At 42.4% G+C, this 121111-nt stretch overlaps 1 protein-coding gene across 1 annotated transcript; it reads left to right on the forward strand.

Annotated features, from left to right (window-relative positions):
* The first annotated feature begins 24889 nt into the window (after positions 1 to 24889).
* ELOVL6 (ELOVL fatty acid elongase 6) lies at positions 24890 to 91885 on the forward strand. The gene is made up of 4 exons (XM_042871478.1): positions 24890 to 25130; positions 69031 to 69162; positions 86697 to 86848; positions 89543 to 91885. The coding sequence occupies exons 1-4, from the start codon at positions 25042 to 25044 to the stop codon at positions 89965 to 89967; spliced, it is 798 nt and encodes a 265-aa protein (XP_042727412.1). The 5' UTR covers positions 24890 to 25041; the 3' UTR covers positions 89968 to 91885.
* The last annotated feature ends 29226 nt before the right edge of the window (positions 91886 to 121111 follow it).

Raw genomic sequence — 121111 nt, forward strand, 5'->3', positions numbered from 1 at the left:
CATGGTTTCTGCTCCCACCCAAGGCAGTGAGCTACTTTGCCCTCCCATCCCCTGCCCTGTCTGCTTTGGGGTAGTGGCTGTCCCTTACTTTGTCCATCTGCATCTGTCAGAATGGCACTGTGAGACTGCTAGAGCCCTCACTGTGATACTGCTAACTGCAGGCATCTGGAGTTTTGGAGGGATTCAGGACAAGTAAGCAAACTTCAGATATATAGCACTTTCATTTAGATGCATTATCACCTCTTATCTCTAAGCTATATTTAATCTGCAGGCCTCTCTGCCTTATCTGCTGCCAAAAAGAGGGAGTCCAGATATGCTGGCAAGGTTTATGGACAGACTGGGGAATAAAATCTCAAGAAATACAAGTGAAAACAAGACTAGAGACAACATATTACTAAGCTCTTTTTGATTAAGATGCTTTACCACAGAAAATGGTTTATTTTAGGTCACTCCATTTTTTCTCTTTGTGTTGGAGTGCGGAACTGCAGGTAGGCAGTCCTAGTCATAAATGCCGTATCCCTACTTCTGTTGAGATAGCAGAGAGGCAAGAAGAGAAGGCAAGTACAGCAGAAGATATGTGGTAGTTTACATGATTTTGAAACCTCCAACATGACTGCAGAACACCTAGCACTGACTTTCTGGTGCACTGAATTCAATTTGTAGGCTTTTGTCTGCTCCAGTGGCAGCACCAGATCTTTGCAACACATCTGTGCCCATTTCAGTAGAACTGCTCTGTTCACAACTGGGTTTCTGAATGTGAGAGTATCCCACGAGAAGAGTCAGCCATCTGAGAGAGCCATGAGCAGGCTACTTAGTAGTCATGAGATACTGCTGGGAAGAAATGGAATCCCCACAATTTAAATATTCAAAACAAAGTCTTGCAGTTTTGAACAGAAAACAATCTTTCAATTTAGTTTGTGCTTCCATCCAGGCAGCAGCACAGCTCCGGTCACAAGGGAGGGCAGCGGTTTTGTGTCAGCAGAGATGCAAGCAAATTGGAAAGAAACAAAGCCAAATTTTTACCACACTCCTTGCTTTTTTAATAGGTCTCCTAGATTTCATGTAGTATAAATGCTGGAATCACCCATGCATTTAGCAGTCCTATAAACCTGTTCAAGGAAACAGCAGACCAGATGTAACTCTTCATGTTTTGCACTTAGTTGCCTGATAGTAAGTAGAGTTTGCCACCTATTGTTATCTGATTGTATAAAGCCAGTTTGGTAGTACTGCTAGGCACTGATTTAACGCTGAGATATTCAAGGTCACTAATCCACCACTTACTTACACAGTTGTCAAGTATTGAGGCATATTTATGGGAATGTGTGGGAGGAAGTTTGTGCTTTACCAGTGACTCTCCCAGACTGCTGGTCAAGGAGCTTTGAACACAAAAATAATTCGATTTTATTTTTAGTCTCATTAATTTCTGTCATTGCAGAAATGCTTTTTCCCAGATAAGCTTTTGAAGCAAGCAGTCGTACAAAGGGAAGAATGTGAGGGACTTGCAGCAATTTGTGGCCACAGACCTCCCAGGATCTCTTCACTCACACCAATGGAAATGTGAAAGGAATTAACCCTGCTTTTAAATTTCTATCATACTTTTAGGCTTCTTGGTTGTTTTTTTTTCTTCTTCTCTTTTCCTTTTTTCCTTTTTTCCTTCCCCCCCCCCCCCCCATTCCCTTTCTTTTTCTTTTCCTTTCTCTCTCTCTCTCTCTTTCTCTCTTTTTTTTCCTCTTTTTTTTTTTTTTCCCTTTTGTAACAAGATCTGGAAGTTGCTTAGCCACAAACATTTTCATGCTCTGAAAATAATAAATGCACTTCTTACTTGTTCTGGACAAAATGTTAAGATAAGCATCTCTGTTGTTTTTTCAGTCACCTTTTAAATGAAAAAAGCTTGCTGAGTCAGACAAGCCTTGATGCTGAGTTCTGTAATGGAAGTAGGAGATACTATCATTTCCAAAGTATTACTAATTTACTCTTTTACTGACACATGGGTGAGATCTACCTTTTCTACCAGAACTTTATAATAAGAGTCAGGACCTGATTCTGTGTCCGGATAGCAGAATAGGAGTTATGGAATCAAAACGGCTCTTTGATACTTGATGCAAGACGGAAATATCCAACTGACCAAAAGCAAAGCAGGTTAAATTTTTGTCCTGCAAAGCATGTTTGCTCCAGGAAAAGAAACAAAGTATAATTGTTTTCATTTTGACTAAAAACATTTAGCTAATAGTTAATTTCATTCTACCTAAAACACTGTAGGTGGGTTTACAGTAAAATGGCATTTAAATGTGTCCAGTATACAATGATCTAATATAGAATCCTTCAGCTGTATACAGTATCCCACTGTATATTGGGATTTTTTTAATTTCACCATGCAATTTGAAAAGAGAAGTGGGCAATAATTCCAGCAATGTAATCTCCCTTTCATTACTTGATCTTTTTGTATATTTTTCTTCAGTTGCTATTTTGTTCTGTTTTAAATGCACATGAACAAGTATTGGGATCAGCTCCAAAATGCCTCTCTGCAATTAGCAGCAATTTTGAGTGCCAGCCATCATTTATTTGGGAGTACCCGGGTATGATCAGCACTAGCTCTTGGACTCAGCTACAAGCACTGTCCTGCAAGAGCAGCTAATTCATTTCTGGACACAGCTCTGATATTGTTAAAATCGGCTGTGGGCTTTGCATGTGAAAAACTCTTATTTTTGAGTACAAGCTGGAGCAGAGTATCAATCCTGTGATATTCATTTGGTGTTTTTTACTAAAAATGGGAGTGGAGCTGGGCCAACAACAGCAAAATGCAGCTTTTGTTGAAGAAGTAAATAGTAGAGTAAAATTCTGGGCATACAAATTTCTAAATATTTAAAGATGTGCACTTGTACAATAGTTTCTTAACAGCAGGTGAAGAGTCCTTGGTAGATACTTGGTACATATTCTCACTGCGCTTAAACAACTCCAAAGACAAATTCAGCTTGGAGGTTTATGCAAGCTTCTGTCCTGTCCACATTGCTCTCTCCTACCTACTGAGACAGAAAGAAGATGGGCCACTGTCAGCATAATGCTATGTGACTGGCACCATGTTTTTCCCATATAGCAGTTGCCAAAGCAAAATTTTTACTCATCCGTAAACTGTAATTCAGGGGTATGCATGCTCTTAAACCATTTCAGCTTCTTGCTATGTCTCTACAGACATAGGAACATACGACTGATTGGTGATACCAGGTCTTCAGAGATAAATACCATGCAAGCAGATGGTAGCTGCTTTCAGTTGCCATTAACCAGGAAATGAAGAGACCAGCTGGAATCTTACTAGTACTCAAAATGCAAAAGCAGTCACTCATTGACATTTCTATGAGCCACCCTATTATCAGCAAAGGCAGTTGTAATGTCTGTTTTGAGTGCAGGCTTCCAGGAAGGTGCAACAGCCCAGCCTGAAGAATGGGAAAAGCTCTTATCAGAAAGAGCAGTAGATTGCCATACAGTTATATGAGAAGGAGCAGTCTGATTTAGGAATTAATTCTTAGCTAGTCATCCCACCTACAGCTGCAAAGTAGTTCTATATTGAAATATCCAGCAGTCCAAAAGTAGCCAGAATGTTCCAGTCCAAATTCTCCTTGTGTAGCACCTCTTTTTTCCAGACTGGAAGTTGCAGCCTAATATCTGTGTATGTTACTCAGGAGAGGAATCCCCTTGTTGTAAATCTGTTAGGTTAATGCTCTTTGCAGATCGTTATGCTGCATGTGAATGGCTATTTGCAATAGGAAAAAAAAAACTGCATGAAAACTGGGGTTGTTTGGAACCCATACACATGGCATATTTCAACTGCATTCTTTTCTTGTTTGTTTTTCCTCTTTTAATTTGGAAATCTCTCTGTCTTCACCAAGCACCAAGTATGCCAAGGCCAGCCTAGGAGCAAATCCTGTTGCTTCTCTTTCTGCACACAGCCCTGCTCACAGTGACTGCAGGCGGCATTTTGGCCCCCTTTGATGTACAGATCTGTAAAGAAATGGAACTGATCATTTTGGCAAATGGCCAGCAGATATTCCCGTGTACACATGCAGGGGCACAGCAAAACTGCAGCGCCAGCGTCCACTCAAGTGCTGCCTGAAGAGTAGGCAGCTGCTGTTCTTTTGGAAACCTTAGTGCAGGGGCTGGCAGAGCTGTGCCCTCCCAGGTGACCTCCCGAGTGCTTGCTTATTGCCCCTTACACAGCCAGTGCACAGCTGACCACCAGACAGCCCTCACAGGAGCAAGGAGATAAGGTCAAGAGTTTTCCGTCCAATTTATAGGTAATCACTGCTTCCAGACCTGCATAATCACATTCTCTGCGCACCAGCTGACTTCCTAAGGCATAAGGTAATTGATAAGTAGAAAATTGCTTACGTGATTATCCTCAAAGTATTACAAATGTAAGAAGCCTTTCTCAGTGTCCCTGCTTTACAGAGGCAGAATAGACACAAATTGTTACCCACAGGGGCTCTGCATTCCCTCCTAGTGGACAGCAGTGTCTCCAGCCAGCTCAGGTGGTCTTAGTTACAGGGCAGAGCACCTACCCACAGCACGTAGTAAAGCAGGCCACAGAAGCTGATTGAGTCAGAGAGCAGGGAGTTCAAGCCAAGACATGCTGCTGCAGCAGCACAACTGCCTCAAGAGGAGCTCACCTGGAGAATTTTTAGCTGAGGAATGGCTGCACTGTTCTGTTGTTGCCTCCCAAATTGTAGGTGCAGGAATAAAATTCAGCTCACCTACATCATTCCCTGATCCCTTTGGGGAAGAGTTTCAGCTTCCCAGCTGCAGCTGTAGGTTAAAGAATTAGACTTTGTGCCTTTGAATATTGGCATTCGCCTGCAAGCAGAAAGCTATGGGTCAGTCTCTCCCAAGGCAGCTGTGGGAGCTGACTTCATTGTATATGTCCCCCAAAGAATGTGGGGGCAAAGAACTATGTGGAACAAATTGGTGGTTCCCTGCAGAACCTGGAAGAGAGTAGGAAATCTGTGAATCTCACACTCAAGGCACCACCATGACAGCAAAGGAAAGGCTTGTTTGTGATGTATCTCCACAGGAGCATTTTTACAATGTTCTTTGCTGCACAGTTTGAGAATTCAAGCCTAAATCATGACTATCATGATTTATCATTATATAAATCATGAATAAAAGCAGGGCTTCTGAACAGGAGTTTTGGCAATGGTTAAAGTCAGGGTTCAAATCTGCTTTATTCTGGGCCATCTCTGAACATTTCCTTGTGAAGTGCAGTCAGGTTTTGGGTGAATGAAAAAATAGGATCTTTAATTAAGTGTTGCTTTTTATTAAGCAACAGGTCAAAAGCTTAAGAGGTATTTGTGGTTTTTTTGTCAGCTCAACTTAGAGCCGTGTTTTGGCACAAAAGCACCATTGTCACCCACCCAGAGGTGAGGCCAGGCTCTCAAATATCCAGTACAAGAGGACATTCCTCATTCAGATATATGGCCAGACAGGAAATATCACCTTTGGTTTCTGATCTAGCCACACTTTTCCCTCATTTCTCCTCCCTCTCTGAGCCAATTTTTAACTAGTGCATCATGGGCAGTGACCTAGGGTGAAACCCCAGAGGGACTGCTGTGCAGAGCACTCTTTGGGAGCTGGTATGGAAAGAAGAATGGAGGAGTTTGTGTATTCATGTTCTCACAGGCACACAGAAGCTTGTTTCTTGGTTGCAGCGGCTGCCATTGCTCCTGCTAACAAGTCTCAGCTGCCACTGCCTGGTTTTATAGTTAACAAAGGCTACTTGTGCACTGTCTGATGGCCTCAACACAACAAGTTGAAGCTATTGTTTCCTCATCTTTTGTGTACTTTATATTTTGTGAAAACAATCCCTTGTAAATCTCCATTGTGTAAGATTTTTTTAAAACAAATCCATTTTAATTACATGATCAATTTCTTCCTTCAACATGTCTTTTCTCTTTTTCTCTCCTCTTATTTTTTATTTTTTTTTCCCCCTTTTACATGTTACAGACCTCTCTTTCTATCCTGTTATCTTCATGGGAACTTGAAAAAAGAAAGTACCATTTCCTGCTCTGAGTTTATGGTCCTATAAATAAGCATATATTGAGAATTATTAGGTCTAAATAGGATTAGTATGATTTTTCTACTTATTCTTTTGGTGGATTATTTTTATATAATTTGTGTATAGTTTATTCTCACCCACTCTTTCTATAGGGCAAATTAGCTTTTAGCTTCTCAACTTTTTCTCTGCTTCCCCCACCTGCTGAATGTTCTCTTGACACCGGAGCTTTGGATAAAGCCACAGACCAAGTTGTATGTGAAATGGGATCTGGGCCTTTTATTCTCTGTTTAAAACCACTGCTCAAGAAAGAGAGCAAAGGGAGCAGACTCCTTACCTCAGCCACAGTGTTGGGGTGGTGCCTTATGGAGCACAGCTGGAAACCTTCACCAGATTTAAAAGCCAGGCTGATGGGAATTTATCTGGATGCTCCAAGAAGGAGCCTCTTTTAGAACCAAGTTGTGTCTCACCAAACCAAAGCAAGCAGCTCTGAGGAGCCCATCCTCTTGGCTCTCACTCTGTGCCTCACGAAAGATCTGAACAAAAGGTCATTTTGGAAGATGCCTGGAGTGTCCCTCTGTAGCACACCTGTTAGAGCAGGACTTGCCAATGCAGTGAGCAGAACTGCTGGTTTGGTTGCTTTGAGGAGGTTAGTACCAGTATTACAGATATCGTGGGGGCAGCACTACTGCCAAGGGCATATGGCAACCCGAACAATCTTGAGGGCACCTCCATGAAGTGTACGGCATCACCAATGCTTCCATTAGAGTGCCTCTGTGTCCCCAGACATCTTAGAGATGTTTTAGAGAAAAGCTTTGTTAAAGATTTCTGTTACAGCGAGAGAAATAAATTGTTTGGCTCTCGCAAGTCGCAGGAGTTTTAAGTGAGCCGGCTGGGGAACTTGGTATTTCAAAGATGGATTTTAAATAACTCTTTAGACAAAGGGGAATCTCTGGAGCTGTGCCAGTACTTACAAACAGAAGATGGCATGCCCCAGATGCTTTCAAGTGCTATTTCTCATTCTGACATTAATTCGGGGTAAACATTTTAAATGGAATATAATAAAACAAATGGAGGGGGAGAATTAATGGGTTTATAATTAATACTTATAACTATTTATTAAACAGTTTCAGTGGGTGCTTTCACATTTGTAATAGATTGCTAGATACTGTATCCTCTTGCATAACACTGATGATACATTGTACTTAGACATCTGGTAAGGATTTCACTACATCTTAGACAGCGTTGTAAATAAAAAGAATGCTATAAAATTATCATAGTTCATGTTAGAAGTGAGATAGCTGGCAGCTCTTTAGTTGTGGCCATGAACTGGGTAACTGTGAGCAAGGACCTGTGTCACTGCAGTGGCCAGTGGTGACTGCTTCTTAGCCACGTACACATGTACTAACCATCAGCAGCCCAGAAGCACTGCATCAATAACAACTACAGCAATGTTGGGCTTAAAAAAAAAGAAGCCCACAATAGAGTGTGGTTCTCTGATAAAACAGGATTAAGGTAAACAACATAGATCTTAAGCTGAAGTTTATTACACAGATATATATTGTGCACAGTTTAGAAACAAACAAAGAACTCAAGGGAAGAAATCTTCCTGCTCCCCAGGCAGCAGCATCTCTGTAATGGATTGGAAGCAGTGGTGAGTTCTCCTGGACAGGCAGTCCATAGTGAGGTGCTTGGAAATTAATGCAGCTCCAAAAGCAAAGGTGTGAGGATGTTATTGTTTTTGTCTGCCACTGGAGACAAAGTTAATAGAAAATTGTCTGCAGTTCTCCCATCCACAATTCGAGAAGGACAATGACAATCTGAAACAGGTTCAGAGAGAAGTTATGAGAAAAAACAGGAAACAGGAAAATATTTATTATGGGCAAAAAATCCAGGATGTAGGCACTAACATTTGCCTTATTGAATGGAAGTTAGAGGGTAAGTTACTTGCAGTTCACAAGAGCCTACTAAGCTTTGGTAATGGTTCTCAGCAGTCTTGAAGCCAGAAAAATGAGACTAGAAATAAGACATTGAATTTAACAGTGGGAACAGGTTCTCATTAAAGTTTATGGCGTAGTAATTTGTAAAACAAAGATTTTTAAATTTTGTTCTGTTTTTCTTCTAGCTGCAGTTGAGAACTAATATGGGAGGGTGCTGCTCAAGAGTCATCCTTGCTGACCTCTGTGAAAATTACTGATGGTATCCCAAACAATATGTGAGTCAAAGCTGCATGATCATTCATGCACTGATAAAGATGAGCAGGGGGTCAGAGTCTTACTTAAATCAATCCTTTACACTGCTTTGAATGTTGAGAAAATTGTTCTACACTTCTCAAGTGTGTATAGAAAATAAGCACCTTTTCACCACTGCTTTGTTAGATACAAGAATGTTCCACTGTCAGAGAATAAAATGAAAAAGGAAGTGGGTTGGTGAGGCAGACAGTATGGATAGGACTTGGAGCAACGAGAGGAGCTGAATAACTTCCTCTACCCAAAGAGTTCTGAGAGGAGTGAGGTTTTTCAAAAATATGTGAAGAAGAAATGAATCCTATAGGAAATTGGTTGAGAAAAGGATTTGTGTTGAGCTTGTTTTAATGCAGGTGCCCTCATTAATGAGAGAACAAGGGAAACTGCAGATGATGTGAATGTATAAGTAACTGCCCTGGAGGAAATTGAAGAGACAATAAGTCTGTAGAGGGTACAACATGGGCATAGAATAACAGTGTGAAATTAGCATTGAAAATATGTGAATTACCTCACTGAGACAGAGGGATAGATAGAAATAATCCGAAGGAAAGGAGAATCATATAAAGCACCTAGGCTGAAAGATAAATGTCCAAAGATGGGAGCACAGAGCAGGTGAAATGAGCACGTGATGTGATACAGAGGAGTTACCACTGGCTAGCTCTGGATTTCAGATGTAAGAACATAATAGAGAGACTGGGCTTTGTCACTTAGAAGGCCTGCTGCCTATTCCCAGGCACAGAATCCTTCTTTTCTGTTCTGAAATGGGCCTCAGCAGCACCCAGATGTAGGTGAAAGGACATTTGGATCAGAATTTAGCTGGGGTATTCTCATACTTCCCTGGCTTTATCCAAACTTCTCTTTGAGCTCATTGTATGAAAAGTGAGGAGGATTTCACTGAAATACATTGGTGGAAGTTCTGGGCTGAAGCTGGGGGAAAATGTGCCCTAAAGTGGTCTGGAAATCTGAGTACTGTTTGACTGCCAGCCAGGGGATTCCCCTGGAAAACTTCAGACAAGATTTGCACCAGCCTTGATAAAACACTACTAAACTGCAATAAAAGAAAATCTTCCAGAGGGAGATGGGTTAGATGACCTACTAGGTCTTTTCCATCTTTAACTGGTGATGACTTTATGAAAGCACTTTGTCAGTTCCTCACTTAGCACTGTGTACTTAGCTCTGATCAGTCCTGTCAGACTGCAGTTTGGGAAGTTAGATTTAGCTATAAATTCTTGTCTGAGTCTCTGAAATCTAAAAATAAGATAGTTGAGAATCTATGGTCTGAGTTATGGATCAAATGTGTCACTGCAGGAACCAAGGACAAAAAGTGTGACATTAAAACCGATGTGAAAGAAGAATTTGCTACTTGACTATTTCTCTGCTCACAGAGTACATTTTTTAAGCTCTGAATTTTCAGAGCTCTGTCAGCACATTAGCTAATTAATCTTCACAGGATGTCAGTAGATCATTACTTACACCTCCATTTTTCGGACAGAAGCAGCAGATGTAGTGAATCTTCCCAAGTTACTACTGAAATTAGAAATGCTAGTATCTTTCCTGTTGCCCCATACTGACGTTTCCAGTTCATACTGCCACCTAATGCCTGTCCAATATATGTCAGGAAATGTAGCAGGTGTTTTGTGTGAAACTGAGTAGATATTTTCATACTATTCACAATGTGTAGTTGTTTAAAAATATTATATGATGCATAGAAAAGAATGGAAGAAAAAATAAAAGGAAAAGCAAGAGGACAGGTGCCACAAGGCTGAAGATACTTGCATGGGAGGCATTTCTTCCAGACAGCCTCGCCATGCTGCCTTGGTACAGATGCAGCTCCAGCAGCACAAGGCACAGCCCTGGCTCTTCCTTGCCTGTTTGAACATCGCTGATGTATCAGTTGGTGCACACAGTGGCTAGCTCTGATTCACAAGTGTTTCCTCACCACTTGAGGCCATAAGACTGTTTCCCACCATGGCCAAGGTGAGCACTGGTGCATGATCTCCTCCTTCCTGCTAGAGGGGAACTAGGCCAGCCTGTGAATCTCAGGTCTTCCCAGAGTCCTTGGGAGCCTGGGCATCCCAAGCCATTATTTATGGTTACAGCAGCTGCTTTGCCCAGCATGCTGACAAGGCCACAAACTTGTCACAGGACCACAACACCAAAATGCTTCTCCCTCCATCACAGTAACTTCTATCACATCATCAGTCACCATTTTATCAGTTTTGGAATCTGCCACAAACAGTTATGGTTTCTGTTATTCACAGATTCAGCTTTAGCACAGCAAAACTCATAGCTGCTCAGTCTGGGTATTGCTTCTAGATTGTGTGCTGCTGCTGAAGCGGACAGATGCATCCATACTGGTGTCAGACTAGTAGCAGAGAGCTGACACAGCCATTGGATGATCATCTACAGGTTGCAAGTGTCCTTAAGATAAAAAGCTGTGGCATACTTGTACAAAATTACTATTGCAGCTCAATAGCATTGCGTACCTACCCTCTAGACTAGCTAAGGAAATGTGCTTGGAACTACGGGATGCAATTAGCATTTGTCCAGAGGCAGTAAAAAGCAATCATACCTCTATTTTTCCCCCTCAAAATCTGTAGCAGCTAGGGTTCCATTAACAGCAATATTTGCATGTTTTTGCTACTCGCTGAGTGATTTTCCTGTAACTGTTAGATTTTATTAGTATTAGCTTAATAAATCTTTGTAGTTTATTGTCCAGGGAGAGCTAGCAGCTTTGCCACTGAAAGAAAATAACAAGGGAAAATAAATGATTCGTTGCCATTGTTATGGAGGTGAAATTCTATTTTCCTGTGATTGATTAACCTTTAATGGTAGGAAAATCAGTTCACTATAAGAACTACACTTTGAAATGCAATGTGCTACCATAGGAGTTTGCTGACAAGCTGGGGAGCCTTTCATGCTGAAAGCCAAGCTTTTACCATTGGAGAATATTGCTGATTGCCTTCCTGGGTATCACTAATAAAACCCTATCAATGTAATTAGGGATTTATCCAAAACTAGAGATCTATGCAGATAAATGCAATAGGGATTTCGCAGTTTGTTTTTGCCCTAATTTCCAAGGGAAACTAAAGCATTCTGAGTCCTTTCCGTCAGCACTAAAAACATCCTTACTCTTGACTAATGTGGCTGCGCAGCAAGCTCTGCTGTAACCTTTAGCCCTGGGAGTCCCCAAAACTTCTGCCTGCCAGGGATCTGTTGGCCACACAGACTACTTTCCTTGGTGCCATTTCCCCAGGGAAGAGAGCTGCCAAGAGAGCTTCTCCCTGGAAGTGGGAGAGGCAGGAATCCTGCCTGAGAGCTCTTGCTTTGCTTCTTTCTAAATCTCACTGGCAGAGGTACATATTTGCAGAGCATTTCAGGTTCAGTTAATTCAGCACTGTGTAGTGAAAAAAGAGTTTTCTCTGTTCTTCCCTCCTCACATTGGTTTCCTGTCAGAAAACAGCCACATTTACTGATTATGAACTTTCATTAGAAAATGTCAAAGAAAAATTCATAGCCTAATTTTTTAAAGGTAATAACTGCAAACCTTCCCACAGGGATGCTCTTACCCCAAAAAATTAGGTTATTTTCCTGTTTCAGTATCTTTCGAAATAGGCCAAATTCAGTTCTGGAGGAGGTAACTGTATTTATTGCATGAGAACTCAGGTTTGTGGGAGGTCAGTGTTTTTTTTCCAGGACAGTCTTGCTTTATTCTTCTTAATATTATTATTATCTCCTAACTCTGGATGGCAGCCCCACTGTGGTTGGTTATATAAAAGTGCCTCGGTCTCTACCTCAAAAACAGAAGTTCAGCTCCAAAAACAAAGGGCAGAGAAAGGGTAGAGGAAGGGAATAGAAATTCTTATTGAGAATGATGCATAGAGCAAGGTCACTGATGGAAACAGGAGCCATATCTAGATTGTCTGCATCACATGTTGGGCTGTACCCAGGCTTTGTTGGAAAAATGTCATGCCGGGGGCAGTCAGCACAGCATGGATGTGGGGAAGAGTGGTTTTAAATCTTTTAATTTGACCTTTATTATCACTCAAAAAATGGAAATGAAAACAGGCACTGCTGTCCTCTCCTTACCAGTTGTCTTCAAATTTGCCCCCTCTGTCACCTGAGTTTAAAAGGCAGATGTTTCCTAGTGGCATCCACACATGATTCAGAGAGCCTCCCATACGGTGATGTTGTGCTGCTTTTCTGCAGCTGCTTTCCAAGTGCGCTCCCAGTGAGCCAATTAAAGCAGACAAGATACCAAAAGAAAAAAAAAAAAAATAGTTTTTGGCTGCCACTTCATTAAGGAATCCAAGCGCCTGTCTCCTGTCAGAACCACTGGAAGGTTTTGCAAATGTGTAAGTGCATAAATTATGTCTGCGTGATTGCAGCTACCTGTGCTCCTGGAGCAACACAGAGCACCATGCCAGCTTGCTCCGTATGTGTAATAATTAAAGGCATAAGTGATGGCTGTGCAAAATTCAATGATGCTGAAACAAAAGCATGGACTTCTTACAACCTTAACAGTGCTGTTGTCCTCTATGCTTTCTTGGCTGACATCCTCCTTTGCCAATTATTTCCATTCAGTTGTTTATTGCTACACCCAAAACAGGCTGAATTCAGGAAGAAACAAAGTCCTGTCTCCCCCTAGGAGCACAGGCCTGATTTCTTGCTTGCACAGTCAGGTAGATGTAGGAGACACTAAAATGCTGAGACTTGATTACATTAAAAAATACAAACATCTTCCTCAGAAGAATGTCCTGTACCTTTAAGGCAATTTAGATCACCTATCATGTATCAGTCACAGTTAATACGATGGTTACATACGGGGTTTTAATATTTTATTTCAAGTTACGTTGATACTGTATTTGTACAATATGGTTACTTTGGGTTCTTTGGTTTGTTGCTGTTGCTAAATACAGTACGTAATAATGTGATTTGTATGGAAATGGTACCACTGGTGTGAGATGTTCCACTCTCCATCACCAAGCAGAAGGTGAGGCAGGAGGTATTTAGTTTTATAATTCACATTGGGCTAGAAAATATATATATGTATGATAAAAGAATCCAAAATCAAATGGTTGATCTTCCTTTAGTGATGTTTTTGCAACTATGTTACCTAGGAATGCCAAGATAATAGATACAGAAATTAATTGGAAAATTTCCCAGAATGCCTTAATGAAATTATAAACAAAATGGGCATTACAGAGACACGTGGACTGTCCCTTGCAAAGTCACTCACTATGATGAGTGCAGAGCACTTACGGGGGACTTAGGACAGTGAGCAGCTCCCACTAAGGAAACACTGACCAATTCCAATGGGGTCCATCCATGAAGAAAACGGAGGACGTTTTTGTTTGCCTTGGCATGCAATGGCATTTAGGTGCCCGTTAAAGTCATTCCTTGCTAAGCTTCTACATTCAATAGAGAACAACACAGTTTTACCCATAGGCCCAGCATCTCCAGCAGCAAAACCCTGGCTCAAATCCAGAGTGCTGTTCTGCAGGCAGAGTCGAGGAAGTTGTCTGTGTGAGATGACTGCATTGCTCAGCTTGTCAGGGAGGAGGCCAGGATGATCACCGATGTGCTCCAGTGCACCCCTCACAAATTACAGCTGTACATGCACATGGGTATAATTAGGTGCGTACAGAGGAGCTGAAACATTTCAGCATTGTCTCTGCCAGTACTTATTCCCAGAGCTCTGCCATGGAGAGAATGAATAAAAGGGCTCATTTTCATAAGAGGGAGCTTGTAAGGCTGCCTACAGCAAAAGCTGGTCAGTGCTTCCCATTGTGTTGACAGTGCAGGTTAAAGCATGAAGGTACTGGTAGGGACAGTGGATGTGCATAGGTGCTGAGAAAGGCAGAGAGCAGTGCTGGCTGCAGCATGGGAAGCCCAGGGCTGGTGGGATGGTATCTAGCCTCATAACTGGGTTCAGCTGGACTCATGTGGCTCAGAGTCTTTTGGACAGAATGCTTTATTACATTTAGCTGCTTTTACTAACAAAATTTTACCCAGCCCTGCCTAATTAGGATCACCTGGTAGCAGAATCATTGGGATACTCTATGTAAAGGTAAACAGTGTGCTTAGACTCTATGAAGAAGGGGTTGACCTTGAAGTGTCTTCTGCAGCTAAGGTCTGTATTCCACTTTGATTTGTGGAGTACCTGAATAAATGAGTTATCAACCAACAGATGATGGCTTCAGTTCTCTAACATCTGAGGTCACCATTTGTCAGCCAGACTATGAAAATGTGAAGAGTGCAGTAACAGATGCTTGAGCAAGGTGGTGATTACAGTGGCCAGCAGGAGGACAGAGGCTATAGATATGCTAGGAAAGTCAGAAACCTGCATTTCAGTAATCATAATGTACTTTGAATCACTCTTCCTTGCAGCTTGAGCTACTGCACAGCACTTTTTGTCCACCTAGAAAAAGGAGTGGTGACCTTCCATGCTGAAAATGCAGGTGACTGCCTTTTGATACTCAGTAGCGAAGCTGTCCTTAGTTTCAGCTGCCAAAAATGAAAGGCACATCTATGGTAAATCATGATATATATTTATACGTAAACACATCACTGAATTAATCTCTGATGCTCCTTCATCTCGGTGCTACAAACAGGACACAATACACAAAATACTATTTGACTGTATGCTGTGCTGTATTTAACAAAACACATAGGAGGTACATGATATTAAACGTAAATGTTGTTTACCTTTAGAAAAGTGTAAACTAAGATGCAAGTTTGTTTACATGCATAGAAATGAATGGGATTTCTTCCATCAAGTAGTTCTATACGCAAAAACAATTCTGACAAATCTAAATGAATATAGTTGCTTTAATAGTCTTCCAAGAATAATTCCACTTTTCCTTTGATTTCCATTCTCTCCTTTCTTCATGGATCTTCAGTAACTGCATAGGTTTCTCCATGGAAATATGGGAATACTTTAATTTCATTTTGGATCATTGTTCTGACCACTACTACACAAGAATGAGAACTGAAAGACACAGTCAAGAGGCTTCACTCTATGCGCAGCTGGGTACAGTGTTTCACAGGAAACTTCCAAAGGTTGACCCAAGCAATACAAGTCAAAAGTACAGTCTCACAGCCAGTTTAACAACTTTGCCTGAAACTGAGAATGAAGAGGGTTTGTTTGTAGTATTGCTGATCTCAAAATGTGCAGCAGGCCTTTGAAGTTAAATGTAGCCCTTGTGAAAGCTGGGTGTTAATGTCACTGGAGTTACAGCAAGGAGGCTGACGTGTTCACAAAAATTCATGGTGAAGTGCAAAATGCCAGGCATAGCTGACAGGTTCTGGGGCATGTGTGCTCAGATGTGTAGAAAGATCTGATTTCTTTCTGCTCTGTTTGGTATTTATGGTTTGTTTTTTTAATGTTTTGGAGTAATTTATTCTAAATAATATAATTCTGTTTGTTGCCTGTATTTCCTAACTGTTCCAATATTGAGGTTTGCTGATTTGAAGCAAATGGACAGGAGGCAGATATCAGATCAACAAATCTGAATGGAATAGGAGTGAAATGAAACGGAAATGTCTAGAGAGAAAAAAATCCTAGAAACTGTTACCATCTGAGGACAAAGGTACAAACAAAGAAAATATATTTCTGTGTTTTCTATTTATCTGAGTGAATCTTAGGAATTATGACCTGCAGAAGGTCTGATAAGCTATAAGGTCTGTTTGTCTAGGCAACATGGTAGAGATAGCACAGCCTTATCTGCAGCAAGTCAGAAGTTTTCACTTTTGCTAGAATGCTACAAATATGGGAGGATGTTTCAGTATCAATCTGCAATTGGATCAAAATGCCCCTCCTCTCTCTTAGAATTATCATAGTAATTCTGAGTGTGCATGGAATGGGTTTTGCCTAATGAGAAATATCCTCTTGAAAGTGTTAAACTATTTTAAGGTAAAATCAAAGTGATCCACACTCCTTCCTGTGAGAACAGAAACTGTTACCATCATGCACATTACGAATGTTGATAATAGCAACTCTGAGAGAATAAGCCAGTAACACACATTTTATTATTAGTTTTGGTTCCTGGGAGGTCTTTGCAAAACCCTCTAATGAAAATGTGACTTGGCATGTTTGCAGTGGAGGGGAAGCTGAAGTAGAGTCTGTGTGCCATGGACTCATAAAGTACTTTTGTCTGCTCACATCCTACTGCTTGGCTGCTTCCCTGCTCAGGCCAGGCCAAGCTGCCTTGGCAGGGCCAGACTCAGGTCAGGGAGCGGAGCTGTGTGAGCAACTGGGACCTCAGCACTGCCCAGCCTTTTGGTCCAGGACCAGTTCTGAGCCTGGTTCACCCTGAAGCACCCACACAACAGGCTCCAGCAGAGGGCACAGCCAGCCAGCATAAGTGGGCTGCTCTCAGCATGCAGCAAGCAGCAGGGTGCTGTGGGAGCAGGTGTCCCATGGCTGGTTCCTAAAATGATCCCCTCCCTGATGGCCATGCAAGTCCCTGCAACTTTCAAAGGAGGCACAGCATTTTGCCACAAGAGCATGTGGTCCTTGTTTCTTATTTATAAAATCTTCCAACGGTTCTGGGGCAGCCTGATGACCAATCTACCTCAACTTTTTTATTTTTTATTTTTTATTTTTTCCTGAAAAAATAACCACCAGAAAAACCATCAACTTCCATTTACAGACCTGTTTTTGCAGGGCATTTTCCATGGGGATCTCCCTTGGTACTTTTCGTCCAGCATGACCTGCTTGAGTCCTTCTCCTCCATCCATCTGCATGAAACTCCAAGCAGAGGAAGGGGATCCCTCTTTCTGAGCCAGCTTGTGCAGGGAAACTGATATATAGCCTTTGGGGAGGTACAAATCAGGAGACTGCTTAGGGAACCATCCTTCCTGCGGTGCCTCCCGATGCATGCTTTAGCTCTGTGTTCTCCCCAGTCAGGGCTCTGCCTCTGTGGCATAATTAACAGCCTCTTGAGTTGTCTCTTTGTGTCTCAGCAGATCATCATGACAAGCGCAACACTGGCATTTTACAACATGGTAGTAATTGATACCTAGATACAGCATGTTGGCATCCAGATCTTTCTTAACTGATGACCAGAATCACAGAGAAGCATTTATGTTATTAACAGTATGAGTGTGACGCAATTTAATTTTGTGGACAACATCTGTAGCAGATAAGCAACATCATAATTATGCTTTATTTATAACATAACACTTTCCTTTCAAAGATTTCCAAACTTATGAAATTCAATAATGAGTTTAGTCTCACTGTATCTGTCACAATGGGAGAGCTGTTTGTTTTCAGAAATACTGAAGCAAAGAAGTGAAGTATTTTGGAAATTTTAGCATTAACTTGCTTAGGGTCAATGAATGAAAATCTTCAGGTTCTCAGTTTTGTGGTATGAGCGTAAACTGTGTTTGTATTTGCTTGAAATCTGACTGAAGTCCAACAAATATTCTGTTGATTTCAGTAATTAATCATTTTACCTTTGGAACTCAGACCTTGAGCTTCTGGTGACAAAATTTATCATCCTAAGAACCAACTGATAAAACAGTTCTTTTCTATAGGGTATTATTTTAAACAAATACTCAGATAAGAAATGCATGAATTCACCACCCTTTCCTATGGGAGCTAGGGAAAAGCCTTGGGCAGAAATTGGAATGCTTCCTTTGATCAGTGTCTGACCTCTGCATATTCAAGTCATGATGATTATCGGAGTGATAATTTGGTAATTACGATCATGCTGGAAAACTCTTCTGTCATCTTTGGACTGTCCTGCTAAGGGGTGGAGGAAATGGCTGGGGAAATGAGTATAGGATTAAAGATAGTAGTATATTTCTGTAGGAAGGTAGTTCTTATCTCTGGAAAGATTTTTCCCAGTATCTGCACCTTAAAAACGTTGAAAAAAATCAGCATTTGCATACATTATCGTCTTTTTTTTAATACATATTCATTAATAATTAAACAGCTGTGTTCAGATCTCACCTTATGCCAATGTGAAAATTTATTGCTCAAACTTCATTATAGAACTCTGAAAATCCTAATTTCCAAATCAGGATGACTTGAAGCAGGGATCTCTCCCACATCTAGCTCAAGTCAGCCAAGCCAAGCCAACTTTATAATTCCTTCTTTTGGCTAGAAGAGCCATCCCATGACTAACCTGTGTTAGCACTCTGCTCTTAGGTATGGGAAGTTTCTACTCTAAGTTTGCACTACAGCAACATCCTTGGTCAGCACCTGGACATTGCAAATCACTACACACACAAGCTATTTACTTTTTTTTTTTTTTTTTTGTAGGTGACATCCCCCTTAATGGGCCGAATCAGCTCACAAGGGGGTTAGGGCAGTGCCAGAGGTGGGGACCAACAGGAGAGCAGGCAGCGGAAACTCCCCTTCTGTGGCAACTGGGTTGGCTCAGCCCTTCCACTCAGGCAGTCTTCCCCTGCCAGCGTGGCAATCCATTGAAGCAGAGACCAGAATGACCTGTCATTTGGGAATGCTTCCCAAACAGCATTAATTCTCCACATGATCAGCAGCCTCCAGTGGAGTCATTTCTATAGTCTCTTTGTTGGAAGGAGAATAACTTTGGCACATGGAAGTTGCTCATGTATCCACATGTATATGTCAGCTTCCAATGGTAAGCGTGTACCCAGCACATCCCTGGGACTGGCAGATGGGACACAGGATAAGAGGAACAGCTGCTGGAGGCCAGGTGGGACATCAGAAAGCACTATGTGATACTCACATCCTTGCAAATGCCTTGAACCCAAAGTGAGTAATGCCAGAGTCCTCAGCTCTGACACAACACGGCTCCATCTACACTGATAAAACTGCCTGGAGATCAGGTAGTAGGAGGCCAGAGCAATGACAGTGCCTACCCACGGACTTCCCTCTGATACAGTAACAACATATCAGATGTACAACTGGGTACAAATGCTTCCTCTTGACCCTACTGACTTTCTTCAAAAACCCTGGCAGTTTTATTGTCAACTTGTCATCCTCTTATTTCTTCATGTCTACTTGCAATCTAATGCTAACACTGAGCTTTTTATTTGAACACCAACAGGAAGGATTTCTGAGTCCAAAAAATACCTGCATAGTCCAGGAGATGTTAAAAGATATATCCAAATATTGAAGACAGCCTTTTAAAAAGACATTCTCTCTGCAACTACTTCTCTGTAAAACCACTTTATTTCATGACTTTTCTTTCCGCTACTCTAAAGAGCACATAACTCTAAATTGCAAAGTAAAGCTCTTCTATAGACTATTTTTGCACAGATTCCAGATGGCACAGAGTAAGTGACTTTTCTATGTAAAGCTAAAGATTTCAGAAGAGGTGACTATAAAGACATACTCAGCTTTTGTACCCTCTTCATCGCTGATTGTAGGATTAGTCCAGCCAGTGAAGCAGTAGAACAACAGAAAATCTCAGCAATCATTTTCCATTGTTAGTTTTGAAGCTAGACATCCTTTTTCTTTCTTTTTTCTTTTTTTTTTGTTTTTTGTTTTTTGTTTGTTTGTTTACTAAATCCCCAGTGTGAAATATAATCAATATTTATAAAGTTAAACATGACATTCCTATATAGAAAAGCGAGACCTTCTTTTCCATCTTTTAAATCAGTGGGTCACTGCATGCATGCATGCATATCTGTATGGTCTCACTGGCACCATCAGAAAGATTATGCAGCATGACTGATGATTGAGTCCTATCCTTCATAATAGCTCCTGTGTGGGATTTGCGTAGCACATGTTTATTTTATTTAATAACAGTGATAAGTAATAGTGATATTAATCATAATAGATAAATAGTAATCAACAGGATTTAATCCTGTTACTTCTTTCCTGCTGTGGGATTTCAAGTGGTGGCTCTCATCTTCTAATGGGCAGCGAGTGGGCTGAGTATGGCTTCCAAATGCTATTGTTGCTTTTGTTGCCTCAGGACAGCAAGCACTGCAACACAGCTCATCCCTGCTGAGTTCAGCAGGACTTTCCAAAGCCATTGCAAGCTGGCCCCTCAAAATCTCACAGCAAACTGAAGATCTATAGGTTCTACAAGCTGTGATGTCTGGGATGGAGCCTGTAAGCAGTTTGGCAATACCACTGTTACATATTAAGGTTTTAGGCAAGTGAGAGTAGCGAACTTGTTTGTTCAAGAGAGATAGTGATATCAGTTTACTGGCTCTGGAAGCAGATAAACCTGCACAGAGCAAAAGCAGGTGAAAAGCCTGAGCCTGCCTAATTACACTTTCCTAACCACTGCTGGCAGATAAGCTCTGTCCTAGAGGCTGAAACCATGAAGACAAAAATCCAACCACCAGATTCTCAGGATGCCCAGTATTTTCATATGCAGCCACATCTTCAAAGCAACAGTCAGGCTTTTGCTTTCTTTCAATACCACTTCTTGAGGTTTTCAAGTAGCGCGAAAAAGTATGGAGAGTTAAGGTTGATGTATACATGCTCTTTACTGCCTTATTTCTCAACATCACCCAAAATAAACACATTCCACCCACAAATGCACACCTGAAATAACATCACTGATCACTTGAAGCATCTCCTCCTGCTCATGTGATTTTTTCATACTGCAATATAAGAGCAACGTGGTTGCACAGACCCCATTATTTCAACCACACTTCCTGTTCTTACCCTAATACATTTAAAAGGTAGTATGGAGGAACGTTAAGCAAATATATGTAATAACATCCAGCACCAAGTACCACAAAGCCTGTCTCATCTTCCAACTTCTGCCATAGACCTGCGGTGTGATCTCAGTATGCAGGCTTGAGTGGCCAGCATAGATACCCAATTTGTGTGCTCGTGTTTGAGCTTCTTGCATTTCACTTCTCTCTTTTGCCTCCTTCCCTTAAAAAATAGATCATTTTGTTGACCTCTCAGCAGGGAAAATGAGTTCATTTTCTCTCTGTTTTACTGATGGGATCAAACCCTAGAGTCTAGTTAAGAAAATAAGCCTTCAGTTGCGTTCTCTCCTTGGCTTGTAGGGATGAAACCCTCTAGAGATATGCAGATGTTCTTCCAGAAAATGTATGTAGGTAGAAAAATCCTCCCTTTTGTTTATGAATGGATACCATCTGGGGTACACTTAGAACTGCTACTAGACTATAGAAAAATGGGAAATACAAATTTTTATATGTAAATGGCTATAATGTGGAAGGTTTTGCTGTTGGATTGCATTTTATGCACAAGACTTTGTGTACTTCACAAAAGATCTTTTGTGTACCACAAAAGATTTTCCACTTCTTGCCACAGAACCATGGCCTGAAGCTTAAGCGTGAATTGAGAAATGCTTCTGCTGCTCATGGCCGTGTAGAAAATATTGAGGGTAGGGAGTGAGGAAATGAACCATGTGAAAGCAATGCTCTCATCACCTCGCTTGTAAACATGCCGAGCTGTTATCTAATCCATCTAAGCCATAGCCCCAGTGATGCGGAGGGGCAGGTTTTTGTCTGAGCTGCCCACGGGAGCTGTACTCTTATGCTGCATTTCACTCCTGCCTGTTGTCATTTCCCTTTTATCTGGTGTGAGCTGCACAAAGAATAATGCAAGTGATTTTAGAGATAGGTGGTTTCAGAGCACTCTGTTGGTTTTTAAGCATGTGATCAACTTGAAGTCTTTGGCTACTGTAGTGCAACGGAATAGGATTATGTTGAGACATGGCTTATTTTACAGATCTGGAAGATGACACAGTAATTCAGCTTTAAATTCCTTTACAACATTTTAATTCTGATTAGTGCTGACTAAAGATTTATTACCAGCTGGCTGCTCAGGCTCAGCAGTTTGTTAGTGGGATTTGCTCAGGCCCACCACAGCAACCACTCAGGCTGTGGCACAGCCCCAGTACAGCGCAGTGCCACTGACTGACCTAGTTGTGGGTCTTCACTGATAGACAGGCTTGGGCTGACAGTAAGCGGTCCTTGGCCATCTTGTTGTTTATTCCCTGGTACCTGATGAAAACATTCTCTTTGGAAGGACAGGTCAGGACCAGCTAGTAGTCCCAGAGATGCCCATCTACTTCATTCTTCCATTAGCACCATCCAAGGGCACCAATGAATTGTTTCCAGATTACAGGGAATATAGGAACCTTCATTCTTTTTCTGGCTTCCGTTATTTGTATGTTGTTTTGCTTTCAAGCCAACCAAAATTGTGGAGAGAAATCAAATCCTTTAATACATCAGTTGATACAGATGGAAAAAAAGCTTTCAGTACACAGTCCTCCTTCAAGTTTTTATTTCTTTTAGTAATTGATGCTATGTTTAAATCACGATGTTGTCTCTCGTTGCCACTTACCATACCTTATATTGACTTGTCAGCAATATAGTGTCTCATTTCCCAGCAGCTGCTAAGAGTTTAGTCAACATCCAGCTATACATCGGGACGCCAAACTATTCAAAATCACTCCTCGCGGCAATGAAGCCTAATGGTTTTTGTAGTAATTTAACACTGTGACAAGGGAGGAAAAAGTATTTGCTTAGTAGCGGTAATGATGATGGTTAGGTGCCCAACCTGATTAGACAGTTCTTTGTAAACCTTGAATGAACCTGCTCACATTATTCAACCAAATGTTCCTGGGTAAAATGTAAATGGCATTGCTGTCTATCTGGTATAAAATGCGGTGTTTAGCTGCTACACATTCTGTACAGCTTTAAGAGGCATCCTGAATGAAGGGAATAAACATTAATGCTTGATAACTAGTTACTTACTGAATGAGACAAGGAGCCCATAGGAAAAGTATAAAGTTATGCATGTGAATGCAAGCAGAAAATTTGCTAAGATTGTGCTCCCTGTCTTTTGGAGACATTATTTTGAAACCTTATCATTCTCACCGCACTCTTCCTCATGAAAGGATACTTACAACTTTAACTGCTTTCATGTAAGAATTAAACAAATTACTTTAAAAATGGTTATATAACAGTTGTTTTCCCCTAAAAGAGGCTATGTATTTTACTGTTCTCAAATGCAACTTATATAAGCGCCTAGAAGCAAGGCTGTGGAGGTGTTATACCCTCTTTCAGTGCCCATGCAGGTTTTTCTAAGTGCTGCAAGTGGAGGTGTTACCATCCAGTAAGCCATGTGGCGGGAAGAATACTCAGGTAGCCTGTGTGGGCAGAGGAAGAAGGACTGGCTGCAAATTGCTTCACCTAAATATAGGTACAGAACTCTCAAAGCTTGTGTCCAGATTTAATTGTTCAAGAGTTGCGTTTGGCAAAAGCAAGTTAACATACAATAGTGCTTGTTGAATTGTGAATGGATTTCTCCACATCCCTGTACTAAAGATACTATTCAGACACATGACTAGAGCCCACCATTGGAAGAAGCCCAGGCACATGATGCCATGAGGGCACTGCCAGGTGATGTTTCAGCTGGAGTAGCATAGCTGGGGCTAACCTACAGGAAGCTGAGCTGGCACAGGAGCAGGTCATGCAGGCAGAGAGATGCTGTGGAGCTGCTTTGCTCCTGGAATGATGGTGGGGAGCCTTCCCTTTGCCCAGACCCTGAGTAGCTTCAGGGGCAGTCACCAGGAGCAGGAAAGCGACGGAAGGCCGCAACGCCAAAACCCTGCCCCACCTACAGTCTGGTGGCTGCAAGAAGCAGTTCTGGAAAGCTTTGAGCTTCCCTTCTCTGTGTGGAAAGCAGGGAGAGGAGTGTTCCCAGGCTACTGCATTGTGTCTATGCAGACAGCAATCTCTCCGAGGAAAGACTGCTGGACCTGGATCTGCTGAGGGCCTCTGGTACAATGAGAGTAAACAATAATTCAGCACTGCCTTGCAATTTCAGTGTGAGCAGCTGAAACACATGATGCTCAAGAGCATAGTGGTCAAAATGCAGATAGAAACATCAGACAGGTTAGGTGTTGGTATCCTACATCCTGAGGGCTCCATGTTGTGTTTTTTTTGCTGTTCTTGGACAATATTAACTGAAATCCACAAGAGCCAAGGGTATGCTGACCTGTGCTGGCTCTGCTCTGCTTGTGTCTGGCATCCATGAAAGCGGGAACCCCGCTGCCTTCAGACTGCAAAGCTAGCAGGGGCTGTGCCCTGCCTTGAGACTGAGTTGTTGGGAGAAGCGTGGCTAGGGTGCTGGCTCTGCTGGAGCCAGAGGAACTCAGCTGGTGACAACAGCACGGGGCAGATGTGCCAGGAAAGATGAAATGAAGGATACATCGGTACACCCCAAGAAGGTGATGGCCCTGTGTCAGGTCTCTGTCTTAGGTGTGAGTGAAGATCTATTCTCCAGCGACCCCTAAGCGGGGCTACCCTCCTGCAGGCCGGCACTCCCGCAGCACGCCGGAGCGGGCCGAGCTGTGAAACACGGGGACCGCGCTGTTGCGGGGCCCGCAGCCTCAGCAGGTGTACGCTGAACTGAGATGCAGAAAGGCCGGGGGGCTGTGAGGCGTTTTGGGGAGAGCCCTGCTGCATAAGTCTCACCCCGTGATTCTTTACTTGGGGGCTGCCAGCACGTCCAGGGTGTCCCCTTTCCCCGGCTGGCCGGGGGATGGCGGGGGGCGGGTGTCCCGGGCGGCGGCGGCGGCGGCGGCGGCGGCGGGCGGGCACTAAGACCGCGCCGCCCCCGGGCGCTGCGCGGCGCGGCGGCTGCAGAAGAGGAGGAGACCGGCGGGCCCGGGAGGAGAGGCGCGGAGGGGAGCGGAGCTATGCTAAACCTGGGGTACCGCTGAGGCGGGGCGGCCAGGCCGGAGGCGGGAGATCTCCGGCTCCCGAGGCGGCAGGAGGCATTTAGGCGCGGGGAGCGGCTCCGCAGCCACCGGGCCAATGAACATGTCCGTGTTGACTTTGCAGGAATACGAATTCGAGAAGCAGTTCAACGAGCATGAGGCCATCCAGTGGATGCAGGAGAACTGGTGAGTGCCGGCGCTGAGCCCAGGCGGCTGCGCGGCCCCGCGGCGCCGTGCGCGGGCACGGGGCTCCGCTGCTACCTGCCCGGCTCCGCCGCTCCCCGGCCCCGCTCCCCCCGCCCCGGATCCCTCATCAAACTTCATTTCCAGCCGCGCCGCTATCAACTTTGCGGGCTGTGCGGGGAGATCTAGGGCCGGGGGCCGGGATCCCCCTTCCTGTCGCGGCCGCTCGCCCACGCCGCCCTCCGCGTCCCGGTGCCGCGCCGCCTGCCTGGGCCTCGCCGGGCGCGTCTCGCCCGCGCCGCCCTGCGCTGCCGCACTCCCTTAGCCGGGACCCGGTCTCGTCCTGCATGGCCTCTCGGTCCTCTCAGCTCGGGGAGCTGCGGGACGACGGAGGGCAGCGCTGCCCGTGCCCGTGGAGGCGGAAAGGTGCCGGGTACCTGGTAGGGCTTGGGCAGGGGCTTACGGAATCCTTCCGTGTCTCATCTGGGCTTTTCTTAAGGGCAGGATAAGCAAAATGACCAGCTTGTGGTTTGTGTATCCCTGTCGTCCTGCAGATGAGCCGTGTGGATACCCTGTATTGCTCACTACTCGCATGGGCACTCTGTATAATGGCTAGTGTGGGTAACTTGTGTTGGTACCCCATGCTGCTCTTGTCTCTGAAGAAGTGACAGCATATAGGTGCTCTTGGCCTGAGAGTGTTGGATGCTTCCCGTTTTATTCACATTCTGGAAGAAAACTGCCATCAGAATAGGACGGGCTGGTAGAAGAGGTTGGAGGGGGTGATGTTTGAGATATGCATTAGCTGGATGAGCCACAGGAGATGCAGTTCAGATTAAAGAACATGACTGGGAACCAGGATTTGTGCGTCGTCCTCGTGGTTCTCCTGCTCTTCATTATGTGACCTTGAGACAATTACATAACCTCTCCTGGGCCTCAGTTTCCCCAGCCAGCAGAGACCCGAGGTAATGCTGAATTACCTCGTGGGGTGCTTTGGTGACTGAGATGCTGTTTGCTGAGGGTCTGGGAGACATCAAGCACTGTGTAAATGCTAAGCAGTGTTACTGAAGTCTCCCTGGCTGTGTGCTTGCTGCAGTTAGCTATCTGGGACTCATCAGCATGAGGCCCCGCTGCCTGGGCCCAACAGAGGAGGCCATCGACTCTGTGCTCTGCTGTGCAGCCTGAGAGATGGGATGCTCCATGTGCATGGAGTCTCAGTGTAGTTTCACCCTCAGTAAAAGAGCTGATGCATACGTAAGTTTGATTCATATAGAAGTAAAGGAGAAGAGCAGTCTGGCCCAGGGACATTTCAGGGGACAAGATGAAGCCATGCCTGCTGCAATCTCTCTCCTAGCAAGCTTCTCTTGAAAATACTGGTGAAGCTTCTTCCAGATTTCAAGTTAGCTTATACATCCTTATCTGATGGAAGTTTGCTCATTTAATGGAACTGGTTCTGTTCCAGCACATGAGATGTTGGCGAAAAACTAACAAATAAAACACAGCAGCTAAGGGCTGTACAAGGAGGCTTCCCCACTTCCCATCGGTTTACTCCGTATGTTTGTCTGCACTGACACTGATGGCAGTGTTTGCCTTCCTGGCTTAATAGGCAGAACTTGGATGCACACATCGTGACTATGAGATGAAGTTATTAAGTAGGGATAAACACTGTTGTTTCCTCCTTAACAGGAGGATGAACTAAGGGGTCGGACTTCCCAGAAATCTGTGGCAAGAATTTATGCTCTTACTAGTCATTAAATGTAGGTAAACAAGTCCCAAAGGTGTGGCATTTGTTATTTTACTTCCATCTCAGAAACAGCTCTTGATGCCTTACAAGGCCAAAAAATAATAATAAATAAGATCTGTAGTGTATGTGAGGCAAGGAAGTGGCTCTAAGTGTTGAGCAGCTTCTGGGTTTGGAGCATCAGTGGAGTTCAACTTGATTGCAATGAGGACAGACCAGATTTAGGCAGTGCATTAATCCCTTTACATACCCTCTGGGTTCTGGACTGTTTAAATACTAGCAAGCCCTTTTAATTATAACTTTTCCAGCCAGGCTGGAAAAGCTTGAACACAAAGTCCTGGGGTAGTGGCATGCCCCCCTGTGTACCAGTGTTGTTGGTCTGTATGTGTGATGGTGCAAGGGACAACATGGCTGCTTCTCTTTTGCCAGGGCTGAGCCTCTTTTGCCTCCATTCTACCACTCCAAACTGCTCTTCAGGGCAAATGAATGTCACGGGGAACTTGGCACCTCACTCATTGCAAACACCCATGATTGCCTTCAGCACACATACGTGCTGGGGTTGTTCGCACTCCCACGTCTGCCTCTGAAGGTGTTCCCTGTGAGGCTAATGTGGATGGAGCCATCCTGACAGCTGAGAGCTGTGACAGCAGTGAGTGAGGGCCTCCTTGCCTCATCCTAGGTATTCCTCTTTCAGTTTATGAAGACCCTCCTCCCACAGTGAGAAGGCTTTCTGGAGCGTGGACCTACATTAGCTATGCTGTACAGAGGCTGCTGTTGGAATGCAGAGGTAAAATGAATGGTCCATTCCCAGTACCTCCAAGCTCATGAACTTCAAGCCTTCCTGGTGTGCCATCCCACCACCCTACTGCATGGCAGTAGGATTGGTGTAAGGCCACCAGTCTCAGGGGCAGAGCTGGTCCCCTACCCCACACCAGTAACAACAGGTTTGGGAGAGGCTAACGAGCTGCTAGGTCCATTGGGTCCCATGGAGCAACTTGCACTTGTGTTGTGTGAAGTCTGTTGTTTACCACCATCTGCCATCAGATAAGTGGATTTTCATGTAAGATGCAGCACCCCATTGATCTTATCATGCTTGTGCTGTGGGAGTTGTGATTTCAGCAAGATAAGAATTAAGCCTGAAGTTTGTTAAAACTATTGCTTAAAATGAATTCTTGGATCAAGCTGTCCTACTACCTCCTGCCAAACTTCTTTGAAAAGAGATGAAGCAAATAATCTGCGGAATATTATTATTTTTAATCAAGCTGCTCCATGAGAGTGCATGCTACTGTAGCCCTTCATTTCTTTGAATCAATAAATTGTGGATTTTGCAGGGGACTGCGGGCTCAGGCAGGCATGCAGCAAAGGGGCCAGCAGCGCTGCCATTCTGGCTGCAGGCACTGCGGCGGCAGAAAGTGGCCGGAGCTGAAGTGGCAGAGATGGGTGGCGGGAGCGCTGCCTGCCGGGTGCCGCCGCGCCGCAGAGCGCCAGGTTGGGGCATCGGCACCGAGTGACAGTTGTTCCTGTTATAATTGTCTGGCCAATAATAATTATCTTCAGATGTCTGCTGACGAGGGGCTCGCCAATGGGGAGGCAGGAGGCCTGTGCTGACTGCGCTGAGATTATCTGCCTGGGGTGACGTCACGCGAGGGCTTGCCGAAAATCACAGAAACTTTTCCTGTGCTGCTTCGCCACCGGCGGCAGAGCTCTGGGATCCCATCCCGAGCCATTGGTGTCCTGGCAGCTCTACACTGCAGGGTTCTGCTCCCCCCATCCCTCTCCATGTTTCTCTGTTTCCTTTAACCCTTGTCAGCCAGCAGCAGGCTCTCAGGTGGCAGCAGGAAGATGAAAGCAGAGCTAGTTGCTCCCCAAGGATGCTGTGGGGCTGTGCTGTAGTAAGTGGCCATTTTTGTTAATGAAGCTGTAGGACAGAGTGAAGCCCTGTGGAAAGTCTGGCAACTCAGGCATGACTGTGAAATTACCTCCGAGCTTTAGATTAGTATAAATGCTTTTGTATTAGAAAAGCTGGTTTTAACCTTTTCTTATCTGAAATTCTTATGTGGCAGGGGACTGAGAGTACCTCTAATTCTGGGGGAAATTTACACCCCGCTATAATTCTTTTTCCAGTCCAAATTGAAAATAGATGTGGAAAGGCAGAAGGTGTGCCAATTTGGGTTTCAAGATGTGCTTCCCTTTTAATAATTCATGCAGGCACCATCGTTCTGGACAGGTTTGTTTCCTAAATGCAGAACAAGCTTCTCTAATCCACTTAAGTCCTCTTACTTCATGCAGAAATCATAAATAAGAGGCTGTGCCTATCACTCCAGGCATGTGTGTATGGCAGCCTAAGATTGATGTAAGCTACTTCCTTATATATGTTTTTGAAACCGAGTGCTTGCAAAATGCCAGGGGAACGTGAAGAGCAATGCTGTGGTCACCCTGTCTTTCTCTTGAGTGCCATGGCAGGGATGCAAAATGCAGCACTGGAGCTGCTCTTCACCGTGGAGGCTGTTTTATTTGACCAAGTTCAGAGAATGTAGGTTACCTTTACATTTACTCCAGTGCCCAGAAAGCCGTTCTGCTGTTCTCTGGTGCCAACTGGCCAGAAAGCTGAAAGAGTGAAGATACGGAGTGCTGTTGGTGCCATGGAAATTAGCGAATAGCAACTCTTTGCATTTTCTCCATCCTTTCCTGAGCAAAAGACTGATGTACTACATCATCACAGAACTCTGCCTCTGTGAAAGTGCAAGGATGAAGCCAGAGGAGAGCAGCAGCATTGTCATTTCAGAGTTCAGGTGATCAGTTATTTTCAGTCTCTGTGTGTGCTTGAGGAAAACAACAGAACAGAAGAGATGGTGGCACAGAAATATCATCCTGAAGATAAATGTGTTGGTGACTTCTAGATTCAGCCTGCCTCTGAAACAGTCACTGGCCTTTCCCTCACCCTATTCCCGGAGTTTGAGCACATCTCTTTTTGTGCAGCTTCATGAATTTTTAAGCTTCTGAGAGCGAAGACATCTCTTCTGCTTCATATGTGAAACACTGTACTTGTGGGACTAGCCACCTAGTAAAAATGGCCAACATGAACTCATTTAGGAGACTGCCATTATTTTCAAATGCAAATTTGAATACTACGGATAGTTTTCACTTAGGAAGAGTTACATAATGCTGAATTACTTTGGCACTTTTGAAAACACAGCTAACATCTTCAGCTAGGTTCATGTCATTAGAGCAGAATGCAACTAGCATGGTTTAAGGCCAGGTTGGACGGGGTCCTGGGCAACCTGATCTGAATGTGTATGTTTGGTGGCCCTGCTAGGCAGGGGGGTTGGAACTACATGATCCTTGGGGTCCCTTCCAACCTGGGTGATTCTGTGATTCTGTGATTCTGTGTGATAGGACTTTCGATAACTCCATTTGCTACTCTACTTAATGTAACTGTCCTCCCAGACCACTGTATGCAGTCAGCCTTTGTGATCAGAGCATCTATTGCTCCCTAAGGAGTAAAGCCTGGTCCTGTTAATATTGGCCTCAGCAGAGAAAGGTCTGGCCAGTTATCGAACTCTCAAATTTTTGCTTTGTGTTTGAAATTCATGTCTTCTCCACAGCTGCCTGTAGTGGCACTGGGGATAGAGGGATGTTTGTACTTATTTATTCTTTTAACTCTTTACGCAGTCTCTGCACCTTGCTCAAGAACCTAGCCCAAGCACTTCTCAGCTCAATTTCATGTCAGGATTCTTAGTGATAAATGTAGAGATTAAAAGGGGTGACATCTTGTAAGGAAAAGGCTGTAATGTTCCTGTTTTCCTAACAGTGTAAGCACTGGACCGGTTCCCCAAGTGCCTTGGTGGTGTGGGCAATCGGAACAGACTGATAAGTGAGCACAGAGACTCTGCTCTGCTTCAGAGTTTGTTGAAATGCAGGAAAATATAGAGTTGGGATTTCCTTTTTTGCTTCAGGGGTAAACTTTGAATGCCTGTGGAGTTTTCTGTAGTTTTGAGAGTGATTTTTGTAGTACAGGGTCCACTGGGAGTACATGAAGTAAGATGACAGAAAACACTCCTGAAAGCTTAATCAAGAGAGAGTTAAATGCTTTTTTTTTTTTTTTTTTTTTTCTAATGGAAGTGGTCAGAGGTTAAAATATTATTTTTAAATGTAAGTTGGCATTAGCTGAAATGTAAAATAAACTTTTATTGACTCAGACTGTATTGACGTGAGCTGTTAGTACAACAGCTTCACCTGTGTATTGCTATACAATACTACTATGCAATACTATTTTATTTATTTATTTTGTAAACTGTTTTGTCAGCCCACTTGAATCTTGTCCTGACCTGATGCAGAAAAAATTTGCCTTTACTTTGTGCTGACAGAGTGCCTTGCAAAGTGATGCTCCATCCCTGAGTGAAGCCCCCAGCACTTCTGGTGCTGTGAGCCTGCTGTTCTCGCTTCCGTAAGTGTGTGTCACAGTGCAGAATTCCCTGGGCTTTCTGTGGGCTGCAGGTGCAGTCCAGTGGGGTGCTCTGCAGGGATGCTCAGGTTAGTGGCATCCTGGCAGGCAGTGCTGTGGGTAGCAACATGTCTGTGCTTGCACCTGGTCTAATTCAAGGAAGAAACTCTGTCACTTCATTAAGACTGGAAAAGACCTCTAAGATCATCTAGTCTGACCCCAACCCATCCGTACCATGCCCACTAACCACATCCTTCAGTGCCGCATCTACGTTTCTTGAATGCCTCCAAGTATGGTGACTTCACCACCTCTCTGGGCAGCCTGTGCCAGTGCCTGACCACTCTTTTGTCCTACTATCCAATCTGAACCTCCGCTGGTGCAACTTATTACTCTGGTCCCAAGGGACAAAGCCAAGGTGGCAATGTGTACTGTTTTCCCATCCAAAGTAGCAATTGCACATGATGGCAACTTTCCTTGTGCCCTTTGTACTGTTCTCCATTACGCATCTTTAGCTGCAAGCCTTATTGATTCATGTGAGGTCAACAATCTTACCTTTGATTGCCACGAGGCTTACTTGTGTTAATTATGGACTTGGGAGCAGGTGGAAATGCTCCAAAAGTAACATGACCTGATCTGCCAGGGTAAGCGGCCAGAATGTTGCAGAGGATACATGCCACAAAGTGATGAAACGATGGGCAGATCTTGTATCTGCCAAGAAATCTTTGACCCTGTGTAGAGAGAATGGTTATTTGGAGTGATGAAGGAGTTTTACCTTGTGCCAGAGATCCTGGGGCTTTGCAGAGGGCGTGCAATAGTTTGTGCAATGTGCAGCATACAGGGGAGTGATGATCATTCATCCCTGAGTGTGGCGGAACCTGGCCTCAAACTGAGCATAGCCATAGCCTAAACCCACATAGCCCATAGTACAAACCCACATCCATCATCCAGGAACAGTACTTCAGAATGTGCTGAAGTCTCATGGTTTCAATGAAAGTTGGGGGCTTATGTCATCTCTGAAAATTGTTCCTTGTGTCTTAGTTTCTTAGCTGGAAAATATGAGGCAATTTCTCTCTAAGGTATTAATGTTTGTTTGTTTGTTTGTGTGTTTTAAGTGTGTCATAGAGGTTATTCTGAAATGGTAAGACCTGTATGAGTAGTTGTGTTAGAAGAATTCAGAAAACATAGACTTTACGCTAATACCATGCAACTTTATATTTGTGTGGCGGTGAAGAAGACTTCATTCTTGGGAAGAATGTGGGGCAAAGTCTGTCTCCTTGACTGTGGTAACCGGAGAGTAAGAAACTGTTCTAATATTGGAGAGAAGGCAGTTTGTTGTTAAGCCTGGACCATTTGTAACTGCAAATTTATGGAAGGAATTGTCCTTCACATAGTCCAATAAAGCTTCAGACATCTTCTGATGATAACTTTTAAGTAGAAATTTTAAAGCTTACTGGTAATTAGTTCCAGCATATGAAGCTTGGAAATTGAGTGAAAAATAAGTTGATCATCATCCACAATCATGGCGTCTCAATTTGAATGCACTGATTCTGGAATCTGATGAATTCACTTACCTCTGGGCATGAAATTTATGGTCAGTCCAGGGTATTATTAAGGGTGAATATTTACCCTGTGTATCTTGAGCCATCAGTCATATAAACACACCTAGAAAGAGCAATCCCGGGGATTGCCAATTAACATTTTAAGAGGAAGAAACAGTGGGCCTAGCTCATCTCAGTAAGAATACCAAGGTGGTATTAGTGAGGAGTTGGATCCTCTGACTAATAAGGTTGTCTGGTTTTCTTTTTTCTTTTACATTTAGAGCTGTTAAGAGGTACTTAAGATGGTAGTAAATTCCCCTAAGTATAAACAAAAGCAGGATGCTAAAGTTGTTGCTCTGTTCCGTTCAGATAATGGTTTTCTTCAGAAATCTTTACAAAGTCTGGCTTTCCTCTTATTTTAGCTTTAATAGGGAATTTTCCCGGTTCTTCTGTGCATCTGCCAAATGCAGGACTTCTGTAAATACTAATGGGAGTTTTGTGGTTTCAGACATATGACATACGCAGGCAGCTGAAAGCCTTGGGTTTTCTTCCTTTCTTGCTCTCCCTGGAGGGGCTGGTTTTCCAACTCCTTTTTCATGTCTTTGCAGATCACAATTAAGGGAAGTGTTTGTTCGTAACTAAGAACTTTTTGGACAGCTTAGGTTTAGATTCATTGCTTGCTTGTGGTTTCTTCATCATCCTTGGTTGACAGCTGGTGATTTTTGTGTTTCCAAGGTGGAAGCTGAAATCACAGATTTGCATTAAGTGAACGCTGACTGGGTACACATCATTGATTATGGATCCATGATGAAGCAAGTTATTCAAGAAACAAAAGTTTTGAGATGCAGAATGTTTTCATTATTTTCTGAGCGCACTGCCCCCTTACATTTTTGCATAAAAGACTGCTGTTGGATGCTATCTGAAACAAGATACTGACCTTGTTCAGCTTTTCACCTCACTTGGTCACTCCTGTGTGCTTAAATACTGTTTTTTGATCTTATGCCTGATGAAGAAAGAACTATTTTTGGTACCACTCACACCGGAACAGTCCTGTAGCGACCTTCTGTTTTGCAATGGCTCTGTGGGCACAGAGCATAAGTTTGTTTTTTTACGTCATTATTTGTTGTTTCAGAACTCTGTAAACACTTTAGAGTTAAATCCATTATTTTTAAATCTTACTTGGATTGGCAATTCATGCCAATCATACTGCCTTCATGATACTGCATTTCTGTGGGTCCAATACCACACGAGATGCCCTTGTTCAAGGCACGACCCTTGTATGTTGCCTTCAGATGTAGTTGCATGGTCCTTGATTTCTGGAATAGAGCAATAACAAAAGAAGACTGCTGGTTTGTAGCTTTGCTCAGCCTGTGTCATACCTCATGTGCTAAAAAGCACATTGCTGCAACTAGCTGGGAAAATCCTGGGTAAAATCTGTAATAAATTTTCTGCTGACTTCAACACGAGAGAGAAAGTTTCTAAAATTGTATGTGTTAGGTAAATGTAATGTAGCTTCTGGTATGTAAAATGTTTGTGATAACGCGCATATTTTGAAGTGGTCATTACTGTAAGTGGAATAGTTGGAAAAGATGCAAGAAGAATACTAAGAGAAAGGAGATTGTGTCTACATATAGGAAAGATGCACACCAGGCTGATAAAATAGGCAATCAAGGCAGAAATAATAATTATAAGGTCTAACACTGGTGAGTGAGCAGTGCTCTCCCCTCTGTTTTTTCTAGTAGTATGCCCTGATTGAAAAGAAAAATGGACTAGATTAAGAAAATATCTGTTGTGTATCAACATTAAAGCTGAGAGCATAGATTTCAACCTTAGGTTTTCCAAATTCTCTTCTTGCCTTAGCAGTCCCCGCGAATTTTCAGCAGCTTTGACATCGTGAAGCATATTCCCTGGTGGAAGGCCAGTGGCTCCAGGTTAGACCTGCAAGGCATGTAAGATCCTGAGGGTGGTCCTTGCATCTCTGAACTTTTATGAGTAAGGTGAGCAGTTTTGAACTACATCAATTTAAATGGTATATGTGATTGAGGGAGCCTCTTGACAGACCACAAGTATTTTGCTATGCTTTCGTTTTACAATTTTCTGCAGGCTTTTGTCTTGACTGGTTGTCTCCTGATGACCTTATAAGTTACAATTCAAATTTATTGCTGGCAAAGAGTAGGTCCAGTTCCATTAAATTAGATCATGTTGCATCTGCTTAAAGGGGACATGAATTAGGCTTCAGACATCTTTAGTCAATTTTCCTTGCTTGAATTTTCAAGAATGAGTTGTGGTGGAATTTCAAGAAGCTCAGGTGTTGCAAAAATAGAGACACTTGTATTCATTGTATTACTGTGCAGAGATACTGTTTTCTAGTATCCTTTTGCCTTTCACTAAGGTCTAGACAGAATATTTACAGTCATGTGCTAGGTGAGTTTTATGCTTTAATGACAGAAAGCTAGGTAACATATCTAATGGTAGCAGCTGCCTCGCAAGTAGTGGTTCTGCACCGCTACTGGGGCTGCTCTGAGAGCTACTCGAAGCCACTGTGCCTGAAAATCTCACCAGGCTAGCTTGACTACTTCATTGACTTTCACATGAGGTCTCTTCTCAGCTCCTATATGACATTAAAAGAAAGAAAGATTTTGATTTCCAGCAATTTTGACAGCCGCCCTTGATACATACAGTAGGCTGAAGCACATCAGGTGTAAGCTTCGTACCGGCATGTGTTTTTCTTGACCCTGCCCCTTGAATGTCAGCCAGCTTGTGGGGCAACACAGCAGCATCCCTGTTGCTCCTTGCTCATGGGGGAGATGTCAGAGTGGGTTGGCTTGCTTGTGTTTGCTGTATCTGGAGCATGCAACCACAGCTGCAGTCAGATGGCCAGGGCCACTTGACATGGCGTTGCCTGGTGCCATGACCTCCTGTGGAGCCTCAGAAAGGCCTGATGAAGGCAGTAAACTGACTGCTTTTCTGGAGGCTGTCTGTGTGACTTTCCTAAAAGCAAGCCAACAGGAGATGGAGATGACATGCCTGTTGGCACTTAGTGCCCAAGGAAGCACACATGTGGCTTGTGGCTCACATACTTTGAGCAGTCTTCTGGCTGCCCGAGCGTGCGTAAAAGCTGTAAGATGTGAATGACTCCAACCCTTGGCTCCACACAGGCCCAACATCCAAACCCTATGTCTGCTAGCATTGTCCAAAGGCTCCTTGAACTCTCGTAGCTCAGGGCCGTGCCCACTGCCCTAGACAGAGTGTTCCACGTCCATTGGTGCAGAACCTTCCCCTAACCCCCACCTGACCCTACCCTGACACAGCTCTGTGCCATTCCCTCAAGCCCGTCACTGTTCCCAGAGAGCAGAGCTCACTGTGAGGAGCTGCAGCCGCCATGAGGCCTCCCCTCAGCGTCCTCTGTTGTGCACTGAGCAAACCCAGGGATGTCAGTGATTCCTTGTATGTCTTGCTCTAAGAGGGGTAACACGCCCTTTTGGAGAACTGGAGGCTTTCAAAGACCCTCACTGTGAAAACTGATGTTTGGGATTCATCCCAGTCTGTGGGATTACATGGGATGGTGGTGATGTTAGACATAGCTTTGTTCAGATGGTGATGTGAGCGCTGCGAAGTTGAGCTCGGCTGCCATTCCATGGGCTTCCTGCTGGACTGCAGTGGAGAGGAGGGACAACACATGAGGGAAGTACGTATGTGGCAGATGGGGTTATGCGGTGGATCAAGGTCCTGTTTCTTAGAGACGCTGGCTAGTGATGGCTTTTGTGTGCCATATCAGAAAAATAGGCAACTGGCAATAAGTTTGCTTGTAGCTTGAAGCCCAGTGAGTTTTGCAAGACTTCCCAGCTCTGTCCCTTGGTGCCTTGTCCTACTCACCACTTTCTGTAGTCGCAGCCAGCAAGTGTGGTGCAGCCATGTGTGATTCCCTGGCCAAAGGCAGAAGGTCAGTGACTTAGTTTGCAGAGCTTGTGGGAGGATGAGCCAGGACACAGGCTAATTTGTAAACAGGTTCAGTGGAGCGTTTTCTGGCCTACAATGCAAATGGGCTAATTCTGAGACCACGTGGTATTTGTGGTGACAAGTGACTGGATCTCTACCATCACCCTTCCATCTCTAAACGTGGTATAGATTTATTTTTTCTACATAAACAGAGAAATGGAAGAAATCCGCAGCAAAACGTTCCCCAAAGCTACATGAAAATGCATTGTCCCCCTTGCAAGTGGGGGCCTTTGTACAGGGATGGAGTGTCACTGGGTTGATACGGCTTCCCATCTCATTTTGCCTGCATTGCTTCCAGCAAGGCTGCCCACATTTGCTGACTCATGCTGGTGCTGCCTTTTTCCCTTGTATTTCCTGTTGTGTTGATTTTTATCTCTGCTCCCAGGGCTGTGCCTTGGATACTCTATGATCAGAGTATGTGTGTTTGCCTGTGATTGTGGTGAAAAATGTCTACATTTCAAGACAAATGTTAATACTGCTAACATACAAGTGAGCAACAGCAATCAAGTAAAGGGGATGAAGGCACTCCACAGTAGAGACTGCTGTGCTCTCTCACTTGCTGCAATGCTGTCCTCATGTGAAAGTGCTTCCAAGCTGTGCATCACAGGAGCTGGGCATGGCTTAAGAGCATGGAGGAGCTTTAGGACTGCTGGAGCCCTGCTGGTCTGCTTCTGCCATCTCTGCATAGCGAATCAAAGATTGTCACGATGCTTCCAGATTAGGTTTACCCAGCTCCTCTCCCTGGGTGATCTGCTCCCTTTCAGCCTTGCTTGTTTTCCCACTTTGATCTTCTACTCAGAGCCACTGAGTGAGTGAATCTCTTGCCACTTGAGAGGATGACTGCTCTTAATGTAGAATGCTTAGGTGCATCTGGAAGTACAGCTCGTTTCCTGTTTATGTGCCCAAATGCCATCAATACTAGTCTTAAGCAACACTCCTTAAAATCTTTGAGGATCCAGCTTGATACGCAAAGACAATTACAACTTCAATTCTTTTCAATTTAAGAGTCAAGGCTCCTAAATCATGTCTGTGGGTATCCCAGCTGGTTTTGTCTGTCTTGTCTTCTCAGTGTCTTCTGATCAAGTCACCCAAGTCACCATTCTTTTTTTTTTTTTTTTTTGGTCAGATGATGTACAGTGTTTTACCAGCAGTCCTCATGCAAGGAATGACATTGCATGGTCAATTACCGGGAAGCTAGTTAGCAGACAGCTTCTTTCCTCATGGATCAAAGAGCATTACATACCCATTCCCAGGAGCTTGTACCACACAGGAAGGATAACCTTACAGCAGCATTGCTGTAAATGAAGCACGCTCTTCCCATTTGCCTTTTCCTGCTCATCAGTTTGTGTCACAGCAAGAGTGGGCAGCCAGCATTCCCCAACATCACCAAGTGTAATTCAGCACTGAAGATGCCTTTGAAATTCTGTCTATGTTGAAGTTATGACCTCTGCACACCAGTTCTTTTTTATTATGCTAACCTGTATTTATGGTACTGCTTATTGCAGATGTGGGTATTGCAGGTTTAGTCAAACCAGGGACATCTGGCATTTGCAAACAGAAATACAAGACTTGAAAGTCTTGGCGTTTTTGATTTGGAATTTCTGCAAGTGCCGGAGGGCATGAAATGCACAGCTTCTCTGGTGTTTTCTTCTGTTACATTGCTGCTACAGAAACATTTCTGTTGCCTTCTCAAACTGAAAGCCCTCCAGGCATTTCAGTGACAATACTAAGTACCTGGGACCAACTTTGCTCCGTTTTGGATTTACATTTTTGTCATTGATTCTGAATATGCACTGTACCAAATATATTTGTAAACAGTACAAGGAGGGTATACATACTCTTTCCACTTACTCTTAATGATTCTCAAAAGCAGTGCCTGGCACTGTGAGCCCATTCAGTGAGGACAAAATGATGACCAAAGCATGTCCTCCATTAAATTAGTCCTTCTCTGCTTCAGCTTCCTCTGTTCTTGTGGTATATTTACTGGCAAAGAAAATCTGGCACCACCTATTTGTAAATGATAAATTTATATTCATTTTACCCAACCAAACAGAAACCAGCCCTGGAACAGACAATAATATGAGAGCTTTAGAAAAGACATCTCATCTTTATCAGTCAGTGGTGTTATGTACTCTGAATGGGTAATATGGGCTTTGTTTTCAGCATAGTGCTGTGTCCCACAACAGGGTGAGCAATGGCACTGCTCTCTTCTATCTCTCCTCCACCCCAGGCAGCGGCAGTGTTTTGATGTTCTCTTGTTCAGCTACGCAGTAAGTTTGGGGCATGAATGGCTGCTTCAATGCAGATTTTAGGAGTGAAAATGGGAACCAGAACTCCATATCCATTCCCTTGCCCAAGTCAGGCCATCCAGCTTTTCATTTAAGATACAAGGAAGCGATTGGTACCTCCTGAAGATGCTTGGGGCTGTGGGCAGAGATGGGAAAGCATCCATATATTACTTCTCTCTTAGGCCGGATTTTCCAGCTGTTTATTTTACAAGTGTGTTGAGACATCTTAATGCAGTTACTTGTTATTAAGGCTAACAAGTTAATTTTAATGACTTTAATAGACCTCTAGCGTTCATGTTTAATCCACTACTATTTACTGGCCTATGTAGTCTGTTGATGCTTTTTAAAGCTTCAGACTTGGTAGCTCATTGAAAGAGTTCTTTTTTTTTTCATATCCTTGGATGAATTTCTTTCTGCTAACCAGTGTAGACTTCAGCACTGTATTTGGTCTAAAATTCAAAACCATCTTCACAAGATAGACTGACATAGTCGTAGAAGCATCAGCAGCTGACTTTGGAAAGAGTGACTGCATCTGGCCAGCAGAGGTGTAGAGAGAAGGGAGCAGATTTGGACTGACTCAAATGAGGCATAAAACAGTGTGCTAGCCAAGGAGGTGTAAGAAGCTGTCCAACAGACCATAGAGCCCTGTTCACCGAGATGAAACTCAGCTCTGGGTGCTTCCAGCCCACTTCAGGTTCCCAGGGAGAAACATCCTGCTGGTTACAGCACAAGAATAAGTATCAGCCGCTGCTTTTTTCTGTTTCATTTGAACTTCTTTTGGCATAAGAATGCTTCTCCAGCAATTCAATTGTAAGTTCCAGAGTTTCTGAACTATATTAAAATTTAATCTGCCCTCTAGTAGCTGACAGTTTCCATCCTGATTTGCAGTGATTAAAAATGAATCTAGTTTGGATTTAGTGGTACTCCAGGATATGGACATTTTGATCTTGTAAGTCAGATTTTAAAGTAAATGCGCATTACATACACACCTGCTTTATTTAAAAAATAGAGGCAGCATATCAGCTTTAAAGTTAAAATTATTCATGATTTCCTGGCTTACTGAGAATTGCTGCTGTATCACTGTAGCTAAGCTATCAGAGAGCATCTTCCAGATGACAGTTCATCTCTTACAAGTTATACCTTTTATGATTGACATCAGAAACATGTGCAAAAGGAGCTTTTATGTCTGCACCTGTGGCTGCCATGTTTCTGACCTAGTGTTTGAGCTAGCAAACCCAGCCCTTCCACACTTGGTTGAGGCAAAGCTTCCCCTAATGCCATAGGACAAATTATCTTCTGTACCATGAGCCATATAACAGGGTGCTGATTTTACAAAAGGGATTCAAATGCATACCTAGATTTGATTCTCTTATGGATGTAATCCTCCTATGATTTTTCTATATATTTTGTCAGGCTTTTCTGTCTCTGATTCCACATTAAGTGCCTGCTAGCCTTCCTTGGATCAGCTTTTGTTCTCTAATAACTTGAAGTAATGTGTACAAATCCTGGGATTTATATATTTAACTGATTTATGAGTAAATATCTTTTAGTCTTTGAAATCAAGCAAATATTTACACAAAGAGGTGCTGATGTATTGCAGTCATTTTGCAGTTAATTGCATCTGACAGATTTTCTCCATTGACTGCTCCCTGGACGTGACAAATACTTGTGCACCAAGTGGAAGCACCACTTGGGATACTTTCCATCAGATCTGTGTAGTTTTTACAGAAGTTGTACAAGACCTATTCTTCTGCAGGTATTAGCACCTTTTTATTTCTCTGCTAATGAAGAATAATTCAGTATGCCTCCAAACTCCTCCTGGTTTATTAGTTCACATTGGGCTACAGTGTTTTTTACTGCTTAAAGCTCGCGGCTAAGATGTGCGTGACAAAACTCATCTGGCTGAACCTATTTCATTCCCGTTGTTACTGTTGCATCTCTGTGACATTCACTGTTTGCTCTTTGCCTTTTTCAGGTTTTCATTTGTTCAGCTGAAAAAGTCTTTTGATGCTTCGTTTTTAAACAAAACTGATAAACACTTCTGTAATGTGTCTAGTGCTTTGTGGGGAGAGGACTGATGAATCAGGACCAGGTTCTAAGCCAGGTAGGTAGGAAGTGAAGCATGAAGTATAGACTTCCAGAAGCAAAAAGCACAGGACCATTTCAGCTTTTAATAATATGTGAAATGTTCTCACCTTGGGGAAAAATGCTCTCCAAATTCACAATTGTCTTTTAGGTTATTCCAGTCATGCTGTCTCTACTAACTGCTAATCTCTGATGCAATTACTCTTCAGTTGTGAACTCATCATTTTACATCAAGGCTTTTTGTCTTTATTTAGTGCTTCTCCCTTTCTTTTGCTCTCCATAGATGCAACCATAATATCTGCTTTAACTGTACATAGCATAGCAGAGCAAATATAGATGCAGCAGTCTTTCTCAAGGCAAAGGTTTTTCTACAGACAGAGGGTAAAATCAGCCAATCCCTAAGAGCTTAGAAACTTCAGCACATGGTGTGCGGAAATCTGGATGTCTTTCATGGGGTTTTGCATGATAGTCAGCTGTAGAAGCAGACATAACTCTGACTTTAAGTGGAAGCCTTTTAACAGATGATAAAATCATACATCCAAGTTTACACAAGCTATCCTTCAGCGATAACAGGTGATCAGGCACAGATTAGAGTGCCCACTACAGAATTAAGATAATACTGTTCAGCAGAATGGTGGACAACTCTTGCTGTAAACTCTTGCATATGGGCACTGGTTATCTTTTCCCCTAGTCCTACACCTGCAGAACTGCCTGCGTGGGGAGAGAAGAAGCACAGGTTTGTGATGTATTTAGAACCAGTTGCCTTTTTTCATAGGATACAAGTTAGGAAGTTGTGTTATAAAAATGAATGGATCAGCTAGTTCTGTACCTTTTAGTTGTTGCTAGAACTATTGCATGTTTGTTTATTACAGTTAGTTCAAGCCAATGTTGTTTAGGCAATATAAGTAGCTGGGAAATAAGTGGGAATTCTGGAGGATGAGCCTGAGGTGGTGGTGGGAAAACACCAACCCCTCCAGTCAGCATCTCAAAAGGTAGGTAAATTAGTTCAGGAGCAAGGGACTTGAGACTGCCATCTTCTGCAAGACTAGAAGGAATTTGCAGTATTCTGGGTCATCTTTTTAGCTCTCTCTTTGTAACTCTTCTCAAGTGTAAATACTGCTAAACCTAAGCATACTTAATAGTGAGTTGTGAATGGGATTGTGTATTGGAACGTCTTTCTTTCAGCCAAGAACAGGGGGAATTTGAAGGAGGGCGGCCTTTGAGGCATGGTGCACCTCTCTTTGCAAAATTTAATTAACCTGTGCAGTGCTTAGCTACTGTGGTGATTACTGTGATTGGATCCCTTCAATGCTGGGTTTTGCGTAAACAGGAAATAATTAGAGAAGAAACATGTTGCTGTACTTCCATTGCATTTCCTGTGCAAATCTGTAGGCTGAGCCGTTTGGGGATTTTCCCCTTAATTGTATGGTAGATGAGTGGTTGTATGAGTGGTGTTGATCAACTTTATGTGATGCCCTCATGCACACCTGATGGGAACTGATTCAGGCAATTCATCTTCTGTAATGAAAGGTGTTTCAGCTCATTTTGCTATCTAAAAATACCAAGGGCTGAATTCAGACCTACATTATGCAAGAACACTTTCAGAAAGACTGCACCTGTAGGATGCTATGGGCTTGGCTCTGTCCTCCTTGCAGATATCCCTGGAGCAGGATCCACAGGGACTGTAGGTGTTGCATTAGTAACAGCATAGCTCAAAACAGAGGAAAAGACCACCTGAGGCAGGCAAGTCTTTGAAACATTAATAAGGGGCAGCAGAGTGAAACTAGGGAATTGAGACATCCATAAAGCCTTGAAAATTGAAGGAATTTGTGCATAATTAATAGCAGTAACCAAAGCAGAGCAGCAGCCAAACATCAGTCTCAACTTTCTTCTGGCAACTGCTGGGTACATCCTTTCTATTTACTGAAAAGGAGAGGCACGCTTAAGTACTGAGAAACAACTCTAGAGATGCCAATGGTAAATTTTGTTGCTGGTGAAGATCTCAGAATTGTATCATACTTTAATTTGGCCTCAGAGATGCATTAGATCTGAGGCAGTTGAGAGTAGAACTTGTGAGTGCATGCGCAAAAAAAAAACAAGCCAGGAAATTTCCAGAATTGCCCCAAAAAGCTTAGGAGCTTTCCAGAAGTGTGTAGTGTTGACTTAGAGCAAGGCAGTTGTTCTCTAAGTCTCTCGGTATATTAGCAAATAAAAGCGATGGGTTTTCATAATACTTCCTGGATGAACAATCTGGATTATCCAGCATACATAGCTGCAATGTATGGATGGAGACATAAATGAATTGTCATTCAGTCATCATTCGTTTATGTCTTCTTAATGTTTTCTCTGCTTAATGGCTTCTGAATGACAATCTATATGGAGAAAGAAATTAAATAATACAGTAGGGGAATTGCTACCAGAATGCTCTGTAAGCCACTGAAAGAGAAAGGATGGAAAATACCATGTTATAACTTAATATTTCTGTTGTTTCTTTTCCTTTTTCTTTGACTAATGATTCATTTACTCGTCTGCAAGATGGTTCTCGATATTGTTAAGGTATGTGCTTGCCACAAAGATGATGAAGGGCCTGGAGTATGTCCCATATGAGGAAAGGCTGAGTGACCTAAGTCTGTTCAGCTTGGGGAAAAGAAGACTGAGAGGGGGCCTGATTAATGCTTATAAGTATCTTAAGGGAGGTGGGAAGCAAATGGGTGAGGCCACGCTCTTGTTTTGGTGGTATGTAGCAATGGAACAAGGAGTAGTGTCACAGAATCACAGAATCACAGAATTGTAGGGGTTGGAAGGGACCTCCAGAGATCATCGAGTCCAACCCCCCTGCCAAAGCAGGTTCCCTACAGTAGGTCGCACAGGTAGGCATCCAGGCAGGTCTTGAACATCTCCAGAGAAGGAGACTCCACCACCTCCCTGGGCAGCCTGTTCCAGTGCTCCGTCACCTCACCGTAAAGAAGTTCTTGCGCATGTTTGTGCAGTACTTCCTATGCTGCAGTTTCCAGCCGTTTCCCCTTGTCCTGTCTCCACTCACCACTGAAAAGATTCCGGCCTCGCCATTCTGCCCCCCTCACCTTAGATATTTATAGACCTGGATCAGGTCCCCTCTCAGTCTCCTTTTCTCAAGGCTGAACAGACCCAGTTCACTCAGCCTTTCCTCATAGGGGAGATGCTCCAGGCCCTTCACCATCTTCGTGGCCCTCCGCTGGACTCTTTCCAAGAGATCCCTGTCTTTTTTGTACTGGGGAGCCCAGAACTGGACGCAGTACTCCAGATGAGGTCTTACCAGGGCAGAGTAGAGGGGGAGGATCACCTCCTTTGACCTGCTGGCCACGCTCTTTTTAATTCACCCCAGTAAGCCATTGGCCTTTTTGGCCACAAGGGCACACTGCTGGCTCATGGCCAACCTGTCGTCCACCAGGACACCCAGGTCCCTTTCCGCAGAGCTCCCCTCCAGCAGGTCATCCCCCAACCTGTACTGGTGCATGGAATTATTCCTCCCCAGATGCAAGACTCTACACTTGCTTTTGTTAAAGCAAACTTGTCATTTGTCTTAGTGTCCTAGAACTTGAATATGGGAAGTTCCATACTAACATGCAGAAGAACTTCTTTACAATAAGGATGACAGAGCACTGGAAAAGATTTCCCAGAGAGGTTGTGGAGTCTCCCTCTATGAAGATATTCAAGACCTATCTGGATGTCAACTTGTGTGACCTATTACAGGGTATGTGCTTCAGTGGGACGGGTTGGACTCGATGATCACTGTGATTCTGTGAAGATACAGTGCTAGGACTTAGATGTTCCTGTGTGAAATGCCATTTTGCTTCTGCCCCATACATTTTCATCAGAGGCTTTTATGAACATCCAGTTGAAATATGAAATTGGATATGTAATATATCCAGCTATAGAAAAGGGTGCCTTTCAAATCTATGTGCTCACTGGAGAGCTCATCTTTCATACATAGTTGTATTGGAGGGATGGTATTTAAGTGACAGCCTGGAATAATGGCAGGAAAGCATATGATTGCATTTATACATGTAACTTTAGAAATTCAGTCTTTCATATATATTTGCTGAATAAATGTCACCTTGCCAGAACTTGCACAATCAAGTGATGTATTCACTTGCGCAATCAAGAGAAATTCAAGCATGCAAGAGGAGAAAGGTAAAACTGCTTTTGTAATGATAAAGCTGAAGGCCTTTATTTCTGTGCAATTAAAATTTCACCTCAGAATTGCATGGTGAGTTGTTTGCGCAGCATTTTCTTTCGTTTGTCTTGTCAGGTGTCTTATCTTCAGAAGGATACATGGAAGATGTGGGACATATGTTCTGGGTTACAGGTTGCCTGAACCTTTGGTTTTCCTTTTTCTGGGACCATAGTTAAGGCCTTATGCAATGCTTTTTGTTGTAGCCATCAGGCTTCCTTCTTTTTTTCTTATTTCTTCCCAAGGGCTGAGGATGTCCACCAGTCAAATATTTTGGGTAGTCAGCTGTTTTTTGATTTGTCTTGTGTTGCTTAGCCTCTGAAAACTTTGATTTTTATAGCCATGAAGGAAGTAAGCCCAGCTATTCTTCATGTTTTTAATCTTTAGGGAAGTGCCTAGTAGAGAAAATGGGCAGGTACAGCCTACATTTGTGGTCCCTGTTTGTGCATGAAGAGTGCATGGCAGTCCTGACTGTGTTTATATTAAGGTGGTCAGAATATCACATGGTTTAGTAAACATGTGGAACGGGCACACAGCAGTAGAGAACATTTTGGCACTTTGGAAGGTTTTGCCCTTTTCAGCTGCGCTTCCTGTCAGTTCCTGTCATAGTGAGTTTCTATATATCTTTTTTTGTGCATGTGAAACAAGGTAAAAAAAAAAATCTATTAATCCACCTCCCATGCATAGTTTTTCATGTGCTATCAGTGCTTATGGTGGCACTCAGGGAGATAAGGCTCGTCACCACATAAATAGCTGCTTGGAATGAGCTGTGTCTCTTCCTTTGCTCTTAGTCACTGGTTCGTGAGATCAGCTCAAGTGTTTGCTTAATCTCTTACCTACATAGTTTTGTTACACACGGTGCATGTAGTAGTGCCTATGGGTACCTTTGCCTTGCATTTCCTGTTGGATCATTGTGCTCATTCACCTATACCTTGCTTGAATGAATCAGCCAGGAGGTAAAGATCCAAAAATGAGAAACTGAAAAATACTCAAGGCGTTGTGCTTGGGCTGTGGATAGCAAACTATTGTTTTTCATAAAGCTAAATGGTAATACGTTTGTAATGCTCTATAGAATTGCCACTGGGGTTTCACAAAGCAAATGCTTAGCTAAAGTAGAACTAGAGCCTTGAAAAGAAAAGCATTAAACTCCTGTGAAGGAAGTTTTATCAATATGCAATTTTCTGCCTGATAGATTGAGCTGAATTGAGTGTTGCCTAGCTTTCATTCTGTTTTTATTTATTTATTTTCCTAACAAGGCACTAGTTCAGAACATTGATGGTAACTATTTAAAGGCATCTGCCATCACAGGAGTGGTGAGCTGAGTTTGAAATCATTGTTTTTCTTTTCCAATTATACTCCCTCTCCTCATGGTACTTCCCAATATCAGTACATACTCAGTGTAGAGCGGTGAAATCCTTGCCTCTTTCCTTTTTACACAATAGACATGCAATAGACGTTGATGGTCCAGACAGTAAATTCCATGAGCTTCCATCCACTAAATGAGTCTGTTAATAAAAAGCCAGTTATTGACTCTCCTGGAGCAGACCCAGCAGGTCGGCAACTGGAGTCTGCCTCTCATGTGCCTGTCTTTGCCAGGGCCAGGCTGAGCTCAGAGCCAGCTCTGCGGGTGCTCTGAGCAGCAGCCAGTGACCTCCTGCTCTTTGCAGGGACGCGGGGACTCAGTGACAGATAGATCCTGTAAAAGCACCAGCAGGCTGATCGGGGAGCGGTCAGACACTGCAGCCAAAGGGGATTTGAACATGGGGACTGCTCTTGATATAGTGAGTCAGAGGCCAAGGGAAAAAAAAAAAAAAGCAAAACACCTCAAAATATTGGGAATTAAAAAATAAACAGAAACAAAACAAAAGAACACACAATAATCTTACCACAGTACTGGTTTTGCTTCTTAAGATGAAGTCTGTCATTTTTAACATGAGAGGTTTATAGTGATCTAATCCACTGTTGTTTGATAAGTCTGATTTTGACTTTTTGAAAGATTGGGATTTATTTTGTAACAAGAAAACCACCAAATCGCTGTTAATTGGTCTATTGTTTTGGAAGCAGGCTGTTTATTTTAGTTTATTGTAGGAGTGAAATGTGCAGTTAGGTCAGCAGAGACTAGCTAAGCCTTGTAAAGCTGCTTACGTTGTATTAGAGAACCTGTAAAGTAACGGGAGGCTCATTATTTCTTCTTCAAAGTTATTTCAGGAACGTCACTGTGAAGTGCAGAAGATCCCACTTCAGAAGAAGCCCAAATACTAAAAATAAAGGAACTATTGCTGCAAACAGCAACAAAATCTGTCAATAGGAAGATAGTGCCATAGCTTGTTGTTAAAGAAAAATATGAGTACAGAACAAAATGCCCCATTTCCAGAGAATCAAAGCGCAGTATTTCAGCAGTGCTATTAAAAGAACACTTTTTCTTCTTGACTGTCTGCGTGAAGACAGAGTTTTGCTCCATTGAGGTAATCATTCTGTCACCCTTGCTTGCTAATATCAATATGCATGCAGTCTGTTTGGATTAAGTATTAGAGTTGATAAACAAACCATATGAATGTGTTTGTGCTTAAAATGGCAGCACTGGCTGGCAGTGTGGCTTCCTGGCTAAAAGTACCAGCCAGCTGATGTGATATAGCACTTGGTGGCAGGGTAACACATGAGGATGTGGCTGCTGTGGTCTGGTGAAAGCATTGGGCCTGTGCCAAGCTCCCCTACAGTCAGTGGATCAGGAGCATAACAGGGAAATCCACAGTTCTTTGCACTGATGTGGAGTTTGGAGGATTCGTAATGAATGAATAAGTTGTTTCTTTGGGTCTTCTTTGAAAGACTCGTGCTCTGTTGGACATGTTTGTAGGAAATCTGGAATTGGAAGAAAAAGACTGCTTATGAATGGAGAAGGAGCTGGAGTTAAGGCTGCAGGATGTAGTATGAATGTCTGCCTTTGAAAGGAACGTGGGGTGAGGCACTAACCTTACTGCTATCTGAGGTTTTGAAGATGACTAGTGGTTATGATGCCTCCCCAAAGGGTTCCTACTAATAAATAAACCTTATAAAAATCTGGTTTGTAAAAGGTACCTGACAGGAATGCTGGCTTCTGAAAACTTCAGGCATGTACAGTCCCCAGTCCCTTCCCCCTGTGAAGTCTAAGACAGTGCTGCTCAATAAAATCTTTTTGGACTTTGATGTGTTGCTAATTAGCTTATTGCTAAGGAAAGCCTAATCACAGACATACACGTATGCGTATGTAAATATATGACGGCTGCCTGGTTAGTTCAGAACTGATTTTACCTTCCAAGAAAAGAATGAGCTATCTTAATATGAGGTGTACTGTTCCCAAAGGTTTTCAAGAAAAGTGTAGATGTGGTACTAAGGGACATGGTTTAGTGGGGAAACGTGGTGGTAGGTGGATGGTTGGACTGGATGATCTTGGAGGTCTTTTCCAACCTTGGAGATTCTACGATTCTATGACTTTCAAAAAAAAAAACCAAAAACAAAAACAAAAAAACAAAAACAAAAACACAAGGAAAAAGAAAGTGCAAAACTGAAACCTGAGTCTTGATCATTATGTAGAAAATTTCTTGGAATAACAGCTCTGTAAAACCTTAAAACCATTTCAATTTTCCTGCATCTGCACAAATGAGCATTCAAATACCGTGGCCCATATCACATTTGAAAGAGTGCTCTTGTCAGAGTGTCCAATCCACACAGGCTTGAAGCAGTTTTCATTTCATTTTCTGTAGCCAAGATGAGCGGTGAGTATTTGTGTGGTCTCTCACCAGTGATCTCTTTCAGGAAATATTCTAGTCCAGGTAGAAGTACATTCTTAGGAGCCTAAAGACAGAAGGGAGAAAACTAAGGGAATGAAAGCTAAGGTAATGCAGTTAGTTTACAATTAGCAAAACAACAATATTCCCAAATTGCTTCATTATATGGCCATGCTTTGAGTCAATACAGAGGCAGCGCTGAGTTGACAGTGCAAGGGAATACAGTACTGGAAGTATCATCCTGTTAGTGAGGTGAGTAACCTGGATTGAGCTCCTGTACACTCCTAAGAGGAGAGATGCCAGCTTGAGTGCATTGCTCAATTCTGTTTGAGTTATTTTGTTGTGCCTACCCTACCTAGGGGCCCAGTTCTGTATGTCCTTGAGCAAATGATTTTGTTGCAAGTCTGTAGTGGCAATTCTTAAGGTTTGCACTATTCTGCCATCAGGGTCAGTTTGTTCATTCAGGGATGTGTTTATCTATGGGTTGAAACCCAAACAGAAGAGCATAGTTTTTTGAAACCTGTGCGTACAGTATCTGTTGGCCACTTTTGGACATCCTGTGTAAATTTTTGGTTTTGCTCTCATAACAGCGAACAGCGTACCAGAAATAACATTGTTCACCTCTGAAATGTTTTGTCTGAACTAATGAGTGACTGGCTGATCTTTTGTGGGTCTTACTATTTATTTATTTTCCAGTTTTCTTTAGAAGCACTCTAGGAGGTGAAAGCCAACAATCTGCAGTTGTGAGTCAGAGAGGCTAATTGTGTCTTGCACAAAAAATCCACAAGCTTTTTCAGCTCAAATTATTTCTTTTCTGCTTTCATTGAGTTCATTGCTGGTGAAAGGTTCTGGGTAAACAGTCCTAAGGACTGAATTTTTCTGACCACAGCTATATGAAAGTAGCATGCTACAGTGACCTTTCTCCATTTTGCTTGTCTGCTGAAAGCAAATTGTTAGGCTGTTCCTCGCTAAGCAAGGCTTAATGCAACCAACTCATCCCATACAGATTATCAAGTAGTCTTCAGGTAGTAAATGACCTTTGGTCACAGTGGACGTGGGCCAGATCTGAACTAACAAACTGTGGAGGTAAAAAGATCTATATCCCATTACAAAACCACTATCCGGTCTTACTCATTAACATTTTAGTGGCAAAAGTTCAAATGAGTTATTTCATTAATAGTCATGAAACTAATTACATTGAAGTGCATCTGTCAGTAGTAAAGGCAACTGACTTCTGTGCTTCTGAATAAATTCAGTCTGCATTAGGAAATGTTATTCTGCCTCTAAATGAGAGAAATGCATTGCAAATCATGAAGAGGTATTAAAAGGGAGAATGCAGATGTGTCCTAAATGTGATATGCTTGATGTTGCAGTTCCCTAATGCAATCAATTAATGAAATGAATAATTAGAAGTGTGTTTGAGTAGGGGAAGAAGGTCTTGGGTAATATCTTGTACCTTATTTCTTACCTCAGACACTGAAATGTCAGCAAGATAAAAAAGGTTGTGGGGCAGTAGGGTTGTCATTGACCTGGATAAAATCAAACTCAACTCAGCATCAAGATTAGTTTGGTTATATAGAAATGAGACATGCATATACAGAGCAGATCTGAGTAGAGCCAAAAAGGTATTTATTCAAGTGATTTCCATGGGCTTTTGCCACCTGATTATGTCTGAGGCTGAAGTTAGATTTCTTTGCTCAAGAGCACAGGAAACTTATGATGGAGCAACTCAAGTTTTCCAAGCACTAATCCCGCAGCCCAGCGCTGCAATGACTCCTGTTTGCTGAGTGGGAGAATGTGTCCCCCACATCACTTCCATACCCAGTGTAACGTATCAGTTCAGGACACTGTTCCCAGTGTCACTCAACACCAGGACTGCTGTTTGACATTGCTGTTGTCATGCGATGCAAGGTCTCTCTACTTTCCCATGTCTTTCTGAACTTGCGTGCACCCCACTGATGCCATTGGAGGCATGCACTTGGAGGTATCTGCTGCCTTTGAGAATTGAAAGCAATGCCATCTGCATTGTGTGGTCAATTTTGGAAGTGAACAAGTGTTCAGTGTGGCTGGTGAGATGGCCTGTTTCTCCATGTGTGTATGCAGGTCGCTGGGGAAGGGCCTCAAAAGCAAAAGCAAAGAAGTGAATGTGAACAGCTCTGCTTCTGCACAATGGTCTCCTGTCACTAAAATTGCACCATTTTTCTCGCGTTTCTGCAGACTGAAGAAAGAACATTAAAGAGTGTGAGCAGTACCAAAGTTACATGGGTATTTAAGGCAGATGAGCCAGTATATAAACTAATTATGGCATGAAATCAGTTGCATTTATCAACTATTGGCTAGGAAAAGTACTCCATATAAGTGTACAATATGTGCATGTGAGTGTATAGAAGAGAAACTGCTAGTTATGACTGTAAATCTATCTGTATTTAAATTTCTTCCTGTGCTTTATAATGCAGTGGCATTTTGCTCAGGTATTGTTAGGGAAAAAATGAGATTTCCCCCTATTATTTTCGTGTTGTTACCAGGTTCTAGCAAACACATCTGTGTTCCAGACGTGTTACAGGAGACAATGTCTCCAAAGTTTAAGAAGACAAGGAAGAGGTTGAAAGTATTATGTATTTGTTTTGTATCTCTGCAATTAAACTGTGATTCTTCAAGAGACCTACAATGAAGTTGATGATGTGGTAAATGCATATGTAATGTATCCAGTGAGCTGTTTTTGGAAAGTAAGATAAAGCTTGGTGCCTTTTGCTCCTACTAAGCTCTTCTTCAGACATGCTCTGGACTGTGGATGTCCAACCTTTTGGCTTGCTTGGACTGCACTGAGTGAAGAGGAATAGTCTTGAGCTGCATATAAAATACATAATATAGTTAATTTATATAAGCGCATATATATATATATATATTCTTTAATTAAAACATTAAAAAAGAGAGCAACAAAACTGTAAAATGAGTGGGATATTTGGCCCTGTTTTTGTGGAACTAACATATCAGGCTGGTTTGGTGGAAGTGACTGCAATTCTTGGTGAGCTCTCAGGATGTTTGTCATGGATTTTTGATGAAATTTTAGTCTTCCCATGCTTCCTCCTTGAAAACAGTTTACAAATGTATGTACTGCCAAAAGGGATAGCATGTTGAAGGCGAATTCTAAACAAACTGGGCTATCGTTGTATTAGGTATTGGAAGAATTAATACATTTCCTTAACCAGGGACTTCCCAGAGCCAGTAGTCCTTGAAGGGAAAATTAATCAGGATACTTGGGGACATTGCCAAATTGGCAAGAAAACCCGAAGTACAAATAATAGTATGAAAATTACTAACAGCCATCATGGGGAGAACAGATTGGAAAATTACTAACTTTGCAACTTTCGTATTAAGCGTTATGTGGATAGTTTCATGCAGTGCTTGATCTGTGGAAAACCACTTTGTGCCCAGTGGTGTGTAATCCTGAAATCAGTAAGCACTGTCTCTCCTATGTGTGCAATGATGGCACACTGGGCAACATGTCTGCTTTTCAGACAGCAACGTGAATAAGTGTGATTATGAAGTGAGGGGTATTTTTCTCTGGTAAGACAAGTCTTATGTACAAGTCTGGTAAACAGACATGGTCAGATTTTTGAGTTGAGTATCTGATTGCAACTCAGTGCCTTCCATTTGAAAATTGGCAGATCGTGTATTTATGTCAACTGGAATTGAAGTCTCAGCTATTCAAAAAAATTGATTATTTTTTCAACAATCTTGAAACATTTTCTCAGATTCCTTCATCGCAGTGGAAAGCACGACTGTGTGCTCTTTGCTATTCAGAGCACTGTGTTTAGCCAATGCATCTCAACATATAAACTTATTTGCCATAACTTGAGTCAGCCCTGCGCTGCATCCTCCCCATGCCCTAGTTTCAGCCCAGATAGGGTTAATAGCACACTGAGGTTTGATTGGTGCTGAGCAATGGGGTGCATGCCTGTGGTCAGGCCAGGCCGCTTGGTGGGTCAGAGCTGCTGCCCTGATGGTAGGGCAGGGGCAGCTGCAGCTGCAGGACCAGGACGGGCTGGGCCAGGTGTATGCTGGCCGCGGCTTGGACGTGCCTGCTTTGAGTCTTGTTGCAAGAGAAACCTATGCTAGAGTAACTGTAACAAAGGAGTTGCCCAGTGCAGCTCACAGCACCAGCAATCTGACATCAGCACAAACATGGTTTTGTGCTGTTGCCAGTGAAATGAACTGTAAGAACTCTGGCTGTAGTGGGCAGGCAGAGAATGAACAGAAAGAGACAGCAATTTTTTTTTCCTTTGGTAGAGAGCGCCTTGCTCTTGCTTTACTTGCAATGTTTCTTAGCAGCCTGGGATCCTCTCAACTCTCTTGAGCTGTAGCAAGACCAGGGGCGCACCTGTATGTGGGCAGTGGGAGCTGCGCAGCTTGATTTTCAGAGGGGAGGAAGGCCAGGTTCCAGTGTTAACTCCTTCTCCCTCCCTACAAATGGCTGTCATAAGTGTCCATAGTTTGTAGAGGACTTAAATTAACTCCTTTGGTTGACCAAAACACTAACGTGGTCAGATGCATAGTTCCCTCTTCAGATACCTTTGTTTAATTGGCCAAAGCAGAAAGGGGACACATGGGGTTTTTAGATGAGAGATAGCTTTTTCAAATGTTTCTTTTTCGCTTGGTAAGCAGTATAAAACCAACACACCCACTCAGGGAGGGGCAGCTTTGCCAATCAAGTCAGCAAAGAACAGTGTTGAACAGATCATAATTATCACAGGGAACCTCGGGGAAGGGAACAGACCCATTTTCCTGATGGCTGCCTATGAAGGGGTCACAAAGAAGGAAAGATCACTCCGTGTTTATCTTCTGTCTCCTTAGAAATGTTGTTTAAGGACAGGTATTGGGAGAGGGACTGGAGGGAATAAGAAATAAAGTAAGATTGTTAAAGCTGTCAAGTTTGGCTGTCAGAGTTATGGTAGCAAATGCTGAAAACAACATTCACCAGCTAACATGCAGCTTTCCCAAAGTACTCTGAACTAGAAGGAAATTTTCCATTAATGCTCTGGAGCTGTGAACCAGACCTAAGCACATCTCTGGGAGTTGCTGGCATCTCACCATGTGCTTTGGCTGTGCTTGGCCTCCTTGTTGCATTATTTCCCACTGGTCTGATGCAGATTAGAAGACAGATAATAAAGACAGTTTATTATTTGATAGGCAGTAGAGCTGCTTTGCCTGCAGCATTTGAGTTTGGCTTGGAGTTGCTGAGCTGAATGTCCCAGTTGTGGAAATGGATGCTTATGCCCTAAGCAAGGGTTGTTCCCTATTTCCCCACCCAGTAAGATGCAGCAGCCTATGCTAGTTTTATTTTGTCTTGATATATTTATGGCCAGAGATAGGGAGCTATGTGGAAAAGTACAGACTGTATTTTACCTTCTTGTGAATTTATGGCTGGAAGCTGACAATGGCTTGGCAGCCCATTGGCTTCTCTTGCACAGGCTGGGCAATGTACATTTCTCCACATCACCTCAGCTCTGACCTGAGCTGACCTGACCTGGAGAGACTGTGTTGCTGTTCATTCCTCCTTGCTTATCTTGGTGGCCGCTGTGGAGGGGGCCATGTGCTATCAGGGCAGCTCCAGGAGGTCTCTTGGTGGGTGAGACCAGCAAAGACTTGTCAGCCTAAGCTAGTGAGAACTTGGAAGTACCAATACTTCCCAGATAGGTGCCAATGTCTATAATGCAGTCACTGGGCTCCCTTTCTCACTCCTCTCCACACATATGCTGTGAACCAAACCCTGAACTCTTGACCCTGTTCTTGTTCCATTACAGTGCAAAACCAGGGCCTCTGATGCAAACCAAGTGAACGCGTCCCTGCTCTTGTTACAAATGTCATATTTACTTGCAATGGGCTAGTAAATACTTCACTATTTCATTACCAGAAACACACTGTTGTCAGCCAAACCAATGCAGTGATGCAGCAAAGCGTTTCAGCAAAATAAATGAAATGATGAGGAAGCGAAGCATAAGCACAGCTCGGGCAGGTTTCTCCCCAAAAAGGTGTTTCAACACCGTGCTCTGTGTTTCCATCCAAAGTGAAGCCCTTTGAATTGTGTGAGAGCAAAGCCATGCAGGACACTGCAGGGAGGCTGCTCTCAGGCAAACACCAGTGCTTTGGCCCCACAAAGGGATGTGAACTGAAGGGAGTGGAGGCACAGTCTCTGTAAAGAATACACTGCTTTTGTGAGTCAATCCCGGAGGAATGCAGTTTTAATTTTATCTGCATTTGGCTGAGCTGCCAGCCTTTATCCATGCAGGCCCTTGGCCTGTGCCAGTGGTAGGCTTGCTACCTGGCCCAGGACTGCAGTTGTAGAGGTCTCAGGGCTCGACCCTGGTTCCGTGGGCTTGCTGGTAGCCTATGAGTGGCCCTATTCTCTTTCTGCCTGATAACTGCAGCCCTCCTTGGAATGTGGCTGGTGGAAAGGTGCCTGTACAGCTCTGTTGGTACATTATGGTAAGGCTTATGAGTCTTGGTCAGAATTTCACTGCATCTGGTGTGCATCTGGTCCCATCACTACCTACAGCTGCTGGACAGGGGGCTGCGTCAAGGAGGGTGCTGGTCTCTTCTCTCAGGTGACGAGTTAATCATAGAATCATTGGAGTGGAAGGGAAGGGACTCTTGAAAGGCCTAGTCCCACTCCCATACGATGAATAGGAACACCTACAGCTCCATCAGGTGCTCAAAGTCCCTCCAGCCTGACCTGGGGTGTCTCCAGGTATGGGGCATCCACCACCTCTCTGGCAATCTGTGACAGTGCCTGACAGCCTGTATTGTCAAAAAAAAACTTCTCCTTATCTCCTTATATCCAAGCTAAATCTCCTCTCTTTTAGTTTGAAGCCATTTCCCCTTGTCCTATCACAACAGACCCTGCTGAAGAGTCTGTCCTCTTGGAGTGCCCCTTTATATGCTGAGAAGATAGGATGTGAAGTAACAGCCTCAAGTAATGCCAGGGGAAGTCTAGATTGGGCATTAGGAAAAATTCTTTGCAGAGAGATAACCTCTGAGAGAGGGGGACAAGCATTGAGATGGGCTGCCCAGGCCAGTGGTAGAGTCTTCATCCCTGGGGATATTTAACGGTTATGCGGACTAAGGGAATATGACTTAGTGGTGGGACTTTGTAGGTGAGGTTAATAGGTGGTCTTGGTACTGGAAGTCTTTTCCAGCCTAGATGATTCTGTGATTCCATTATCATAATCAACAAATTCTAGCCCTTTATCCTGCAGGGTTTGCGTTGGCATCTCTTGCTTAGCAGTGAAGGAACTGCTGGAAAGTGAAGGAGAATCATTTGCAAAGTGAAGCTGCTGGGTTTGTATGCTTTGGGCCTGTGACAAGAGAGGTGAAACTCTGCTGCTACCCCATATACCATGGAGTCTTTCCTCTCCTGGTCAGTGCTCCCAGGCCACTTTCAGCGTAGTCATCCTGCAGATGCTATTTGACTGGCAGGCTTGTCCAGATTCTGGAGCAGCATCATTCAATAAGGAACTGCAAGGTCACGCAGCCGCTCAGCCAGCCCTTAATCTTTCTCACAAGCTTGCCAATCCCTATATTTGATGCTGGCAAATGCTTCTGCACTTAGAAAGCAGAATCTTGTGGAACTTCGGTGTGAAGATGGCTGGGAATTGTCTTCCAGCTTACATGCACTCCAGGCTATGTGTTTGCTCTCTGCCAGGGAACTTACATACACCTCCTCACCTTCCCTTTTGCGTGAGAGCAATAGCAACCTGCCAGGCTGTTTGAACAGACACCTAGCACAGAAGCGCTGGAGAGCCTATGTCGAGAGATCTTTTTATTTATTTATTTTTTATTTAAAGCAGCTGTGGTTAGCACACAGTGAGCATCAAGATAGTCTTTCAGAGCTTGTGAGCTGAGTTGTGATAGCTTTGTCCCAGCCTGTGTGCTAGAGACCCTCTCACTGCTTTTTTTGGTAGTTTACCGTTGAATATGAATACAAAAATCCTCAATCTTTCAAAACACTTGCTCCCTCCCCCCCTCCCTCCCAAACTAACCAAGGTTTAAAAGTAGCATTGTGCTTAAGCAGAGACAGCAAGACCTTTTTCCATCCTTAGAAACTGAAATGGCTTGCCAAGGCAGCCATGTTTGTTTTTTGTTTTTTTTTTAAGGCAAAGAGAAGTGTTTCCTCTTCACTTGTTAATTACAAAAGAAAATCAGTCAAGGAGAGCCTCTTAAAAAAGTCTGGCATTGAAGGAAAGAAAGAAAGAGAAGAAAAGGCCCTACCTTTACTCTGTAGCTGGCTGACCTGACTCACAGCCACAACCTGAAATTGATTTCCTTCAGATTTGTGTTTCCACATCTTTCCTGTTTTTTTTTTTTTTCCTTTTTTATTTTCTTTTTTTTTTTTTCTCTCAGTCCAGCCCTGGCAGCTTCTGAAGGGATGACAAAGCACTGTATTGTGCCCCCCAGGAGAAGACAGCTTAAAAACTAGGTGTCAGGCATTGACTTATCACAGGTAATGCTCATGAAGCAACTCATGTTGCCCTCTCTGGCAAGTGGCTGCGGTGATTTTCATTTCTGCTTTACCTCAACCCCTTCAGAGGCAAGTGTTTCCCTAGCCTAGTTTCTGTCTTTGCCATATATTTCTCTGGGAAGAAGCAAAGATCAATTTCAAGTGTTTGCTGCATGGTCTGTCCTTGCAGGATACTTGAAGAGCTGAACAGTTTCATGCTGGGCTTCACTGTGCTTGGGGGAAGATTTGCAGGTTTGCTCTCAAATTGTGCCTAGAGAGGAACCATTTGATAAATTTTTCTGGGGAAAAAACATAATAGCTTCACTGGGCACTGCAGCATTCTGGTCTTCTTGGATTTGAGGAGCTGGGGATATAGGGAGTTTCCCAGGAGAGTTCACGTTGTCCGGCATAACAGGATAAATCATGCCAGCATCTCTTGGGCTGTATTCTGGCACCTTTCAGTTATATTAGCTGCAGGATGATTAAGATTCCTACTGGGACATTTTCTTTTTAGCTACAGGGCATATAAAATGATTTAAAATACCTCTGTACACCATGGTGGGTAAGAGAAGCTTGAGATCATTTCTTTCATTGCTTATTGAATGATCGCAGACACTAGATTCAAATAGGCCTATCATTGCTGGCTCTTTTTATTATTAATTACAGTAGAAATTCCTTGATCCCCAGGAGCTCCCAAGCTCTCACATTGCCTCTTGTCATCTTCAGAGTTTAGAAGAGTTGACAGAACCAATTCATCTTCTTGAGACTTCTCAGAAGTGTGTGAGCCAAGCCCACCATGTGAGCTCCAACTTTAGCCTAATCATTTGAATATCATTCTACTAAAAAAATAAAAATAAAAAAAATTAAAAAAAAAAGTTTACAGTCTCCCTTTGAGTGCAAACTGATTAGTGCTTTGACTGAATTCTAGCACACTGACCTATTTGGCTCATGAAACCATTTTCTCTAATTAATATTTAATGGGATCATTTAGCATGTTCGTGTAGTATTATTAACGGTGTTATTTGGTTATTATGCATACACTCGACACTATTTAATGGGAGTGAGTGGGAAGAAGTGGGACTCATTCTTCCTGCCATCCAAGCAAAGGGAAGCACTGAGGAGATGCTCTGGGGTGTTGTGTGTGTACTTGCACAGTCTTTAAATGCACATCAGAAGAAAGGAATATCTGCAGACTTAAGCATACAGGCTGGTACGGCTGTGACTGAAGTTGCGTTATGCCCGTCGCCTGGCTTGTGGCCCTGTAACTCCCTTGTTTTATGTAGGGCAAAAGCTCCTGGGGTGGGGCAGGATGGGTGGAGTGCAGGTTGCAGCCTGGATCTGATACTCTTTAGAAATGTGGTTGAGAAGCTCAGCCACGAGAACATGGCCTTCATTGCAAGGCCTTTCCCTTCCATGCCTCCTTCTAAATGCTCCATCACTCAGATTGCTCAGACCCCTCTGCACACTCAGTCACTAGCTGGAAACAGCTTCTGATGTCCAGGTGTAGCTGCAGTACCATGGCAGCAGCCAATTACTTTTTGCTTTTGAGCATGGAAGGGGTGAGATGCAGGGACACATGTATGTTTGTAAGTTGTTGTGGATATAGGAGGCAGGAAAGAAAAATAAAATGAAAAAAACACTGAGATGGGGAGGGAAGAGAATTGCTGGCATGGATTCTTAAAGGAGTAAATTCTTTCCACTTGGTGTTTTGAGCTTGAGACAGTAGTGAGAGCTTGGTCTGAACAGGGTAATTGTGAAACTCCCTGATCTGCATTTATACTGCTCTTAGTCTTAATAATCTCAAAGGAGGCTACAGCTGAGGGGAAAAAGAGAAAGGGAAGCAGTAAATGTAGGCAAACTGCCATTTGCTCTAGGGTATCAGGAAAGCGGAAAAACTTGTTGAATGCACATTGTTACACATTTTTCTCTGGATGCTTGTGTTAGCTCCACAGCAAACATGCAGTTGCGTTGATCATTACCAGCCCCAAAGAGATAGCATTTGCCTTTCCCAGGGAGAGAAGCTTGTAAAAGCACGCTATTGTTAATGTGTGTGCAGAGCACTTGCACAGAAACTGGAGCTCCCGGTTTGTGCAGGCTGGAAGGCACTGGGATGGCGCTGCTTTGGGCAAAGGACGGTTGTTGTGTTGCCCCCCCAGATCCTGCACACAGCTGCCAAGGGAGCATCAGAGCATCCTTGCACGAGGCACTAATGAAAATGGGTTTGTGTATAGTTACTGCAGCTGCTCATAGCTTGACAGGAGCAGTGGGCAAGTGCAGGAGACACGGTTTACTGGTGTCTTGTAAAAGTCATCTGGAAGAAAGTAGTAAGGATAGGTGATGAGAATAAACGGATACATCACACCTTCTGTGTGATATAAAAATTTATTGAGGAGTACGCTGGCTCTTTCCTAAACCAGATTTTTTTTCACCTCTGTATAAGCCCTAAGTTAGTAAGCCTGCCCTGGAGTGAAATCCAACAGTTACAGAGAAAATCGGTGGTGGAAATTCAGTTAAGAGAGGTGATAGCAAAAGGAATATCTATGGAAATGTAAAACAGATTTTGGTTATGCGACCTTTGGGAAAAAAGCGAAGGTTGGATCACTTATTTCCCTACTTTTGTGGGAGACTGCTTTCTACTTTAAAACATCTGAAGTGGTATCACTGACATGCCAGCAGGCTTTCTTCTTTGTTTACAGTAATTTGTTCCTTAGTCACCGAGGTCATTACATTCTGAAGATGGTATTTGAATTGTTTAAAAGCATTTTTATTTCCTTCTGTTGGAGCTGTGTGCCAGTCACTGCTCCCTCCTGGTCATGCTGGTTTTCGTTTGTGCAGTGTCATGTGCGCAGCCACTTCCACCCTGGTCCAGATTCCTTTCCTTTTGGCACTTCCTGTGTTCCAGCAGGTCCTCTGCGACCAGGATTTGGCAGAAACCAGGATTTGAACCTCTCCATGTGTACACAACACTTAAATGTTATGCTTGCTAATCCTATAGTAACCTGGGCTCTTTGTACTGCGATGGAAAGTGAAATACTGCTAAGCAGTTTAGGATCCCATCTAATTAGGTGAGATGGCAACTAAGGGCAGGGAACAGCCGTGCTCTCATGGTTGGAAGGGAAAGAAAGACCCCAGCTTTTCAGCCAGGCCAAGCTGGCATGTCCCATCACCTCTAATAAGAGAGATGTGGGCGCCTGCCTCAGGCACAAAGGTTTAGGCAGGGGTGAAAAGCCCAAATGAGCTGTCACCAACTTATTGCTGACAGGATACTAGATAAGCCACATTAATACTGTGTACTTTGTACTGCCTTGTGCCACTCCTGCCGGTTTATGCCTATTGCTACAAGCAGGTTCTGGACTGCAAACAGGATGTTTGCCAAAAACGCCTGAAAAACAGCCTGGCTGTGGGAGTAATTGGGGAAGGGGTGGTGGGGATCACAGACATTTACTATGTTCCTGCCCAGTCTTCATTTCCACTGCAGGCTTTAGGAGTGGCATCCGGCCTGTTACTTTCTGAGCTGGCTACTGAGAAGTGTGACCATAAGGAGAAAATTACTTCCACTTGTTTACCATTGGCAGTATTTCTCAGGCTGTTTTCTTCTCAAATATGTTTAACTGGATTCAGGCTAGCTTGCCTCTTCCTTTATCTTTGTAATGTTCTGTTTTAAAGGCACTGATTCAGGTAAAACAGTTCTGGATTTAAGGAGGAGACTGTAAGTCATGGTGATGAAATGAGAATTGCAACAGATAGAAAGTACTCAAAAATAAATGAACGTATTAATCTGAGGATGGAAGCCTCTGCTTCGATCATAACATTCTTACATACGTAGTGAAGAAGTTTAGTTCCTCAAAATGTTACTTGGTAGTTATTACTTAGCTGACTAACACGTTCTCTGCTGGGGGTCATATTGGACAATAGGCAGAGCATCATGTTATAAGGAGGCAGTAACATGGAAATCTGCCTTGTGGCTCTGAACTTCTTCATGCTGCTGGAAAACGTTTTTCCAAACTGCTACCCAGTTGGTAAAAGAGGGAGTGGCTGTTTGGAAGGGCTCTTTGTTTTAGAGATACGGTTGAAAAGATGCAAGATTGCACTTTTTTTTTTTTTTTTTTTTTGGTGGATTCTGTTGGTTTCCTTTAGTTAAGAATTGAGTTCAGGTTTGCTGCAGCTTTTCCGTTGGCTTCCTTTGTCACTTGATCACACAGCAGTAGACAAAGGCCAGATATCCTGAGATTTTATTAGATACTTCAAGCAATCTTTGCCATCATGCAAAGCGTACTGCAGGACTGGTCAGAGCTGGTAGTTGTTCTCCAGGTGGCCTGATTTTTCTTCACTGATGCATGATGGAAATGATTCCTTTATTTCCTTTTCAGCTCAAATATCTTTTTTGTGAGCTCTGTTGTCCCCCTCCTCCTTCACAGAGCAATGAGCTTTTACAGGCTTTGAAAGTAAGTCATTTTACTCTGCAGCTCTACTACAGAGATCTCACTGGCACCAATATTTCTTTTTAATCAGACCTGAGCCACAAAATGGCATTGCTGGCCTGCTCAGGTCCATCTGTCTGGGTCTCAGCCTTTAGATGAGGAGTAGCAGTGTAGTGAGGTCATTCTAATTTGTTATGCTTTTCAGGCATCCCTTCAGCTTGATTTCCTCAAGGAGAATTTAATTTTTGCCAGCACTGAAAGAGTTACAAAGTGATCCTATCCATAAGGTGGTCCCCAAGCCTGACATATAAAGGCTTATTTGTACATGGCTTGTGGCTGCCCTGTTTCTAAGGCTACGCTCTGCTCCAGAGGAGAATCCTGTGTCTCTTTTGACTGTGAACGTGCTCAGAAGTGTTTTGTTTGCTTGTGTTTTGCAATCTAGTAGCAGTTGAGGCAACATCATTTTGAGGTAGTATTGCAGAAGGCTGAAAGGAAGCAACATCTGCTGGAATGTCTTTTAAGTGAGACTGAAAAACTTGCTAGCAATCACTGCATTTTTCATGTTTTAGGGTTTTTTATTTTGTTTTGTGTTTTTTTTCCCACTTTTAACAACTGCTTTTTTAAATTATTATTTTTATTCTCGATATTTTGAGGGATTCAAAAGTCACTGTTTCCAAGGGTACTTAGAAGCTGCACTTGCACTGAAAGAGATAGCTGACCTGCATATGCTGCATATGCAGGGATATACGTAGCATTAGCAAAATCTGGCTAATCTGTTATTTCCAGTGTTGCTTCATGTCCTGTCAAATAAAGAAATGTCTGTCCCCAGAGCACTGACTAAAGCAGCACTTGTCTATATAAATAACATTCAGAAATTGCTGCGAGGGGTCTTGCTGGATCTGTAGGTCTTACATTGATGTAATACTTAAATATAAATTCATTAAATTTCGTAATCATTGATTGTTTTGATCAGATGAAGCAGATCAAAGGAGTGGGGCAATAGGAGATCTAGTTATTTTCAAGCTGTGTCTGTATAACATAACTTCACTTGTATCATCATTAATTGCTTTCAGGTGACAGCTGGAGCAGCTTTAACCAGGAGAGATGTAGGTCAGTAGTCCCCAAGTTCACTTGCTGTTGAGCTTGTTTATTAGCTCCAGGTTTTTTATTGTAGAGGCCAGAGGTTTAAATTTGCATTGATGAAATTAAGAGTGAAAGTACTGTAACTTTTCATCAGAGCTTCAGTGCTCTGACCTACATTGGCTTCTCTGCTCTCTGTCATCTCTCCAGCAGCTGCCTAAAGGCCTACCAAAACCTGGTGGGTCCAGGGAGACACTGCTTTCATCACCTCTTATAACCATTACAATTCTTAGCATTACGTAGGTGCGTATCAAAGGGATATAATGAGTTTAGCCAAGCTTCCCATTGGAGAGGAAGCTTCTCTGACTACATCAGCAGCCATGAAGACTCAAGACTCTTAACAGGGCCAAGGATGGTCATTATTTTGCCAGTACATTCCTATCGGTCAACTTGTAGTTCTAATGCTGTAAATATTGGGCCATTATAGTAATTATTTATGGTCAGCATCAGCAGTGAGGTCAGATGCTGGCCTGTCCTTAAGGAAGAATGGAGACGCTGGAGTACATGGACTCTAGCAGAGGCTGAATGCTGTCACCTGGGATATCAGTAGAATGTGAGGACATCCAGCCTGCCAGGCTGAGATTTCCATTGCTGCGCTAGGTAAAGACACCCAGAAGACTGCCATCACTGCAAGCACACTGTCACCTACTATCTCTGTTAAGAGGGTCCCTGTTCGCAGCACAACTTAGAAATGGAGGAAGTCTGGGACAGAGCCCAGAATAAAGCTGATTTGTCTTCAGGGATAATAAACTTCTGGCAACTGGTTTCAGTGCCCGCAGTTCTGGGGATTTTGTTTTCTGCATTGCTTTCCACTTGAAGAATAATTTTTCTCTCATGACATTGCAGATATTTATGATTGTAGCTTACATGCTTTAAGGGTTTGTAGTTTCTTTCATTAAGCTTATAAGATTATAAAGACAAAGGGATTTCATATTCTTCACAGTTGAGTTTGACTACTCTATCTAAAACATTTGTCCATGAATTTTAACTTCATTTTAGCACCTTTACACCTCCCTAACATTTCCTCTACAAAAGGAAAGCAAATTATAAGGTTTCCCATTGTTGTTTTCTTCCCTAGCTGCATTCACTTTAGTTTGTAGCTGATAAGGAGGGTGTGGCCCCTCACTCCCTGACCTTACCTCCTCAGGAGCAGTGCCCACACAGGCTGGTGATGGGGAATGAATCTGTAGGCAGGCACCCAGCTGGATCACAGATGCTTGTGATTTTTGCAGTAAGCTACAAAAAAAGTTCAGTTCCCTTTAAACCAGGCTGCTTTTCCATGGATTTGAGCCTGTGGATTGAGGATGCAGCTTCTGGATGTTGATAATGCCATAAATGTGTTGATGGATATAAGATCCCAGTGAAAAGGCAGCTGTGGAGATAGTGGACCCTGCCTGGGACTTGTTCTCTGACTCCTCTTCTCTTGCCTCTGGCAGAGGGGTGCATGGGGAGTTGCCCTGGCTGCTGGGATGGACAGCCTTCATATTCCCCGCAGTGCCCCTCACAAGGGAGTTGAAGGTCTGAGCACTCCTTGAGAGGCAAGATTTGGAAATCAGATGATCATTCTGAGATGTATCCCTGTTTACACTCCAGTAGCCTGTGACGTCAAAGAGCGTCATTGGTGAGTCACCTATCCGCATGTCTGACTCGTCCTGGCTGCTCTAAATATAAATGTCAAAAGATGGTTAGGCTGTAGGAGTAAATTGGTCTGTGTTGCCGTGTGCATTTCGAGCTGGTCTTCGTCTTCTGCATTTCACTTTTTCTCCATTATAAGGGCTGATTTGGTCAATGGGAAACAAAGGCAGCAGTGCCAGCTCTCAGACTATGTTTCCATGCACACATCTGATACATCACATCTTTTTGTGCTGGCTCTGTCAGGGCTGAATCTGAGAAGTGGGAGAAAATGGGTTGCTTTGACAGTGTTTCTGAAGTAGACACCCTGAGAGACTGTGAAGCATTTTCACACCTTTTTTTTTTTTTTTTTTTGTGCATGCAGAATGTACAATACTTAAACAAGCCTCCAAGAGAAAGTTCCTTTGCTAAGGCTGCTAGCCACTGCTAGTGGACCGCAGTTATGGAGATGCTTGTGTGATTTATGCTGCTCTAGCAGAAATGCTAAGTCACAGCCTAAACCAGTGATTGAGCACCTGGTGGGAAGGCAGAACCAACCCAGGGGAGCTCAGGTGCATGCAAGGTGCCTGTGGGACCAGAAGAGGTAGAGCCAGGATCTGCTCCTTCCCAGACCTCATTTAAGGGCTTGCTGCATTTGAGCTTGTCCTTATTTGCTACAGCTGAAGACTTTGCTACCCCAGTATTATCACTGTACTTTCCATCACGTTATGGTGTTACAGTTGTTTTAGGCTCTCAAGGTTGAAGTTTCAATAATAAACACAACTGGTTTCTCTGTTGAAAGCTGGGAGAAGCAGGTAAGGAAGGTGTCATGTCTTTCATCTTACTAAGCATTTGGGTTTTTTTGTATGCGTATGTTTCTTTTTAGTGAAATGTGTATTTTTTGTAAAGTAAACAAAATGTTGATGAAGAATGCCACAAGAAAAACATCAGGACCCTGAAATTGCCTCTGCTTTGGCTATTGGGATATGGTTGAGTTTTTTTTACTTGTTGCCTTTAACTGCTTATGCAGAAGTGGTAATGAATTTAAGAATGAGCTCTGTGTGCGGAAAGTAAATAGATCTTTATAAAAAGCATATCTAAAAACCTATGGAAGGTAAATCGAAGCAGATAGCCCTGCTTCACTTTACTGTACCCCTGCTGATTGCTGTAATAGGGCTAATTCTGTGTTACCTTATAGAGAGTAATTCAAAGATCAACGAAGGTTGTCTTTTGTGTATTTCTGTGAGAATTTCCTTAACCGTTAAAGAAAATCCTTTGAAAGTATTAAATTGTATATATCTGTATCAGTTTCCTCATTAGTATCAGAAAGCTCTACAACAAGGAATAAGAATAAGAAATCAGAATAAGAAAGTGACAACAGTACATCTGGGCTGCAAACACCTCGTTGGAGGCACTGCTGTGTTTAGAGTAATCTCACTTCCACTTCACATCACAGATGCCAGAATGGCTTGTGCTGCTGTATGTGAGACTCATCACGATGCCTTGGGCTGTTATTTTTACATGTTATGTCATTTCTTCTCTTTTCAGTGTTCTTAAATCACTTTTTTTCTGCCTCTTTCTTCTCAATTTTGCTTCTTTTCCTTCTCTTCTTTCCTGTTGCCTGTTGCCTCTAACAGGCAGCAAATCTAATGAAGGGCGTGAGCCTCTGGACAGTGTATAAGTATGCAAACCTTCTATAAAAAATAAAATCTGTTTGATTTACACAATGCAGAGGGTCAGTCAAAAACTGTAGGCTGTGTTCCAGCTGAAGGTAGTACCTGCCCCTGCTTTAGAATTTTTATGAGACAGCGATCGAAGCGCTTTGTGCAGCGTTGGCAGCCTGAGTCTATTAGCATGCATTTAGGTGAGGGGTGCCACCTGCGTTTTCAGCCTTTCCCTTTTCATAGGAATGTCAAGATGGAGAGGGTATCTTACAGCTCGTCTAGAAAATTCCTCTGCCTCCCTTCTGGGGGAACAAGCTGGCAACTTTCTACAGCAAGACATGAAGTTGTATTCAGTATAGATAGTACTTAGTCCCCGAAGTCTGAAAATGTAGGAAGGTGGGAGACAACTGTGAGAAACAGACATGTCAGAAAAATGTGGAGGATTTGGCAGCCTTGTCTTTATGTCTGCTGTGTTACCCTGAAGAACAGTGTTGACTACAAACACATGAACATGCTAGTGTTGAATTTAATGGATGTGAGTCTGCCAGAGTTACTTGGGGTTTGGATTTTTTCTAAGCTTCAAGGTTGTTGTTATTGTTCTGCTTTACTTAGTGTCTCTACAGATAGCAGTAATGAAAAGTTGCAGTGCTGTTGAATGAACCCAAAATTCTGTCTTTAAAAAGCCTCATTTGGTATGAGCTCTCTTTGACTGAAAGCACGTCAGATATAATTGAGTGCTGTGAGATTGCTGTTGCTTTGTATCTCCAGTCTAGGAACCAGTCTGTAGTTATGAACCTCTTATGAATGTTTATAACAAAATTATTGCTAGGAGGCTGGGTAATATCAATCTAATTCTTTTTAACAGATTAATAAGAGTACATACTTTTGCAATTCCTTTATAACTGTATCACTTGGACTAACCAGTCCTTTATCCACTATTATGCTGCAGAGTGTGGAAAATTCTAAGACCTTTGGCTGACAAAAGTAGGAGTTATCAAAAGTCATTAGGAGTCATCAAAAATAAAAATAAAATGCATTCTAAGTCAAACTAATCCTCATTCAGTATTGTTCATCTCTCTGTAGGAAATAAGTGTTGCCTCACTCCTTGTCTGAAACAGCTTCCAGCTGCTCTCTGCATCACATAATGCAAGCAGTCACACCTCATGTGTAGTACTGCCAGCACCAAGCTGTGTGCAATGGGAATGCTGTTTGCAGTCACTGCAGACAATGCTGAACTCATTAAGAAGCTAGTAAAGTGACCTAAAATTAATCTGTTCTAATTAGTGTAATCTGGCTGTTGACCTCATTCAGCTGACTGAACTCACAAGAAATAATGTCAGTAATAAGGACTAAAATGAAATATCACTTAGTGTGAATTATTGTGGTGTATCTTGCGAGGAAGGAAGAAGTCCAGTACGGTTATGAAGACCACAGTGTTCCTTCTTCCTGCGTCAGAAGGGACGTGAGTTCTTGTTGCTTGCCATCACCTTTCCTGGGATATTGATAAAATAGTTGGCTTTCTTGAAAGTTAGTGTGTGTCTTTCCTTTAGGGATTCAGAAAGAGCCAGCACCTCCTGATGCAAAGCCATATTCCACTGATATTATTGTATATAATTATAGCTTTTGTAGAGAAGAATCTGCTCCTAAATATAGCCACCCAGTCAGGCCACCGTTAGAGCTGTATGTTAATGGTGTTTTACTCTGCGTAATATAGTGATGTGTGGGAAAAAATCCCAGACTGAGTCCATTTCTGACATCCAGTGGTTGATTTGCAATGAATTGTAGTACCAGAGTTCAAATGCTTGCTGATTATTGCTGAGCCGGGCTACTGTCAGGCATTTTGAAAAATAAGGCTTGCAGTTTAACCAGTATCACTGAAGTTCCTCACTGCAGAGCCCTGCATGACCTTTCAGCACATTCACTGGAGTTCCCACAATGGCAATTGTAAGCAAGGCATGACATAGCATCATTGCAGCTTAACGGGGCTATTGACCTCTTGCATCTGGCCCTGGTGGGAGAGCCATACTGCCTGGAAATGTTCAAGATCTTTAAGCATTTCATAGTAAGAAACAGTGGGAAACAAAATTGCCAAGTACCAGGAAATAGGATATGAAAATAACAAACAAGTCACAAAACCTCATGAAGCACTCACCTCGTGCTGGTAGAAGGTAGAGGTCTGCATGAGCTCTCTAGTGTCTGTTCTGATCTTCATAGAAGATCTGTCTTTGTAAACCGAGAAAGACAGCTAAATGTGGCTGTCCTTTTGGGCAGAACTACCCCAGGATCAGTTTTGCTTGAAGTAATACCTGGACCTATATGCCGGTGTGTAGATTCATACAGGAGCAGAAATCTCCACTGGGCTGTGGGAATGTCTTCTGCAGAGTTTCCTTTCAAGGAAACAAAGAAGTACTTGGTACTTACGTCCAGCTGTGACTCTGCTATCTATCTGATGCTAATTCAGTTCTTAACAGGTGTTTTTTTTGTTTGTTTTTGTTTCGCAGGAAGAAATCTTTTCTATTTTCAGCACTGTACGCTGCCTTCATATTTGGTGGTCGGCACCTTATGAATAAACGAGCAAAATTTGAACTGAGGAAACCACTAGTGCTCTGGTCCCTGAGCCTTGCTGTCTTCAGGTAGGCATTCCTTCTCATCAACTGCTTTCAACAGTAGTCTCTGAAAAGGGTTTTGGTTTTGTAAGGTTTAACGGCATTGCTAGTATGGCAACAAACTTGCCCAGAAGTGGCCTTTCTTTAGTGCTGCTCCCCAAGGTTATGTCCTGATCCGGTCCTCACAATTTAAATGGTCCCCTTTGACTTGCCAGATCATACAGCATTCAGAGAGGGGAGAAATCAGCACTGTTCTTGGAGAGCAAAGGTGAAAAAGAAAGGGAGGATGGGAGAAAAAGCATGAGTCATTGAATCACTTGCAATAAATTTACCATGCAAACTACAAATGGAAATAAATGAATTAAGACGCCAGTCTTGTTCTGATTTGCTAGTTGGCATTACATTTATATGGCTGCATATATGGAATATTTAATTGAGGTTCTGACCTCTATTACAGTGAGATAAACCTGGTTCACTGTGACTGAGATCGGAATTTGGCTTCTGGTTATTCCATCAGAAGTGAAGAGCTTACAAATACAGCAAATGGGTGGCTCCACAGCAAAAAGGCTCTGTTTTAGTGATGGACAGCTCTAGATGTGTGTTTCTTGTATATCACTGAGTATGGGGAAATCAGGTTTGCATTCTTGATAATTTACTCTACATAGTATAGAAAAATTTGTAAACAAATATCTAACACTGATACCAGTGTCTTTTTCTAGTATCAGTATAATAATTACTGATTTGAATAGTTCACAAGTACAGAAAGCATGTTTGCGTACTGAGCAGCCATGAAGGTTGAATTATTTTTCACAGGATGGGAGTATTTTAGGCTGAGAGTTTCTAAAGATTAAATCAAAGCAGAAATAGAGAAGTTTGATTATTTTGCTTTCTTATGTTTATTTCCTTTCTTCTCAGAATCCACACTGGCATTTCCTAAAACTCTGGCGAGGAAAAATAAATTACATTTTTCACTTATTTCATTCAGCTGGAATGTGCTACCTGTAGAACTTCAAACTACATTTGCTTGATTTTAATCATTTAAAGATTCCTAAAATAATAATAATAATAAGATAAAAAGCTTTGAGCGTTCTGGGGTAACTTTGAGAGAAATTTCTAACACTGAAAATTTACTGTTTTTGTTTTATGGCATTTGGTGCTGTGCTTCCGTCTATGTGTCTAACATCATTTTGTTGTTACTGTACACAATTGTCATCTCTTGGTGAGGTTCAGCAACTGCTGAATTGCTTCTTAGGTGACACGTCATTTGTGAATCAGTTTGTAAAGTGATCTTTAGCCAGTTGGATCCCTAAGTATATATTCCAATTATACTTTGTTATTGAGCATAGCCAGTAGAAAGAAGCTGACGTATGCAGAGAGGTTGTAGTTCATTTCCTGACCTGCAGGCAGGACACACAAGTTCATAACTGTGCTTCAAAGAGGGTCACTGGCATGATTTTTAAAATCATGTTGTTTTGGGGTTGACTCTATGGCTGGCATGCACAGTATGGGGCTTGTAAGCAATTTCACTGATTAGTTAGTTCTCAAAAACAAAGCAATGCGGTAATCAACAAATAGCAGTGTGCGCTATGGTGTGAAAGTGCTGTGTAGGTGGACTGAGAACATTCAGACTTTGAAATCAACATGTTCATTATTTGATAGCTGGAGTTTTCCTTCATAGTCATATGAAATAGCTAATGCACAGTCTGTAGTAGCTGATGGGGAAGTCTGCGTGAAATCTAAAATGTGGCTTTCACCTTTGTGAAACGTCATGTTGCCAGAATGAACACTCCAGAATCACTCCCAACTTTATTGACTCTGTAGCCAGCTGTACTAGACTTTGACTGCCATAAACTTTACAAGGAACTTGAATTTTACTTTCCAAGAGACGTTTTTTCTGGCTCCTTTCATGACGAGGTGTTTCATTTGCACATGCTTGATCTGAAAGATATTTCTGCTTCCTCTGAAGGTGAACTCGGATAGATTTAGATGCTGTTGTTTTACTTATTACAGATCCAGGAAAATACTCTTCAATTTTAAAAAGTCTTCCTCGTTAGCTTTATGGGCTGTTGAAATACTATGATTTTTACAATACCTTTAGGAAATGCTAAGTAATGTACTTCTGTTGTGAGCAGTTATAGTGAGGAAGAAAAGCCTGCCTAGAGAGCCCTCAGTATTTTCCTCAGCCTCAAGGTCAGAGCAAGACTTTTTTCCAGAGTCCTTGTTTATCTCTCTGCTAGCACTCCTACCATTTTTACCGACTTCAAATATCCTCAGAAATAGTAACACTTAGCAGAGGCTGGAAAAATTGTGTTCTGGACTTAAAAAAACAAACAAACAAAAAAAGCCCATGAAATTGCTTGCCAGGCAATGACATGGCCTTCCTTCACAATGTATCCTGAGCGCCTTGCTCTTGCCAAGATCCTTTAAATGTGGTAGCAGCTACTGTAGGAAACCTGCTACGCTTATAAATAAACAAAACAAGCTACAACACCCTGCTGAGCTTGCTAAGCATTCGGGGAGTTCAGTAAGAGTAAGTTTTGTGTCAACACTGGCAGCCAGCAGGATCTGAGAGACAGAAAAGCTGCTTTATTTCCCTTTGGAAGCATCAACTAGTTTCGAACATTTTGTCTCTGGGATAAAGTTACTGCTTCTATGTGAATACCTCTGCGAAGGCAGTGACAATAAATCTTGCTTTTCACTTTGAAACCACTGTGAAAACATGATCTTCTGAAGTCTTTTGCTGATAAATTAGTTTGGGATGTTTTTCTTGGGTTCTTTTCCTTTTCCTTCTAGTAGATTTGTTGATCTGTTTCAAGCACTGAAGACGTTGTTTTGTGGCATGACATGATTTCAGTCTTTTTTTTTTTTTTTTTCTTCCATTTTATGCACTTCATTCACAGCCAGTTGGTTGTGCACTGAGGTCCTGTGGGAGCAGCTCCGTGGTGTTCTTTGTCAACGGGATCCCACTGTTTGTTTTTCAGACTTATAAGACCCAAAGAAACTGTTGCTGATTCACCTGCATGTCAAAATGACAGCCATGTATTTAAGAAAATTTCCAAGAGTGAAAAATCTACAAAAACACGAGTTTGAATTGCTAGTCCTATGTTTGTGCTCCTTTGAACAAGAAGTTAGGATCATTCATTGACACCAAAGTATTTTTTTAGTTAGTGTATATCAAAAATACTATGTTGGCATCTTAAAAATCAGCAAAGCTGGGACCAAGGGTCTCACAGAAGGATGTGTAATCATTAATTCATGGTTTCATTACATCTCAGCTGGATTTTTGTTCTTCTTTTTATGGGCCTTAGAGTGTGTGTGTGTGGGTAGCACTGCCATCAAGGAGCTCACACAAGGGTTTGATTGCCTTACCTTCACAGAAGACAGTGGCATGGCACTGTTTTCAGTCACTCTCCATCCTTAAAGGGCTCCCAGCAGAAGAATCAGTGTCAGGATGCTGACTAATAATAGCAAAATGTTGTTTTCCTTAAGGAACACAATCCCATCAATAGAAGAGAGAAGGAAACTAAAGCATCCATTGTGGTGCAGTTGTATGCAAGGAGGAACAGAGAAGCTAAGTCTGATTGTGACTGGAGGCATGATTTGTCTTTGTTTGGCCAGACTACTCATTCGTAAAGTTGCTATCGTTATTTGAGGATGTGCAGATTCTAATACAGCTTCAGCTGTGCTTTGTAGCAGAGGCTGATGTCAGTATAGGCTATCCGTATGTCATTCTTCCTGGGAAATACTTTCTCTTCAAGAGGCTGAAATGGTATGAATGGCCACTAGCTGTCTTCCACAAAGCCTCAGAAATGAAATATTCCAGTAGCAACTTATTTTGTATTTGAAAGACACAGCCAAAGTATCTCACTGGAAGAAGGTTACTCACTTTTCTTTTGTGAGACTGCTGTAATGGATTTGTTTCCACAAGCACAGCAGCATTTTGTAGAATCATAGGATCACTCAGGTTGGAAAAGACTTTAAAGATCATCAAGTCCAACCACGACCTAACCATACTACCCTAACTAACATCCCTCTGCTAAATCATGTCCCTGAGCACCACATCCAAATGGTTTTTAAACACATCCAGGGATGGTGATGCAACCGCCTCCCGGGGAGCCTATTCCAGTGCTTAACAGCCCTTTCTGTAAAGAAGCATTTCCTGATATCCAACCTAAACTTACCCTGGCACAACTTGAGGCCGTTTCCCCTCATCCTGTCACCAGTGAGAAAAGACCAATCCTGCTCTCTCTGTAAGCACCTTTCAGGTATTGAAAGAGAGTGATAAGGTCTCCCTTCAGCCTCCTTTTCCCTGGAGTAAACAGCTTCAGTTCCTTCAGTCAGAAAGAAAGGTATGCGCTTGTTCTGCAGATTGCTCCCGACAAGATAATCCAAAATAAATCATTATATCTGCAGCTCAGTCCTGAGATGAGCTGAACTGAAAGGACTGAACATAACTTTAAAAACAGGAGTCCAATTGCTTGTATTTGGGACTCTGAAATACCTTCTAGTTATGATGCCTATGCACAAGACAGTTGATGAAAACTCACTGAAATTTCCATCCAGTCCCAAGGTCTGCCATTCACCACAGAGATTAAAACACAACTTTATTTCATATGATGCTGAACCACCCATTAAAATCTTAAAATACTCTGAAATTGTATATAGATTCTGAAAATGCATTTAAAGAGAATGTAAATTAATGAAAAGAGCAATATTTGCCAAATAGTATTAAAGTTAATAAGTAGCATTTAAGGTGAATTAATTATCTTCTCTCTTTTAAACTTGAAAGCAAGGGAATTATATTTGAGAAGCATTGATATTCTCAACGTGAGATTGTTCAGAACCCAAACATCTACTTAATGATTTATTTCAATTGAGCCATGCTCATCTATATAGACTTAACTGGTTTTCTTATTTAAAAGATATTGGGAACATCTTTTAGTTACCGTTTTGGAACCAAAGTTGAAAGCTGGATGAAAAGCAGGAGTTCAGAATGGTTGGAAAGAAGGCAAATCCTTGAGACTTAATAGTTGTAATCCCAAGAGTGAAATGCAAACAGTGCTATGCAGTGTGCATTTATAAATTGCAGAACAAATGCTATTTGCAATTAAAATAACAGCGTAAAGGTGGAAGAAACATACGGACTAGGAGCAATAAAGTCCTATCAGGAAGACATGCCCAATATATATGTTATTTATTCTAAATAAGAAGAGCATCTCATGACAAACATCTTCATTCCCAGAACTGTGTTTGAAGCCACATGAGACCTAGCTAATGCAACTTTACAGGAGATGCAGATAGCATTGGCTAAACAATTCCTGTTAAAATTGCTTTCTTTAGAATCACAGAATCGCCAAGGTTGAAGAAAACCTCTAAGATCATCCTGTTCAACCACCTATCACCAATATTTCCCACTAAACTATGTTCCTCAGTACAGCATCTAAACATTTCTTGAAAACTTTTCTTGGCAGCCATTAAATTTAGCACAAAAGTGGGCTTCCTTTCTTTAAAAAAGTGGATTTTTTTTCCTATTTGTTTGTTTTGGTAACTGGAAAGCCAAATGTAGAGTGAATGCAGTGCGTTATTTGGAAACTACTTGTAGCACCCATTCGGCACTGCTGTCCCCACTCAAAATCAGTGAGAGTGTTGACCCTCTGTAACTCCAAATTGCACCTTTCTCATGCAGTCACCTTGCCCCAGCCCATGGCAGCTGATTTCTCTCAACATACTGACAAGTGTATTGGGAGAGTAATGAACCGAGCCTGCATAAGCAGATCACGGTTTAGCTAAGCCACCACCATGTGACAAGTGTAAAATGTTCTTTCTAAGGTATTCTTCTAAGCAGGTGAGCTTCCTCATGCCTATGGCACTCCACACCTTCCCTGTATTGCTGCTCCATCCCTGGCAGACTTGCTGGGCCGCCTGCAGGAGTGCTGAGCTGAAAAGGGAGATCAGTGACTCCAGACCTGTAGCTGCCATTTAATTTATGACTCTGGGCATCTCATTACAGCTGTATTATGACTTTTAGCTTCTTTAAGCCTTCTTTATTCAGTCAAATGCTAGTCTTTATCTGTAACTTAGATTTTGCTTGAGTTGTTACCTGCCTGTTTTATAGCTTTAGTGATTGCTGGTTCCATTGGGTGGCTTGATTATCTGCTAAATCTTTTACTATATTATATTTTGGCTTTATTTGCCCAGGATAATTTCAATCTCCTGAATACATACATTTCAATGCTACACATGGCAGTCACTTTGCCAACTTGATACATTTGATCCTGTAAGTATCTTTAAATTATCCTGCAGAAATGATGTGTCACTTTTTTCAGATTATCATTTAAACCACTGGAATATTAGTTATTCTAAAATTTTCTTGAGATAACATTTGGATGCTGAGAATAATTTTAGTGATGACATAGGAACAAGTGCAAATGCTCCTAAAGCATTCATTAAAGATTGCTTAAGAGGTACATTGTGCTTATGGATCCTCATGGGCTGCTTTAAAAATCCTTAGATGAATTCCTTAATTCTTACGAGATTTTGCACCAAATGCAGGGCTTAAGCGGAAAATTGAATTTTTTTTTTTTTTTTTTTTAAGCATCTTAGCCACAATTTAAAGTTGCTGAAGTGAATATCTGAGAACTAAGAAATAGTTCTCAACAGAAAATTGCCTCACTGTATATACAGCCTTTGCAGGGTGCTGGGGCTCTTCAGCAGCAGCTAGAATCCGGTTATTATTTAGTGATGGAAGAGTGAGTTATTGCTTGAGAAATTACAGCTTTCATCAAGAAATAGTGTTTCTGCAAGTCCAGTGTGCCAGGTGGTCAGAGACCACTGTTAGGTAACAGCAGCATTGAGGGGCAAAGAATAGATGACGGGTAATTACTATTGATGGGGTTGTAGCTGACTCTTTGGAAGTCAGATGAAATAGAGGGATATGTAGGTAGAGCTGGAAAACTGTTTTTCATTCTTTGCAAGAAAGCAATTAAATGTTTTTCAGTGTCGTATGGTGTCTTTGTAAGCAAATTCTGCTGTTCTCTCATGTTTCTTTGTGATGACCAAGCATAACTGTTATAAAAACTATTCATAAGAATCTGATGCTGGCATTTTTTTTCTGTGGCTCTTTGTAAGCAGGACAAGCTCCTCCACCAGCCTACACTGTGGGGCTGCATTGTTTTTGAACTCTGCTCCTCAGGATTGCCTGAGCATAGCTAATCCCAGTTGTAAAGAAGGCAGGTGTGGGATCAAACTGCATTTCCTGGAAGAAGAATTCAGGTTTGGTGAAGTACAGAAGACAGTAGCTGTTGCAGATTGATTTTTATCCACGGATAAATAAGCTTTTCCAAGAGCAGTTGCAGCAATTGGTAGAGGTGTTGAACTTGCTCTTTAGCAAGAGAGAATCAGATGGATTTTACACTACTGTGGCGTTAACACGATTAAAATTGCTCAATGACAGCATCTGTTGATCCGGAGCCCTGCGGAGATGTCACTGTTTGGGATGCTCAATGAGGTCCCTGGAGAGGAAAGGAAATAAGCCTGGGTTTTTTTGTTATTTGTTTGTTTTGTTTTCCTCCAATTTTGTCAATAAAAAGAGCAAGGTTTTAGGAATCAGGTGAATTGTGACTGGGAAATCTTATGATGAGAGAAGGGTGGAAGGGAGTAGCCCACGAAAAAGCAAGGAGCACAGTATCTACCCTCACTTGAAGCCACAGAGTGAGCTGTCACTTTAACATACCTCCAATTCCTCCATTCCTTCCCAATAATTCATCATGTGGGAAAGTCATAACCACCCAGGCATGAATGCATATGCTTATGGGTATATAAATCTGCACAAATGATATATTATTTCTTAGAGCCATGTAAAATATTTGCACAATTTTTAAATCACTCTGAGCTGGCCTGGCTTCAGGTTTGGTCCCCACTGAAAACTCAGACGATTTGCATTGAAAAGCTTGCTGGAGAAACATCTGGGTCAGATACAACAAGCAGGTCTGAAATGCAAGGTTTATGTGTGAGAGGGGTAGAGATGGAAGGGGAGTTCTCTAAAGTTTGCTTTGGGGTTTTGATAGGACCGAGCCCAAACCTCAAAGTATGCGGGAACTTATGCAAAGAAAATTATTTGGGCTAAACCAGGGATAAAAACTGCAAAGATCAGCAGAACTTTTGCTTGCACACATGGTACTCAGAGCTAGAGTACCCCATCATCATGCACGTTCAGTACTGCTGACCACTAGGTTTTAGCTGAGTGTCACACTGAAACAAGCATATGTTATTCCTCAACTCCTCCTTCCTTTTTTTTTTTTTTCTTTCCTTTGTTTTTTGGATAATACAGTGGCTTTGATTCCACCCTCCATAAGACTCCATCACCCTCAAAGTGGGCAAGTCATAAGCTCCATCTGTTCTGGATGGCAGAGGGGAGAGGCTGAGGAGCAGTGGAGCAGTAGGGCGGTAGAAGGAAGGTTTCTCTGCAGGGGGCTTGCCCAATTCTTTGTGTTCTTGCACCCTTGCAGAGCGGGTAACTATTTGTGTCCGTGTGTTTTGGAGGCACCACGACATAGTCCATCTCTAGTTAGCAGATACACCTTCTGGAAGAAAACAAATGTTTCCAAATGATGTGTCCCCTCAGCCGCAGAAGTGGAATTACAAGTTGGAACAAAAGCACCATTTCAAGCTTTCAGGGAGTTCAGGAAGCTAAAGGCACTTTTACCCCAAGTCATGCATGAAAATTATGCTCTTAATTACAATAGTTACAATTACAATGAAGACTATAGGTACCTTATTGCCTTTCAGGTGCATGAGCTGGAGAAAATGAGTTCTATGTTCTTCCTAAAGCATGAGATTAATGCAAGTGCTCTTCAAAACTGGTTTCATAACCTTTGAAATTGTGCTTTCTAAAGGTGTTCAGATTTCATAGGCAAAAGGGATATCATGGAACCAAGCTGTTTTTTCCATACCTTTTCCTTGTTCGTGCCAACTGCAAGAAAATAATTAATGGTTTGTTTAATTAAAATATGGAGAAATTGTAGATAGCATAATTTTTTCCAGTGAAACAGAAACAATATAGAGCTGAAAGGAATTCTACTTAGGTGCACAGCAACATCATGATAGTTGCAAATCCCAGCTTCTGCAAAATCCCCATATTGACTTTAAAATAATGAGCTTTTCTTTTTTACTGTGAGAGTTCAGGGTCTGTTTTTGTCCATGCCGGTAGCTGCACCTGTGGCTGGGCTGGCTTGGTTATGTTTTTACTCTTCTTCTTCCTAGACTTGGATAGAAGCCTGTTGAAATGAACTTCCCATAGAATCACTTGCTGTTGAATGGCATTAAATAGTCGCATTTTCTGCTGTTTTATCAAATGAAGTCATTAGCAAAGGAAATCATGAGTTTTTAAGAACATTAACACAGAATTTTCCACCTCACTGGTGTGGTTTTTGTATCTGCATCTGTCACAAGGAGTTGGGCATGGATCAGGATCAACTGCAGGAGGGTGGTTTTAAATGCCTGGTTTTCTTCTGGAGTTTACTGTTGCGAGTAAAGGGATCAGCAAGGAGCATATGCAAAGCAACCATGATAATCAGAACAGCAGCAAAAAATCCACGAGGAAAAAGAATTCAAATATTTTCTCCTAACATAGAACAGGTTGCTGGGATCTGGCCCTACATAAATCTAGGGGGCAAGACAAAGTGAAATAGAAGCAGGGATGCTCTTAAAACTCATTATACAGGCTTTTGTTGTTTGTGCCTCATGTCCAACTATGTCAAATCAAATCCATGTTTGTATTAGCCTTCTGTGTCAAGGAAAAATAGGAGTACAACAAAGTGTGGGGCAAGCATGCATTGCTCTTATCTGGTCTTCTAGCTAAATAAGTTTTCAGCTGTTTGTGTTTCTTGGATAACAGGGCTTTATGAACTTTGACTGTGTCTCTGCTCATTACTCTGTATTTTATGTCCTGAGAGTATGCTGCCAACATATCAGAGGTGCCCATGATGAAAGGGTGATGTTAAGAAGCGTATGTCTATAGACAGTTTATCTTATTTTTTTAATTAATGTCTATAAACCATTTAAAAATGTAGATTTGCCTGGGGTGATTAAGACAGAGAATTTGTGACTTGGAAGTTTAGGCAGTAGCATTAAAAAGTGAGAAAAAAAACTGTGGTAGGTCAGAAAATGCTTTATATGCAGGTCTTTTCTCTGAAAATGCCTCAATCCAGAGCATTTATGTGGATTCTCTAATACAGTTTTCACTTATAGAGTGAGGTCAGATGTCCTGCTGAAGTCAAACAGATCTCATGGGCAAGGTGCTGAGCCATATGCAATTCATGATGTTGCCCAACATTGCTTGTCCTGGCTCAGGCACAGATTTTGTTTTGACAGGATACTTAAATTTCAGTTTGCCTTACCTCTCAGTCTTTGAAATGGATCAATGCTTAGCAACTTTACAATGCTGTTGCAAGAGTGAACGCCATTAAGGACAGAAATATTCACAGATACAATGCTGAGAGCCTTGGTGATGCCAACACAAAGAAATGCCTGAAGGAAGTTAGGTCTAAACCTGAATGGAATCCAGCTGAAGAACAGCTTTGTTCTTGGCGGATCTTTATACATAGACATCTGAGCTAAAGCAATTGCTGGCCTGGATATTGCTGAGGCACTGGTATCTGTGGGGCAACTCAAGCTGGCAGTGGTAGATCACTGGACTGCTGGAAAACAGATAAGACCAAAATTTTGGTACAGCAACAAGGAAGGTCTGCTCTGCGGTGAGAATGAGTTGTCCTTCTCATCACAAGCAGATTTGATGAGGGGATGGGGTTTTTCTGTGAGGTACTTGGGTCAGCTCTGGGAGATAAAACAGGAAGGTGGTTTGTGTGTGTTTGCCAAGAACAGTCTCTGCAGGGCCAGGTCTCTTTCTTTCCATATCTAACCTTGATGTTGCTCAAAAACACCTCAGAAATATTGAAAGATGGTGAAATAACAGCCTGTTTGTGTCAGTCTTCTCTGCCATTATAAAAATAACATTTGGGCTCAGTTTATCTGCCATCATTTGAACAAATGTGCCTCTTGGATTTCAAAGTAACTCACTATTAAAAAGTCTTCTCTTTTAAATGCTTGTGAAATGCCTTGTAAATGTTACACGTGGCCAAATTTCTAGCTAGTATTATTTTTTCCAAAGTTTTCTATAATCTAGTGAATACATTGTCACTGCATATCCTTCACTACCCAAGAGGCTGATGCATTTAGTTGAAAAATTTAACCCTTACTTCAACAAACCAAACAAAATATTTTTAATCTCCATCTGCAGACGTACGAAATGGCTCTTCTAGTCAGTTATTAATATATTCAAATAAATTAGAAAAAATTTCATGTGTGCTGTCCTTGCACCACATTGACCATTTAGGACGTGGGATGCCAGATCCTTTTCTAGGCTGCTTTTTTTGTGGGATTAGAGTACGTCCTATTGCACTGACTGAGCTACTTGAGATCCAGATGGGATTCATCAATTCCATGTAGGTCACTGAATGACAGCCAGTTATTTCCCATGTTTTATCTGTAATTAATTATCAGTTTCTTAGCTTATGGTTGCTCACTGTGCTGCAAGGATGCCATGATTTTGCAATCAGATAGATAGCCTAAAGCAACCTTGTAGTTTTTACACCGTATGCATTCCTGGATTCATCCAATGAAGTTTAAGGCCAATTAGTCAGGAAATGTATTTCTCTTTCAGCCCATGCTTTCTTATGTAGGAAGCTGGTATTTCATGGCAGGTCTTGCCAGTTCCCTCCCTGTAGGGGAACAAATGTCATCTCTGCATACTCTTGAAAGGTTATTGTTATGTTTTTAGTTCTTCCCCAGCCTTGAAACTGTCTGTCATGTCTACCCCAAAGTGTTTGGGAACAATAGGCTTCAAATGGGTGCCCAGGCACCTATAAAAACCAGTGGGCTCAACCCCAGCAGTAATATCCTTTCCTCATTTTGCACCACCCAAGTAACTGCTTTAACTTGGACATTCCCTTTGATTTCAACTCAGCTATAAGCCATTATCCTCACTGCAGGCAGATCCTGGCGGAACTGAAAGAAATGCAATTTCATATTTTGCTTTACAGACTGAAGGTGGGCTGCTGTAAACCTCCTGTTGTAATTACTAAAATTTTGTATGAGAATCACAGAATCACAGAATTGTAGGGGTTGGAAGGGACCTCCAGAGATCATCGAGTCCAACCCCCAGGGACTTCTTGGGGTCTTGAGTCTTCTCCTTGCTACCATAAAAGCTTGTTGTCTCCTAGGACACTTCTGCAGGGCCTGAGGCCACCAGAGAGTGTAAACACAGACAGGGCAAGGGGGAATGGCTTTAAACTAAAAGAAGAGAAATTTAGGTTAGGTGTTATGAAAAAATTATTTACTCAGAAGATGGTGAAGCCCTGGCAGAGAACTTGCAGATGCCCTATCCATGGAGATGTTCAAGACCAGTTTGGGTGGTGCTCTGGGCAGCCTGACATTGTGGGGCAAACCAGCTTATGGCAGGGGGCTCCAAACTGTGTGATCTTTAAGGTCCTTAACAACTGAAGCCATTCTATGATTCTATGATTGATTTTAGGTTTGGAGGAAGCAAACAGCTCCATAGAATTACCTCCTTTCCCACTGGTTAGTAGTATCATCACCCCATCCATAGCAAGGTAGCAAGTACATTGTGATCTGATTGCTTTGCCTGTCCATACTGGTCTTAGTTTACCACTTTTTATTTCAGGAGTTTCTGAGTTTCTTGGCCATGTCAGATTCAAGGGTAGCTATACAGTGGGGGGCTAAGAGCTTTTCTAGTGAAGGTGGCTTCAGCTGCGTTTCTGTTCAAGAAACTTAATCCAGACAGTTACTTTTCATACAGATGCTTTCTCAGTATGTTTTCCCAGTGTCTGCTTATATTCCGTATGTTTCCAGGCTACCCCACACTGCCAGCCCAAGGGATGCCCACACACCCTGTGCGTGTGCCACACGCAACCTGCTCTACAGGCTCTTGCTCCTGCATCAGGATAGCAGGTGTCATGCAGTAGGGCACAGAAAGGCCATTTGATTTTGTTAAGAGACCAAGCAGAAAGGAGAAAGGAAACTTGATCTGACTAGCAGAACACTTGCTGAACAGGCCTGAAAGCTGAATGCAGCCTGATTTATCACAAAGGAGGTTTAGAAAGCGCTGTATTCTTCAGTGGGGCTGACCTTTGAACATCTCTTTCTAACTCAGTGTCCTTCCTTTGTAAATATTTTGCATGCTAAAATGGAAAAAAGCTGCCTCCTTTTTTCTCACTGTTGTGGTGTGACAAGGAAGGGCTGCGAAGCTGTGTGGATGCTAGAGTTGGTGAGGAATGTCTGCTCTCCAGGGCCCTGATTATCCTCAATTTGGGTGTCCTGGGACCACATTTGGAGGAATCGCATTGGCAGAGATTCTGTGACTTGCCTCCTGGGCAGATGGGGACAGAATTTGGGTTTTGTTTTCCCCCAGCCAGGCTGTGGGGCTCTGGGTGCTAGACCAGCCTGGCCATGTGCCTGTGCTGAGCATTCCCTAGGAAGTCCCTATGGTAATTCTCTAGTACTGGGCAGCACAGCATGGTCTTGCTGCCCATGGGCTCCCTGCTGCTCCCTGCTGGTGCCACATCTGCACAGATTGCAGCGCACAGGGGCATGCTTTAGAAAATAGAAGCGCTTTGCTTCTGACACCTTTTTCTAATGTATTTTACACTCGTTCTGGTCACTGTCTCTGCAGAGACCCTTGTTGGATAGGCAAGGAGTGTTGGATCAGCTTGTTTGTTTTTTTTAGGGCACAAATCCAGAGCAAAGGATTTCCTCTCTGTGGATCTCACAGTGCTTTCAGGATATGCTGCTGCATTGTGTGCTGAATTATGTGCTGAAAAGTTGGAGTGTGGGTTTGTTTCTAGATAGGAAGACATTGTCAGAATGAGTAATGTCTGAGTAGGACATTACAGAATGCAATAATGCCATTGATGTGGGATAAATGTAAGCCTGGATTTCTTTAGCTTTTTTAATGTGTATTTTTAATGCAGCAGCCATGTTCCCTGCTCAGTCCTGCAGTGTTGCTTCTGGGCTGGGATGTGCTCTGAGCAGTGCCACTTGTAGGGAAGTAGCTGCAATGGGAGGAGCTGGGCCTGCCACAGTGACAGTTGGGGTCAAATAGGGGTCTCAGCTGCCTGCTGCCCTCTCTGGCTTTTGGAAACCATGTTTCTGACAGCAGGGTGGAGGAAACATGGAGCAGTGAGCAGCCTTTGGCTATGGACTGTTTTTGTCTTCTGTCACATCAGGGAGTTCCTGGTCCTCAGTTTTCCTTCAAAAGTGCTGCCCTGACCCATGCATGTGATGGCTGTTGAGGCCTACATTTGAAACCAGGTTTATGAGGGAAAAGTTTTAGATTTTATTTTACTCATGGATGCATTTTGCTCATGTTATAGCCAGCAAAATATCAACTGGGCATTTGTTAGCCTAGCAGAGCAGCCACTGCCTGGAGGGAGGAGAATGTAGGACATTCTGAGTCTTGAATAGATGAGAAAGCTGCATTAGCTGGTGCAGTTTGTTTCTGATCAGTCTCTCTTGTTGCAAAAGGGTGTAATTGTACAGTAATTCACTGCTACCTTATTTCTGAAATCCCTGTGGATGATTCGCGCTAGACAGACTGCTTTGGTAAGCAGTTCACTTCAATACCTCACAAAAGCTACAGCACAGAGCAGGGCAAGGGCAAAATGAAACAGAAGTGATTTACTGAGCAAGCAGTGTCATCACTTTGCTGCACATCATGTCTTTGCAAGATAGAAATGTGTTGGTTGATCTTACCTCACAGAGCAAACAAGATTAAGTGGCAGAAACACAACAAGCTCTCCGGATCCAAGGTGTATTTGCAGGCATACACTAGATCTTTTCCTGTCTCCAGTGGTACGTGCCTCTTGGCAAGTGTTTTGGCACAAATAGCTACCTGCCCATGGCATGTATTAGGATCAGCCAGATCAGTTACTTCCAGTTTACCTCTTCCTTATTTATAAAGCCTTCCTTTGTGAATTATACTAAAATCTAGTTTGTTCTTCACTGATACTGATTTCAGGTGTCTGACACACCACCTTAAGCCATTGTCACTTCTTCTGGAGTCATGAACCTCTCTTTAGGGAAGCCACTGTACCACGAAATTACTCCTGCTGCAATTAAGAATGAGTGTGTATGTGCCATGTGCACCCACTCCAAGGAGAGCTCTGCAGTTGTTGCTTAACAGAAAGACAGGAAGAGTCACATGCATGCCATCACTAGGACAGCAAAGTGTGACTGTGCCATCCCCACAGGGCAAATACTCTTCTGCTCTCTTTTCAGTCCAGATTAAGTCCGTGGGCATCCATTCTGAGTCACCTGCAGTTAAATCAATGTCTGCCTGTTGCTTGAGCCAGTGCTCCTCCTATCTGAGTATGTGCTTGTGAGTTCTTGGCTTTAAAATTTCAATAATATATGATATTTTAGAAAAGCAGTACAATTTCTTTACAAAGGCCCATAGTTGCAGTTGTTTGATTTCCTAATTCAAGACTTTCTCCTTTTTTGCGATTTTAATGTCAGCTCTGAAGTATTTGCGAATGGGAGAAATATGTAACTGGTTGTGTATTGTTAACAACTCTTCCACCCGATCTTCCTCCACCCGGTTTTGCCACCACCCGAAACACAGGAGGCAAGCAGCAGCCTGCCCTGGCCAAGTTGAGGAGTTCAGTGCCTCAGGAAGTGATTTGATCGCATTGCTGTGAAAATCTCCTGTCTTCTTGAGAACAAGAAATGCAGCTCCTAGGAAAGCAGAGCATATGTGAAACACTGGAGGGAAGGCATGGAGCAAGTTGCACCCAGTTTCAAAACTCCTTCAGCAGGCTTGGGCACTCTCTGCCAGGTGGAAGGGACCGATGCCAGAAAGACGTGAGAAAAACGTGCACAGACAGCACTTCTGGGAGGGAAAATCCTGTGGAGGAACCACACTTCAGGCTGTGGGGACATCTGAAGGGCTGCACTTTCCCTTCTATGTGAAGGGATGGATGAGTCTAAAATCTGTATGTGAGGAACTACCACTGCTTTCTTGCCTAGTGGTGGGAATGTATGCAAAACATCGGGTGTTGGGAAGCCTAGGCTTACCTAAATACCTTCTGTAAACCTGTACCACAGCAGGATGAGTTTTTTGTTTGCATGCAGAACAGGAGGACTTGTCTGGCAGTGGAACCCATGAACAAATACCACCATTCAAATAGCAGCTAATATTAGTAGCTTCTATGGAGAACAGGGCAGTGTTGACCCGTTGTCTGAATTTTCTGAAGTGCAGTCAAACCTTGCTCAAAAAAATGGAAAAGCACAGGAGCATAACTTGCAGTGAGCTAGGGTGGGCAAAGGGCAGTGCTGCTGCTAACAGCAGGCAACTGGGACTGGCTACATTAATGCTGTAGAGTTGGAAATCTAAGTACTTTATACAAATAATATAAAAATGTTTATCAAGAGCTTGGCAGATTTACTTGAACCATCCAGTCTGACCAAGCAAGACAGGTAGGACAGGGCCACAGAGAAGCTAGAGGGGAGATAAGGTGTACCTGGGTAGAAGCACAGGGATGTGTGATATGAAGATGTACTCAACCCCAGAGGAATTTGGGCCTTTCTTTGCTCCGGTTTTCTGAGAGGTGCTTGTTTCACTCTGTATTCGTCATGTCTTTTGAAGGCCCACCAAGTGACAGTGTTAAACGTTAAATGGCAAGCGTGATCTTGTGAAGCAATTACTTCTGCAAAGTGCCTCACTGCTGAGACAGAATCTCCTTCCATTAGCTGGATGTCTTCTGTTATCTAAACCTATCTCCTCTGTAATTGCACTAATTAGTATGATTTCAAATTTCATGTTTCTCATTTACAGAACACTGTTACCTTGCACCTCACTGACGACATGAGAGTGAATCTGTGCTGTTTACAACAATTCAACCAGTCAGTTCTTCTGTTAGCAATGACCTGTTAAGAGATGAAGTCAGCATGTGCACCAAACCACCAGCCCTGACCACAACATCCCACTGCAATCTGTGCACCCTGCCTGTTTTCTTCACTGCTCAGAACTCCCATGGATGTAACATGTACAGGGAAAGACAAGAGAAAACTCAGGAAATCAGAGGAGGGAGTTGTTCCTGGTTGTATTGATGGCAGCTCTTTATTAACTTGTGTCTTGTAATATTCTAGCCACCAGCTAGAATCAAAACTCTGCATGTTGTTTTCAGTGGAATTAGGGTCTCCAACTGTACCTGAAAACAGAAGACTCCTTGCTGTAGTAATGAAATAAAAAACATTGATGTTACCTTTCCAGACTTTCATCAGGGAATACTACTGCAGTCCACTTTGCAAATATGAGTTCAGAATACCTTCCTAGAAGCCAGAAGAGTTATCCAACTTTAAGGCTGTCTCAAGCTCATTTTTTTTCAGCACATCTATGGCATTTTTTTCCTCATAATGAATTGAAGTGACCACATGTAGATGCCAAGTATCTACTCAACTTTCTTCATTTTTCTCTTTTTGTTTTAAAGTATATTCGGTGCTGTTCGAACTGCTCCTTACATGCTGTACATTTTGATGACCAAAGGCCTGAAGCAGTCAGTGTGTGACCAGAGTTTTTACATTGGACCTGTCAGCAAATTCTGGGCATATGCATTTGTGCTAAGCAAAGCACCTGAACTAGGTGAGTACCCTGTCTTCCTATTTCTCTCCAGAGCAGAACGAAGAGAGCATTCTCTCTAAATGCCATCAAGTTCAGTGCTGTTCTTTCTCCTCTGCCTCTCTGCCAGTTTTTCTGAAAAGGAGCTGGGCCTTTGTCGTTGTTTCAAAACTGCTTTTTTTGCAATTAATTTGGCAGAGCATAAAGGCCTTATATTGGTTGCTCTAGTCATATTGGACAATCTCATTTATTTATATACACCTCAGACTGTCCAGATGGAGGTCTCCAAAGTATGCCTCATTTAGACACATCTTCAAAGCTGAAACTACAGCTCAGCTTTCTGAGCTTTCCTCTAGCCTTTGTCAGCACATCTGTGATGACGCTAGTTTCAGGTAACAGAACAGGTAGGTCCAAGTCCTCAACTAAGCTCCAGTGTATTTAAAGGACCAGAGTCTGCCTCATCACCAACCTGCCCATTAATTTATGTAGCCTATCTGCCAGCCATAGATTTTAGCTATCTAATAACAGCTGGACATCAGCTATGGATTCCCAGTTGTGAGGCATCCTGTAAGTGGAAAAAGGCTTACCTGTTCCGCTTTAGAGCTCCTGCTGTTACACATTGTCTTCATCTGCGAGTGGCCACTACTCAAGGGTATTTGGCATCCTGACACAGTAAGAGCTGTAGGTAGAATGAAAACCAGGAAATAACCTAATAAGAAGTCTCCATTAGGAAACATCAGTTAGAGTTTGTTAGAGTTAGAGTTGTAGTTCTAGAGATGTTTGTTTTTTTCATGTCTACAACAATTTGCCAGGAACACACTGCCACCCTTCCAATATCCAAGCTTGCCAGTCAAGCGCTCTTCATGTGCTTTGTATTTTTGTTTGTTACCCCACGTCTTCCAGCAGCAGGAGATACAAGTCCAGTGTTGTTCTTAGCTGGGGCCTCATGCTTTGCAAGTTCATGCAGAAGATCTGTACATCCAGGTTCATCCCCAAGGGACCAGTAAACTTCATGAACATGATACAGATGTTGAGAAAAAATCCCTTGGTATTCCCTTCATCACTACTAGGCCTGGCTAATCACTTCTGAAGTAGTTAGTGATTGCAGACAAATCTGAGTAGCATCACTGGCAGTCACCCACCCTGTGGATATTGGTGTGAGGCTGGGCTAGAGCCATTGTGTTGGCAAGAAGCTACCTCCATTCTGCAGCATTCATCCTTAAATGTATGTGTGGGCATACAATTATGACCAGTAATGTGCTTCTGAATGCTGAAAGCTATCTTTAGATAGAAGCCAGTTTCCCACAACATGCCTAGCTTTTTAAATCCCAAATCCAGTGTGATGCGGCTTTTTATAAATGGCTGTCTCTCCAGTGATTTATTTGTAATGACACTTATGATATGCATGCCAAAGCCAACTTAACATCCCATCTGTGTGTGTTCTGATCCTACAGCTTATTAGTGTAAGAGAGGATTGTTTTAACAGGAAGAAGACAGTGATTCAGCAGCCTTCCAGCTTTCCTTTAGGAGGATGCCTTTGCCAAACCTCAAAGGGCTGCAGAATTCACTGTGTTCAGGTGTGCAGCAAAATAAGTCTACCTTTCAGAAGACAATTTGATTCAGCAAATTACAGGATAGCAATTCATCAGCATAAACACTGGGAGCGACAGGCACCATTTATTTTGCTGTGTCAGAATCTCTTGGTTTCCTGCTGCTTAAATTACTGCAAAACCACTGAAATCTCATTTGGTTAAAACTGGAGGACATCAGCTCGAACATCAACAATAAATTGGTCATATGATTACTTATTGAAATGTGAGTCAACATCTTGTAGTTAATGAGATAAACAGAAGTATTATGGCTTATTGGAGACCTTGTGCAGATGGTGCAGTTTCAGTTCCAGCCCTCACTGATACTCTTATTTGGATTTTCAGGGATATATATGTAGAAATAAGGCCCCTGATTCAAATCTCAAGGTACCTGTTTGGAAACACTGTCTATAACAATAGCACATAAGTAGATACATATATATTCATTGTATCTAATTATGTATAGGTTAGATCTAATTGGGATGCTCAGAGCAATCACGAGAAGCAGAAGAAAGAAAAAGGCAGGAATGAGGAATAAAATTTGCTTTTCTAAAACAGTAACATGAATTTACAGAGAGAATATTCATTTCAACATAAACCAAATTTCTTTTTAAAAGCTTTTTTTTTTTTTTTTCAGGCAATTACATACCTTCAGTAACGTACACAATAGCTTTTGCATAATAACATTTAATTAGAGCCAGTTGCAGGTAGACATTCAAACCACTGTGCTGTAGATTTTCTGCTCTCTGCTTTTTTCTTGTAGTCACAGTGCACAATGGACAGCCTGACAGTCGGAGGTGGTGCATGTATGTCCACCTGCCTCACTTCAGGCTTTTACAGATTATGTTTACAGCAAAGACCTATGGAGTATTCAAACAGGGGATGTCCAGTCAACAAAAAGGGGATTCTTGGGTTTTCCAAAAAGCACCAAGATACGAGACCCAAGCTGGCGTTCGGATCTGACAAGCTCTGAGTTCAGTTGCTGAGGTGCTCTTTCATGCTCCAAAAGCATATACTCTAGCAGGAGGAATGGGAAGAGAGCATTGCAGAATTCAGTAACTGTGTTTGATGTGTTTCTCATTTCCTCCCTCCCTTTTTTTTTCTTTTCTGTTTTTTCTTTTTGTTACAGGAGATACAATATTCATTATTCTTAGAAAACAGAAGCTCATCTTCTTACACTGGTACCATCACATTACTGTGTTACTTTATTCTTGGTATTCCTACAAGGACATGGTGGCTGGCGGTGGCTGGTTTATGACCATGAACTATGGAGTGCACGCTGTTATGTACTCTTACTATGCCTTGCGGGCTGCTGGCTTCAGAGTCTCACGCAAGTTTGCCATGTTCATCACCTTGTCGCAGATCACCCAGATGTTGGTCGGCTGTGTAATCAACTACCTGGTCTTCTCCTGGATGCAGCATGGCCAGTGCCATTCCCATGTGCAGAACATCATCTGGTCCTCTCTCATGTACCTCAGCTACTTTGTGCTCTTCTGCCATTTTTTCTTTGAGGCCTATATTGGCAAAACCACAAAAGCAAAGAAGGTTGACTAGTGGTGAGAATGAGACAGAAGCCATAGCTCAGGGTCATCAAGAAAAACAAAATTACAAGAAAAGAAAATGGCACAAGGAAACACATATATGTATGGTGCAGCTAAAACTTGGCAGCTTAGGGAAAGTTAGCTTGGTTTAACCCAGTAAGTTTATGATCCTATCATGGTGAGGACTCACTGCAATTTACTCTAATTCAAAGGACTGCTGATGAAAGACTCCTTCCTTCTTGTACCTGCCTGCTCCAGAAAAGAAAGAAGAAAAGGAGAAACAGAAAAAAAAAGTGAGAAGAAAAGAGAAGAAAAGCAGAAAGGAATAACATTGAGGGGGAAAAATAAAGTACATTAAATAAACTGTGTTTCCCTGGGATGGAAAAGAATTTTATTGTGAAAAAAAGTTGCTAAATTCTTTCTAATAGTTTTTCAGCATTAAACTTAAACAAAACATTTACGTTAATGGTAGGATTGTGAAATTAAAATCTTTTCTATAAAAGATTTAGCCAAAATGAAGCCCCAAGAGGATGTCACGTACACCTGTGTGGAAAGCGGTTGAACTCCATTGTGGTCATGAATGGCAGTGAGAAGAGATTGAGTGCTCTGCTCTGTCCTGTGCCAAGGGAGTAGAGCTGGGAGGCAGGCACCTCTCTGGGGTGCAGGAAGGAGCAGGACTTGTACAAGAGCCTAATGTGAAAAGGAACGCTGTTGCAATACATATCTCAGCAAGTGCATTTTCCAGGTGCGCTTTTCAGCTAAAGGCAAGGAGTTTCTGCAGCAGGATAAGACACAGAGGGTTAAATCAACCAATATATGCTAAATTACCAGGGGCTAATAGCAGATGAATGTTCAGGAAGGAGAGGGAGGCAACTCCTGAAACACGATTTTTAAGAACTATCCATCAATCTCAAATTAACCCACAGCAACACGGAATGGAATGAGGGGAAAAGAGAAGCCACTCTAGCCAGCGAGCGGTGAGCGACGCCTCTTCCCATTGATTCCCAAACCGTGCGTCGGGTGGACCCGGGAGGTGAGGCGAGGGGAAGAGTGCAGGACCGGGCAGCGCTGGGTGGCTCTGTGCCTCTGCACGCACCTGCCAGGCTGGGTGAAGATGTGCCAAGAGCCCTCCTCTGGTCACATGGAGATACTACTGCAAAACACGCCTGGAATAAGATTTTCTTGGGATCGGTATAGGAGATTAGTCTGAGCGGAGTGATTTTGCTCCAACGGCTTAGCTCTAATGTCCAGAGAGAATTGTTCTTCATTAAACATGTATCTCTCTCTCTGCAGAGTCGGTACTGTAACATCAGACTGACCACTAAAGAAGACACTCTTCTTCTCCGCAGTCGGCTACAGAAATAAGGAGAAATGTGTTTCACTCTGAACCTTAGAGAGCTAGTTGATAACAGCCATATTCTCTCAAAGATGAATAGATTGCATTATCTGTGATATTCCAGTCCTTACAAAGCCAAATAAAATGTGTAAAAGTTCCTAGTATTTCAAAGACGCAAGTATGTAAACTTGATGTTAAATGTGTTAATGTAGTACTCTAAATTGTATCAGTTAGGTAGCTTAACTAAACAATTAGAAGAACTAGATCAACAAAATAGGGACTGCTGTTCTGCGTAGAATACACACACCTATAACTACACCCATATACACGTTCTGTGAATTGTCAGCAAGAAAAAAGCCCAGCGGCAGAGAATCACATTTCCTGGCTAATGCAAAAGATTGTCATTATCTTTCTTGTTTTAATTTGAGATTGTACAGTGCAAAGGGTTTTTTTTTTTTTTAATTCTGATTTTTAGCTTTAATTGTGCTGTCATTCATGAAACAGAGCTGCTTTAGTATCCTGTTAAGAGATGACAAGGGCTTTTGGTGTCTCATTATATACAAGAGAAAAACAAATAAAGTTACATTCCATGTTATGTGAATGGTCTTACAAATCAAAAAGCCTCTGTAGGCCGAAATCATAATTATAACAAGCAGAAAAGATGTTTACATTTGTGTTATTTAAGTTATTGATGTGCTGACGTTATTTTATGGTACACAACAAGCAGCAAAATGTGATATCCAGTAATGAAGCTATGATATTCATTAATAGAACTACTGTGTACATGGAAACAATAGGCAAAACCAATTAAATGTGTAAACCATTTTGTTTTACAGCCTGGGAGTAGATAACTGTAATGCTGAGTAAGCCTTTATCCTCATGCTTAATTTTGCCCTGGCTAAGAATCAGGCTATGAAGACTGAGTAACCGGGAAAACCCAAATTTCAGGTCACCTACACCCTAGATGGGAAGTGGTGGCCCCATCATGCCACGCAAGGAGCTGCATGCAACCCCTGTTAGCTGGAGGATTGCAGGTAGAGGCTTAAAAGTCCAAGAAACTTTACAAATAGAAGTGATACCACAGCTAAGGAAAGACCTGTAGCCCAAGTTTTACACAGACAGAAAGCGGGATGGGTTGCTAATGAGTGTGCAAACAACCCACTGTGTTTTGTACACTGTGTTCCTTAATTGCATGGGGGAGGGGGGGGGGGGGGGGAAGAAGGAGGAGGGAAGCATTCTGTGTGTGCCAGATGGAAATGGTGGCAGTGCTGACACTGAGTTGAACAGAGCAGGCATTTTACCTCCGTTCCCTGAAAGCCCTCACAGGCACTGTTTGCTCCCAGTCTGCCCACATCCCTGTGAGCTCTCAGGTTAGACCTGGAGATGGCCCCAGCCATCCCACGGGCCAGGTCCCTCCTATGCTGCCTGGTCAGTGGCTCCAGGGGTTGGTCTATCGGCCTCCTCCAGATGCAGTACAGGTGTACCCCAGATGTGTAGGGAAACCAGGGGGGAGAGGGAGTCCAGTGGGAGGATAGGTTTGCTGGCGAGTATGTGTGTAGGGAAGGAACAGCAAGATCAGACACGTAAGGAATAAATGAGGATTACATCTGCCATCAGAAGTTGGAACTGGCATGTCACAGAGGCATTTCTACATGCCAGTTCCAACTGGCCATGGAGCTTCTCTGAGATTTTACACTGGAGGCAAGTGTGGCAACTAACATTAAAGAAGTTGAGGATATGACCAAAGTCAACATATACTGTTTTTCCTTTTTGGTTGTTTTTTTTCCCCCCTCTAAAAAGCACATTCTTGATATTTAGACATCACTTTTAACCCATCCATGTACTTGAACAGCGAGGCAGTCATCTCTAATGTTCCAGCTGTTCCAACCCAAACACAGCTCATTGGGTCCTACTTATTTCCCCTAGTTTAAACCTTGCAGCCACACTTGCACACTATTCTGTCACTGCCAGAATCCTTTTTTTTTTTTTTTTTTTTTTTTGGCAATAACTTTAAGTAAAGCTGAAGTTCTGCCATATTCACACATGCATTGGGAGACTACAGCTTGCACAGTGCACTAAAAATTACGGGACTGTGACAGTAACCACAATGCTGTCAGGAGATTCACTGCTGAACTCAGGCAGGTTACACTGATGATAAGGTCAGTTTGCCAGGACTGAAGTCTGCGCTTTGTGTCTGACACATTCATCTAGTGTACTGAAATAAAAACAGTAGGGTTGTGCATGCTTACCTGTAAGCAGCTGTGAGCAGGATTTGTTGGGAAACACCAAGAAGTTGGGTAATTGCAAAGTTCCTTCCAGCTGTGTCTGTGAGGAGAAGGAAAGTCCTCATGCTGACAAGACTCCTGTAGGTCAGTCACAAATGGTGTGTGTCTCAGCTCACTGATAACATGTAAATGGCTGCTTCCCAAAGACATCTTTCACCACAATTTCAGAGGAAATGATTAAAAGCATTGTCTTACCATAAGGGCTTAAGCGTGTGAAAGGAATCACTCGAAGAGGTCCAGCTGAACAGCAGGGATAAACAAAGCCTGTGTTGTAGGGGAGCATGAACTGCAGGTGAGGTGGCAGTGGAGACCAGTCGGTGCCTGGGTAGGGAGGAAGCTTTGAGGACAGGGCTGAGCCACTCGCTGGACTGACTCGTGCACAGTGGCCTGCTTGCCATGATGCTGTGCAGGGCCCAGGCTGGGCCATGATGGAAGGAGGCTGCAGCCAAAGGCCTCCTGCAGTCTGCTGGTCTGTGCTTTAACTGCTGGGCCTGTCGTTTTTCTCTCCTAAAAAGAAAAATGTAGGAGAATGGATGAACTAAGAGCAACGACACCTAGGAGAACGATATCAGGTTTTCAGGTAACAGCCAGTGTAAGGCGCCAGTTAATGTGGATATGACACAGCAGCCTTTGTAAGCACGTGCCATAATGTCTCCAGTATTTGCATTCTGTCTCTGTACTTCAGAACTAGAAACAGAGCTATTGATACAAAAGGCGTAAATGCAGAACCACTTTTAAGTAACAAAAGTGTCTTTGGTTGAGGAAGAAAGCTCAGCACAGTGCAGACTGTGCCACATAAGCTCAGCGTGTGGCTGAATACCTGCAGAAAATGAGATTGCTAGTGATGTGCCTGGAGATGTCCACCAGCTTTGCTTCAGTCTATTGCAGTGTGGTTGGTTCAGAGAGCAGTGACACGAACCGCCCAGACCCTGGCATTAGTCCTCAGTCCTATTTCCAAGAGCCATCTCAATGAGCCTTCTAAAAGAGAAGAAATACAGCTCAGCACTATCAGTGTGTTTCTACTCTTTTATTTCAATACATTTTCATGGAATCCCACAGAATGGCAGGGGTTGGAAGGGACCTCTGAGACCACTGAGTCCAACCCCCCTGATAAAGCAGGTAAAATATAGCAGAGGATGGTTGCCCATCCCATTTATTTTGTTAAAAACAAGCTAAAAGATGAATCCCTGATCCTGCTATTACAAACACTCCACTGTGGTCAGTGTACATATGGGCACAGAAACCCTTCACTTACAGGGGCAAGGACAGGATCAGTGCCTTGTTAGAGACTTATTTTATAGCAGAGCAACAACCACACACAAAGTAGAATTAATTTGATTTCTTAAACACAAATAAGGTGAGATCTGCACATAAGCCCTACACTGAAGGGAGACCAGGGACCTCCCAGTGCATCATAAAGCTCAATAAAATGCTGCATGAAGTGGGGTCAGAGGATATTTTCCAATGGGTATGAAATGATATTCCCCTGAAATAGTGACCTTCCTGAGAAGTCTCATGTCTGTCTGGCCCTCGACAGCTTCAGACAGGGCTGTCTGCTGAAAAAAATACAGCTCTGATTGACTTACCTGCTTTCTCTAAAAAGCCACTACATGCTTTAGGCTTTGAGGAGCCTTAAAGCTCAAGCTAGATTTCTATTCAGAAAAAAAAAAAAAGAAAAAAAAAAGAAAAAAAACAAGGGAAAATAATACGTGTACAATAGCTATGAGAGAATAGTATGAGAAATGTCTTTATTTTACCATTTTCAAATGGCTATTTCACTACATAAAATGAAATTTTTTATTTTATTATTATTTTTTTTTTTTGGTATATTGATATTCCAAATAAAATTTTAACTTTTGGTTCAAAATAAAAGGCATCTCCGTGTTTTATTAAGCTGTAGTGCCCAATCAGTATTCTGTAGTGCCATCAAGTCCAACTGTTGAGAAAGAAAAACAATTCTCTGTCCGCTAGGCTACAGCCTGGCTGCTCTGCCTTTCGCTTCCCAGCAAATCTCTGCCATGTTCCTATTTCCACGTGCCACACAGAAGCACTATATGTGCATTCTTTCTGTGTGCACACGTGCATCTGTATGACTCGAGTGCAGCGCAATTGGTGCCCACATGTTCTCTTTATTCACATTTGCCCTTTGGCAGTCCTGATCTCTGCATCTCTGGGGTGAAACAAAACCTGATCCCTCACGTGCCTCTTTTGTTCCCTGAGCATCATGGTTTTGGAATGAGCTATATAGAATAATTTATTTCTGCTTATAGAAGCTTTACATGTCACAAGTAAAGGATTTTGGAAGGGAGGTTGGTATTGTTTTTCCTTCAGAATTTTACTGAAGTACCAGGATTGGTGCTAAGATTCACCAGGCCCATATTTGGGCTGGCTGGGGAGACATGCAGTGGCGTTTACAGCCCACCGGTGGCACAGGAACTGCTGAGGGCACTGAAAGGCAGACAGTGGAACCCAGCCAACAATGGCTTTGCTGTTCACCTCTTTGGTTTTTGACATGGCTTTATCTACATAAGATAAATGCTGCACATGTTGGCTGATGGAAATTCAGGGCATGTCTGCAAGATACTTAAGGCCTCAGCTTTTGAGGAGAGCACTGTTTACTCAAGAACACTTTTGTGCAAACAAGGCCAAGTTTAAGGAGATAAAAGCATTACAGGCCTGCTATCTCTTACAGGAATGAACATAACACCATGTCATTTCTGACTATAACCCGCAGCTACTCCTGCTCACTGAGATTCAGGCTGGAAGGATGTAACATATTGAACCTCTGGTAAACATCCCCTCACATCTGGTAGTTGGCACAGTACAAGCACGGGACTGGGAACGCAGGCAAGTGTTGAAGAGGAGGAGATGCTCTGGTCTAGCACAGGATGGGTGTGAGGAATCCTCATTTTGAGGGTCCCCGGTCCTGTGACTGCACCCCAGAGGGTGGCAGGGGTGACCCAGGGAGCCTGGAGAAGGCTTTGGAAAATGGGGTGGCCACAAGGTACCATCTGAGGAATGTTATTGGTTGGATTTCTGTTCCTGGGCTCACCCCACACAGTTTATACCAGCTGTGCCCTGAGGGTAGTACAGATGTTCAGATTGCTAACAGGGCTTCTTTAAAATGAAAAGTAAGGGTATGCCAATGCAGCTGGCTTATCAGAAACATCTACTTAGTCTGGATGGCTGGGTGATCAAAACACAACTACGAACAACTATGAAGACACCAGGTTTAGCTCTTGCTTCTGGCTGAGGGCGTTAGTGCATGCCCACCATGCCCTCCACTAAAGCAGCAAGCCTTGGCAGGGCACAAACCATGTAGGGGAGTAGCAAAATCTGTGCAAGCTACACATTTTAAAATATGACTGTACTGGCAAAACAAACTTCAGGATATATGCTCCTGTAGTAATATACGTCTCTCTATATGGACACCTCCCAGCTGATATGTTCTCTGCATGATCTTGGAGTGATAGAATTGCTAAAGCTGTGGAAGACCACTAAGATTATCTAGTCCAACCATCCACCTACCAGCTATATTGCCCATTAACCATGTTCATAAGTACATCTCCATGTTTCTTGAATACCCCCAGGAATGGTGACTCCACCACCTCCTTGGGCAGCCTGTTCCAATGCATCAACACTCTTTAAAAGAAGAAATTTGTCCTAATATCCAAACTGAACCTCCCCTAGCTCAGCTGAAAACCATCACCTCACATCCTGTCACTGTTACAGGGGAGAAGAAGATCTTAGGCTTGTTTGAATTAAATGAGGCAAAACCTGTTCCTTCAAGCTGAAGAAAAAGACTTCAAATGGAATGTGGTGGTGTGCCAGGATCATTGCATACAGCAGATAGTTTTGGTGGGCTGTATGGATTTGCATGCAGAGGCTGGGAACACCTACCTTGCTCAAAGGGTGCGGGTCGGAGAGAAATCCCTTGCAGACAGCTGCCAATTGCTGACAGGTAAGAAGGCTCCCATCCTTTCCATAGCACAGCAAGGCTAAAGAGCCTGAGGGTCTTATTCTGGAAATGAAAGCATCAAATTGGTAAAAAAAATTAAATGACTACAGGTGCAAAAAAGAAGAAAAACAGAAAAAGAGTTGCTGGTAGCAGAACACTGAAGATAAAAACAGGTGGTCTCTGTTACCCAGATACCTTCTCTTAAGCCTGCCATTTCGTAACTGTTGATACAGCAAACCTGACCAAAAATCCTCATCACAACTTGGAGAAACAGCACACACTGAAATGCGTCGTGAAACCTTTGACTTTTGTCAGGGTCCTGATCCGGGGAGGTACTTCTGGAATGCAAACCCAAACCTCCCATGGCAAGATCTCCTTGACAAAGTAAATCGTGAAATTCTGAGGGGAAAGCTGTGAGGGCTTTCTGAGGGCTTGTTTTTGGAGGGGGGTTTGTTAGTTAGAGAGGCTTTCTGTCTTTTGGAGGAGTGAACTTCAAATGTACATGGCTTGAGAAAGCTTGACACCGATGAGGGTCATGTAGGCATCTCCTTCACTCTTAATTGCATGGAGAGGGGTCTCCTCCTCCCTTTCCTCTCTCCTTCTCTCTCTAATTTCTTTCTTTTCTTTTTCACTTTCCCATACCCTCTGTGTAAGATAGTGACAGAGTATTACTCCAGGAGCTAATTTTATTTCTTGAATTCTGAAGAGATCAAGAAAACACAGCAAAATTCATGTGTTATTCTATACAAAAACACCAATATTTTAATTGCCAAGATCTCTTGAGTGAATACTTGATGTACAAAAGTTTTTGGAGTTGCTTTTCTAAAAAGTTGCAACTGAGTTTTAAAATCAGGAGTTTTTAAAGAAACAGTTAAGTGGAATTTAGAATTACCATCCACTGTCTGCAAGTATCTTAGACAGATATTGAATCTGTGCTGCAGGCAAAGCTGTGAAATAGCAACCAAAATGTAAAGTTTTAGAACCCATTTCTGCTCAGGATCCTACTTTCAAACTGTACCTTGTGAACATTCTCTCCCAGTGGGAAAAAAATCTCTGCAGTAGAAAAACTGAGTGGTGGCTAGCTGTCTACACACCAATGGTGCTTTCCAGACATGAATGATTTGGTTCTATGCAGGTGTCACTCTTCTTTTTCTTTTTTAAATGGATGAATGAAGTGATAATGACAATTTAAAAGAAAATTCCAGATTATTGCTATAAGTAAATTGTTCCTCAGCCCTACTGATAAACTCAGTGCCACGGGATGGCACTCTGCAATTTGAAGAGCTGTAGTGTGGATATTTTTTTTCAAATGTAACAGAGAAAGGAAAGTGCTCAGGATAACAACTAGCAAAGACTGTGCATGCTGTAGCCAATAGAGCCAAGATTGAGAAAGAACCATAGAATCCTAAGAGTTAAAAGGGACCTTTAAAGGTCACCTAGTCCAACTCCCCTACAATGAACAGGGACACTGAGATATCTCTCTTCTCTCTTTTACTTTTTTTTTTTTTTAAATTATTAACTCATTTAGATGCCTTTCATTTATGCAAATATGTAAGGTAGTATTATCCACCAACTTCCTTAACTCTTTGCAAGGGCTCCAAGTGTGAAACTTCCAATCCTGTTTGCAACTTGGCGGAACTATTCCTAGTCACACTTGCCTATATCTGTTCATGCCTGTGGCAGCAGTCATGCATTGCACAAGAACAGTACAAGCAGACTACCCTGAGTTCATACAGGCTGTTTATACTGTCCAGTAATGTATACCTTATAATGATTATAACTCCGCAAAGAGAAGAATAATTAAAATAATGAAGTCAAGATGAACCGTAAAACTTGAAGAAATAGCATCCATTAGAGAGTGACTCATCTTTAAGCATCTTCCTCTGTAGCAGCTGGAGCCAAATGTTGCTATAATTATCACTAACAAGGAACATTTCAAAAGTCAGTATATAGAAAGACTCAAGAGAAAATACTTTGGGATTTTAGCTAAAGCTGATTTCTCTATTGGTCATGAAAAACGTAAGAAGGGAACAAATCTCTCTCAAAAAAAAACCCAAAAAGGTATTTCGCCAGCAGGACTTCTTAATACATCCTAAACTTTAGAGTAACTACTGCATTGACACTTCTTAAACTTGTTTTCAAAGACTCAAGCTGAAAATCTCAATGTCATAATTAGAGGACAGTACATAATTACAAAGTTTGTGTGATCTCATCCTCTAAGCACAATTCCTCTCCTCCCACAGCTCCTGTTGCTCACTGCCAGCTGTCTGCACCTGTGCAGAGGTCACCCATTGAGGACCCACTGGTGATGGTGCCACCTGTCTCTGCTCTGCAACAGAAAATGACCATGGATGCACAGTGCCTGCGCAGCTCTCTGCCTCCCTTTCTTGCATCTAGAGCAGCTTGCATTGCAGCAGTGTAATTCAGAGCATGCTTCCACCACACTGCATGGCACTCTGCAATCCACAGACAGCAAATGGCAAATAAGAGAGGTATGCATCCCAACACAAGTGTCACCATCAGAAGAAAATGAACATCTCTGTGACTTCTCTACCTGCCTCCCCAGCACTTCTCTGTTCTGATGTTTTTTAATTGGCTGCTTCCTGTCAGATGATTAAAATCATGATGTGAGACCACAGAGAGTTTGCAATGGAGCAAATCCCTCAGTGGCCTGCTGGATCTGCCCTATGACATTGGTGGCCATAGTTCAAGCTCCTGTTGCCACAGAGCATCTATCTATGCCACTGGGCATCTAAAAGGAAAGACTGTAGATGCAGAAGTGGCAAAGGAAGCTTCTTTTGCTCCTTCTCTCTTAAACTGCTAGCAGCTGATAGCAGGGAGGATCGTTAGGTCAGCGAGTAACTACTGTTTTACTGAGCCTGATATCAATCAAAGGCAGCAGCATTTCCCACGCCTCTAGGAAAGAGAATCACAGGTGGCATGCTGTGGCTATTAGGATGTTTGGCACCAAGAAACCAAGCTCCTGTGATGTTTCTACAAGTCTGTTCTCCCACCAGAAAAGCTGCCAAAAATCAAATTTCCTTGCTTCAACTTTTAATGAAGCAGGAGACTTTTCGGCATCCTTTTCTTCTCTTTCTGCTATTCCTCTCTTCTAAGAGGTCTGTGTCTTATAGCACAGCTTGCAGAGTTGCTAAGGCTGGGACAAGGGAGGGCTAATAAATCTTTTCTCCATCTTTAATGAAGTTATCAAAGATAGAATGAACATACATGCTCAAAGAGAAGAGGAAGCTTGAATCAAGACAGAGTCTTTCTTGGGAATAGAAAACACTATTTTTCTTTTATATGATGAAGTTATTTATTTTGCTAGGATCTGACATAAAATAGACTGAGGCAAATCTGTCTCTGCTATTAGCTTGACAACCACATGGAATTTCAGCAGAAAATACTTCAGAAAAGCTGTATAGTTCATTCAAGTAGTAGTTTAAAATGACAGAGATACAAAATGAAGAAGACATCACTCAGTTACTGTGAAGTCTATAAAAATCTTGTAAATAGAGGAAGATCAGAGAGCATCACTAGAATTAAAATCATTGCATTGACCACAATACCTGTGTGTCAAGCACAACAAATTTGATGAGCTTTCTTTGGCCGTACTCCAGAACCCTTTAATAAACCAGCATTGTTTATCCTTCTATTTTCAATCCAGAGAAGAGTTCGGACATCGTTCTGTAGCAGGAATGCATAGAAAGCATTTGTTTTTTCCCAGCAGTGCAGCAAGCCACAACACAAGCCAAGTTCTGTTGATTCACTGCACCATTATTTTTACACTTAGACTTCCAAACCACAAAAACTGTTAACAGAAAGTCATTGGAAAAAATTGTTCCCATTCATCCAAACAAGTAGTAACCATTCAGTGTGATAAAGAACAAACAAAAATCAGTGATCTGCTGCTGTTCCTACGTTACAGATAGCAGTTCAGTCACTACCTATTTACGCATCAGCTGAGACTGGAAGTTTTTTCCTAATCCTATTTCCTTCCTCTGCCTAAGTGGGGGTTTAATTTAATTCCTTACAGATGCGTCCTACAGATAGGTGGAAATTTTGCAGAGGCACAATTTTTTATAAAAATATATTACAGTGTCTTTCAGTCGAAATGATTTAATGCCATGGGACTTCTCATTCTCTGATGTTGAGTAATCTCAAAACTTGATGAAATATCTCACGCAGAGTTCCTTCTGAATCATGCCAACCACAGAGCAGCTCCATCTCTAGAGATGAATAGGAAACTAATTCTGTTTTGAATCAGACATATGCACTGTAAGCGTGCAAGCTGCAACATTATTTTTCATTCCATGGGATACACAAAGGCTTTTTGGGGGGAAGAATTCTTCACTACCCACACTTGCTTTCTTATTTGCTGAAACAAAATCATGTTTCTTGATCACTGTCTTTATCATTCTGAAAATAGAAAGCCTGAAAAATGTCAGTGGCTAAGGTTTTTGAAAAACTGCCATTCCAAAGAAGGCCATTCAGAATGTCTTGTTCTGAAGCAGACAGCTGGTTTGACCTCCTCAGACTCATCTGCTGTACTTCAAAGCATCCATGGAGGATTTATAGGATATGCAGAAGCAAATGGTAGTGGCAGGAGGAGTGCTGCAGTGGACTGCATGGCAAGGTTGTAGTGTGGCATTTCCATCACTGGAATTACTGGAGAACGTATTAGAAAGATACAATATTATAGGAGAACATGGTATAGTTACGAAGATAGTTGGCCTTTATCCCAGAGCAGAAAGAACTAGGTGATCTATTGGATTGCCTCTCAGTCCTGTGCTCCTTCCTGTGATTGTTATTACGACCCTTAATGGGTTTTCTTAGCATACTAGAGCCAGATAAAGCACTGTCTAAGAAATATAAAGCTCATGATTACTGAGCTGTATGCTTGGTAATAACAGAACAAGATTTCATTTTCTAAAAATGACTGAACAGGTTTTATGCCAGTGGATCAGATATGGCCAGGAAAGTATACTTAACTTGTGGAAAATGACTGAAAGAAGCCCTCAAGCAGCTGCTGGCAGAACAGTTTTAAAAAGCATAATCAGTCTATGAATGAAATTAATGGAAAGTTATGGTAGAAAAGCAGTAAATATGAGAAGCAACTACTGTTTTTCTAAGAGTCATGTTGAGCCACTGATGGCAACAGAATTTCTATGAAGTTTCAATAGCAAGCGTTAATGTGTTCTGTCCTAAGTATAAATTCATAGAATCACAGAATCATTAAGGTTGGAAAAGGTCTCTCAGAACATCTAAGTCTAACCAACCACCTACTACCAGTATTTCTCAGCTATGTCCCTTACTGTCACATCTCCGCAGTTCGTGAACACCTCCAGGGTCAGTGACCTCACCACTTCCCTGGGCAGCCTGTGCCAGTGCCCAATTGCTCTTCTGGGTAAGTCTTTAATACCAGCTTGAACGTCTTTTGACACAAGTCGAAGCCATTCCCTCTCCTCCTAGTTTGTCTTCTAAAAATCAGATGTTTACCAAGAGAAGCTTTCCACCAGGTTTTACACTTCCTGGTTGAAAGCTTTGCTGAAGCAACAATAAACACAATGCACAGAAGTGTTCAGGGAAGAACCAATGTCTCTGAAAATGTGTTGTGGGGGGAGATCCTTATACAATGCAGATTTCTCTCTCCTACCAGCCCTTCCACTGCAGCTAGCATTCTTAGAGTGCTCTCTGCAAGGCATTGAGTCTCTCTCACATCTTTCTCCTTCCTAACCCCCTGTTTCCTTGTTGGAATTCATTATCCTGCACACTTGCTTGCTAAACAGTACCTGCCCACTGCTGAATGTTATTTGACAATATCTGATGAATCGGTATGAAGAAACAGGCAAGTCACAAACCAGCTCAAATAAAAAGCAGTTGCACTTAGAACAAGAAATAAATACCCCAAACAACAGAAAGTACAAACAAACAACAAAAAAAAATTAAGATGCTGATCTGTGTCTAGATCTGCGCGGAATGCTTACAGGTGTACATACAGCAGAATATAAAGACTGCTGAAGACAAACAGCTTGCAGGCAGCTGCAGCTTAAAATATACATTGTGCAGGGGCACACAAAGCCAGTGGGAATCCTTCCTGGATCTCAGCAACCAGGGTCTCCCTGCAGCAGAACCCATCACCTTAATTGAGCTGTCATTTCTCATACTGCACCTAAATTTGGATCATGCTGGGAATATCTGAAGATATTTTTTGTTGTAACTCTGCATGCAACAGAACACCTTGATTTTTAACTTACTTACCCACGGACTACAGTCCAGTTTCAGTGGGGGAGAGCCTGCCTGAGCCTGCCTTAGCAGAGGAGGGGACAAAACTGCTCTAGAGCCCAGGCTACAGCATTTGCAAATCTGGTTTTGGGGACATATAAGTGAAACCAGAGAGGACAACGTGCTCCACAGTAGGACCAGCTGCAAGAAGCATGGACTGAGCAGGCAAAGCACAGCTGTAAGCTGCTCTTCATCACTGGAGACTTGTTTGCACAAATGACCAAATTCCATTTCACAGACCTTTAGTTTTCCATACGTAGAACACTGAGTCAAAAAAATCAACCTAGACATTTCAGAATAATAAATGGAGCTTATTTTGTGTTACAAAGGGTCAGATCCAGTGTCATGCAAATTCAATCCAAACACCTTTTCAGACTTCAGATTATTACTCCACCAAGATCGTGTCCTCTGATTGGGAAAATGGAAAGGCGAAGAGGGAAAGCTTTGTTTTCAGACATAACAACTCTGCGTCAGCTGCCTCAAGAAACTCCAAATGCGTCCCTCATCATCAAGATTTAATCCCAGAAACCCATCATCGTGTTTACTTACCAAGTGGTTGAAGCGGATCCCGGGCAGATAGGGCTCCCCGAAGCAAGGAGCCGCCGCCGTGCCGCCTCTCCTGTGCCGAAGCCCCCTCTGCTGGTCGGCAGCGCGGCAGTCCTCCGCAGCCTCCGAGCCGTGAGCGGTCCTCCATCCGCTGCCTCTGCTGAGCCGAACCCCGTAGGGCTGTCTCAAGGCGCAGGTGAGCAGAAGGCCTTACCTCGTGCTGTCGGAGCACCTGATTTGTCAGCAAACGACCTGCTGCACTGTCGGTGTGTTTTGCCATCTACCACTTAACTGCGGTCCAAAAGCATGAGTTCAGTGTGCAGCCTGACTTAACAAAATCATCCATTCAGTCTGTGAGATTCTTCCCAATGGCTGAGGACAGAGGTCTCTTGTTTCAACAGTAACCAAATGGGTTATATCCATCATGCTGTGTTTTGTACTGTACTGAAAACGATGTACTACACAAGCACATGTGTGAGAGGCAGTAATGCAGCCATTCACTCTGACTCAACAGAGACTAAACACAACAGCAACCAAAAAAACAACAGAGGATATGGTTATATGGCAGTAAATCTCTCCTAAATATGGCTTGCTGGAGTGGTGTGATGGCATCTCATTAAGACAGAAGGGGAAACGTCCCCAGAGAGCAAAGGGATGAGATGGAGAGGAGAGGATCCCAAACCTTTTGAAGGGTGAGAATAAAAAGCAGCTGAAACACATGACTGAAAGGGAAGGAGCACTGTAATTTTGTGGAAGCTTAACTGAAACGAATGCTAGGCAAAGATACTGAGGGAGAGCCCTACAGCCATAATTAGTTTTGCAAACTGACTCATTAGTAGAGGAAGGAATTGAAGCAACGTTTTCAATATGTATGAAAATGACAGAGAGGCACCAAACTGTAGAAACGGGGGATCAGGGTAGAAAAGATGGCACAGTTCCGTGGGTGGAGCTTAAGAACTTGGAGACTCAGAAAGAGATGAAGGAAGAATTCACACCCAAAAGGAAGATTTCTGTAAGAGGAGGTACAACCTGTACAGCTGTTCAAACTATCTGCAGTGAACAGCCACTCAACAAATTTCCCTCTTCCTGGAAAGTCATGAAGTTACACACTTTTCCTTTGACAAAAACATTGTAAATAAATGTACTGCTGTGAACTCTGACTTATTTTCTAGAATGTGTGTTCCACATGGGCAAGAACAGATATTTTTTGCTGCTGTTCTGTTGCAGAAAGCATCTCTACCAGTCTGACCTCAGGATCCAGGCGGAAAATAAACAGAACAGGAAAACCTTCCTTGAATTGTGCTTTTAAAACTCACTAACTTTGACAAAATAAACCTTCACAAGCCTTGGTTAGCAATGTCATCTATCGCACCCTTTCCTGACCCCCTTCTTCACATTCTTGGAAATCAGAATGTAATGAAGAATCAGGCAGCACAGGACCCTGCCTGAAGCTTCCACCAGGCTCTGCTCCTTGGCCTCCAAGGCATTTGCTCAAAAATGCTGCCAGCTTTCTCCTTTTGTCTTCTCCTTCTTCCTATGCACCCTGCAAATTCAGCTTTTTTGTTCCCTCCAAGCAATTACTTGCTCAGATGGAGGCAGTGTCAAAGGGATCTTGTCCTGGGTTGTTATCTCAATTCAGCCAAGTGGAAATGGCTTTTCTTATTTTTCTGAGCTTTCTCCTACTTGAATTTTAAAACTTGCAGTTACAGTTGTGTATAATTTTTGGCCACTTTAGATTCAGTCTTTCTTCTACAGCTGAAGCTGGAACAACACATTCTCAATGAACTGCACCCAGAGATGGATGCACCCAGTCTCTTTTCATTTGTAGGACACCAGAGACCAGTTGTGATTTCCTCAAAAGTATTTCTTGTTCTCTGATTCCAGAAAAAATGATTTTGTTCTCTAAAATGTAGTCACAAATGCCAAACAACTACACAATCATTTGATCTACCAATTATTTTAATAAGTAGGTGTATAATTATCAATCAAGTAGGCTTGTAAAGAAGTAGTTTGTTCCCAAACTGATTGTTGCTTGGCTGTGATGGGTCATGCTTGGGACCAGTTCCAGCCCCTGGCTTGGAGAGCAAAAATCATTGTGCAGTGAATATGTCTCTGATTCACTGAATACTTCTGCATCAGTCTGTATTTAACTCTTTTCAAATATTTGTCCCTATGAAGTTCGTTACCAGAGAACAGACGAAATCAAACACAGAACTAGCTGCCAAAATTCATTCAACTGTTAATTCAGAGCATACACATTTTTATAATACCCACTTTCAAGTGCACAGCTCTATGCTCTTAGCCAGCAACAAAGCCTCTCATTGAGAGCGCTGAGGTCAAAATCCATGTGATTTAATAATAGCGTCTTTACCAATCTGCTTCAGAGTTTATAGGAAGGCTTGTTAACAGGTTCATAAATCCAGGCAAAAAGATTAACCTAGCTGTCCAGTCATACGTTACTGCTGATTATATATGTTTTAGAGCATGGCAAATAAACAGATCTGGGTTTACTGTAAAATGCTGATTGGAGTAGGGTTTCCATGTATATTAGGGCATATATCGTATTATAAAAGTGTAGAAAGGCTTAGGTTGGAAGGGACCTTAAAAGATCACCCAGTTCCAATCCCCTGCTGTGAGCTGGTGCCCCCAGCAGATCAGACTGCCCAAGGCCCCATCCAACCTAGCCTTGAACACCTCCATGGTTGACGCATCTACAACCTCCCTGGGAAGTCAGTGCCAGGACATCACTACTCTCGGAGTAGAGAATTTCCTCCTAGCATCTAACCTAATTCTCCTCTCTTTTAGTTTAGAGCCATTCCCCCTTGTCCTATCACTATCAGACCACATAAAAGTCAGTTCCAGACACCTATTAGCATTATAATTCAGTATATCTTTTGATGCATAGGCTCTGGCTGAACAGCTTCTGGACTTCTTATTATACCTAATACAAGGCAAAACTAACACATGAAGAAACCAGCTACCTGTGCTAGCAGTCTGCAGGACCTGCATTCACACTGGCTGAGGTAATTCTCCCCCATGACATACTCTCATTGCTCTCCTACATTTAAATACTACTTGTTTCAAACTGAAGACAAACAGCAGTTGATATATGCTTATGTGAAGTCTCATTCTTAAAGAGTTTAATCAGTAATGTGAAAGGAGATGATAGCACTGAAGATTAATGTCCCAAATCAAACCCTAGCGCACAATTCTTCTACAAATAAAACCCACCCAACATTCCTCCTATAGAGTTTTGAGTCCAGTGACCTGGTTTTGCAACAAGATAAGCATACTGAAGTCCTAAGAGACACAAAATGCCCTGGCAAACTAAACAGTGTTAGACAGCTTTATCAGAGCTGTGGTTCTCTCCCAGATGTGCACGGGCAGAGCATCCCAGCTATGGCTCAGAGCCCTTGGCCACTTCTCAGGGCAACACAGCACACAGCCCACAGCTTCCTACAATCACCTCTTGTGGTTTATAGGCATTTTCAGTACTTTCTGACATTTCTTGACAAGGTTTTCAAAGGTAGGTTTGAATAGCTTGCAGCCAGTCCATTTTATATAACGTGCGTCGTTTGCTTTCACAATTAATTTTCTACCCCTTTATAAGGTTAAGAACAGTATGTGGCAAACACCTTTTGAATTTTTTGAATAAGAATCATCAGATCTTCCTGTAAGAACAAGTTATTTCTAAACTGAGCCTCCCAGAGCCTTATTTCTTTTTTTTTTTTTTTACATCACACATTATAGTATGGAAATCAAAGCATCTCTTACCTTAAAACAATTGCTACCTATTACCTCAAAACAATGGCTTTAATTTCCACTCCTCTTGTGTACATTTGATGAAATTCCTCCACAGTTGATAGTTTTGGCAATATAGCTACTACTGGAGATGAAGAAAAACCTGTGTAGATCCTCACTTAGTCTTCACACCCTTCTAAGATCCAGTTGCACATAGGAAATTTTGCTTGAAAGCAACAGCAAAAAATTTCTACAGGTACCTCCTGCCCTCTCTTCTCCTTCCCCCCTCCCAAAAAAAAGGGAATAATTCTGCACAAATTCCTATGCATGTCAACACTGTTGCTATGAACGTTGTCAAAGATACATTGAATTGCCAAATTCTCCTACCACTTTCCAAAAAGTTTAATAAGAGCTTTGGGAGAAACGCTGTTTTTTAAGTCAGATTAATTGGTTCACAGTTCTTTGTTTAATGATTCTGTCTGGCAGGAGTACAGGCTGGGGGTTTAATAGTGCCTTATTTTAAAGCTTCACCGAAGTTCACACCCAGTTTTTACAATGTGAATTTGTGCATTTTGATTTGCTTGGTGTCAATAACGATATTTATCAGTTGGAAAAAAAGAAAGAGAAGAGAGAAAACTGTCTGTAGAATAAGTAAGGAGGAAACTCACCTGGGAGGTCACGATCTGCTGCCTCCAAGAAATCTTGGAATGCAACTCAAGTTGTACTGTACATACAAAAATTGGAGCAGTAATTTCATAAGCTTTTAAGTCCATAAGCCTAACATCCATAAGTCTAAGGGTCTCAATGAGATGTAAATGCAACCCCGAGTCCTGAGGGAATTGGCTGATGTAGCTGCTAAGCCACTCTTGATGGTATTTGAAGAGTCATGGTGATCAGGTGAAGTCCTCAGTAACTGGGGAAAAAGAAGCAGTCTCACATCCATTTTTAAGAGCGGTAGAAAGGATGACCCGGAGAACTATCAAGCTGTTAGTATCATCTCTGTGCCTGGGAACATCATGGAGCAGATCCTCCTGAAAGCTATGCTAAGGCAGATGGAAGAGAGAGAGGCCTGTACTCGCTTGGAGTACTGTGTCCAGAAGTGGAGCCCTCAGTACAGGAGAGACATAGACCTGTTAGAGCATATCCAGAGGAGGGCTACAAAAATGAAGCAAGGGATGGAACACCTCTTCTATGAGGACAGGCTGAGAGAGCTGGGGCTGTTCAGTCTGGAGAAGAGAACGCTCTGAGGAGAACTGAGAGCAGATTTTCAGCATCTAAAGGGTAGGTATAAGAAATAAGGGGACAGACTCTTTAGCAGGGTCTGCTGTAACATGACCAGGGGAAATGGCTTCAAACTAAGAGGGGAGATTTTGCTGGGATGTAAGGAAGAAGTTGTTTTACAATGAGGGCAGTGATGCACTGGAACATGTTGCCTAGAGAAATGGGACGCCCCTTCCCTGGAGATACCTGAAGTCAGGCTGGAGGGGCTCTGAGCACCTGGTGGAGCTGTAGCTGTCCCTGTTCATTGCAGGGGATTTGGATCAGATGACCTTTAGGGGTCCCTTCCAACTTAAATGATTCTATAATTCTAGGAATTCACTAGGAGCAGAACCTGGAAACAAATAACAGTGATTTGCAAATTTCTTCCCTTCTGTTGCCCCAGCTCTCTGAACTATCCTGCTGGAAGAGAACTTGTACCATGCCCTTGATAAACAGCCACTCCCTGGCCCTGACCCTGTCACATCTGCAACATCAGACACATCCTCCCAGCTCCCTGAGATATGCCTCAAGAGGAGGATAAAACAAAATCAAAGGCTTGGAAGCTGCACTCTGCTTCAGCAAGCTGCTACTGAATGGCTCTCTGACTATATGCATGCTCTCTGGCTTATGTAGTGCTGTTCTGATGCACTGTGTAGATCCCTGGCTGAGGCTGCCACAGTTCCTCTCTGTCCTGTGCTCTTAGGTCTCTGCTACTCAGAAATCAATGTGCCAGTGGTACAGATGTGTGCCCATCTCTCTCGGAGATGGCAGCTGACTTGGCCAAGGCAAGCAGGAGACCTGGGAGCTGGGGTTCACTACATCTGTGGAGGCTGCAACTCAACCAGAAATCATTGAAAACAATGAAATCTGCAGAAGCAAGTTATTTGAAAGTGCTCCTCATTCGATGGTTGGACTAGATGATCTTATTTGTCTTTTCAATGTTAATGATTCTATGACTTTTATTTTAGGTGAGAGCACTGAAAGAGAGAGCGTGGTTAACACCTAAGTGACACCTGAGGGTGCTGTTGTCCCACAGGGACATTCTGGAAGCCACTCAGCTTAAGTCAATCCAACCACAGAGAAGAGCATGCTGCATGGGCCAGAGGCTGAGGCAGCAAGGGAACCATATCTTGCCAAAGAAGGGTTTGGGTCCCTTCCTGTTTTGCACACAAGCTGGCCAGGAAGTCTGTGGGGCCCACTGTGTTGAGGCTGAGGTGTTGTGTTAGACCTCAAGGACAGAGGCAGAGATGCTGGGTGAAGCCTGGCTGCAAAGTGCTGGGGCTATGCAGCTGCCCTAATGCATTAATGCATCGAAAGAGCTCGCTCACTCTCTGCCTCAGGTGCCATATTTATAAACACAAATAATGTTTCTCTCCAGCCAGAATTCATTAACATCAGTAAAGCACTTAAAAGTTCAGATGGAAGTGTTTTTTCTATAAATGTAAATATAGGCCAATAATAATGCATTCCTTTGAGAAATGTAGCTGAAAATACATTTAGGGAAGTAGAAAGGTTTCTGAGAGGGATCAATATGGTTCCAGAAATTTCAAAAGGGTTCAAAGAGCAAAGGTTGTGAGCTGGCTTTGCTCCATTAATGTGAGCCCCACTCCATTAATTTTGATTTCACTTTGATCAGGCACATTATCAGATATAATTTTTCCAAGACGCCACTGGACAGGTAACCCAACATTTTACTCTCTGAATGTTAGCAACCACAGTTCCTTTTCCCAGAAGCTCTTTACCAATGCACACACACCAAAAACAAGCAAACAAACAAACAAACAAACAAAAAAAAAAAAAAAAAAACAGCACCAGTAAATGAAAAAGCTCTATTAGGCACTTCGTAACACTGACTGGCATTTTTTGGCTGTTCATGTGTTCAAAGCAACATGCACAAATTACCCAATCAATCCAAGCTGTTCAGGTTGCACCTGCCCCATCTCACCAGCCAGCTCCATGCCTGCTGCACAGCCCAGAACTTTGTGTCACGAAAAGATGGATGCTTCAACCCGGCAGTGCCACCTAACTGCCTCCAGCCCTGCCAGCCAGATGAAAAGTCCACAGTATTTAATCAAGCCAAAGACGACTTTCCCCAGCAAGTTATTCTAAGGACAGATGATGATCTGAAGCTGTCATTGTACAGGCTGAAAAGCAGCCCTGTGGCCTTGTGTGTCAGGAAAAGCCAGACAGCAGTTTGCAGGACCAGCTGAACAGTCATCTGGCCCATCAAGCCCTGGAGCAGGGAAGAGATCACAACGCAGCATCACAAGTACATGAGATGTGCCCTGAGAGGAAGGGCAAAGTGTTGTCCAAGCCCTCAGACTCAACAAGTAGGGTGGAATAGGGATGTGATTCATGTAGAATTCCTGCTAGCTACTTCTATTATAGGTGAGAAAGAGCCCCTACACCCTCAAAAAACCACAGTGAACAAGCCCTTAGTTGCATCCAAGAGGTTCAGAATGTCCCTACAGATTGGAGACCACTGGATCAGCAGCAAAACATGCTTCAAAATCGAGAGCTCTGAGAACATACATAATCTCACCAAAGCTTTGCCACACTTACTTGTACAATCATAGATTCTTTTGAGTTGAAAGAGACTATTAAAGGTCATCTTGCCCAAATCCCTTGCAATGAACAGGGATACTTACAGTTCCATCTGGTGCTCAGATCCCCTCCAGCCTCACTTTAGGTATCTCCAGGGAAGGGGCATCCACAGCCTCTCCAGGCAACCTGTTCCAGTGCATCACTGCCCTCATTGTAGAACAAATTCTTCCTTATGTCCAAGCTAAATCTCACCTCTTAATTTGAAGCCATTTCCCCTGTCACAGCAGAATCTGCTGAAAAGTCTGTCCCCTTATTTCTTACACCTACCCTTTAGATGCTGAAAATCTGCTCTCAGGTATATAGGTAATCTCAGGTATATATTAATCCATGATATTCTCCCATGTTTTAATGATAGAGATTAGCTGAAGTAGGAAAGACTTGTCTCAGATCTGTAAATATTCATCAAATATGAGACCCTGGATCCATCTTTTGTGGTGTGTCAAATCACTGCTACTTTGCACCTATATCTGCTTTAATCTCATGAAAGCTGGTGGTAGTGCAGAACTTCATTTACATTTCCTCACAGTGACTTTTTCCAAAGGTACAAATGCACAGGCTGACTGCTTAAAAAGTTAAAGTTAACTACAGGATTTTTGTCTCTTCTCCTCATTTTGTCTTCTCAATCCAAAGCCCTCCACTCAAGCCTGTAACACCATCCAAAAAAGTGCTGGTGGTGCATTAAGCTAAATACCAAAATAAACCTTCCCAAAGTTGCAGTTTTCTATGCTTGCATTGCATGGACCACTTGAGCAGGTCTGAGCAAGAAATAGCAGTCAACAGGAACTGTGAATTCAGCACAGCACTGGAGTGTTACCACGCAGAAGGCAGGACTGTCTTTTCTGTCAGCTTGGAGGCAATCTGCTGACCAAGAAAGGTATGGTTGCTAGCAGGGTTCCCATGTAACTCTAGAAAGTGCCTTGTGCTTTGGTTTGTGAGGTTTCTTGCTCCTCATCATGGGTGGAGCTGTACGCCCATCAGCTTGAGAGACTGTTTACTACCAGACACTATTGGGCAGTCTGGAGGGAGTCACTAATAAAAGATTTTTACAGTTCAGTTGTGACTCTGTTCAACCAAAGCCTGACACTAAATTTAACTACAAAACTGTGCGAGTGCTCTTAGTTACACGCACATATGGAAAGTAACTTCTTACTGACGTGTTTTCCCTACAAACCACTCCTTTTCAGTAGCCACAAAACCTCACAGACACAGGAACTAGGACAGTGGTCCATTCCAGTGCCACAGATACTAGTCTGAGCAATGAGCTGCACTCACTGACAGCAGGCTCAGACCAACGCCAGGACAGTCTGCCTTGCTCTGCACTTCAGTGGTCTATAGGCACACACTATAGGTGCCTAATCCCTGATCGTGCTTACAAGATCTTCATACTCATTATTCAGTGAAATATAAAATATTCCTATCTATTTAATCTTTGCTATCTGCAACTATTCCCCTGGGCACAAAAGATAACGAGTCAGCAGGCACAGATTTAATTATCAGTTTTTACTGTAAGATGATGATGTTTATTGACATCACTATCAGACAGACACTGAAATGAAGCAGATGTTAATCTGAGGTTAAGCTCCAGGAGGCGCCTAGCAGTCTGACCAAAGGGACTGATGCTCCTCGGATAATAAAAGGGGAGAGGCTCCCTCCCTCCCTCCTGAGGCCTGCACAGAGCTCACAGAGTTACTGATGTGTTTTGCAAACTTCTCCTCGCACCATTTCCAACCCATTTGACAAGCAACATGTCTGATAATGCAGAGCTTTCACTCAGTCCTAGTAGACTGCTTAACGTAACATCCTATTTTGCTTACAGGGACTTAAGGGTTGGCTTCTTTTTACTTTTCCTCAGCACATCCTAAGGGGCAATGCCAGAGAAGTTGAAAACACAAGTAAAGTAAAAACACCGAGTCGCTCTGCTTTCACTGTTGTGAGTAGAAAGCCCATCACTGATATCAACATCTGACTTAAATAAATCCAAAGCAAGACAGAAGACAAAATTCTGCTCTCTAATTTGAATGACATAACATAACATAACATAACAGGATCTTCACTGGAGAAGGACGAAATAACAGCAACTTTTTATGTTTCTCAGTCTGCTGCCACCTTGTAGTGTTAAGAGCAGTAAAAAAATATATGGACAGCTGTCACACACACACATACTAACAGTAAAGTATACAGTAGGGCTAATGAGCTGATGCAAATGATCATTCAGGTGGATAATTTTTGTAGCTATTTCAGTAGTATATATTTTTCCCCACATAGGATGTCTGCCAGCATCACTGGAGGACAACTGAACAAAAAACCAATATGCTACTTCCTAGCTAATCAATATTGCTGCATCGTGCAGCAATACCATATATAGGGAACCTGCTTTACCAGGGCAGTTGGGCTTGATAATCTCTAGAGGTCTCTTCCAATTCCCTATGTTCTGTGATTCTATTTTTCTTACGACCATGTGCAGAACAGCTAGGACATCATTGCTCTCTATAACTTCCTGAAGGGAGCTTGTAGTGAGCTGGGGGTTGGCCTCTTCTCTCGTGTCATTAGTGATAGGACCAGAGGGAATGGCTTCAAGCTACGGCAGGGGAGATTCAGGCTGGACATTAGGAAGTATTACTTTTCAGAAAGGGTGGTCAGGCACTGGAATGGACTGCCCAGGGAGGTGGCGGAGTCGCCGAGCCTGGGGGTGTTCAAGGAAAGGCTGGATGTTGTGTTGAGGGACATGGGGAGGGACATAGTGGGAGCTATTGGGAATAGGTAAACTGTTGGGCTGGATGATCTTTTAGGTCTTTTCCAACCTTGGTGACTCTATGATTCTATGATTCTATGACATTTACTGCATTGTCCAACCACAAAGAGCAGTTACAAAGCATAGCTGGGAACAGAAGAGAAAGTTGCTGGACTACACTGGTGCAAGAAGTCATACCTTCTCTGTTACAGTGAATGTCAGAGTTTGATAGCACATGAGGACGCCCTCCTTGAGCTCCTGCTCTTACCTTCATCTGCGACCTGACACCTGACAACAAGATCCTTAACTAGCTGACATCAGTATATACATAAAATGACTTCAAAGTGTTGCTATGTCCCACTTGGAGGAGACATTCAATACCCCTTTGGAGGCTGGCAGAGCTATTGGGGAAAATATGCTTTTTGTTTTTTTTTCTTCCAATTAAAAAGAGAGAAAGAAAGACCAATCTTTGGAATTGCAACATGCAAGAGCATATCATTTGCAAGCGAGCCACACTTAATCTCCATGCCTAACTGAAGGGAATTTGTGGCTTCATTTCAGGCCCTTATGGACTGTTTTTCATGTCAAAATTACATATTTGCTATAATTTGTGTCTCTTCCAAGATTTACCGAAACAAAGGAAACATTTGAATGAGATTTGAGACAACTTCTTTCTCACCCGTCAGGAAGTTAATCCCCAACCTGCAGATAAATGTGGGCATGTGGTTTCCAGTATTCTCACTCCATATGTCTTCACAAACACCAAATAGATCTAATGCAAGAGGACGGTTTTTTTTTTCCTTTTTTTTTTTTTTCCCCATAGATCAAAAGTGATTATAGTGATGGACCTTGCCCAGGATGATCCAGACTTTCATCCACATAATGCCTTTGTCTGTACTCCCTATGGAAATACGGATCTCCTGGCACAGAAATAAGGAGACAGGTTGTAGGCAATATAATCTTCCCCAGCACCTTTCACCTCAGACACAACAGCTGTAAAGTGGAACAAAACCATGGTGCTCAATTTAGGAACTGAGCTTCACAAGTGAAAACTTGCAAAATTTTGACCATCGTAACTCAAAAATGAAGACACTTCATCGTGGTGGTTTGTTCTAAGGCAAATTCCCAATGAAAAACAGTGTTTGATGGTTTGGGCCAGCTCTCTCCTTCCCGTATTTTTGTAGCTGTGGGACAGTTTTAAGTAGCTGAGACAGAGAGTCTGAGAGTTCAAATACACTATCTTTTTTTTTTTTTCTCCTTAAAATAGGCATTAGGGGAGAGGAGTGAGGGAGCCAAACCAGAACTGTTTCATGGGGAAGGCTGCAACCTGTGGTCAGCCCTGTTATGAGACACCTGAGAGTCCACACAGCAAACACCATAGGTATAAAACCTGCTGCCTAGATGGCATTCAGCTTATGAATGTGAAATCATGCATGTGTTCATGGCAGCTTTGGGAAAGCATTGATGAAAGCAGATGGAGCAACTCCTGCAAAAGAGCAAAAGGAGAGATGGGTAGAAAAACACAAGTTTGTGCTGTGCCTCCCTGCCAGCCACAAATAAAGGAAAGTTTCATTAGTATACGCATTCACATCAGGACATTTTGCCATTGCTAAATAGGTAGAAATCATGAGGCACCAAACTCCTCTGATTTGTGGGCAAGCAGAGCTTCCTGTTTGCTATATAACCACTACTTGGCACTGACACAGGGTAGGCAGCTGTGTTGGACAAGATTTTCCTTGAAATCTCATTGACACACTGAGGCAGCAACTAGCATGCAATGTAGAAACACCTATATGACACACTATACTGTTTCTTTCTGCCATAAACGGACAGAAACAATACATAACACACAGCCATACATGCAGAAACCCTTTTGCAAGGATGTTTACATTTCTTTTTCATATCTCTAAGAAATCGGTCTGTAAAGATATCCCATATGAGTCTGCATTTGGCCTTCAGATACTGTCCTGAGAGACTATGTTTCTCTCTTACATCTGACACATTTATCTGAGGGCATCAACATATGGATTTGCACCTCAGCTGTGTCATGAACAAAGAATTGCTATTGTTTTAATATGCTAACACTGGGACATTTAAATATTGATACTGTCAGGTACTACTTTACAATTCCCATTAGATTATGAAATAAAGCATTGCCATATTCACCCACGAAACTCCATATTATAACAGTACCAAGCATCTGGTTTTGATCAGAAGTCAGGAAATTCACAGTTCAAGCTGGAACTTCATCCTTTCCTAAAGTCATCACGCTTAAATTCTGCAACTCACACATGAGCAGACTCTGCAGCCTTCGTGAAGACAAAACATCACTGCCCTGAACTGAAAACTGGGCACAACAGACATACAGGTTTGGAGTTAGGAGACACATTGGGATCAATCCCACTTCTTGAGGCTTCCCGCTGAAGCAACTTGAACAGTGGTGATAAGGCTAAACAAAGAGACAAATCACTGTTAATAGCCCACAGAACAGCGTCAGTGCTGTAAAGCACAATTGCTAGACAGGACCTTGACATTAAAATCCAAGTCTACCTGAAAATAAGTTTCAATTTTTTGTAGGTTCCATTTAAATGAATTTACAGTTCCTTCCTCTGACACCACAATAGACATTTTGTTGGTAGAATACAGTCAGGATTGTGCACCAAAATCATTTTCTAATGTAAATTTATTTTAAACTATTTCGTTCACAAGTGAAGCAAAAATCCAGAGGGAGAAAGAAAATAAATGAACGTAATTCATATAAAAATGAGGTTTCAATTCCTGTTGAACAGACAGTTTCAAATGTCCAATTTGGTAGGTTTCAGTAGATCTATTTTGGTAGTAAAAAAAAATGGATTTCCCTTGTAGGGATTTTATGAGGGTTCTACTGCAAACCTGACATTCGATCATTCATTTCAATCCGTGTTTTGTTGTTGCACAATCCAGTGTGCATTTAGGCTGCAGATTGGCTCAATCATGGCCCTGTCGGGAGTTACTGGGTTGCACTCACACATGTAGCACAGGACACATTTATCCACAGGCTGAAGCAAGAGTGATACTCTGTATCTTTGAAGAGAACATAGTTGTCCAAATAATGGATTACTTTTTTTTTTTTTTTTTTTTTTTTTATTTCTCTGATGTATCTATTGACCTTTGGTACAAAATCATCATCTCTGTTAAATCCTTAAATTAACTGCATGCAAATGCAGACTGTAGATGCTTGTTATCTGTGCATAGCATGCAGGATAAATGTGAGTACTTAGTAGTGGACTAAATATGACCCTTTGATTTTGCAGATGGGAAGCAAAGGCATACTGCTAGGTTTCAAAACCATGTAAATATAAGGCCGAATGACCTGTAATAGAACAATGGATGGTGAAAGAAGTAGCAAATAATGATCCAGGAGAAAGAAAGAAGCACATTAAACTGGAAAAAGGTGAAACATGAAATCTATCCCTTTTCTATAAACACATGTGGAAAGAATAACATCTAGCTTTTTATCCCCAGATTCTTTTCTTTTTCCCCTATACATTCCAAGGGAAGATCTGCCAACTTTTGGCTGTATCCATTTCTCTTCTGTTGTTTGCCAGTATTAGTGTGCTCTAGCACACATTCTTTCCTAAGACTTCAAAATGTGTCATTTGTTAGGTCTAACTGTTTAAAAAACCCATCCACCCTTACCTCCTTTACTCATAGCAAGCTGGGTGGCATACAACATAATGGCATAACCCTCTCACATACTACAGGTTTGCTTGAAACTTGTAACTATTAAACCAGATTTCACACTGCATGCTTTGTGTTATCGTAGATCAGAAGACCTTACACTGATACATTTGAATGCTTCTAATGCTCCCTTCATCCTAAAATATACACTGAGGCAAACATACCGGTGTTTTGCTTGTTGAAGCCTCCTGATGAAGAGCTTCAGTACTCCTGTTATGTAAAGCATTTCTAAAATCTTAGATACAGGTCTGCTTAGCATTACACACATAAACAGAGGGTGAATTTACCTCTACACAAAAGGTTAGCAGTTTCACTGCGTTAGGACTTGAATTGGAAATTATGGGGAACAGGCTCAAGACAAAGGGCTGTCTTTACCAAGAAAGATTAGTCACTGCACTCAAAATACTGAGTGAGTCAGGGTGCTCAGGAATCACCCTTCACATATAATAAAGTGAGAGAGGGGTTAGAGTCAGAGCTGAGTCAAGGCTAACTGTGCTAAAGCAATGTTCACTTGGACTAGGATTTAATCTGTCTCAAGCAGCAAGAAATGCAATTCTCAGTCAGCTTGATTCCAAATCCATAGATTCAATGCCAGTTTTATTTGTAAAAATAATTCTCTGGGAATCTCTTCTAGAGATGAAAAGCATAGTAAGAGTTAACTGAGTATAAATAAGCGTTCTTATGTCTTTCTCTCCATCTCTCTTTCAGTCCCTTTTTTCTTCTTCAAGTGGAGGAGGAGTGCGCAAAGACCCACTGAGAATTTTGCCTGATGCCACCCTATGAACAATGGAGTAAATGAACAGAGCACTCCTGATTACTCATTACCACTCTTTAAGTCAATAGCATCCTCAGCCACAGAGCTCTGAGTTTGCATTTTGTGGAATTACACGGGATGAAGAAGAAGGGAGCCCCTGGCTGGACAAAGTTTCTAGTTCTGGTTTATTATTACATCCATTTCAAACTGCCTGAAGCAGTTGGTAGTGTTCAGTTCTAGGGTCACAAATAACTTGCTGTTATGAAAATGTGCTTTGATATACTTGCTTCCTTTGGTTGATAAACATGATTAAGTTTGACAAAGGAGGAAAGAACTGTTAGGATTAAAGTATAGAACAAGCAGTAGGGGCTGCTATTACATAAGTCCCCTGGAGTTGGTATTCAGCAGATTTCTAGATTCAGACAAGTAAAACTCTCTTAGAGATCAAAAATCACCGTATAGAGATTAAGGAGACTGCCAAATCTAAAGAATGGACTATATTCTTATATGGAGTATAAAAACAGAATATTTAGGCTCTCATTTAGCAGATTTTGCAGGAAGAGTGTTACTTAAAACTGTCTGATGTTGACCATTGGAGAAATGAGGAAAGATACTATAATCTTATGCAATCCCAGTTTTGGTCTGTTCCCTTGACCTGGATTAACCTTTTTCCTTTTATCTGTATTTTAATTCCAAACACCTCGCTTGAATGCGACTGTTGCTATGTCTCTGCTAAAACCTTTAATGAGCAACACTAAGGTCAGCGGAAATAAATCTGAACTCTATTATTATTTCATACAAATACTGTAGGGACCCTTGAATCTCCCATAATTATTAGCGTTTTCAATCTCCAGTGACATGTTCAGCATCTGGCTGTATTTAGTTTATTGATCTCTTTTTTAAATGGCTACATTTCAAGAGCCATTTAAAATACACGCTTCTGCTTAACTCTTATTATTTACAGCCACATACAGTGCACAAAGTCTGCACAGAAATGGGCCCAATGCTCTTTGTCAGACAAGAAACAAACACCAAAATGGTGGCTAAAATCTTAGTCTACATAATTGTAATCGAGGTGCAATGCAACAAGATAATGTGAGCTTACATCCTTCAAGCAGCATCCCTGATTACCACCTACAATCATCTACAGATAATCAGAACAATAATAATTTATTCACAATTTCTTTCCTAGCTCATGAAAAATGTAAATTTAAATATAACACACACTCAAAACTCTTACATTGTAACTACTGTTAGTAGACCAATGAAATATCAATTGTGCATTCTATCCCTTTATTACAGCACACTTAGATATACTATTTTGCATAATCAATATTAACAAAGATCATGTCCATTAAAATGTGCACAATGTTCTCTAGGCACATAAAACTTGTGGACTTTAATCAATAAAAAGCCCAGAGGTGCACAAAAATTGCTGAATCATGAAACTACAGAGCTATTAACCTGTGTTGTTTTGTTGCTTTTTTTTTATTTATTTAAATAAATCTATCCTCTGTAGAGGCGTGAGTAGCTAATTCTTTTATAAATTATTAAATATTCATTTCATTGCTTGCATCATTTTAATACCTAGGGGACTTGTTAGTGTACCAGCACTCCAACTGCTTTGATTCCAATAGCCGATCACATCAAAGTGAGAAATTACTTTGCATAGTACCTTTGAATCCTTTATAAAACCATTTCAAACTGGTTGGATAAAGGCCATGTGGGTAAGGCCAATATTGCTACATGGACTGAAAAATGGCTGGCAGACAGAATTCTATAGGAGGAATGGGTCAGACTAATGGTCAGAATAGAGATAACATGAACAAGACCTCCCCATGAAGCAAAGCTCCTGAAGGACATAGTTTAAGGTTGGATGTTTGGAAAGGTCACAGTGGCATGTGGCAAATGGTGCAAGCAAAAACAAAGATTTGGGA

This window comes from Lagopus leucura, unplaced genomic scaffold, assembly GCF_019238085.1.
Source record: "Lagopus leucura isolate 7727_CA_CO unplaced genomic scaffold, USGS_WTPT01 Super-Scaffold_100004, whole genome shotgun sequence".
Taxonomy (NCBI): Eukaryota; Metazoa; Chordata; class Aves; order Galliformes; family Phasianidae; genus Lagopus; species Lagopus leucura.

Coding starts and splice junctions, on each gene's coding strand:
- ELOVL6 (XM_042871478.1), top strand. CDS start 25,042: ATGAACATGTCCGTGTTGACTTTGCAGGAATACGAATTCGAGAAGCAG. Junction 25,131..69,030: donor CAGTGGATGCAGGAGAACTG/GTGAGTGCCGGC, acceptor TTTGTTTCGCAG/GAAGAAATCTTTTCTATTTT. Junction 69,163..86,696: donor CTGAGCCTTGCTGTCTTCAG/GTAGGCATTCCT, acceptor TTTGTTTTAAAG/TATATTCGGTGCTGTTCGAA.